Source organism: Cheilinus undulatus, linkage group 10 (assembly GCF_018320785.1).
Source record: "Cheilinus undulatus linkage group 10, ASM1832078v1, whole genome shotgun sequence".
NCBI lineage: Eukaryota > Metazoa > Chordata > Actinopteri > Labriformes > Labridae > Cheilinus > Cheilinus undulatus.
The window spans coordinates 39,000,215-39,144,393 of record NC_054874.1 but is presented as its reverse complement, the minus strand read 5'-3'; the positions used below and the strand labels follow the sequence as shown (position 1 = coordinate 39,144,393).

The 144,179-nt window shown below is 39.7% G+C and overlaps 2 protein-coding genes and 2 gene segments (V, D, J or C); 2 read left to right on the top strand and 2 right to left on the bottom strand.

Annotated features, from left to right (window-relative positions):
* Positions 1-36,717: 36,717 nt before the first annotated feature.
* Positions 36,718-62,290, bottom strand: LOC121515970 (transmembrane protein 144-like). The gene is made up of 13 exons (XM_041796967.1): positions 61,886-62,290; positions 61,645-61,803; positions 61,400-61,522; positions 56,998-57,097; positions 56,743-56,823; positions 56,589-56,667; positions 56,453-56,485; positions 56,284-56,363; positions 55,583-55,701; positions 55,147-55,266; positions 51,577-51,674; positions 46,110-46,163; positions 36,718-37,379 (listed from the first exon to the last, which is right to left on the bottom strand). Exons 1-13 carry the CDS (start codon positions 61,974-61,976, stop codon positions 37,296-37,298), a joined length of 1,221 nt encoding a protein of 406 aa, XP_041652901.1. The 5' UTR covers positions 61,977-62,290; the 3' UTR covers positions 36,718-37,295.
* A 4,512-nt stretch (positions 62,291-66,802) lies between these two features.
* Positions 66,803-84,126, top strand: gask1b (golgi associated kinase 1B). The gene is made up of 4 exons (XM_041797708.1): positions 66,803-67,731; positions 71,491-71,708; positions 76,662-76,888; positions 80,020-84,126. Exons 1-4 carry the CDS (start codon positions 66,855-66,857, stop codon positions 80,225-80,227), a joined length of 1,530 nt encoding a protein of 509 aa, XP_041653642.1. The 5' UTR covers positions 66,803-66,854; the 3' UTR covers positions 80,228-84,126.
* Positions 84,127-120,040: 35,914 nt separating this feature from the next.
* Positions 120,041-125,190, bottom strand: LOC121516026. The segment is given in 2 exon segments: positions 120,041-120,502; positions 125,065-125,190. Coding segments are annotated over 2 exon segments (339 nt in total).
* Positions 124,695-126,247, top strand: LOC121516025. The segment is given in 2 exon segments: positions 124,695-124,809; positions 124,895-126,247. Coding segments are annotated over 2 exon segments (387 nt in total).
* The last annotated feature ends 17,932 nt before the right edge of the window (positions 126,248-144,179 follow it).

Genomic DNA, 144,179 nt, shown 5'->3' with positions numbered 1-144,179 from the left:
GTCAAATTACTTCCAAAGTTGTTCAAACCGTCTTCCAACAAACACAAAGCTTGTTTCCTCAAATTTCGAGAGGCATCTGGCTGCACCCCTCGAGCAAACCTCTACGCTGGGGCGTTTGGCTGGAGACCTCTATAGTGGGGCAAAACCTCTTCGCTGGGGCGTGATGTACATTGCCCAAGCCATGGACCTCTACGCTGGGGCGTGACGTATATCACCTGCCACGAAGCAGTCGGGTTTTAATAGCGTAGACCCATAAGCCCCAGCGTATTGGTCGGCGTCTGCTACTGCACGGTCCAGCGTAGACAGTGTACGGGTCGGCGTCTGCACAGCCCAGCATAGACCGGGGTGTGCTGCATGCCCAAATATAGACCCGTACGTTGGGGCTTCGCCCTAGCCGGCGGACCTCTACGCTATGCTAATGTGTCATAAGCACAGCAGCGTAGTCAAGCTAACAACAGCTAGGTCATGCTAACAACAGCTAACATGCTGCACGCCCCAGCATAGGCTTGGGCAATGTACATCACGCCCCAGCGAAGAGGTTTCGCCCCACTGTAGAGGTCTCCAGCCGAACGCCCCAGCGTAGAGGTTTGCTCGAGGGCTGTAGCCAGACCCTCTTGCAAATTTCCATAACAGTGAAATTGTGAAAATATTGTGCATTCTTTGTGAATGAAAACATAAAAAGAGACTCTAATGTGATGGAAATGTGTCACCTCCCTAGATTCTGGACTGCCAATCCCCAGATGAGAACAGAAAAAGTGATTTGCATTTAAATTTTGCACGAGATGGAGGACAAAGCTGCATCTCAGAATAATCATTTCATGTAGTTATCCAGCCCAGTTCTCCCAGCTTTGTTTGGGTTTTGAATGTGCATATTCAAGGACATCCCACTTGTCACACAGGAGGCTCTAAATTGCTATTTTGAAATGAAATAGAAAAGTCACAGCAGTGTGAGAGAGATTACAACATAGTTCCTATGAATTCACTTTTTCCTGCTTTGCTTTGAGGATCTTGGGGGAATCAGTCTTCACAATTCAAACAATTCTTGTTTACTGCCTTTGGGGAGCAGGAATGTGTGAAATTACCCTGAGGAGCTGTCAAGCTTTAATATTTTGGATCTTTTCAACTCATATAACTGAATAAAAGCAAACATTGCTTGGGAGACAAAATTGTGGGAAAACATCTGAGATGAAATAGCACACAGCAGATGAGACTCCCTCATATCACTCCATGTAGAAAGGCATTTATGTCAGCCCTCCTGCATTAGCCACCTGCTTTCTTGTGTTGCTGTTTCAGGTGCTTTTTTTGTCTCAGATGCAGCCAGGATGCTGGCTGCTTTAGGATAGAAAGCTCATCAAGAAGAGAAACACGTGTTTGGGCTCATCAAGAATCACAGGAGGGCAGTTGAACAAGATAACCTCTAACATGATGGAGTATTACATTTTAATATTAATCGGAGAATACATAAAAGACATCATTACATGTTTGTGCTGAGGGAATTCATGATGATGTTAAATCCTCTCCGCTTGTTATAAATCAGTCTCATTCTTATTTGAGTGTTTCCTGCACATGTAAAGTAGTTTGTGGTTCAGAGAGCGGCATGTTAATGTAAACCCAGAGACAGCTAGGTGTTCAGTTAAACAACAAACCTGGAGGCTATTTCATTATTCATAACTACTGCATCCATAAAAGTGATTGTTCTGTCAGGCACATAACCCTGCACCACCGTATTATTATGCTAACAAGAGTATCTTGCTCATTAAGCAGCAGTAAAATGAATAGGCTATCATGTTTTTGAAGTGGAGTGGTATGGGGAGGTACTTGTCAACAGCCAGTTTTGAATTTCCAAGATTGGGGGATTCCCACATGTGAATGATAGGGAATATGAATTTTGGTTACAAATGGATTTATCCTCAGCAAGAATTTTTCCATGCGCTCCAGTTTCCTGCTCCCTCTGCTACATGACACCCCCAGCCCCCTCCAGAACAAATACCTGAGCAATAAGGTCTTGGTCAGATGAGAGCTTAACAAACTGCCTATAAGGAGGCCTGGCCAAATGGGGCCCATGGAGGTCAGGAAAATCAGGGTCCATCAGAAAGTTCAGCTGTAATAACCATATTTTTTTTTTTTACATTAACAATAAAACTTCTTATCAAAGCAACAATTAATGATATTTATTAATTTATGCCCAAGTATAAAGTCCTCTTCAAAATGTAAAACCCTTTTCTTCAAATAAAATTAACTTTGGTTAATGTTAACGATATAGATGGGCACAGTAACACACATTTAGAAAGGGATGTCAGACTTCATAGCTGAGCTAAAATTTGCACAAACATCAGGACGCCAGAAAACAAGAAAGAAGAAACTTAAGACAACTTTAAGGTAAAAATATTAAACAGTTGTGACAAAAAGGCAAAACGGCCTAAAAGTGGCAAACTGGGTAATAAAGGTAACCCTGCAAGGCAGATTGATACGCCCTTTTCCGTGTTTCTCACTGGCGAATCCATCTTGCAAAGCTCCCATCTGAACCGTTTGGGCCCAGTTAGGCAGTGACAGGACCAATCAGCTACGAGGGGCAGTACTTTCGGATGAAGCGGAGTCGTGACGTAAGCAAGTAGCAACAAGAGGACGGTGCCGTTATACCGGAAAATAGCGTGGATGCTGCTAAAGCACCAGTTTTTTCAGAACTTGATGACCGTTCTTCGTTAAAAGGACAAAGAACAGCGGTGAGCTGTTTCCTTTTCAAAAATGACAAAAGTCATGCACTGACATGTCTACAGTCGCCATGGTTCACGTTATGCAGTTTTCTATGGATTTACGCCTCGGTAGCAGCTACGTCACATGTTTTGTTGCTCTGATTGGCCTGTAAAAATATGACAGAACATTCATCCAATCACCCTCCGAGCCTTCTCAAAGGCTCTGCCCTTTCCAAAATGCTGTGTATGGGAGGTTTACCAGATGTATGTGTAAAACAAATCCATTTGGTGTGCCAGGTTTCAAAAAAGGCATAAAAGAGGCAAAGATGGCCTGAAAGAGTAGTGATAAATGGTTACCAGTGGCATAAATGGGTCTAAAGTGGCAAGAATGGATGTAATAAGACGTGAGAGCAAATTAAAAGCGGCACAGAAAAGGTGGACAAAAAGGGTGTTCAAAGTGGCCTATATGGCTTCAACTGGCAAAAAATGGGCTTAAAGAGAGATGAAAAATGCATTAAAAATTGACAGAAAAAGTGGTGCAAAGGGGTAGCAAGTGGCACAAATGCATCCAAATTGGCATGAATGGATGTAACAAGTTATGAAAAGCAATTTAAAGTGGCAAAAACAGGCAGAAAACATGGTAAAATGTGGTTGAAAGTGGCCTATATGGGTTTAAATGGGAAAAAAAATGGTAGACAAAGCAGTGAAAAGGGGTTAAAAGTGGTGCATATGGAGTTAAAGTAGCAAAACAGGAAGAAAAATAGTGGAAAAGGGGTTGCAAGGTGTCAAAAATGGCTTCAAATGGCAAAATGAGCAGAATGGGTGGTAACATCAGATTAAAAAGTGCCAAAAATGGGTTTAAAGTGGGAGAATGGGTTAAAAGTGGCAGAAATTGGTTTACAGCAGCAAGAAATAGATGCCAAATTGCAAAAATGGGTTAAAGGTAGCAAAAGGGAAGAAAAAGTGGTGAAATTCGATTAAAATAAGCGAATATGGGCAGAAAAGGTAGGGAAACTGGATTTTGAAAATGGCAAAAGTGGGTTAAAAGTGACAAAGATGGTTAAAAAGGCAATAAGTACGGTGGCCGCGAAGTCTCACACGAATGCAAATTCAAAACGCTTTGCAAAAAGAAAAAACATGACAACGTTTGAGAAAAACACATAAACAAAAGTTTACAACACGAATACAAAAACTTGCTGCAACACATAAATACAAACACTCAGCGCCACGCATGGATACATAACGGCCCCACTTCCGTTGTGTTGTGACTTTTTATTTGCATCTGCTGCACCAAGTTGTTGTATTTTTGTGCTGTTGTGGAATCTGTTTGCCTCTGCGCTGTGCCAAATTTATGCATCCATGCGCGGCACTGAGTGTTTGTATTCATGCGCTGCAGCAAGTTTTTGTATTTGTGTTGTAAACTTTTGCTTATGTGTTTTTCTCAAATGTCATCGTGTTTTTTCTTTTTGCAAAGCGTTTTGTATTGCATTTGTGTGAGACCTCTCGGCCACCGTAAATAAGGCCTAAAAGTGGCAAAAATGGTTGAAAAGGTTTAAACAGAAGTGTCAACAAGGTGTGAAAAAAGGGGTTAAGAATTGGCATCTAATTGTAGCTTGACACGCTTTTCACTTCCAAGATGGGGCAACTGCTAGCTAGGACATGCTAGAACCAGTGCTATTGATCCAGCAGATATCTGTTACATTGACACCATCAAAAAATCACAAGGGGGGGGGGGGGCATTCGCTGGTCTGTCAGGGGCCCAGCTAATTTTGTGGTCAGGCCTGGAATTCAACATCCATGTCATGAACCAGCCCTGCTCCTTAAATCTAATCAGTTCATCTTCACGCCAGGTAAGCTGGAAGACACATCAATGGATGCATGAATGTATTGACCAGTGGTTATATGTGTAGATGGACAGAAAACCCCAAAATACAATGCCTCTGGCCCTGGTGAGTTCTGGCAAGGGGGCATAAACATACAGTAGTTGTACCAACATGTCAACACCAAACTATCTCCTTGGTTAACATTTATATTTTTAGAACAATCTTTCAGGTGCTGTGTAGTCTGAAAAAAACACTGAAGAACCCATCTGTAATGGGATGTCAGCGGAGATATAAAAACGTCCATTTGCCCAGTTATTCTTTGAGAAAAGTGATTGCAGAAGTTTTGTCCACCTGTCCCTCCTGAAATGTCAACAGTCCTGTGTGAGGTTTCAGACTAGGTCATTCAGGGTTCTGAAGATTACACACACAGTTTTTGTCAGAGATCACAAGGAGCAAAAACATGGTTGTGAAACAACCAAGCCCTCTTTGAATGAATAAATCACACCAATTTCAGGCTATAGAGCTGCTGCCAAAAATAAAAAAACAAGCAACAGCAAAAGAGACAGGTGGAATAAAATATCAGAGGAAAGCTGACCCCCCCCCCCCATCCTCACTGTTCTATTCAGTTATGACAGAATAGAAATGTTTTGATTTAACTGGTTAATTTATCGAGTGGCTACTTTATGTTAACTCTCATTTAACATACACTTGACATTTAAGCACATTCTGTATCTGGCAAATGGCCAACAGCTGTGATGCTCCTTAGTTTGGCTCAGACTGCTTCGGTTACATGTTGCTCAGCTCTAATGGCTTGTACAATAATCAATACTGTTATAAGGTGTCTTAAGGAGCTGCTTTTGTCATCTAATCATCCTGTTGTTTGTTTCAGCTCTATAGTGCAGCTGATAGTGATGATTAAAGTCATTTCCTTGGTTGAATAAGAGCACAGGGCGCTCTACATTCACAGCAGTCAAAAAACGTAAGCAAAGAAGAATGAAGAATGATGATGGTGTTGCTGTGAGAGGGTTTGTCCACATGGAGACAAAAATGATATATTTCTGTTTTGTTTTTGAAAAAGTTTTCTGAAATTATTCTTTCAATATTCAAATCTCCTCCAATACCATTAAAAACAGCCTTGGTCTATTGTCAGTTAATATTAAATCAACACCCCAACGATGGCCAGAATAAAACCAATTCTCCATCAGTCAGATATGGAAAAGGTAACCACACCCCTTTTTCCCATCTGGACTATTGTAACTCTCTCCCGTATCAGCCAAAAAATCCCTCTCTCACCTTCTCCCGGTGCAAAACGCAGCAGCTAGGCTTCTAACAGGTTTTAACAAACGACATCACATCACCCAGATTTTAATATCTTTCCACTTAGTTTTAGAATTGACTAAGATTTTACTCATTACTTTTACAGCACTATAGGTCCTGGCTCCAAACTACATAATAGAACCTTTAACCCTATATGTCCCAGCCTGCAGCCTTAGATCCTCAGGTGGGAACCTCCTTGTCGTTCCAAAATCGAGAGTTAAAACTAAAGGTGATCAAGCATTTTCCATCAAGGCTCCTTGACTTTGGAACAACTGACCTGAGGAAATAAGGCATGCAGAATCAGTCAGTTCTTTTAAATCACTTCTTAAAACACATTTTTACAGACTTGCTTTTATGGGATGTGGCCTTCGTCTTCTTAATTGGTTTTAATGGTTTAATTTGGTTCTAATCTTTTAACAGATTTACTTCTATTTTTACTCTTCTTTTATTTCATTTCACTTTTTACCTCACTCTTTTAATGCTTCTGTCCAGTTTATTGTTTGCTCTCTTTCTGTTTTTGCTCTTAAATGTATCAGTTTTAATGCCTCATTTGTATAGAGCTTTATCTTACATAGATTCCCTCTTTATTGCTAATTTACCACTTTTACTGGCTCTTGTTCTGCTTCTCTTATCACGTCTGAGTGCTTTTACAAGCAAGCGCACTTTTCTCTAACCCAAAACTTTCTCCTGGCAGCTCTTCTGATTGCGCTTTGCAATCTGGCGTATGCTGTTCTCCATGACCATTTGCTGGTCATGGTGGTAGAAGAGGAGCAGAAGACATGAACACAATCATGTAATCTGCCGTAATGGTTGTTGTTAGCTGGGCTTGTGCATGCAGGGTAAGTGGGCTATGACGTAATTATTTCTGGAAAGATGCGCTTGGTTGTACACATGGAGATGAAATGAAATCACTCTGGGACCCGGTTTCAAAAAGTAGCATTTTTAGGCTTCCAAAACGCTGGTTCAGTGTGAATGAAAAACTGACAACATTAGCAATAACAGAATATTATTCAAACTGTAAAAAATAATTTTAACATATCATGAACATTTTCTCTCATTTTCTAGCCATTTGTTGGGTTTACCTAATCACTGCAGTCCTTCTGCAGCCTTCTCCTCTTGGCTACCAGTGGAGTGGTCTCTCTGTCAGCCATGTTTTTCAAAAGTTGTCTCTGCAGCATCTTGGCATTCATGGGCAGTGTTGGGGTAATGTGTTACAAAATAATCCATTAGAGTACTCAGATTACTTTATAACAAAGCATGTTAGTTTTACAATTCAAGTAATTTTCATAAAAGTAATCCATGACTGAAAGAAAAGTCCCCAGTTTCCTTTCTATTCCATGGCCTAAAAAAGAGAGAAAGAAAAAAAGAAGCCCCTTGAAGCATCTGCTCTGTTTATCCTTCTTTCTTCCTGTACGCACGTTCACACTAGGGCTGTCACGATATCAGATTTTCACTTCACGATTATCGTGGGCAAAAAAAAGTCACGATAATGATATTATCACGATATCGATAAAAATATAAATAATAATGGGACAATTAATCAAATTTGTCTTTAACTTTATTTATATTGTGTTCCCTCTTTTGGCAGATGAATTACACTCAAAATACCTGTCTAAGGAGGTACTGCAGCTGTTGTGTCATTGCGGAGGGTCATATTTCTTAAAAAATGCAGAAATATTAATGTAAGGTTTTTATTTATTCTGTAGCATGTGCTTTTAAGCTTTTCAAAGTAAAAAAGAAACATCTGATTTGAGTTTTTCAGTTTGGCAACAAGAGTGAAATTTCCATGTTGTGATCAGCAGGGTCAATCTGTTATCAAAATCCAAGATATTTCTTTTTACATTCATCAGTTATCAGAGATAACGCACTTTCACCAGAGATAAAGATTCAGGGCTTTTGAGTTAACATTAGGGAATAATTAATGACAGACATATTTCAAGAGCACCTGCAGCAGTTTTTAACCAGACTTATCCTGTTAGCTCTACTAAAAGAACTGAGTGATGGCTGCGTTGGGATCAGGTCTGAATTTAATTTTTGCACTAAAACTGTTTAAATTAGTAAACAAGGCACAGTCTAATTTCTTTAAATGCGCACAGAAGCTTTAACGCTCCTCGTAGCGCTGCAGACAGTATCAGCGTCTCCACTGCTCTGATGTGCGTCATGACGCACAGGAAGAGACCCTGGCACAGAGATTCTGAGCCAACATTCTGTTATTTGAGGGGAAATTCCTTCTATCCATAAAAATTGGCCTCTTTTCATAAAGCGTTTAATTTACGGACAAGGACAGGGACAGAAAGGGGCAAACAGAGTAAAAACGAACTCTCAGAGAGAGCTGACGGAGTGCTGCGCTCTCTGGCACTCATGAACAATGATCAGGAAAATAATTCTACCTACGGCTTAAAAAACAAAGGATGTAGTCTGTAAATATCACCCTGATGTTACTCGTATCAATATTGTCCAGTTAAATTAGTCCAGGCTGTCAGCTGCTGATGTTCTTGGAGCGTTATAGCTGACGAGGATGTGAGACTTTTCTTTCATGCTTCATTCAGTGAGAAAACTTGGTTTAGAACAGTGAAAAACCTTATTTGTCAAGGGCAGTGCTTAAGTGAACGCAGTATTATAATTTCCTAACCTGAACACAGCTTCTGTCATTCTGTACATTACATGGAGGGTCAGACTTTAGGAGGAATTGGACACGCGTGTTGTGTAAAGGTGAGAGAGAGGGATGACACACACCGCACCAGCAGGTGTTAATGATCAGGAGATCAGGGGGAATGGGCAGGTAGGTGTTAGCTGTCCGACGCAGGTCTCTATCTCTACATCCTGTCCGTTAAGAGCTGTATGAACGAGGAAAAAGAAAACTTGTGTTCTCTAAACGTCTTGCTGCTCACAAAAAATGCACATTCAAGTAGAGAAAAATTAAAAAATTAATCTGAATAGGAAATACAGCAAATGAACTGGACAAGCCGACATTGTCTGAGTAAGAAATAATGAGTTTAAAGGGATACTTCAACATTTTTACAAGTTCACCCATTGCCATAATCCCTATAGTCTTAGTAATTGGTTTGTTTCCTTTAGTTGTTGGTGCAAGCTGTTTCTAGATCTGGGGGGCTGATATGCCAGCTGCTCAGCTAACAGTAATGTTCCATAATTATTTTATAGCATGGTAAATGTGCAGGTCACAACTTGTCCACAAGAGCGTTTTGGAGTTGTTGGATTGTGTATTTGATGAGTTCGATGAGGGAAAGCCGGAAATACCGGAGGTCTCTATAGCATTAGCTGAGCAGCTGGCATATCAACCCCCCAGATCTAAAAACAGCTTGCACCGACAAAAATGACAATTTAGTCAGTAGATCAGTCCAAAAGGAGAGTACATCTACAGGTTATATGCCCAGAAAGTGCAGTGGTGGATCAAGATGAAGGATTATGGTGGTTTTGGACCTTCTAACTTAAAATCTAATTAGTAGTTCATCCCTTAGTCAGAGCAGACATGTGCAAAGCTTGAGGTAAATCCCTTCAAACATTCAAGGGATATTGTCACAGCCCATCTTTCAATCATCAGTTTGAGACCTCCATGCATGACTCTCAGACTGTAGTATGAGCACATTGAGTTTTGGTTGGGATAAATTTTCAGTCGAGAAGCAAATGCTGACATTGGACAACAACTGTAAGAGTTGGAGCTATTCAGTCTGAGCAGAGGCAGGAAAAAAAGATTCACTCTGTTCAAACAGATTGGTAAGCAGATGGATGTAGCAAGAAAAACACTTCAGAAGCATATGATTCCACCAGTTCTTTATGAAAGTCCCCTGAATAAACCTCACTTTCCACACAAAAACCCTCACTTCTGGTGGGCTGAAACGGCATCTTGAGCTTTGAACATTTAATCTGACAGGCCTATTCATTGGTATTCTCTCAGACTGCCAGGATCACATGTGCATTCAGATGCTGAGGGCTTTATTTAGCCCCTATTTTCATCATAAGTATGCATTATGGTTGCAAAATATGCAAATGTGATGCATTGAAACTTTAATGGCAGAATGGTATTTTTCTGTTTAGTTCTGGCAGATCTGAGTTTCACAGTCATTTCACAGAAACAAAGCAGCGCTGGGGGAGGGATGACTTCATTAACTATGGAGCTTATTTACCAAAAATATCCACATGTACAAATAAGGTTAACAAGCAAGGATTTACAAGATTGTGAGTGCTTTTTCAGAGCTTACACAAAATTTCTCTACTTGAATGTGCATTTTTGAAACCTTGGAGAAGAAAACTACATTTTACTTGAGACCACAATAGAGGGCATGCGTGTGATGTCACGGATAACACAAGTCAGTGTTAATTTTGTCGACTAAAACTATGACTAAAATTGTTCGTCAACAACCTTTTTTTTCCATGACAAAACTAGACTAAGACTAACAAAAATAGATCTGTGATGACTAAAACTAAACTAAACGAAACTAAACTAAACTAACTAAAACTAGACTAAAATGTAATGTAGTTTTCGTCTGACATTCAAAACCCGTGATATTTCTCCACTGTGGGTAAATCTGTCAAAAAACAAACAGCTATTATACCTCTCAGCTGTAGAAAGCAGGGACCCCAGGTTTGGCAGGGTGCATAGAAAACACTTCCATGATTTGGTACCAGATTAAGGCAAGAAAATAAATGCTTAGACTAAAAGTAAAGAAGACTAAAATGTGACTTTTTATGGACTAGAACTAGACTAAAATGTTTTGAGTTTTCATCAACTAAAACTAGACTAAAACTAAAAAGGTTAGAAATGACTAAAATGTTACTAAAACTAAAATGCATTTCATTTAAAGAAAACTAAGACTAAAATTAAAAATAGCTGCCAAAATTAACACTGGCAAAGTCTCTTCTCAGTTCCAGACACTGAGTGGCAGAAAGTTTGAGATGGTGACAGGAATCAGAAGAGAGTGGATGGATGGATGGATACTGAGAGAAACTGAGTAAGCAGTAAGCGGTGTTAGTCCAGCTGAAAATTTCTATCTTTTCAGTAACTACATATTTATGATGTTCACCATGATCAGTACTTCCTCAGCTGATGAAATATGCAGATGTGGAGAAGTATGCAGAGCTGTTGTACTCAAATAAAAGCACAGTTACCCTGGTTACTTCAGTAAAAGTACTAGCTTATGAGTCTCCTCAAGTGAAAGTTAAATGTATTTAGTTTAAAGTTTACTTTTAATACTGAGGAGTTCTTTAGTGGTAACAAATAGATTTCCAACCAGGTTGCTGAGGTAAAGCCAAACGTCTCTAATCAAGTAAAAGACTAAGCAAAATTGACAGTGTCAATTAAAGTCATATAGTTAAATTGAACTCCTTAAAGGTGTCAATACTGGTCCATACTTCGTAGAGTTAAACTACGCTTGTAAAGTGTTAAATATTTTACAGTATGAGAGTAGAAGCATCTACAGTATAGTCACTATAGTATAGTGTCATGATCCCTGTCTGTTAAGTCCATTTTTGTTCACTTTTATTTTTGCACATTCATGTCTGTTTTATGTTTTGCGTGTTCTAATTTTCCTTTTCTGTTTTAGATTGATTCCGCTCCGCTCACCTCGCCCCGCCTTTCCTCACTGACTCCCGATCCCTCATGTGTCACTCACCTCGTCTCCTCCCACTGCTGCTCTCTGTCCTGCATGCTGCTCCTCACACCTGTCCTGCATCACTGATTAGTCATAGTATAATACTCACCTGCACACTCACCTCCTTGTCAGTCCGTTGTTCTCCTTAGTTCACGTTCCGGCTCTTTAGTTTGCTCTCGTCTTGTCTACTGTTACGACTCTGCCAGTTTTCCCGACTCTGCTCTTGCCTGATCCCTGCCTGTACCTTTGCTGTGAGTTTTTGGATCTCTGGTTTTTGACTCGGACTGAATTAAAGGTTCTGATTTTTGGCTTCTCCTCAACTGGTCTCCTGAGTGGTGCATTTGGGTCCTGCCTTTTCTCTGTGTTCTAGTCCATGGTTCATGACAGAACGGACTGACCAGAATGGACCCAGCAGACTCGGATCCAGTTCGCCACGCTCTGAAGATTCAGGGCCAAAGGATCGCGCAGCAGGAAGAACAGATTGCCTCCATGCACACCTTCATGAGGGAGATGACCGCGCGCAGGAGGCGCTAATCCACGGCCTGAGCTCCCAGATGAACTCCATTGTCCAAATGATCCATGCAGACACCCCTCCTGCCGCTCAACCTGAGGGCACTCCGGCCACGCTTCCTGCCCAAGACACCACGAGCTCTCCAGCTCCGCCGGTAATCTCTACCATGCTGCAGCTCTCCCGTCCAGAAAAATTCTCAGGGGACTCCGGAGATGTGCGAACCTTCCTGACTCAATGTGAACTCCATTTCGAACTCCAGGCCTCCGCGTTCTCCTCCGACAGAGCCAAGGTAGCGTTTATCCTGTCCCACCTCTCTGGACGCGCTGCCGCTTGGGCCACGGCGGAGTGGAGTTCGGAGGTCGGCTATCTGCTCATCGGTGACTGCCTTCTCTCAAGCCCTCCAGCAGGTGTTCCAACAGATCCCTCCCGGACGTGAAGCCTCCCACGCTCTCCTCCGGCTGAAGCAAGGGAGACGCCGCGTGGCTGACTTCGCCATAGAGTTCCGCACTCTGGCCGCGGAGAGTGACTGGAACCCTGCGGCTCTCACAGACGCCTTTTTCCAGGGACTCTCGGAGTCCGTCAAGAACGCCATGGTTTCCCTCGACCTACCGGCCGAATTGGACCCTCTCATCGCCCTCGCCATCAGGATCGACCGCCGCCTGTCCGAGCGCGAGAGAGAGAGGGGGCGCTCCAGCCACCGTGCATCTCCGCCGCGGAGTTGGAGAAGAGACGCCTCCGACCTTCCCGCACCGGGTCGCCCTCCCTCCTCCGCTCTACTGCCCCCAGGACCCAGCACCGAGGAGCCCATGCAACTGGGTCACACTCGCCTGTCCCCGGAGGAGAGGCTCCGCAGACAGAGGGACGGAAGGTGTTTTTACTGCGGTCACTTAGGTCATGCTGTGAGTAATTGTCACGTCAAAGCTACCCGTTACCCTAAGAAGCTCCTACAACCGGTGAGTGAAGTCATCACCTTGAACATTATTAACTATGTCCGACCTCAGATAGAGCTCTGCACCAACCATGACTGTTTTAAAGTTCCTGCCTTAATAGACTCGGGAGCTGAAGCTAACCTGATCCATTCTCGTCTCACTAGGACCCTAGCTTTGAACCTGTTTAGACTACCTCGTCCTCTGGAGGTGAAGGCCGTAGATGGCTCCCTGCTGGGCAAAATCACTCACCGCTCTCAATCTGTCCAAATCAGGTTCCCAGACTCTCACTCCGAGAGGATCAGTTTTCATGTGCTTCCTGACATGACCCACGACATTATTTTAGGACACCCCTGGTTAGCTCTACACAACCCTCAAATAGATTGGTCCACGGGACAGGTCCAGGGATGGGGAAAGAAATGCAGAGACACCTGTTTCCCTAAGAGGTCTTCGGTAGAGCCTGTTCCCTCAGCTTCAGATCTAATTAATGTTCCTCCATGTTACCACGATTTAGCTGAGGTTTTTAGTAAACAAAAGGCTACCTCTCTTCCACCTCACCGTGACTATGATTGCCCTATAGATCTGCTACCTGGTTCTTCTCCCCCTCGAGGGAGGTTGTATTCTCTCACTGCCCCTGAACGCACCGCCATGGGGAACTACATTAAAGACTCCCTAGCGGCAGGTATTATCAGGCCTTCCTCTTCTCCAGCAGGTGCAGGATTTTTCTTTGTAGAAAAGAAAGATAAGACTCTTCGCCCCTGCATTGATTACCGAGGTTTAAATAAAATCACCGTAAAGAACCGATACCCTCTTCCACTCATCTCCACGGCCTTTGAACTCCTTGATGGAGCTAAAATATTTACCAAGCTTGATCTCCGCAATGCTTATCATCTGGTCAGGATCAGGGAAGGAGATGAGTGGAAGACAGCTTTCAACACCCCTACTGGTCATTATGAGTATTTAGTCATGCCCTTTGGCCTAACCAACGCCCCGGCAGTCTTTCAGAACCTGGTTAACGATGTCCTCAGAGAATATCTTGACATCTTTGTATTTGTGTATCTTGACGACATTTTGATCTTCTCTCCCAATGAAGAATCTCACAGACAGCATGTCCGTTTGGTCCTCCAGAGGCTGCTGCAACATCAGCTGTTCATTAAAGCTGAAAAGTGTGAGTTTCACAAACCCAGAGTGTCCTTCCTGGGGTTTGTGCTCGCTGAGGGAGAGGTAAGAATGGATCCAGAAAAAGTCACAGCTGTAGCTAATTGGCCTACTCCCAAGTCTCGTAAGGATGTTCAGAGGTTCTTAGGTTTTGCTAACTTTTATCGTAAATTCATTCGTAACTACAGCTCTGTAGCCTCACCCCTGCATGCTCTCACTTCTCCTCACAGGCCATTCGTCTGGAGCCCGGAGTGCCAATCTGCATTCCAGGTACTAAAAGAGCGCTTCACGACAGCCCCTATTCTCACTCTTCCAGACACCAGCCGGCAATTCATTGTGGAGGTGGATGCCTCCGATGTCGGAATAGGAGCCATTCTGTCACAGAAAGATCCCATTGATGGTAAAGTGCACCCCTGCGCCTTTCTCTCTAAGAAATCATCCCAAGCCGAACACAATTATGATGTAGGTGATAGAGAACTGCTGGCGGTTAAGTTGGCTCTGGAAGAGTGGAGACATTGGCTGGAGGGAGCGGCTCATCCCTTCCAGGTTTGGACAGATCACAAAAATCTTGAATATTTAAAGACGGCCAAGAGGTTGAATGCTCGGCAGGCCAGGTGGTCGTTATTTTTTGATAGATTTAATTTCACCATAGCTTTTAGACCAGGTTCTAAGAATGTCAAGCCTGACTCCCTTTCTCACCTTTTTGACTCAGCTAACATTAATTCTGAACCCAAGTCCATGTTACCTCCGTCCTGTTTTGTTTCCACCCTCTCTTGGGATATAGTTGACAGGGTTAGAGAGTCCTTAGGGCAGGTAGAGAGCCCCCTAGAGTGCCCTGAAGGGAGGTTATTCGTGGTTCCGGAACTTAGAGGTGCCGTCATTGATTGGGCCCACACTCTCAAGACCTCATGTCACCCCGGTATTGCTAAGACTTTATTTGTTATATCCCAAAGATTCTGGTGGCCCAACATGAGGAAGGAGACGTCTGAATATGTCAATGCATGCCCCATTTGTGCCACTTGTAAAGTCTCCAAACAGAAACCCATTGGGGAACTCAGACCCTTACCCGTCCCCAAGAGGCCCTGGTCACACCTTTCCATGGACTTTGTCACGGGACTCCCTCCGTCCGCAGGTAACACCACAGTGCTCACTGTGGTGGACCGTTTTTCTAATATGGTGCACTTTATTCCTCTGCCTTAACTGCCCTCGGCCAAGGAAATGGCGGAGGTAATGATGTCTCATGTGTTCAGACTTCATGGTTTTCCCACAGACATAGTTTCCGACCGAGGACCTCAGTTTGTTTCCCGTTTTTGGAAGGAGTTCTGCAATCTCCTGGGAGCTAGTGTGAGTCTGTCATCCGGTTTCCACCCTCAAACTAACGGCCAATCAGAGCGCCTCAATCAGGAGCTGGAGACAGGTTTGCGCTGTTTGGCATCTCAGGAACCCGCTTCATGGTCACAGAAGCTAATCTGGTTGGAATATGCACACAACACATTACCTACATCCTCCACTGGTTTCTCCCCTTTTCATGTGGTGCATGGTTTTCAACCATCTCTGTTCCCCTCCTTAGACTCCGAATCCACAGTCCCGTCCGCATTGACTCTGGTCAGGAGATGCAGGAGGACCTGGGAGCGAGCACGGCAGAATCTTATCAAGTCTTTGACCGTGTACAAGTCTGCGGCCGACCGCAAGAGGGCCCCCGCCCCTAACTACAAGGATGGACAGAAGGTCTGGCTCTCCACTCGGCACCTGCCTCTGCGAGTCCAATGCCGTAAGCTCGCCCCCAGGTTTGTTGGACCTTTTCCCATCTCTAAGATCATCAATCCCGTCACTGTGAAATTAAAGCTCCCCAGGTCAATGCGGATCCACCCAGCCTTTCACGTCAGCCAAATAAAACCCACCAAGGTCAGCGCTCTGGTCCCTCCGGCCAAACCCCCTCCTCCCGCCCGACTCATCGATGGGGACCCAGTGTTCACCGTGAGAAAGCTGCTCGCTGCTCGTCGCCGGGGACGGGGCCTCCAATATCTCGTGGATTGGGAGGGTTATGGCCCAGAGGAACGCTCGTGGATCCCCTCCCGCTTCATTATGGACCCCTCCCTCATCCATGACTTCCATGCCTCTCACCCTGATGTTCCTGGGCCGTCAGGAGCCGGCCCTTGAGGGGGGGGCACTGTCATGATCCCTGTCTGTTAAGTCCATTTTTGTTCACTTTTATTTTTGCACATTCATGTCTGTTTTATGTTTTGCGTGTTCTAATTTTCCTTTTCTGTTTTAGATTGATTCCGCTCCGCTCACCTCGCCCCGCCTTTCCTCACTGACTCCCGATCCCTCATGTGTCACTCACCTCGTCTCCTCCCACTGCTGCTCTCCGTCCTGCATGCTGCTGCTCACACCTGTCCTGCATCACTGATTAGTCATAGTATAATACTCACCTGCACACTCACCTCCTTGTCAGTCCGTTGTTCTCCTTAGTTCACGTTCCGGCTCTTTAGTTTGCTCTCGTCTTGTCTACTGTTACGACTCTGCCAGTTTTCCCAACTCTGCTCTTGCCTGATCCCTGCCTGTACCTTTGCTGTGAGTTTTTGGATCTCTGGTTTTTGACTCGGACTGAATTAAAGGTTCTGATTTTTGGCTTCTCCTCAACTGGTCTCCTGAGTGGTGCATTTGGGTCCTGCCTTTTCTCTGCGTTCTAGTCCATGGTTCATGACATATAGTCACTCAGTCACTTATTCTCTGCTAATGTCCAGATAGAAAACATGCTGATTTGTGTAGGGAAATGACTGTGCCTCTGGTTTTCTGTCGTACCTACGTTCAATAAATCATAGATAAAAATTATATATTCAGTTTAATGGGAATATGGTATGGACACTTTCTAATTTTAATGTTGTTTGCTTGTGATGTTTGTTACATGGTTGTATTTTTTTTCTCTGAGGCATATGTACTTTTCACTATTTCCTAACTCTATTGTACTTGTACAGTGCATCGGGCAAGTAGTTACAAGACTTCACTTTTTCCACATTTTGTTATGTTACAGGCTCATTCCAAAATGGAATAAATTCATTTTTTTCCTCAAAATTCTACACACAACACCCCATAATGACAACATGAAAAAAGTTTTTTTGAAATTTTTGCTAATTTATTAAAAATAAAAACCAAGACACCACATGTACATAAGTATTCACAGCCTTTGCCATGGAGCTCAAAATTGAGCTCAGGTGTATCCTGTTTCCACTGATCATCCTCGAGATGTTCCTACAGCTTAATTGGAGTCCAACTGTGGTAAATTCAGTTGATTGGACATGATTTGGAAAGGCACACACCGGTCTATATAATGTCCAACAGGTGACAGTGCATGTCAGAACACAAACCAAGCATGAAGTCAAAGGATTTGTCTGTAGACCTCTGAGACAGGATTGTCTCGAGGCACAAATCTGGGGAAGGGTACAGAAAAATTTCTGCTGCTTTGAAGGTCCCAATGAGCACAGTGGCCTCCATCATCTGTAAATGGAAGAAGTTCAGAACCACCAGGACTCTTCCTAGAGCTGTCCCCCCGTCTAAACTCAGCGATTGGGGGAGAAGGGCCTTAGTCAGGGAGGTGACCAAGAACCCGGTGGTCACTCTGTCAGAGCTCCAGCGGTCCTCTGTGGAGAGTGGAGAACCTTCCAGAAGGTCAACCATCTCGGCAGCAATCCACCAATTAGGCCTGTATGGTAGAGTGGCCAGACAGAAGCCACTCCTTAGTAAAAGGCACATGGCAGCCCACCTGGAGTTGGCCAAAAGACACCTGAAGGACTCTCAGACCATGAAAAAGAAAATTTTTTGGTCTGATGAGACAAAGATTGAACTCTTTGGCGTGAATGCCAGGCATCATGTTTGGAGGAAACCAGGCACCGCTCATCACCTGGCCAATATCATCCCTACAGTGAAGCATGGTAGTGGCAGCATCATGCTGTGGGGATTTTTTTCAGCTGCAGGAACTGGGAGACTAGTCAGGATTGAGGGAAAGATGAATGCAGCAATGTAAAGAGACATTCCGGATGAAAACCTGCTCCAGAGCGCTTTTGACCTCAGACTGGGGTGACGGTTCATCTTTTAGCAGGACAACGACCCTAAGCACACAGCCAAGATATCAAAGGAGTGGCTTTAGGACAACTCTGTGAATGTCCTTGAGTGCCCCAGCACAGAGCCCAGACTTGAATCCGATTGAATATCTCTGGAGAGATCTAAAAATGGCTGTGCACTGACGTTCCCCACCCAACCTGATGGAGCTTGAGAGGTGCTGCAAAGAGGAATGGGCGAAACTGCCCAAAGACAGGTGTGCCAAGCTTGTGGTATCATACTCAAAAAGACTTGAGGCTGTAATTGCTGCCAAAGGTAACCTTGCAAAGCAGATGGATACGCCCGTTTCCTTGTTTTTCACTGGCGAATCCATCTTGCAAAGCTCCCATCTGAACCGTTTGGGCCCGTTTAGAAAGTGACAGGACCAATCAGCTACGAAGGGCAGTACTTTCAGGCGCAGCAGAGTTGTGACGTTAACCAGCAGCAGAAAGAGCTGGTGCAGTTATGGAGAAAGAGATTAGCATGGATGCTGCTAAAGTGCCAGTTTTATCAGAACTTGATGACATTTCTTCGTTAAAAGAAGAAAAAAGAACAGCAGTGAGTTGTTTTCTTTTCAAAAATGACAAAAGTCGAGTATTTACATGTCTATAGTCGCCATGTTTCGTGTTATTCCTCAGTAGCTGCACACGTGCAGCTTGTTAGCGGCTACGTCACTTGCTTTGTTGCTCTGATTGGCCCATAGAGATGTGACGGACAGAACATTCACCCAATCATACTCCGAGAATTTTTCAAAGCCTCTGCCTTTTCTCAAACATTTCCTATTGAAGCTTTCCCAGATGGATGTGTGAAACGAACCCGTCTGGCATGTCAGGTTATGCCAAAGGTGCATCAACACAGTACTGAGCAAAGGCTGTGAATACTTATGTACATGTGATGTTTTAGTTTTTTATTTTTGAGAAATTTGCAAAAATTTAAAAAAAAACCTTTTTCATGTTGTCATTATGGGGTGTTGTGTGTAGAATTTTGAGGAAAAACATGAATTTATTCCATGTTGGAATGAGCCTGTAACATAACAAACTGTGGAAAAAGTGAAGAGTTGTGAATACTTTCCGGATGCACTGTATGCCTTGAAGTCTCCTGCATAATGTAGTCATGCTGAGAGATATCAGATGAAGTCTGATAGCATGGCCTTACTGTGCTTTTCATGTGAACATTGTCGAGGAAGGCACATGCTGTCCTACTGCTCTGAGCATATTACTCTCCACTTGATCAACCAAACCGCTGCTTTTGTAAAACAGTCACTCCATGCTTTCTATCAATTCAGACCAGGGGCCTCCATTAAGTGTTACACACCAACGATGGATGTTGTATTTTTCAAAAGGGACATGTTTTACATCATGCCAACTGTGTTTAGAGACAGCGGCTGTATTTTCAAGGAATATTATGCCATGTTGTAAGGTAGGTTTGCTGTAAGGTTATTGAATGTGGTGACATAACCAGGTGTTAGAAAGCATAGCAACTGGAATTGAATGGAGACGGACCGATGAAGTCAAGAGGCAGAGAAGAGCGCAGCCATGCTGGAGAGTGATATACAGTTGCAAGAAAAAGTATGTGAACCCTTTGGGATTTCTTTGATTTCTGCATTGGTCATAAAATGTGTTCTGATCTTCATCTAAGTCACAACAATAGACAAACACAGTCTGCTTAAACTAATGCCGCACAAGAAAATGATATGTTTTGATATGTTTTTGTTGAACAAAACATGTATACATTCACAGTGCAGGGTGGAAAAAGTATGTGAACCTCTAGGCTAATGACTTCTCCAAGAGCTAACACATTTTATGACCAATTTACGCAGGAATCCAAGAAATCCCGAAAGATTCACATACTTTTTCTTGCAACTTTATTCAAGCAGATTTAGAAAAAAGACCTGTTCCATAGGAGGCAGATTGCACTAGTCTGAGGCCTCAACTCAAATGAGCTGTGAGTTAGAGCATACATTAAGTCACTCATGTTAATTTAGATTTTTACTCTCCAGCCTAATGTAGACACCAGCAGCACCAGAAACAGAAATCAGATAGAGTCTGTATGGCCATATTATGCTTTTCATGTGAACATGATCAAAGAACTGCACCTTGCTGTCCTATTACCCTGGATACGGAGTGTAGTGTGAAAGGTAGGATGTGGAAATGGCAGACAAGGTGAAAGAATCTTACACCACAATGGCAGGTTTTTCCTTTTAGACAGTGATAGGTTGACCTTATCAACAAAAGAGAGAAGAACATACTGGAGCATACAGGGTGGTAACGAGGCGGTTTCATGTAGGGATTGCACAGTGTGCGTACCATCACCCTTGCCCACTCCCTGGTGATAAATTTGCCTTTATATTATGCTGCGCTCTCACATAATTGCATGCCATTTTCTGAGGGGCTTGCTGGAAGAATTCTGTATAAACTTGCAGATAAAAAATGTGTTGATCTAAGTTCATTCATTCAGTCTAAGCTAACCCTGGAAATATCAGGACATTTAAGGAGTTTTGTCCGATGTGAAAGCCCTATTAGTCCTCAGTTGTACTTGGCAAAAACAAAGCAGGGATTGGTACAAGTACTTGAGAACTCAATGTGCCTGTCACTGTTTGAGTAATGTTTCACCACCTGAGCACCATGCACATGCTGTTTAGCTACAACATTTCAACTGATTTAACGTGTATCAGACATTCTGGGTTCATCACACAGTATACAGCTTCTCCAGTCAAAGCCTTGGCTTTATTAGCACGGTGAGTGAGAGGGGTCTGGCTGCAGACCGTAGATTTTAGACCACTACTGTGAAACACTGCCTGTAATTGATGTTAGTGATGTAATTTGCTGCTACAGCAATTTAGATGCTTTTTTAAAAAAAAATTCAGCTTATTCAAAAACAAAGTTACCTTTTTGAAATAATGACACTACAAACATCACAGACTGAACAACATTAACAAAAAATACATAAATAATAGTATTATTATTTTAATAAAAATTAAATAAACATAAAACAGAATAAAGGTCTGATTTTTAATCTAGAATTAAAATTATGTATAGACTCATTTTAAAAGTACTTACACAAACAGTGGCTTGATTTACCTTCATTGGCTTAAGCTCAAGCTAACATAGCATCACTAGCTATGTAGTTGATCCCACTACATAAACCACTGTAGCTTTAGCTGAGGCTGGCAAAAGTAAAACTGGTCTAGCCTTAGCAAATGCTGCATAATATACTGAAGTAAACGTTGCTTTGTTTACTTTAGCTACCTGTGTTATGTAGCTATGTTAGCTACATGGCTTATATAGCTAACATAGCTTCATTAGCATTAGGTATTGCTACACGGAACATTGAACCATTATATGTAGCTAACATACTTTTGTTTCATTTAGATTTAGCCACATTAGCTACATAGAAAGAGTTGCTATGTAGCCAAATCTAGTGCTAACAAAGCTTTGTTAGCTACATAAGCCAAGCTACACAACCAGTGTAGCTAAAGGTAAAGCAAATAAAGCAACATTAACTACATTTTAACTAACAAAGCTTTGTTTGTTTTAGTTTTAGCTATGGTAGCTACATAGCTAAGTTATCTGCCTAGCTAAAATGTGTTCTTAGCTTTAGATTTAGCCACATTCACAATTTAGCTATGCTGTCTTTGTAGCTAATGCAGTTTTGTGAGGTATAGATAGGGCCATGTTAGCTATGTAGCTAAGTTATCTATGAAACAAACATAACTTCGTTAGCTTTAGATATGGCCATGATAGCTATGTTATCTAGATTGCTAAAGTAGCTTTGTTAGCTTTAGCCTTAGCTATGTTAATCGCATTAGTCTCCATGTTGGCTTTGTTGAATGTTTTGCAGTAATTTTTTGCAGGTCAAGGTTTTGACTTGTAAGTGTTGGTATCCTAACCCTTACCTTAACCCTAACCAGTAGTTTAAAATGATTTTTTTTTTAAGTTTTAGCGTGTATTTCTGTCCTGACAGTTGCAGTGTCTCACTGTAGCAGCAGTTGGAGGCATCTGAGATCTGTGGTTGCTTTATAACAATTATAGTAGCCATCAAGAGACATTTGACTTGAAGGCAAACAAACTTCCGCCCTGTTAGGGCCTCTGGTTGTTAAGCTCTAAGGTCCATAATGTTATGGATGTCTGGAGGTAGGGGGACCCAGAGGTGGGGGCCTGAGCTGCTAAAGATTTTAGATTCAATGATGGAGGGTGGAAAATTGAGGAGGATAAAGGAAGAGGACCTGAGAGTGTGGGAGGGTGTGCTGATGTGCAGGAGGTCCGAAAGTTATTGAGAGGCAAGGTTATGTCCTTTAAGGTGAGGAGCAGAATCTTGAAGTCAGTGCGGTAGTTGACTGGGAGCCAGGGTAGGTGTTGAAAAAAAGGAGTGATGTGATTACTGGATGAGGTTCTGGAGATGATACAGGTGGCAGTATGTTTGGCTCATTGCAGTCTTTGAAGGGATTTCTGGGGATGACCAGAGTGTAAACTAAAATAGAACAAAAGATGGGAGTATGCAGGCCTGGTAACAATATTGATGTGGGCCTGGAAAGATAGTGTGCTGTTGAGGATGAAAGCCACACTCTCAACCTGAGGGGAAGGAGACACTAAGGAATGATAAATTGTGAGGAAAAAAAATCAAATACTGCTAAGGTGGATATAGTGCCAATAAGTACAACTAAGTTTCTTCAGATAAATCCCTGATACTTAAAAATCTATAAAAATACAAAGTAATAGGCTGAAATATGCATAGACATTCAGAGGAAACTGTTACTTTATGCACAAACCAACTCACCAAACACTGTTCATTTTAATCTCTGCAGCACTCCTCAAGCACACTTTGGGTATAACACTATTACACTCATGGCATCAATCACACTAGTGTTGCAGATGCGAATGAGGCCATTAGTTTCAGCATCATTTTAAATGATCCTTCCTGCAAGAACTGACCCAAACAACTGTTAGCTGTGCAAATATGAGGCAACAGAGATACACATACTTCAACTCTAACAGAAATAATGCCCTACCCACTAGAGTGGCCTAATTTAGAGCTCAGGAGGGGACTAAGAGCTTGGTCTTATCTGGGAAATTAAAGGAAGAGAGCAGGCAATGAGTGGAGAGTAGTACAGTAATCATTTTAATGAAACCCTGGGTACAGCTACAGCCTCCGCTGAGACACTCTGAGCAGCAGATTTAGAAACAGCTTGCAGTCCTGCTGTGACTTAAAAAGGATGGCTGTGGGTTCCCATGAAAGAACAAAAAATGAAATAATTGTGCTTAAAGTGCTGTAAAGTCCTTATAAAGTGAATATTAAAGGCTTTAAGGTTAAATTTCACCAGTAAAGACTGAGAACATCACTGCAAGAGTAAGTACATTATTTCTGCACCATTTTGAAGTTGCGTGGTGGAGCTACAGAGACACAATTCACTTCTTTCTCTTCTTCTTTTTACAAAGCTCCTACTCACCTAATGAGCTCCATAGGTTCTCAAGGCAGTAGTTGTTTATTCTACAAAAAGTCAGACACACGAGTCAGCCAGGTGGCCAAAGTTTTGGAGGACATGGGAAAAAAAATGTGTTCATGTCTGAAAATGAAAGCTGTCTTTGCTCCAAGGTTAAAAAAAATAATAAACAAAAGCTTCCTTCTTGAATTTCAGGTCCTGAAAAATAACGAAAGAGGCACTTAATACAAGTGCAGTGACATGGAAACATTTATTTTATCAGCAGCCACAACCCCGCTGGAGTGATACCTAAAAAAGCGAGAGTAGAGTGCAGAGAAGCTCAGGTTTTAAAAATTTATTCAGGGGTATTTGACACTTAAGACCAGTGCTTCACAAACTTTTTCCACTCAGGAGGAACAGTGACAGGAGCCACAATCCAAAAACATAATTTTTCTACTGAAAACAATTTATTTTTTAAATAAGGATAATAGTAATGGTTTATTAAGTAATGAAAAGCATGATTTATGATGTAGTTTGGGAGGAATAGGCTACTGTTCTGTTGTTATTGATACTCCTTAATGATCCTAATGTCTGTTTGTAATTCTATTTTGTTTTATAAATGTTATTTTTTCAGTTGTGTACAATTGTGTAAATTTACCTTTGAATGAACTACCTTGCGTTGCAAGTTGTATGAATTTGCATATTGTAAATTAATTTCTGCTGTTGCATGCAAAAGTAGCCAAAGTAATTTACATATAATTCTATTGTATCAATGAGAGCAATCTTTCCAGATATTTTGCCCAAATGATGCCGGGCCTGTCCTTTTCTTAGTGAAAACATTCCATCTGAATGAATGCCTGTAAATGGGACGCTCTGTCAAACTAATGACCACATCTTGTGACTAAGTATTTCATAAACTGTCATCACAAACCTCATGGTTGTGTTTTACACCTGTTAGATTAGTTGGATCTTAAAGGGATACTTCAACATTTTGACAAATTTGCCCATTGCCATAATTCCTATAGTCTTAGTAATAGGTTTGTTTCCTTTAGTTGTCAGTGCAAGCTGTTTCAAGATCTGGGGAGACCGTTAAACCAGCTGCACCGTGAACACTATTTTAGTAGACGGAATTTTTGCTTTTCCTCATCAAACTCATCAAATACACAAACAACTCCAAAACGCTCTCGTAGACAAGTTGTAACCTACACATTCACCACGCTATGAAATAATAATGTATAATTATGTACAATTATGACATATGAAGCAAATACTCAGAACTATTTCTTGAGTGAACCACTGGGCGGAGTGACACAGTGCAGCAGCCATGTCTGGAGTGTAGTTCCGGCTTTGCATTTAGGTTTAAAACATCTCCGTCTCGTAATGTTCCATGATTATTTCATAGTGTGGTGAATGTACAGGTCACAACTTGGCCATGAGAGCGTTTTGGAGTTGTTGGATTGTGTATTTGATGAGTTTGATGAGGGAAAGCAAATCTCTGTCTGCTAAAATAGCGTTCGCGGTGCAGCTGGTTTAACGGTCCCCCCAGATCTTGAAACAGCTTGCACCAACAACCAAAGGAAACGGATCTATTACTAAGACTATAGGAATTATGGCAATGGGCGAATTTGCCAACATGTTGAAGTATCCCTTTAAAGTGCAAATTTACTGATTTCAACCAGTTATGCATAGATAGGAAATTAATATAACTGCTAGCCATCTGTATTGTTTTATGGCTTTAACTCCTGCTAAAATGTGATGTTGAAAGAGGAGGATGTGTTTTAAAAGGAGGGTGTAGGGCATCAACAGGTTTATTTCTGACAGAGGTGTAGTACTAGATTATTGTACTGAAGTAAAAGTAAAGTTACTTAAAATATACTAAAGTAAAAGTAGTAATCTGTAAATCTACTCAAGAAAAAGTAAAAAGTAGCCTAAGTCATTTAAAATTTACTCAAAGTACTGAGTAGCTATATACAGCAAAATATGATCTTTTCTGAATGTGAAACAACTACAAAAGAATATAAATCTATAACCAGGTTGTTGTTATAAGGTGAGACTTAGACTAAAGTCAAATGCAGCAGCTGTTTTCAGATGAAATCTGAAACCTTTCCCCTTACTACTGACCATCATGTGCTGTGAAAGTCAAACTTCAAGACATATTCTTGTTGGCTGAAAGCTAGAATCACCTTATTTTGGCTTTTAGTGTTTTTTTAAACTCAGTACTTAATACTTTTTAAAATTTAGTGAGGTACAATTCTTTCCTCAAAATGTATTTAAGTAAAAGTAAAAGTAGTGATTTTGAAAAGTACTCAAAAAAGTACAAGTACACAAAAATGCTACTCAATTATAAAAACTTGAGTAAATGTAATTAGTAACTTTGCACCCCTGGTTTCTATGTTTTGTATGTAATTGTAAGTTATTACCATTAACACATTAAAAAGATAGATTTTATTTTTTTAGTTTGGATGCATGCTGATGAGGCGGGTCTCCAAAAGAATGACTGACAGATAAGAAAAAGAGGAAGAAGTCCATCTCCTTCACAAGTGTCCACTCCTACAGACTTCAGGACCTTAAGGGGCTCCAACACAGCCCTCTCCTAGTCCAGAAAAAATGAGGGAGACAGGCAACCTTCTTCATCTGTGTGCATAAAGGTAAAACCCAGAACATCCCAGCAGAGACAGAGGAGTGGAGGACTTCCTGATCTCCCAGAGACAATCACAGTCCTTTCCAGATCCACAACAGTCCTGCTCACAGCTCAATTTACTGCATGCATGCCAGTGGGCCCAGAGTGTGGATCTAATAGTCACTACCATTATGTACAGGAATGATCATCAGTGGACTAAATAGATAGTTCATACACACTGGTCAAATACATGAGTCTAGTTTAACTCATATAAAGAATCAACTGAGACAAATCACTTCAGGTTTAACTAAAGTAATGTACGTGACATTATATGTTGAATTTCTCTCAATATCTACAATGTGGTTTGAAATAAAATGAACAAAATCTCAAGTTCTGTTACCTCATTTTTTTCTCCACTGGGGTTCAGATTAGTTGTATATGTATATATCAGCGGTTGGTGGGCCAATTTTATAATCCGTCACATTTTCGGTCTCCCCTGCTGACATAGTTCAGCCAGTTATGTCGAGCATGATTATACCCAAAAATATCAAGTGATTGTGCTACTTTTAATTGCTTCCCATTTTACACACCACACAAAAGGTGAATATATTTTCTTGTCACACCCCTGGTGTGTGCAGATCTTTTAAAATGTGGAAGCAGTGGACAGAACATGGCCAGGCTTTGACCTCAGGTTGTTACTTCAAAAGTCCTCTTCACTGATGCATAGTGCTGCAACTTCCTCTAACAAATGCAGTCTTTCCTCCTTCATCATCAGTCTTTCTTCTATGCATAGGCATGATAGATGAACAGCAGTGTAAACCGGTTATGATCTCTCATTTTAATGATGTAATTTTTAGATAAATGATCATCGTAGAGTGCAGAGCTTTGGGCCACTTGGTTGACTAATGGGACATCAGGATAATAGGACTCAGGAGGGAAATGCTTAAAGCTGGTGAGGCTTTAAATCAATACTGTATTAATTTAAGAAAGAACCTTTTGAAATGAAAGAGGATGGTTTGTATGTGTCTAATAGTTGAACTTCTTGGAGATGATCACTTGCTTTTTGTGCTGAAAGTCAGATGAGAATTAGATATCTACACGGCATGCTGTTCAGACTATGAAACATCAGCAGGTGAGCATTTATCTTTGCAGAAACATGTGAAAGAGGTGGAAAACAGCTGGTTTGAATCTGCCATGCAATACCTAACTCATTTCATTAAGATCTGATATTTTCACAAAGGGCATTAAACTGTGTTTTATCTGTTCAAGGAGTAAAAGAATAGGCTTTAAACATGGCTCACTGCTCTGCAAAGGTGGTGATAAAGAAAACAATTTTGCTTAAAAGTGGACTTAGTTAACATGATGCCATGATAGCATCTCCCCATGTTTCCAGTATTCATATTGAGCTAAGATAAAGACGCTACAGTGATGGCTATCATGTAATCATAGTACCATAACAAAGATAATGACTTCCTTTTCAGCACTGAATCAAACCAATTGGAGTAGATTTCCCCCATTAGATAACAACAGTTGCAAAAACAGCATGGTGCAAGGAAAACAGTGGAGGCAAATGGAGAGAAACAGAGAAACTGTAGTCGTTTGGAGTGTAATGGATCACAGAGGTCATGGTTCGGTTCATTCCTCAGTTTTGGTACGTAAAAAAGGAAGATAAAGTCCCAGTCCAGAGTTTTCTCTAATTCGTCATTGTTATTTCTAATCTAACATTAGTGCTGGTTGTAGTTTGTTCCATCTAGAGTTATTCAGAACTATCTGTGATAGTTGGTTTAGCCTGTGATAAATTAACCCTCAAGAGATCCTAGGGACATTTTGTGCCATTCAGTTTTTTTATTTTCAAGCCATTTCTGCTGTGTTGAATGAATATAACTCAAATTTGCCAGAGGATATTCATTTTTTAAAAAGTTAGAATCGTTGTCTCAGTTTCTTAACTCATTGAGTGTCAGCCCTTTTATAAAATGGAAAGTGGCTTGTGCCAGCGTTTTTGGCCATTTTGAGTCGTCTTTCAAGATCCACAGAATATTTTGTACTATGACTCTAGAAACACCAAATAGCAAAATGAAAGAAGAAACTCTCTATTTCATCATGGAGAAAACCGTTTGTTTGCACCTTGTTCCGTTCTTGATTTATCTTAAGTTGAATAGAGACTAGTTTCACCAAAAAGACCACTTTTTTTTCTGGAAAGCTGAGAAAAATGCATTTTTGTGAAAGAGAGTATGTCAAGAAAAACAGGGATTTTTATGTTATAATTTTGCCTTCAATGACATAAAAGACATCTGAAAAATGTATTACAAATGTTATTTTATTGTAAAATAAATAATGCTTCCAGTTACTGTCATGCCATTCACACTCTGGAACTGGACGGCCTCCACGGGACCCCCCTATACGCCCATGTCCTCTCCTGCTTGCGTGCCCCTTGGCACTACCTATAAATTATAGAAGTAATATAATAGCTATAATATTTATTTTATATTCAATATATATAAAATCTATTAAATAGATTTTTTTGTTGTTCTTACCTCTTTTTCTGCCAACAGTGTTGCAGAACTGCATGGGGCTTGCTCTTCTCTCAAGTCTGCTCCTGAAATCACAGGAGCATGAGTGATGTTTCATTTGATAAATCTGGCTGAATAATCAGTGGGTTCCTAATGTTAACTTACCTCCATCCCTCTGGGATGGAGAACAAGATGCTCCGCTCACTTGGCAGCCATTCCTCAGAGTCTGGGTCAGAAAAGTCAGTCTCTGAAGTGTCGTCGCTGTGTGCATTCAGCTGGCGAGAGGCTGCCTTATTTCTCCAACGCACGGGGGGAGACCTCGCGGCATTCTTTAGCCTCTTGGCCGGCCGAGGCAGATCAATGAACGCGCCAATCCCTGGATTTGCTGTCGTTAAGTTCAGTGTCGGTTTCAGTGACTAAGCGATTTCTCAGGCGAAAGTTTAAAGTTTCTTCCAGCGTCTAAGTCAGAACTTTTAGCTTAGATTACCTCTGTAATGATTGCTCTGCTCTTTGACCCCAGGGTGGTCTCCACCTCTGATCTGTGGCTTTGATCTACCGTCTCTTCTGACTGTAGTGTTCCGACTACATATCCCAGAAGCCCCAAAATAACTCACAGGGAGCGTGAGAGCGGCCCCTTATGCCAGCCACCAAAAAAACACTTTGATGTATATAAACATCAATGGCACTCAAGCGTTGGTTTTTAAATGACGTGTATATACGTCAATGGCACTCAATGAGTTAAACAAGCCTAAAATGGCCAAGCTACATAAAAACTGACACATTTGTTTCTAAGGAAAAAAAAAAGGTCCCATTGAAAACCACTGAAAATGCCATTTTTGACCCCTCATTTATTTTAACATTAACCAATGCATTTCTTTATGTTAAGATTTTATTTTGGACTACTAGCTTTCAATCTTTTAATTTTTATATTATCCACCAGATGGCGCTACTTTTTCCCATTGAAAGCATGCTGCAAAATTTCACACTTTTTACCATTATCTACAGGGGTGCCTTGCTACTGAAATGATAAGTCTGTTGCTATTGATGAGGGGTAATGGGGCTTTTAATAAGCATTTTGCTGGCACTGGTCATAGTTTTTATGATATGGGCAAAGTAATGACATCTAACCCCATAAACAATCCTTTACAGTTCACTTTACACCCCATCTCTCCAAATGATGTAGCCTTTGCCTTGAAACCATTGATCCTAGGAAATCAACTGGAGCAGACAAATAGATCCTTTGGAAAACTGCTCAAATGGCCTCTCAATATAACAGAGGAGACAACACAGACCCCAATAGTTATCACCCTGTCTCCAAATTATCCCGAACATTTCTCTCAAATCATTCTGTGCTTAGTCCTCATCAGTCAGGTTTTAGATCCATGCACAGGACTACCTCTGCTGTTACACGTGTTGTTGACACAGTTTCTAATGACTGCAATATCCATCTGTATGCAGATGATATGATTTTGTATTGTTTTGATGATTCTGTTCAGCTTGTTGTCAAGCAATTACAAATATCATTTGATATCCTTCAAAATGCACTTGTAAGCCTTAAGCTCATTCTTAATTGTAACAAAACAAAATTGATGCTTTTTTCCCAGGCTAAAGATGTTCCTCTTAACTGTCTACATTTATCCACACTGGATGGTACAATTATTGAAAGAGTAACAGTTTATACATATACTGGGATTTGGCCTGATGAAACACATTTAAATGCCACATTGAGTTCCTTGTAAGCAAACTTCCCTTTTAACTGTAGGAAAAGTGTTATTGGGGTGGTCTTATGTCAGTGCTAGTCTATGGGAATATTGTCTATAGACATGTCGCTGCTTCCACTCTTAAATCTCTGTGCTAAGTTTATCACTCATCTCTTAGATTTATAACAGGAGACCCAACACTCATCCTTGTGTTCTGTATAACAAAGTTGGTTGGCCTTCTCTGGTACAGTGGCATGATAAACACCTATATCTCTTTATTTATAAATCGCTCATTGGGCATACACCGTCTTATATAACATCAATGCTAAACTGGTCGTCTTGACCTTACCAAACTTGTTCTATTGACTGTTTAATGCTTCAGGTTCTGCCGGTTAGTCTGAGCTGGGAAAATCTGCTTTTAGTCTTTGTGCTCCAAACATGTGGAATCTTTTACAACACACACTTAAGACTGATGGTCTAATCTCCCTGAGACAATTTGAGTCGATTATTTCGAATTGTTTTGGCTACGGTTTTGATTGTTTCTCTGAGTAAAATCCTGCTAACTTTGCTTATCATCTGTAATTTTACTTTATTATCATTACTGTTTTTTGAAATGTATTATTAGTAGTGTCTTTATTTTTATTATTCTGTATTATTATCTTGTAGCTTGACATCATTGTAAATGAGGGGAATCTCAATGATCCTTGAGATTTAAATAAAGGTTGATGAAATACTGTCACATTTCGTTTTTTTTTTTTTTGAATGATTTGGATCTATTTGTCGTGTGACTACGTGCACTAAACTATGACCAACGAAAAGTCAATGTTTGGGATGAATACAAATACCATCAGTATTTGAGTAGTCAGTGATTTATGTTACCTTTAACATTGTACAACAATTTCTTAAATACTTAGAGTTAACACTAACCCAGCCACACATGGGCAGGTTGTGGCTGATCATACAGCCATAACCTCCTAATACTAGATGGTAAGACTGGCATGTCAGTGTTTTTCTTGCATCTTTTGTGTGGTTTTCCTGACCTGATGTCAACAAACCCTGACACCTACCAATAGGATCACGTTTGCTCCCCATCTTTGTACCTTCATTTACTAGACTGATGTCATTACAGACCCCACTTTTTCCCATTCAGGGGATCTTCTGTGTACCTCCAGCAAAGCTAGCTTCGCTTTTCATCACATTCATAGATCAGGTTCTATCTGAAGGATAGCCAAGGATAGTCATCTTCAGATACATAGATGAGTCCTCACACGCTTTTTCTGTTTTCTTCTTTTCAAAACAAAGGACTGCTAGCATCACAAAGAGCACTGCTGTTGTAGCGATGATTGACGGTCTTTGACCCATCTTCCAGACTACCTGTGAACTCTCACACAGCTGTGGACGCAGCAGTGATGACAGCATAAAATAATCTGACTCAAGGATGAACTCAGTAAATTTTGTAGAGCAAAGGTCAATGTAATTAATTTTTATGTCCATCTGTGGAAATTTTCCAAGAATCAGTGTTCTTCAGACCCACCCCAGCCCTTCACCCTGAACCATCTTTCATAAATATACTTGGACCACCAGTTATAAGAGCTTACATAGTACCCAAAGTTTTCTTCTTCATCAATCTTAGCCTCTCTGGTCTTGTTTGTGGCTTGTTAACAGACCTCTGCTAGCTTTATGAAGAAACATCTCATCCTCATTACATCAGACCTTCATAGATGCATGCTCTAATCGTGTGTACGTGGAGCTGGAAGCCTTTTATTTACTCTGTGTAAGGTTTTCATGATTAAAGGGTTGTTGGATAATCCTGTTTTGAAGCATAATACCATTATGGTAAGTCCTATTTCCAAGCTAAAGCTTTTCACTAAAACTTGTCAATTACAGCCTTGGTATAAACAATAGTGTGTTTTAGTTTGTGCACACTCTCTTCAAAGGTTCATTTAGCCCGAGGGTTAAATTTTATTATCAAAATTAGACTAATAGCTCAGAACTGTGTGTTTCTTCGTTATGACATTTAATGAGCCCCAGTTTTCAGCCCACGTTCTAGTTCATATTGAAAACAAACACATTAAGGGAGACAAGACTGATAGAGGTGTGTGCTTCTCAGCTTAGTAAAAGCTCTAAACAGCAAATTCTGCTTTAAATGCTTAGAAAATATTAGCATAAGTTCTAGCTGAACAAGAAATTATTTGAAGCCTGTAAATCATTTATTGTACATTGAAAAAGTATTCAGACCCCCTTCACTTTTAAAAAAAAATTGTTATGTTGCAGCCTGATGCTACAGACATTAAAAATATTTTTCCCTCTCTAATCTACACTCAATGTCCCGTAATGACTAAGTCAAAACAGAATTTAAGAAATCTGTGCAAGACCACTTGGAGTTTGCAAAAAACTCCACATAGAGGCCAATAGCTTTGCACACAATGGAGAGCTGCAGTGATGGTTATCCATCTGGAACTTTGTAGCATCTCCACACAGGATCTCTGGAGCTCGGTCAGAGTGATCATCAGGTCCTTAGCCACCTCTCTTACTAAGGCCCCCTTCAGTTTGGCAAGGCGACCAGCTCTTGGAAGATTCCTGGTTGTGCAAAACTAATTCCATTTGAGAATTATGGAACACACCGTGCTCTTGGGAACCTTCAGTGCAGCAGAAATTTCTGTTGCTTTCTCCAGATCTGTGCCTTGCAACAATCCTGTCTCTGAGCTCCGCAGCTCATTCCTTTGATCTCATGGCTTGGTTTTTGCTCTGATATGCATTGTTAGCTATGTGGCCTTCTATAGAGATCTGTGTGCCTTCCCCAATCATGTCATATCAGTGTAATTTTTCGCAGGTGGACTCCAATGAAGGTGTAGAAACATATCAGCAAAGATCCAGAGAAATGGGAGGGAGCTGGGCTAAATTTCAAATGTTGCAAAGGGGCTAAATACTTATGTCAATGTAAATGGTAAATGGTGTTGAGCTTTTCTAGTTGTCTGATTACTCAAAGTGCTCCTACACTCCACACCTATCAGTGAAACAATTAAAATCTATGTTGATTTTTGATGGTGTCTCTTTTTCTTCCCTCTGGGGTTATGGGGGGGGGGGGGCTTGCTTTTCTTAGGTACATGTAGGGGCAGGGGGGCTCCAAGGAAAAATGGTTAGGAAACACTGCTTTAAATGATCCACAGACCACTGTGGCTGATAGATTTGGTAAATTGACCTCGCCATTAGCCCTATCTCCCAATAGTAAATTCCTTTAAAAAATTTCTTGATCCAGACGGTGATCCGGATCACCCCCAAAATCTAAATAGTTCTTTCTTATGCCATTTGTGACATTTTCTGAAAATTTAATCAAAATCCATCTACATCTTTTTGAGTTATGTTGCTAACAAACTAACAAACAAACAAACAAACCCTGCTGATCACATAACCTTCTTGGCAGAGGCAATGAGCAGAAAAACGGCATTTAACTGACTGTTAACTTTCAATAAAGGCAGTGACATCAGGTAATAACAGACATGTAATGAGATTTACTGCTCTGGGATTTTATATTGTAGTGTTAGAGGGGCGGGGTCATTCTCTACTGTGGGCTCGTGACATCACAAGCCCACATATTGGCCCCACCCAAATTAAACCAAGCCAGGACAGAGGTGAAAAACTTTCTAACGGTCTAAATCCAAAATTCAGCCACATGTACAGGTAGATCTCAGTGTTTTCACGTTTACAGCAACCATATTCCAACACTTCTAGTGTATTAAACCAAAAACTTTGGATTTCACTTTACAGGGTCTTTAAAGGGTACTGAGTGTAATGAGAGAAAAAATGAATTTAAACAACTGTAGCATCAGGTTGCAACATATAATTGAGAAGGGGGTGGGGGGGTCTAAATACTTTCTGGATAAACTGTAAAGCTGAGCTGTGTTTTTTTCAGATTTATTACACATATTTGGAGACTGATATTATTAAAGACCCCATTTTAACTCCACATATTTGGAGTTTCCATGACCCACCCTCAGTCGAGGAGACCAGGAAGTGGTGGTTGTAGACAGAGCGTAACAGAGAGAAAGAGTGCGAATTGTAGTGAGAATACTCACAATGCTGGGATAAATAGGGGAATATTGACCCTCTGACATGATGTTCAGTCGTCCGGTGAAACCATGGGTGAGACTGACGGTGCGTCTGTGAGCACTGACAGCGTGTCCGTGCAGTTAGCCCTGACTGCAGACTGCAAATCGGGGTGGAGCTCAACACCGTTTAATGTCGGCGTTTAATGTTCATTGGCTGAGTTGGAGCTCAACGTTGTTAGCAGTATTTAGAAAGATATTTACTGATTTTCAGTATTTGGAAAAGTATTTACTGATTTGGAGTTTATGTAGATGAGTGGGACAGAAATTTAGGCGTGTTTTTTAGGAGGCTGATTAGGAGGTTTTGGTTTTTTTTGGAAGAGTAGGGGAGAGAGAGAAACTAGGTTTCAGCAGATTCGCGCAGCTCTAAACTCTTCTTATGAATATTAGAGGATGCTATGTTAAAGCATTGTCAGAACTTATGTTAGATAGCGAGAACAGGGCTAAACCACAGGATGAATAAACTCTTTAACCAATCAAGCTATCAAGCTGCGCATGTGCAGCTAATGACGAATAACACCAAACATGGCAACTATAGACATGTAAGTACTCAACTTTTGTCATTTTTGAAAAGAAAACAACTCACTGCTGTTCTTTGTTCTTCTTTTAACAAAGAAGTGTTGTCAAGTTCTGATAAAACTGGTGCTTTAGCAGCATCCACACTAATGTCGTCCTCCATAACTGCACCAGCTCTTGCTGCTGCTTGTTTACATCACAACTCTGCTGCGACTGAAAGTACTGCCCCTCGTCGCTGATTGGTCCTGTCACTTTCTAACTGGGCCCACACGGTTCAGATGGGAACTTTGCAAGATGGATTTGCCAGTGAGAAACAACAAAATGGGCGTATCCATCTGCTTTGCAAGGTTAAACCGGAAGTGTTCTAGTACGTTTGTCTTTACCAGCAACGTTTTGATAGATGCGGAAACAGAAAGCTTCATAAATAGTAAAAGTTTGGGGAACAACTTTATAAAACAGACACATTTTAGCTCGTGGCCTTCATCTCGTTCATCATGAAACAGATTTCTTATTCTACCGATGTGGATGTAAATATTTGCTACAACAAGGTAAATAGGACTTCATATTTATCATTTTACTGTCTAGTTTGACCGATAACCGCTCGTGGTGCGAGTAAAAAATAGAAGAGACCTCAAATTTTTAAATTTACCGTGTATGACAAATGCAGCAGTTAGGCTGCCAGTCTGAAACAGGTTACAGCACAGGAAAGGGGAAGAGCGCTGCAGAACTGTGACAGCACAGCACCAGCGCAGACCAAAACATGGCGGCCTCCTGGTGAGTTTATAAACTCAAATTACTCAAAATGCAGATATCTAATGAGTTTTTTAGTTCAGTATACATATGAGAGATACACATATCTATCCAACAAGATGAACTTGTCTGATCATGCAGGGTTTCTTTTAAAGAACTCAAAGACCCTTTTCTCAGAGGAAGTGGAATGATTTGTTTAAGATGAGCATCTTCAATCTTCTGATAAGCACTGAACCTTATGGTGCCAATAAAGTTACTACACTTCCACCCTACAGATGGCTACCATTACCTTTTACTGGGCATTAACTTGTCTGGTTATAATGTAGTTTCATAGTGTAATGGGGTTGTAAATTCCTTCTGGCACCAGAATCGGGGTTCATAGGCACTTTTTATCCCTCCACTGTCATAGTTTTTGGGGGCTTAAGTGCGAACATGTAAATCAACATTCAGTCATACGGATGTCAGTGACTCCATATAAGGCAGCTGAGGAAGAGGCAATGCACACCAGGGTGCTGTGCTGATGATCCATCATCTATGACAGTCCAGGATCCGGGGTGCCAAAGATCTCAGAAGAAAGGCATTAACATTCTACAATTTTACATTTTGGCTCTCATACATTAAAAACTGTCAAAGTAAAGATTCTATTTTTTGTATATCACAACTTTACCCAGTAAGGGTACCATAGAGCGGTGTTTTCCAAGCTTTATTTCCACTTATATCAAGAGTTATGAAGGAATCTATACATCATTCCAATAGCAGACTTTCAGCAAATGCAGCACCACCTTACCAATCATGTCTCATCAGATTGGAGTGGTTTGAGCCTGACCTGGTGAAGGGGCACCTACACAATACAAGGCAGATGATTGTAGTGTTACTGCTGATCTTTGCAAGTACAGCCTGTCTGATTTGATACCATACAAATGTGTCTAATGTCCTCTGCAGGAATATGAGCACACAGTTCTGTCAGTATAAGATGTTTTAATAGCAGCATATGTGAAAAACACTAGACAACTCATTTGAGAACATTTGGACACAAACAAACCACCCTGTTAGTATAAATAGAAGTGAAATAGAAACGTGTGGTATTACGGTAAACAGACCCTCTGAAGTGACAAGCTTGTGTGAAATATTAAAATTGTGTTAACATTAGCAGTAACTGAACCAAGCAGGTGACAATATATATTTTAAACTTTAAATTATACTCAACATACTCAACAACACAAACATTGCACATGTGACAGCTTTACAGTAACAAACAACAGTTTATCAGCAATCATCTCCTTAGAGTAAACCAGAGAGTGTCTTTCCTGGGAGACACTGTGACCAAATGACAGCTCAGATTATGAGCAGCTGCTTTGAAGAGGCAGATCACAAATCTAACAAAAGCACCAAGGTCTGAACCAGAACACCCTTTGTTAAATTTAACAGGGTTCTAACAACTTCATAAAACCAAGAACATTTTTACCAAATTGAGCTGAAGATCAGGGGAATGCGGGCAATGAAAACATGATGATCAGTAGAATTTTTTTTTTTGTAGTGTTACAGTTTTGAGATGGCAGTCAGCAAGGAGCCGGTCAGCACGACAACAGAAGCCAACAAGAAGACGAAGCAGTTGGATAAACCCTGGGGGAAACAAAACACTTAATGTCAGTTTCACTCAAAAAGCTTGTATTCAATGAAATTCAACCCCGTACTGTCTTTATTAATACATGACTACTCCTTTGTTGATTATACTTGTCAGCTGAGTTCTTACATTACCTCAAGCATTTCCAATCGTTTTCAAAGCCAGAGAAATTATTACATTTTAAGTAGGAACAGGACATGTCTTGTTATGGTGGCTGCAATAGAGCCACCGTGACAGACACCGTGTTTATCATTGCCCTAGAAATGTTCAGTGTTGCACCACAGACTGCAACATAATGGAGAGGGAACTGCTTCTGAAAGCTGCCTCTCTTTTGATGCATCTCATTCATGTTCTGTGTGGTTTACGTGTGATGGACCACAATCGTTCCATGTCACTGGTTGCGAGTACTCAACCTCCCCCACATGGGGTGTGACCAAAATGCTAGGCTATCAGAGCACCTTGGTTTACTTTGAGACTCTCATACCAATGTTAAATTTAAAAGGATACATGTTTTCAAAATAAGTTGGGGTTTACCAACTCAAATCATGCATTTGCCATCAGGTCCCCTCAACACTGGAACAATGTGCCTGAAGAGATGATGTGCAGAAAGCTACTCAAACCCAACATACCAGTTAGCCCTTCCTCTACTTACTGCATGTTAAAGTCTAGTAATTGGGCTTCCAAGTTCTAGTCAGAATGGATGGGTAGGGGGAAGTACTTGGGCTACATGGCCCTTCAATCAAAGATCTTTCAAAGGTACACTCCAAACTGAGTGTCATGGGTAATCTACCAGAATGTCTCGTGAATTGTAAGAGATTCGAAAATTGTGACAGAAATCTAGTATCAAAAACTAAAGTGGCTTGATGTATTATGCTCCTTTGATACTGAATGGGCATCAAAAATAAAATTAAAAAACTCACTTAGTATAAATGTTTGAAAGGTTGTCTATTTGTGTAGGGGAAGATCTCACCACTACCCCTTGTCACTCTGTTTCAAGGGACAAGGGGGCCCTTAAAAGTGGGGGACAGGGATTAAAGTTAGAACTGGGACTGAGCCTTAGTGGTAGGGGTGTGAGGCTCCAATGATGTATATCAATACATCAATTGGTTGATCAATGATCCAATCAGATTGACAGAAAGTCAAAACATCTCTTACACCATCAGCACCTTTAAGCTATGCTTCTATTTTGAAATCTCCGCAGACCTGCTGACAGTTTCCGCTCAGCTGTGTGTCATCCTGAACTTTCAAAAAAGCTAGTGGTAGCAGTAATTAACAGTTTGCAGCTGAGATTCAGAGGAAGAAGCGGATATCCACTGTTGGGACATATTTCTGACAGTGCCTACACTTGGGCAAGCCCTTGTGGCTTTTGCCAGACTACGTTTGCATTTTCATATCCATATGTGATCAGTGTTTGAGATTATTGACAGATAGAAACCACTCATCTCTCATCCATGACTTTAGTATTGTGAGTGGCTCTGCAGCTACACAGACAGGGAAAAGTCTGCATGAGTTTTAAAGCCCTTATTGTAGACCCTCTGACATCTTGGGTTAAACTTTTAATTAAAATAAAAAATGCCCAACCTTGTTGTGATTAAAGCAGGACAGCTGCTCTGTTCCTATCCTTGCCCTCTCTCTCTACTGTTAAAAGGCTGCTCATATCAAGAGAGACAGTCCCTTAAAACAAACTTTGTCTTAACTCATCCATTCACTCACCCTCACAAAACTACACATGAACTATATGCCATATTAATATGAAGTAAGGCTGAACTAGAGCAGATGTAACTATTAAAGTCTATGTGTGTAAATGTGTTGGAAAAATTTGAAAAAGGAAGGTAAAGCCAAAAACACTGGATCATAATTATTAGGGCTGTAGTCAACCAAAGAAAAACTTGGTCGACCAAAATCGCACCCAGGCACCAACCAATCGATAGGTTGTTCCAAAAAAAGAAAAAAAATATAAATAAATAAATACATTTTAAAAATCGCCTCTATGGGGACCTTTTTAATTCATACGGGTTCCTTTCTGCACCTGCTTGGTACTCTAAATGATACTTAAATGAATGTAACAAGTCTTTTGAAACATATATTTTAGGCTCATCTCGTCTTACTTAAAATATAACTGAGAGACGATCAGCGTGCACCTGCCTTTGATCTCCATGATCCCGATTCGGTAACTCTTTAAACTCATACAAAATAACCTCAGATCATTCATTTTTATTCATTTATAACAGTAACTAATAACAGGATCACATGATCCTGTCTGCGCTGTGTCATTTGTGAGCAGAAAGCAGAAAGCATACAGCGTTTATTTACGGAGGTGAGAGGAGAAATGTTTGCTTGTCGGGACTTAATGACCAGCAGACATCACCTTTTATCACCTTTGCTGTCTGTCTGTAAGAGAAGCTAACGCTAACGTGAACACTTTAAGGAAATTATAAAAAAGAGATGATACTAAGCAGCCTATTTACCGACAGGCGAATTAAACTGACCGCAGGAAATGGGAGTTGATGCAGTGAGGGAGGGCAGGGCAGAGACACTCAGGAGCGCCACTTCAATACAAACAGCCTGTAACTTTGTGATGAGTTGATGTGTTGTTTCTGAGCGGTAGTGCTGTAAAATATCAGAAAATATCCCACTCTGCTAGCTTTGTGTGCTTCTCTACATGTAATTCCTAGAGCTGCATTGCTCCTCGTCCCCTGCAGCACGTCTCTCTACCAGCCAGCTGAACACTATGTGTCTGCCCCCTGACCAGCATCTGGGGGGGGACTCACCGACCAGCGTGATCTTGCTCGGACAAAAGCTTTTCAACCAAACAATCAACCAATCGAATTGAAGTTGACAGCCCTAATAATTTTGAAACGTTGCAAAAAAGGTAAATATTGAGGCTTTAGAGTGATCAGAGTACACGAAAGAGAAAAATGTAAGGTACCTAGTGTTTGCTTTCAACATGTTTTAATTCAAATATCCATAGTTACGTTCCTAATTTTAAGGGGCCCTCAATTTTAATTGCCCTAAATGGTCCTGTACAGTGAAATACAGGTCTTGTGCATTTTGTTAAAAAACTATTGTTCATTGAAATGCAGAAACCTTTCAGCAATTAAATTGCCGAAACTGTTTTTTTTTAATTGACTGTGAAATTGGTTCATAAAATCTGATAATACTGATTGTAGTCTCGTATACTGCATTGAAATCCTATCAAAGCAGACTGTGATGTTGAAAAATATCGTATCTTGTCTAAAGAATACCAAATCTTTTTGTGATGAATATGGTTATTTACACTAGAGGCTGAGATTTTTTCAGGTATCCCACAAGATTCTTGTCGGATGGGAGTCACTCCACTATTCAATCACACAATTGGGATGGGACGGGGGAAAAGTAAGCAGGACAGGAAACCACAATAGCAATAGACCAAGTTTTATATTAAAAATATGCACATGCAAATTTTTTTGTTCTTTTGGTTAGGATTTTCTTTTTGCGGAAAATGGACAGAAGTACCATGTACTGACAACACAGCAGCCATTTTGCTTGAAGTTTTCTTTCAGTGAGCCACCACTGCAATGCAAGTCAAACAAACTACTCTTCCCACACTGGAAAACAGCACTGCCACAGCCGACACTTCCTCCAAAAATGCAACAGCAACCCTCGAAGCCATATAACAATTCGATAATAAAACATGTTGCCAGACAGAGCAGACAAGCTTAAATCCTGCACTTTTTTGAACTGCTCTCTGGGGTATGTCCATTGAGGAAACAGTCTTACCAGTCTTTTTTTGCCAAAGGTCTTTAGTAGAAAGCTGTAAATGTTGTTTAATGGAAACAATTTCCTAAATACATTAAATCCAACATTAGATCCCATGTTTGGGTAAACATTCAACAATTCAAATGAGGGGATGGGACTTGTTTACACAACTACAAGGATGCTTCTTTTGCTTTATTTAACCCTTTACTCCCAGGAGTCCCCGAATCTGGGGGCTAGCTCTGTCTCCTCTGACAAAAGCATTAAAAAAAAGCCCTCTTAAAGTCCATGGACAGAGTCCTGTCACACACCATTTGAAGTCCACAGATCTTGAGAAACATACAAGCACAACATTTTCCACCTAAACAAAACACAGCTCAGACCACAACCAGCAGAATGAAAAGATGTCAAAAACTACTGTTCCTCTAAACACAGTACTTTACTGCTAACAAGGCAACCTCAATACTTTATTTTTCATGCTAGCAACACAAATGACTCCTCAAATGAAAGCTGAGACTCCACCTATTCCAATGGTATCCCTCTAGCCACTCTATGATAAAACTCAGAGTAAACAGCAGACAAACAGACCAAGCAAAAAATCCATTTGCCAATCGGAACAATACATTTCATCACACCTTTGCTGTTTTTTTTGGATCAAACGGAGTCTCAATCAAATATGTCCACTTGTAATCAGTACTTTAGTGTCTTCCCATCATTTTAAGCTAATCCAGGTCTTGGTGTCTCCATTTTTTCAGTTTTAGGGACAGGTTGAACCAGACCAATGCACAATGCCCTCTCCAGGAAAATGAGGTCTTTGCTGCCATCTATTGGTTCACTAAATGCATTGACCTGTATTTACAAAGTTCTACGGGATTCTACGAGCCCAGGGCTTTCCAGAGACGGTTTTAGCTTCAAGATTGACTGCTGCATTGCTAAGATATTACTGTGCGTACACGGAAACGCACACAGCAATGACGCATATGCAAGCCCAGGGCACATGGCAGAGTGCATGAGTCTATGCTTGATAACGCACTTTAGTGTTCAACAAGCAGGGTTGTTACAAATGAACAACAGTTCACTAAAGCCCAGTTCAGACCAAAGATTTGTGATGAGATGAGTTGAAACTTGCAACTGCTTGCAAAGTTCTACTCTGCAATGCTCTAAACACCCCCCAGAAACACTGCTGTGATTGAATGAGACGACGCATCGTTTCCGTGGCAACAACTCTCACAGTCACTCACTTTAAAGAGATTTATCTAAGTTAGTGTGCAATAAATCTGTCTCTAAAAGACGGAAAGTACTGCACATTCACAGTTTTTGTGTTTTGTTGTTGTCGTCATTATCACGCCTTTATATCACGTATGGCGCACAAGTGTGATTACTCCTCCTCGTCATCAACATCATGCAGATGTTGTGCATTTAAGCCTCATGTGCTGGAGAAGGCAGAAGTTTTGCAGCATGGCAGCTCAGTTTAACGGCGCATATGAACACAAAAATCCTTTCTAGCTCACTCATGTCATAATTAACATATCTGCTGAGGAAAATAAATTTTCCAAGGACAAATTTAACTCATTCAGCCTGTTAATTTCTCATGGATTATCTCATAAAGCCCGTGCATCCTGTCTGCGCAGCTGGAAAGAGAGATCCTTCTTAAACCATATTATCTATTTACCTTTTACGTATTTATTGCATTATTTGCCTCTTAGAAATGATCACATTGATCCTCTTTTTTGTTTGTAATTACACAAACTTCACTCTGTCAGCTTCGCATTAAAGCCTGATATGCAGCTGCTGGAGGAGACAGGGGTTTAGGCTGAAGTCTCGCAGCACTGCAGCGCAGTTTAACAGCACATATAAACACAAAAAATGCTTTTCTATCTCACTCTTGTCATAATGAAGATATCTGCTGAAAGCTATTACTTTTTCGTGAACAAGTCAAATATCTACAGCCTTGGATTTCTCATGGATTATCACATGGAGCACAACACTTCCTGTGTACAAACACAGCTGGAGAATGGGAGACTTTTCTAAAAGTTTGTTTCCATTTCCCTCTAAAATTACCAACATCAGATCCAACACTCTTCAATTACAAAAAAGCACCTCTGACCTTCTATGTTCCTCAATTTACAAAAATGCCAAGACCAACATGTGCAATTTTAAACCTGTGGATGTCACAGAACTTTCGTCAGCTCAACACAGATAAAACAGAAATCCTGCTAGTTGGTCCACAAAAACAGAGACAAGAATTCATTTCGGTTTCATCTTCATTTCCTTTTAAGTACAGTGAGCACGTCAGAAATCTTGGAATTATCATCGATGCAAACTTAAACTTTCGACAATGTATAACTGCCATCACCACTTAACAGCCTACCATTTAAAAAACATTTCCAAACTTGGATCATTCATGTCCCAGTCTGATTCAGAAAAACTGGTCCATGCATTCATATCCAACAGATTAGATTACTGTAATGCTCTCTATGCTGGACTTCCAAAAAAAGACAATAAATAGCCTCCAACTCATCCAAAACACTGCAGCCCACATTCTAACAGGAACAAAGAAAATAGAACACATCACAACCATCCTGAAAAATCTTCAGTGGTTTCCCGTCCAATATAGAATCGATTTTAAAGTGCTACTTCTTGTTTATAAATGACTGAATGGTATGGCACCCCTGTACATTTCTGACATGCTCACTCTCTATCACCCAACCAGGTCGCTCAGATCTTTGGGTATGGGCCTTCTAAATGTGCCTAAAGTTAAATGCAAACCAGCTAAAGGTGCATTTAGCCACTGTGGTGCTGTTCTATGGAATAAGCTGCCAATTGACCTGAGGTCGGTAGACACTAAGTTCTTTTAAGAGTGGTCTTAAACACTGCTTTTCTCTTATGCCTTTAACTGTTAGATAAAGTATAATATATTAACAATTTGCCTGTGTACTCTAAGGAGTACACATGACTTGCATTGTAAATATATGAGTGTGTATGTGTGTATGGTGGTCGGTTGTGGGTGGGGTTGCTTGAATTGCTGACTGCTTTTCTGTTTGTTTTTAATCTTCTGTAAAGCACATTGAGTTTACACTTGTATGAAATGTGCTATACAAATAAAGTTGAATTGAATTGAATTATCATATATTTCATGCTCCTTGGAAATGACTGTATATATATTTTTTTAGTTTTCACACGTAAATCTCAGTCTGAAAACTCTGCCGTCTCCTCCATCAGCCGTTAGTTGTGATGTGCAGCTGATGGAGGAGGCAGGAGTTTGGCAGGCTGAAGTTTCTGTGTGAATCATTAAAAAGACTGATGGAAGCCTAATTATTTCCAAGATAGATAGATGTGAACAACTGAAAAAGAAAGATTGTTTATAAAAGGTTCTTCTACTTTATTTGGCTGTGCTCATAAGTAGGAAGCGTGGGATAATCCATAATAAAATCAAGGCTGTAGTAGCTGAATATGTCAGTGTAACATTGATTATGCTCAGCAGCAATCTTTGTTTTAGCAAGAATGATCAAGAAAAGCATTTCGTTGCCGTGCTGCATGGTGATAACAAGTGGTTATCAGGAGGATCGATGAGAGTCACAGCCTTCCCTTCATGAACTGACATCCATCTCCAAGTTACCTACTCTTACAATAGGCTATTTGCCCTGTAAAATGTGTCAAATTTTCCATATTTGTACAGCCCATATTTTATCTTGTATATTTTCACAACATTCTATATAAGTCTGATCAAAGTGTATTCAAATTCTATCGTAGTTGTATGATTTTATTTCAGTTTAAACACACGAAGAGGTCTGGAAGGTTTTCACATAAAGAAAAGAAATTATATTTGACACAGGCTATATATCTATGATGATACTAAATTACATCTAAAAATATCCAAATAGAGTTGTAAATGGACGGATGGAATTGATATTATCACCTATAAATAGAATTCAATACGTTACACAGTCTAGTTTCTAAATAATATCAAATGGCACAGATGGTGCCAAATTGTGCCAAAATTGCACAGTGGAGATTGTGCCTGAGCATATCTTTACTAAAACCTCCGTAACTTTGCACTGCTTCACTTTATTTAGATCAATCTTGGCAACAGTAATGATGACATGTTGTTCTACGGGTTCCAACAGAGCTTTTGAGGTTGCTGCAGATTTCACAGGAGATATTTATTCTAAAAGTGTATTCTAAAACATTTTAGGCAGAAAAAAAATCTTTCAGTTATGCCATTTTCCATCTTTATTTACTCAGCCCCAGTAACTTCTACAGGGATTTTTACAGGTCTGCCGAAATCTGTAAAGAGTTATCTTTACATTGATGCCAAGCTTATTCATGCAGACTCTGTAGTTGCAGAGAAATACTCAGTTACATTTAGGCATGTCATCTTCAAGCTTGAACACTGAAAAAGGGACTGTGGTTGAAAGGGTTACATCATTTTATAGAGCTGCTTAAATGTGATGTTACCTTGTTCAAGGCATTCTTTTTTTCTCTTTTCCCTTATACTGCTCTTGGTCTTTATCCATTCCTAATTATTCTTCTGATGTCTGATTCTTATTGCTGTCATACATTTCCTTAATGTCTTAAGTCTCTTATTCCTCATTTTTTTATTTCCTCTGATGTGATGCCATCTTGTATTATTTCCATCACCTTATATTGTTTTTTTAACTGTTAAATTGAAACTTTTACTGCCTTTCAAAATCTGTCTGCTCAGGCACTGTTATGTATTTTAGTTATATTGGTTCCATTTACCTTTTCTGTATTTTTTTACACCTTTTATTTGAATTTTCTAAATGGATCTGTTTGTCTGATAAACTTTTTAGATACATTTCTATACACCCTGCTTTTATTCCTGAGTTGCTTTATTTGCTTTGTTAATCTGCTGCTCCACAGGGATCAATAAAAGTTCATGCATTCTTCTATGTTATGCCTTAGAGCTGTTATTCATCCCAAGGAGAGAGAAGATCACGGTAATTCTGGAGGACATACGTAGCAAGTCTTACCTTTATTTCTCTAAACACCACACATCCCCACAGTGCTGCAACCAGACCATAGCCCTGCAGAGAAATTAAACTGTTACCAGAGCATACACATTCACTTAAACCTGTTCTGCCACTGTGCATTAGAAAGCTTGCGGAGGATGTGCACTTTACATAATTCACATTATGTTTACATTTCACAGTTTAACTGATTGGTTTAGCCCTTCTTGTAAAAACATTTAGAAACACTGGAAGAGTTGTTTACATACAGAAATACACCAATTAGGAACAGATGGCTTACTGGCCTCAGGCTGATATTGAAAACATCTGCAAAGATGTCTCCTAATTGGTGTTTGAGAATGTTTAACGCCTTTAACCCCACATCAAAACAAGCAGACTGGCGAGGTGAAATTCCTGTTTTTCTAGAGAGGATTATGCAGCAAAAAGGACATAAGAGCCAAATGTCTTTGTGAAATAAAACTTATTCATGCCACTGTTGCCCAAGGTGTGTGCTCTTGAAGTATAGCAGGTGGGTTGGGAGAGGATAGTTACAATAAATAAAACCATAAACTTAATTTTTAAATTTGGAATTGCAAGATAAATATCATGATTACAGTTTCACATATGTACATATTTTTTTTAAAAACTTATAAAAGTTGGTCAAAAGATGAAACTGACTTGTAACCCAATATAACTTGATGATTACAAATGCACATCAGACATTTAGATAATTTATTCATCCCCGGGGGGAAAGTCTGGCATTGCAGCAACAAAAGAGAATAAGCTGGTAAAATACAAAGAGACTACGATATGGAATTTTATTTTATTGTAAATCAGACATTTGATGTACAAATACTTGCTATTTTTCTTTCAATGCAACAAAATGTTGTTTGACATTTGTATTGCAGCTCAATGTTTCTCTGTAAATTGACTGTGCTGCTATCCATTTTGGCCGGTACAATCTTGAAAGATTTTTAATTTTAACAAGTTTTTTCTCCTGGTAAACTAAAGATTAATTAAAAAAAATAAATGTACAGGATTAACTAGTGCCACAGTTAAATTGGTGATAGGATTAACTTCTAACACCATTTATACCACGCCAAAAACATATGGTGGTGGCTTGTTAGTTGCACCTTCAGATCCTGTAAATGCTTCCACAGTAAGTTATGAAAAAAAATGGAGATAAATACTTTGAGTCGCATGTAATGGTTTTACAGGGGTTTTGTTTGGGAAAGGCTGATTTAGGACATTTTGTTGCCACTGGCTTATCATGAAAACTGGCGCTACGGTTCAGAAAGGAAGCATTTTGCTACAATTTTATTTACCAATCTTTGGGGTGTTTGAGATTAAGCTTTAAACACATTTTTAATCAAATTGACCTTAATTAAATATTGGCTAATTTTCTTTAAAAGTTATTTTAATTGGTTTTAATCTTTATAAACATGGGGTTGTGATGACAGCAGTACACAGTTTACTTAAATGATACTCAGTGACCCTCTTCCTCTTGTGACCCTTCCACGGGTCTGAGCCTGGTCAAAACACCTAACAATTAGATAAATACATATACAAAGTAAGTATACTAGAATTTGTAAATAAATATCAAATAAATGTGTCTATTACAGAATCAGGCATTCCTGGTAATACTAATAACTTAGATAAAAAAATCAAAAAAGAAATAAAAGAAACAGGTAGAAGGGGGTATAGCTGGAATTGCAACAAGAAAAAACTAAGCATGACTTACATTGGCATATGGTCAGTACTTGAGAAACGGAGAGGCATTATGTTACAGACTGTCTCCAGAAACTTTAAAAAGTCTCTTCGGATACATCCCAGATACATCACTATGCATTTGTTGGCTGTAATGAGAGCTATTGTTATGAATTTGAGTCTGCTTTTACTGTTTTTCATAGAAGATGTGTCACCCAGAAGAGTTAGTCTTGGTTCTGTGGGAATAACTGTACCTGTAGTATTGTTAAGCACAGCCAAATAGAGGACCAGAGTGTTTTCAGTAGCGGGTAATCCCAGAACATGTCAATCAATGTACCAATCTCTATTTTACATGGACAGTACTGAGAGTATCCAGGCTTGATTGTGCTTAGTTTTTCAGGAGTATAGTATATTCTGTAATTCTGTATTTGGTATTAAAGGAAAAGCTCTGGCTACTGGTAAAAAGCACTTTCTCTTCTTCTTCTTCTTCTTCTTTAAGGCTACATTCTAGGTTCTCTCCCACTTTCACTCAACTTCAAGTATTATCCATTCCATAAGTTGAAAAAGTCCTGCATAAGTATCAGAAACAAATCCTTTAGTTCCCCATTTGTCTCAGACAAGTTTATCTAAGGGTAACTTTTCTTGTAATTGCATGTGGGTTTTTTTTGTTCAGCCGTAATGAAATGACAGATATGAAGTTATTTAGAAAGACATAAGTGGTGTGTATACAGTATTTTCCATTTCTTTCAAGTACAACATGTCCATGAGCACATCTTACTGATCAGGCTTTAACATAAAACATCACTTGCATTGTTATGACAAGGGAAAGAAAAAGCACCATTATATCAAAGTAACACTCACAGTCCTTATCACATTCAATCACTACAGGGTCAGAGCAAGCTTAACTACATGCTGCAAGTGTTCCTAAAAGACTTTTAATGCCCATCAGTTTTGCCCTAATGTATGAAGATCAACCAGTTAATCCATCAAAGATTAGTTTGGGCCAAATGTCACAATGTCTAATTGCTACATGCCGGCCACAGAGGAAAGTACTATCAACTTTTGGTAAACGTTTTAACTTTAATTGATGCAACAGTCAAAGTGTCCCTGACTAAAACTTTTCTATGTAGTAACTTGTTTGAAAACTAAATGCCTTTTATCTTTACCGTCAAGGATTAATACTGATGCTGCTTGTTCCTTTGACATTATCGATGCACTACTATCGGACTCAACAAATGCAACAAAACTCAAAACAAAATGCAAGGAAAGCATTATGGCTGGGTCAGACTACACAAATTTTACCAGACTTTTCCCCATCTGCATCACCACAGGTCATCTTTAAGTTCGGCAAAAATATGAGCACCACACATGACAAATGCTCCTGTAGTGACAATTATATATCCAACCACGGTTCAACAAGACATGTTGTGTCAGAATTTTTCTGGCATCTTCCGTGTAGTATGACACATGACAACGTCAGCGACGTATCCTGACGACGTATCATGCATCCTGATGTCAACTAATAGGCATCTGGTCCCGGTCTTTCTTCTCTTTACGTGTTGCAAAGCTTGCATAGCTAGTGACTAGGCCAATTTTCTTTGGCAAAGCAAAAGTTCATCCTTTCCCTCCAACTGAGCCTACAGGGATTACTAGAGGGGGGATTATAATGATATATACATTTTAAATGCCATGTCTTATCTAGAACCAGGATTAGGCAGTGCTTTAGGTCTGCACAGACTTAAAGAAAGAGCTGAAAAGTTTGTTTAAGCCTGGATATGCAAAAGTGTATCCTCTACTCATGTCCAGGTTGGTAAATGCTGATGTGTGCATGAAATGACTGTATACTCAGTATTTTTTCTGTGCACTTTTGATAAACAAGGGCCAATGAACCAAAAAAATGAGAAAACAAAAAAATAAATATTTCTAAAGGATGTAATATACACTGTGTTCCAAATAATTGTGCAAATAGTATTTTAGACAAACAATTAGACTTTCAGTTTTTCAATTAAAAAGTTCTTAATTGTGCCACTTCTCCAGTCCATTTCCATCACCGGCATCATTCTCAGACAGGTTTGATCATTAGTTTGCCAGGTGAGTCTTATTAAAGGGAAACTACTTAAAGAGGTTGATCCATACTCTTAAGCAAGTCACAGGTTTAACGTACTATGGGGGGAAAAAAGCTCAAATTGTGCAGCCTCTTGCAAAAGGTGTGAAAACATTGGGTATTTCACAAAAAATTTAAGGTAGATCATCCTACTGTGAAAAGATTTTAGTGTAATTCAGAGCTAAGATGGGTTCGTTCTGATAAAGGTGTGTTAAGGAAAGTTTCTGTCAGGGAGTAGCAAAAAGGTATTTGAAGCTGCCAGTGCCTCTGGAGTCCCAAGAAACTCTTGATGCAGGATCCTCTAGAGGCAAGCTGATGTGGGTAAAGCTGTATTTCAGCCACCCTTAACCAATGCCCACAGGGAGAAATGATTGTAGTGGGCTCAGAAATATATGAGGACCAATTTTCAAACAGTTTTATTCACTGATGAATGCCGTGCTACACTGGATGGTCTGGATGGATGGAGTTCTGGATGGTTGGTGGATGGCCACCATGGCCCAACAAGGCTGCAACGTCAGCAAGGAGGTGGCGGAATGTTTTAGGCTGATTCATAGAAAGTGAGTTTGTAGGCTTCTTTAAAGAGCCTGAAGGCGTCAATGACCTCAGCAAAATATGAGAAGTTCCTAACTGCCCATTACTGCCATGGTATAAAAAGAAGAACCGTGCCCTCTGGAGTAAAATCATTTCCATGCACGACAATGCACCATCCCATGCTGCAAAAATCCCAAATGAGGCCTTCGCTGCTATGGGCGTAAAGGGAGAAAACACCATGGTATGGCCACCATCATTCCCTGACCTCAACCCTGTTAAGAATCTGTGGAGCATCCTTAAAAGGAAGCTCTGAGGTTGGACAGCAGTTTACCTCCACACAGCAGCTCTGGGAGGCAATTCTGGCATCCTCAAAGGAAATACAGGGAGAAACTAAACATGGACTTACAAGTTCAATGGATGACGGAGTTGTTAAGGTGTTATCAAAGAAGGGCTTCTATGTTAATATGAAACTTCTTCTGTAAAAATGTTTTTGATTGAAATAGCTTTGATTTGAGTATTTTGTAACTCTGTTTTGCATAATAATTTGGAACTCTGCTTTTGAAGTTATTTTGCAAAAAAGGCTATTGTCATCATTGGTAACTCTGTCAAAACCCAGATTTCAATATAACTGTTGAGGAATGAAAAATCCTATTGACTGCCAATTATAGAGACGATTTAGTGAAAAATGAACAATAACAGTATATGCATAATAACTTGGAGAACATGCTGTTAAGTTATCCCACCTCCAAAAACTAGACACTGTGAAAATCATCTTTTATGAAGGACTTCACACCTAGAGTCAGGAGTAAGATTTAAGTTGTAATTTAACCCTAATTTGACACTATCTGAGTGGGTGCAATGCTTGAGACATGATTAGTACCAAACTCCATTGCAAAACACAAATTTCATTCAAACTTGACAATTTTTGAACTTACACTTGCTGTTGGTGTGCTGATGATTGGGGCTTAATATTCAGTTGTTGCCAGAGTATTGACCTCTAATTAAAAGCTCAAAACCTCTGAAAAAATAACCTTCACATTTTGAAAGGCTTTAAAATATGAGAGCACTGAACACTTATCAATGTGCTGCTTGGATTCTGTTTGTGAACCATTAACATCTGTTGACAAACTGAAGACATGATGTACTTACTGCAGTGACAATAGGGAAGGTAATAACTGCACTCAGGTAGTTATTGGCCAGGAACCAACAGTATGTTGCTAATGCCCACATCACTCCAGACAGCATACCTGGGGAGAAAACAGACACAAAAATCGGAGCTCACAGTCAGGTTTGTTCATGTAAAAGGAACAAGATGTTGTGAGTAAATGTGAATAGAATGAGCACATAAGCCTGGTAGCTGGCTCCAAGACAAAAATAAATGTGTGTTCACAGTGGTCAAGTCCTAAAATTCAGTTCCACTCTCTGTCCATCTGCCCAGCATAAAACAAAGGCCTGATCTTAACTCAAAGCTCACCATTTATGCCAGGTTTTGAGTCGGATATTTGCCTCCAGCAGTCTTTAGTCTGGATCAACACATCAAACCATCCCCTGAGTGGCTGTGTTCACACATGCAGCCTGGCAGAGGAAGCTGCTGCATTTCCTGTGGTTCTTTCTGACTCATTCAGAGTCAGACTGAAGATATTTTTAGACAGTCTGGCTATCCCACATGTACAGGGTTGCTCCTGGTTCACTGAACTAAATCAGCTAGTGGGGAAAAACCCTTAAACCAGCCCATGAATTGTACAGGATTAGGCTGCATGCCTCTGCCTTCACCTGTTGTACAAAGATGGAGCCAAAATATTCCTGTGATAGGCCTGGAAATGGTGTGATGCAGAATCTGGGAGGAAAGGATTGGATGGAAGAGCCGCAGTATTCATGTCATGCTGCTACAGCTCACATAAACACATATTTATCTTACCAATAAATCAAAAATCCCTCAGATGAGTATAGTCAACAGTGGAACACATTCCTGTGCCTGGTTTTGAGCAGATGTTCACATTTACAGGAAGTGAATCAACCTGCGTTGGTATTTTCTACTCTGCAAACAGAAAATACACAGCAGTGCAGGAGCACCATCTGTTAAAACAACTGTTAATTGTGGCATTTTGTATTATTTATCAGACTCCCTTTCATATATTTTTACATATTAAACATGTTGCAGTGTTCTTTCTTGCATTTGTGGTAAAATCTCTGAAAGAACAACATGATTCGTAGCGCCTCCTTGGGCATGCTAGCAGACACTCTAGCACACACTCTTGTTAAGTAAGATGACACGTGAATGCGCATGCAGGTGAACACATGTCTGGTGCTGCATGAACACTGATCAGTTATTAGGGGCTTTTTACACACAAACACAACAAAAAATTATTACCGAAAAAAACAGTTCTTATGAAAGAAAAAAGTTCAAGGCCACCTTTTCATCTCTCGAGTCTTAATGAAGTTAAAGCTCCAGTCCGAGTCCAAGTCATCAGCATTCAAGTCCAAGTCAAGCCACGATTCCTCCAAATCAGGACTTGAGTTGGACTTGCAAAGTCCTGGACTCGAGTACTACTACTGAACCCATGTCCTGTTATAGAGAAGGCTGGGTGTATAAAACTATAGAGGGGTCATCAGTTAAAATAAAAGGTCCTGAATATGATTTCATCCAACCAAAATATAATTCAATCTAGTTCATGAAAACATGTCATGAACTGGAGGAAACACTCAAATTATAATAGGCTTAAGTCAACACCAGCACTTCCACCATCCACTAAAGGAGCCCTTACTCTTTTGGCTTCGCTTTGGATAATCTATGCTGTTGTCCATTCTTCATACAGTCCATACTGTGGCCAGGATCTCTGGTTATGGTACCAGTACTAGGTTAGCTGTTTGTTGCTGGTGCATTTATTTGGTATTTAGCTCTTTTGGCTAATGGCCTAATACATGAGGAAAAGTCCTGCTGCATTCTAATCACATGTTATGGTCTGAATTTGGGCATTAGCAGATTTTCTTCTCACACTTTTTCATGTGAATGATTATTAGGGCCTGAGAAAAATACCAGTAGATTTTGGAGAAATTTTAGAGTAGTCAACCATTTCTGCATTTGTTTTCACAGCGATCATCATTAGCTGTAATCTTTTGTAACTTTGTAGGGTATATGTACTGTGAGAGGGTCGTAACAGGGAACGCTGATGGGGTGAACAGATTCATGATGAGGGGTAGTCTTGCTCACTCTTACAGGATTCCTTGGCAATAACACTCGCTCACTATACATCATCTTGCTCATCACATCGCAACATAGGAAACAAAAGGATTATACAATTAAATTCTTGATATAGAGGTTTTAAAATGTCCTTTTCCTAAAAATTGTCCCTAATATTCCATACCTAGAGGTACAACAAAATACTCTAACCTTTGTAAACTCAGCCAGTTTGCTTTCATTATTTCCACTAAACTGAACATATCATAAAATGAACCAACCTAGCAGTTATGACTTGAACTGAACATTTGCACAGGTGTTGAATTAAGACAAGGCCAGGACTAAAGACAAGTGAAATATGGATTAAAACACACCATCAGCAGGGGAACGAATGAATAAAAGAAACGTATTTTGGTTCACTTTCAACAAATAAAACAATTTACAAGATCAAAGTGAAATTTCTGAATTTCCAAGATAACTGAAAGGGAGTAGGCTGAAGCTAAAGCCTATCTAAAACCATCACAATAATAAGTGCATAGCAAGAACAATACTGATGCATTGTTGTTAACATTTACAGTATTGGCACTAAATGCATAATAACATTCATATTAACTATATTTTTTCATGGTGTATTTCAAAACCAATTGATTCTTACACAGTCTCTTGAGCCTTACCAATGTACTGCATGTTTTTACGTTTTCAGAATGAGAATTCCACAAATTTACCCCTCTAACTGACATAATGAGATTTGACATTTGTTCCCATCTTTGGTTTTTGAAAAATAAATGTTCCTCTCAGATTGTATTGACTGTCTCTCATTATAAACAACTTCTGGATACTTTGTGGTAATTGTCAAGTTTTAGCCTTATACATTGTATTGTATTCAACTAAGTCTGTCAATTTTAGTACATTTAGTTGCAAAAATAGAGGATTAGTTGGTTCCTGGTCGGGTTTTCTACTTATAATTCATATGGCTTTTTTGTAACAGAAAAATAGAGTTAGGTAAGATGTCTGTTACTAAAAACTAGACAAAATATTAGCCTTGGGAAGATAGACTTGGGAAATTTGCCTCACAATGAACAAAAACACAGCATGCACATCTGTTAACTTTCAATGAAGGCAGTGACATCAGCTAACAACAGACTGTATTGAACTGAACTGCTCAGTGATTATATACATTATTTTAACATTAGGGAAGCGGGATAAAACACCATAGCAGCCGGCGGCATCATAGGACCCTATAATTAAACCAAGCCAGGAAAGGGGTGATAAACTTTCTAATGGTCCAAAACTAAAATTAAGTCACACATAGATCTCAGTGTTTTCAAATGTTCCGAGCAACCTCATTCCAACATATCTAGTGAGTTAAAACACAAAGTTTGGATTATACTTAACAGGGACTTTAACTTAACAGGAGATTTCTTGCTGTAATGACATTTGGTCATTTGGTTTCCTTGAACACTTACTGAAACTATAAATCAATTGTAAAGGTCTTAAAAGTGGGGTTTGTTATTAGTTGACCATCTGTTTAACTTTGTTACCTGGCAGGATGGCTCTGGAGTAGACCCTTGGCTTGTTTTTCATGGCAGCACAGTAGATAGTGAAGTACACGGTGCTTGCAACAAAAATACCAGAGCACTGTGCGTAGACATAGTCCAGATCTGGAAAGGAAGAAAAAGGATTCAATGTTTCTTTTACATCAGCTGTTTATTTTTTTTCTAAAGTAAAGTTGGTTCTAAGGGCTAAGATGCTCTTATTAAAAGAGCAGCAGTGAAGATTAGAACAGTAGGACATTTTATTGTCAATCAAATCTTAAGCAATGCCTCAAACACTGAGCTGAAAGTTAGCCACTTCAGTGTTATTTATGGACCAAGGCTAGTGAGGTCTTAAACAGGCAGATGTTCTTTGACTTAAAAATTAAGAGTAGCTTAAGAAGGTCCAGAGGGTGTGTGCAGTTATCAAACACTGCCAACATACCAAAAGCACTGGCTCCCTTGAACATGCAGTCAGTACAAGCTGAATTAGCCTTAATGTAGAGGATGGGTGTGAAGGAGGAGCCGTACAGCAGACCAGATATCGCTGCCAGCATGCAGCCGCTGGAAAACATGGAGACACTGCATAAAGGATGGGTTCTAATTCACCAATGACATGTTGATGAATTAGTAAAACAAAACACAATGTATACCCAGATAATAAAAATCAGTTAAGTTAATAAAACAATACAAGTGAACAGTGAATGTGCATTGTTTATGCTAGACCTATCTGCATTTGTCAGATCTTTAAATTTGTATGCAGCATTCATTTTCTTACATTTATAGATTTCTGTTGTTTAATTGCACGCTTGCATTCCTCCACTACTTTCTTCATATTGCTGCAACACATCATTCCCTAATTGGCATCAAACTGTTGTATTTATTGTAAAATTGCTTATTGCATTATGATTTATAGAAGGGTCTCCAAAAGGACGATCACTAAGACAGCCAGCAGCTGTATTCAAGGCCTCTGGTGATAGCCTGAGGATTCATTTTAATTATGTGTTTGCTGTTTCTCTCTCCTTGAGGAACTCCACTAATTATTTAATCAAAGCAAATTTTTATAAATCTCCCCTTGTTGGTGCCTTCTACTTGTAGTGTATCTGTGCACATGCAGCTAACTGACGGCTAATCTTTTGAGCTCACATGAACCGCCTGGTCTTTGTTCCAATGATGTCGATCCAAAACAGTGTAGAGGTCGATCCATTGATGCCAGAAACAGGCCTCTGCAGACAGAGATAACATTTTGGTGTAAAGGCATGAAGCTGCTTACAAAACAATGTCAAAAATCAAGACAAAGTCATGGGGGACTCACTTTTGAGAGACCGAGTGGAAGGAATTTATCCTCCTAGAGAGAACATCAGTAAATTTCTATTTGCTTTGAGCATGATGTCAGAAACAACCTCTAAAAGGGTGAGAAAAATCCACAGACACCCAATCAATGTACTTACTCTGTCAATAAGTAAGGGAATTGATTCTGAGTTGGAATGCAGATCGACATCTGACTTCACAAAGAAAAAGATGAGGCCACTGAAAGAAAACACAGAAGTCATGTTTGATATCAGACACTTCTGAAAGATTGAAGAAAAGTTTCAGTGTTCATACCTGAGCAGACACAGCGCAGCACCACAATAATTCAGTATCGGCCTGGAGACATCCTGAGCATTAATCCCAAACCAGCCAAATCTGTTAAAAAAGTGCCATTGTCACTTCTTTTCAATATTCCAAGCGTAAAGGAAAAAAAAACACCCTCCTTGCCATGACATGAGGTGACACCTCTTAAAAGTCCAAACTACTCCCTTCAATAGCTTTAAGTTAACTCCACAACCAAAGACAAAGAAAGTTAAGTTTCTAACTTACCTTGTACTGGCCCAGCCCATCAGCAAACTTGAGGATCCCCATATTAAAACCCCGAGACTGAGGCCAACTGCTTTAACAATTGGAACAACTAGAACATTCCCTGCAGAAAAGATGATCATGTGTTAGCAGCGTGCACATGATTGGCACCCTTACAGGCTTTGAAAAAAAAACTGTAAGGGTGATTGGATGAACATTCTGTCCGTCACATCTTCACAGGCCAAACAGAGAAACAAAACATGCAACACAGGCGCTTCCAAGCTGTGCCCCTACCGAAGGAGTAAACTCCATACAGAACTGCATAACGGAAACCATAGCGACTATAGACATGTCAGTACACGACTTTTGTCATTTTTGAAAAGAAAACAACTCACTGTTGTTCTTTTTTCTTCTTTTAATGAAGAAATGCCGTCAAGTTCTGATAAAACTGGCGCTTTAGCAGCATCCACGCTAATGTCTTCGACCATAATTGCACCGGCCTCTTGTTGCTGCTTGCTTACATCACAACTCCGCCGCACAGAAAGTACTGCCCCTCATCGCTGATTGGTCCTGTCACTTACCAGGCCCAAACGGTTCAGATGGGAGCTTTGCAAGATGGATTCGCCAGTTAGAAACACGTTAGAAATGGACATATCCATCTGCTTTGCAAGGTTACTACACTACAGCTTAAAGCTGGAGATTCATTTATAGCACTTCTGACAGATGTAGAGTCTACTCCCATGATGTCCAGTGAATCAAAGGTTTCAAAACAATGTGGGAGAAATAGTTACTTGAATTTCAGAAAATTCAATTTACTAGACAAGTGTAAAAGAGGGAAACTGTAGACCATGTGAGTTTAGGGGGAATAAAATAGACCCACGAATGCATAACACTACCAAAAGATGATATTTTATGAACCATCCATAAAGTTACATTTATTTTACTAATGTATGCAGACCTAATTTTGACAACCAAGCAGACAAAGCCCCATACCCCCTAAAATCTTTGGTGCCCCTTGACCCCAGGTTTGAAACCAATGCTTTAAAGCATGGGACAGTAAGAGAAAAGCTTCTTACTATAGATAAACTTATCAGACTTCTCATTGTGAAATGTATTGGTGTATGATCTGGATCATATATATACACCACTATAAAATGATTAAGTTCAATTAAAAATTACTGTACTCACCAATACACCAATAAAAGATGTTCCTCACCCTTCCATGTGACAATTTAGCAGCAGTGCTTGCAGTGTGCTCTACTTCTGTAAGCCTTGTTTATTTTAAAGCATCACCAAGCTGCAGACACGGCTCCAACTTTGTCAACCAACTTAAATCTTAATATGAAATGACATTAAGTACAGTATCTACAATGTTTTAACAATGCAAGTACTTGGGCAAAGTATGCCTGGCTTGTGTTTTTCTGTCATCTGTCTAATGCAGTGGTGTAGTGCAGGGTATGCACAGGTAGTTCACCCACTTAACTTTGAGTCTTCAAAGAGTATATCTACTTACAAATCTTCTCTGATGCACATAATTTAATAATGTACCCATTTTTCCCCAGGATGTGGAAGGAATGATCTGCTGTACATTGCCTGTAATTGGCAAGTACTTCTTGCCTTCATTGGCTGTTAAGGTAAGAATATCAAGGTAAGCCAGTCAGAGGCAGAGTTGGACGCACCATACTTTACTGTGCTCTTGGATAGGCTAACTATTTATGCAACAGAGCTAGTGGCAATACTTGCTATAATTGAGGCACTGCTGCCTTAAAAGTAGTCCGTGATTTTATTGAGTCTTTGGCCAACAAAGAGCACTCTGCTGCTTTTTTTATTGATTTATTGAAAGCTTTCGATACTGTTGACCGTTTCATTTTAAAAGACAGACAGGGATGTGTTGGATTGTCAGAACAATCTCTTTGTTGGTTTGAAAACTATCAGATAGTACTCAGAATGTGCAACCCAAAGGCTTTCCTTCTTAATGTCTTGAAGTTAAAAATGGAGTGCCTCAGGACTCACTATTAGAGGTGCTGTCATTTACAATTTATATTAACAGCATAGGTCAGAATGTTTCAAATTGTAATATTGTAATTTATATACCAATGACACTGTCATTTACTGCTCAGCATCTTCAACAGGCTCTCTGTGGCTTACGAGAACTCTTGGATACTATATAGGACACACTGCATGAGTTAAAATTGATCCTACTGTATATCCTATCAAAACCAAAATCATGACGTTTTCAAACTCAAAGAAAAGGTTGCTGAACTTCCTTCTATCATGGAATCTCAGGGTATGATTGAGTCTGTCTCATCTTATAAGTATCTTGGGTTTTTGATTGAGTCTCTGGCTTTTAAGCTTCTTTTTGATCAACTTGTACAGTCTTGTTTTTATTTAACTGCAGAGAAGACTTGTTGCCAAGACTGCCATGCCTCTGATTACACTGATGTTCTTATGCATGCATTTTCTCAATCACTTAAATCTTTGGATACTGTGTATACCATGGGGCACTGAGGTTCATTATCAATCTTAAGTCCTTAGCTCATCATTGTATTCTGTATGATCAGGTTGGTCGAGCTGGTCTATAAATCTTTTTAAAACTAAATTAAAGGTGTTGGAGGATAATCCATCAGGTTGTAGATGGTTTGATTAATGACTTATTGCTCTGTGTGTCTGATTTGTGTTTGTAATAGTTTTTTTGTTCTATGTGTATAACTCTGTGCTGCAGACTGTCTTGGCCAGGACACTCTTGTAAACGAAATTCTTGGTCTCAATGAGTTTTTCCTGGTTAAATACATTTAAAGAAGTAAACATATAAGAGCTTGAGTTCGGCGTGCAAATACATAGGGCCTACTTTTACGTGAACTAATTATGCTAGGGCAGTCTACAACACGGGCTGTTGCTAAATAGGTCACTAAAAATGTGTTTGGCATAAATTAAGAGCACACCCATTTCTGCAGGCACCACTAACCCACTGAATTAATTTCACTCATTTTCACATCTTACTTTAATTTACTGTCTGTTTTTGAATTTCTAGTTTGTTGATGTTCTTTCTTGTAACCCTTCAAACCCTGCTGGACTGCGAACAATCCCAAGTAGTGGCACATGTGTTCACAGTATGTCAGGAACTACAATACAGATCTCTATCGTACTCTGCAGCTCACCTTTTGGACAACCAACATATGCTTATTTCCATCCAAGACAATTTTTAACAGGCACATTTCACATTTTTTATTCAGAGCTTTGATACTATGAATCTGCATTGCTAAATTAATGACAATTTGACTATTTTTTACATTTTTTAAAGTAAAACTTAGCAGTGATTCTATCAATCCTCCATCTTGACACAAGAAGTATGAGATAACAACTTACTCTTCTGGTCAATTATGATGCACCAATCTCTTCTTCTATTGCTTTCTTGTTGGTTGTGACTAAATCAGGGCCAGCCAAACAACAAGAGACAATGTAATACTCTGCCAGTTTAGAAAGGTAAAAACCAAAAGTCCTCTATGGCCCAAATATTGAAAGAGGATGTTTGCACTAATAAAATGGGATTCATGTTCAGTCTATGCACTTGAATACCACATTTGCACAAAATGTGAATTGGTTTTACAGAGCTAAATGACAGCACGAGTGTTTGCAAGTTATTATTTCTTCTGATAGACAAAGCTTAGGAAATGCATGCCGAGGTGAAAGGGCTCGTTCATTTTTGATCTGGATGTGATTTGTATCAGGTTTTATGAGACTTAATTCCCCTTTTGTCCATTTACCTAGTGTCTCTTGTCATATAATTTATGATACATTCATCTGGCATCCTTGCAGCAAACATACTCTGGTAATCTGGGTTGTCCTGGAAAAATAGAGGTCTATAACTTGACTGTGCTTAAATGGGTTGAGATTGTACAGGCATTTTTGAATGAAAACTATCAGCAGACCAAAAGCCTGCTTGGGGTTCCAAGGGTTAATAGCCTATCCACCTTCCCACTATCATTTTTTTATGTCTTTGCTGGTTTTCTCAAATGTCACTATTTCATGATTAATTCATGCTGTCTCTATAAGTCACTCTATAGTACAGAGCAGTTAGGTAGACATATCTTTATGCACACACTGTCTCAACTACAGTAAAAGGAAGGTACATACTAATAAAATACTCTATTCATATTTCAGAAGTGACCTAATAGTGTGTGCTGTACTTTTATATATGCAAGTGGGAAGCATCGGTGTAGTTAAAGGTGCTCTCATATCTCTTAGAAACAGAATCTGCCTCATGTTTTGAAGGTGGACAGCAGCGGTGTCTTTAGATAGGGGTCCAACTGCTGCGTCCCAACATCCAGCTGAGCTCTCTAAGATGACTTAATCCCATAAAACCTAAACCGCGCTAAACCATGAAAAGAAATAAATGACTTAAGTTTTGTCTTTCATGCCATAATACCTGTAGCCCAGATGAAACCTCCTAGCATAGCAAAAGGATGGAACTTGGGCGACTGAAGCATCAAGTCTCCCAGCATAGCTACAAGCCATATTGCTGCACAGGTTACCCACTGGAAAAACATACCTGCGGACAGAAACAGGAACGTCATCACTCAGGATTCAAGATAATTTAATGACACAAGGACTTCCACACTGGATTGGTAGAAAATTTAAATATACCTAAGCAGAAAATATGTACATGCTTACCATCTCCTGTCTCTATTCTTTTGACAGGAACAAGGTTGCTTCCATACAACAGCACAGCAACCACATTTGCAGCAATTCCATAGGCGAAATGAGTCATATTGGTGGAGTTGATGGTGTAATTAAATATCCCTTCTTCGCTAAATACTTCATTTTCGATAGCTGGGAGAAAGTAAAACATAAAAGCTGATATTAGCCAACAAACTTTCCCGCATTCATCACATAGGGGAGACAGCTAACATACCTTCTTCTGTGCCATTTTCAGCACTCTGGCAGCTCACAATCAAAAACGCAAAAACAAGTAAAAGCAAATGTGAGTATTTTGCCTCGAGCATTTTAAAAATCTAGTATGTTTTCAGAGATGGTGCCGGTCCAAAGAGCTAAAAACCCAGCAGGTGGCCGCGTGCGTCTTCAGTGTCGAGAGGTGTCTCTCATCCAGGTGCTGCCAATTATCCAATCAATGAAGCTGAGAAACAGAGGCTACGGTGAATAAAACCTACATGACTGGCAGAAACAAAAGGCCAAATCTCACTCTACAACCCTAAAGCCGAAGCACCATCCCTGCTTTCACGTGCTCCTCAGATGTTAGGGGTTCCCAAGTTAGGAAGTCTTTCATGCGACTTCGTTGCGTTCACGGGCATCAAGTACACACCCGGAAACTGCACAGACGCTATGAAAATAGGAAGGGTTTAAATATAACGTTACTTCATATAAAGTAACAAGAGCTTCTTTATTTACCGTGGTATATCTAACAAAAGTGGGGTAAAGTTAGTCTTCAGTAACCCTTCGTTATTTAGGTAATATTCTGACTGTGAAGGTAGAATTCATTCATTCATTCACCAGGTTCCCGCGTAACTTAACGTCAAGTCTGTCGACTTTTTAGGTTAATACTACACTCTTTTACCATGTTCTGGAGTTGTTAGGCCTAATTCGTTTTTCAGGGAGCCTTCAAGTACATTTTTATAGTAAGACACTCAATTTTACGATTGTTCCCACAGCACGTAAATGCCGGATAAACCCTCATGGATTTAACTGACGTCAGGCGTTCAGTGCGTGAGTGTGAGTGACCGAGGGCTGGCAATAACATTAAACGTTGAATCACCATTAGATTGAAACACAAATAGGCTACTAAACTTCCCTCTACGAGGCGTTTAATGTTAAAGTTAAATCAAGATTTTCCACTTACATAAACCAGAAGTTTATTCACATAATTATAATATCACCTAAAGTAGCGGAGGATGTTTGTAGAACAGGGGCGATAATGAAAAAGGACTCTTTTTTTTTGTCCGCATAGAGGGCACCTTATAAAGCACTTTGCCACTTTTGTCCACCCAAAGGGCATACAAAAGGGCACTTGTCCAAATTTTGTCCACTGAAAGGACATTCTAGAGTACAGCTGTTGAGTTAGTTTAGATTGAGGGCCAGTTCCTGAATAAGGATCCCAAATGAAGGCCCAGAACAATATTACTTGACATATAGTATATGTATATTACTGTCTGTATATACAGACAGACAGTTGTTGTTATAACTTAAAGTAATCAAACAGTTGGATTCTCTCCTCCTCAAACACCTCATGCAAGCATTCTTTCACAGTCGGAGTGCCTAAATAGATTTTTGTTTGTTGTTTTGTTTTTGTTTTGTTGTTTTTTATTTAAGCATTGGTAGCCTTCTCAAAGGACCACTGAAAATGGCCTCGGAGGCTGACCCAACCCCAGGGCCATGGGCATAGCTCAGGGGGAAAAGTTTACTGATTCTGTGTTTCTGATTAGAAACACAGAAACGGGCGTATCCATCTGCAATGCAAGGTTAGGGTTTTAAGCCACCTCTGTGAAAAAGACTGTGCCCTCATTAAGCTCACCAAAGTAATTTATGGTAAGAAATGTATAGAATATTATTAATGTGACATTTTATAAATGTTTTTGTTAAAAGTTCTGGAACTACTGCCTTGTGGTTATATAAGCTCAGAGCTAAAACTGCTGGATATTGAAAGTACTACAGTGGTGTTTTTTTTTTTTTTTGGCAGATTCATCAAGATATAGATGCGGGTTTTGTGATAATCTTTGATTACAGGGCTTCTGTAATGTGTGGGGGTCATAGTGATTTAGTATAATGACTTTTGACCTCTAAACTCTAATCAGTTCACCCTCAAAATGCTGGTTTGTGCCAAATCTGAGCAAATCTCTCACCAAAACATAATTCCTCTGGCACTGGCTATTGCCAGCTCAGAGGCATAAAAAATGTAGTTCATAAGCCAACACTCCTTGATATGACTTATGTTTATGATGCAACTGAATAAATGAATTTCATGCAGCAGTGACTCGAGTGCTGATATCTGTTGACCACTGCTAGTCTGAAGTTTGATTGTTGACTTTATCTGACTTACACAAGCAAACCAATGCAGTCACACAGAAGAGTGAAAAACGGCAGACCCTCAATGTCTACTGACTAAAGATTCTGCAAGTCTCATTCAAAACAAAGTCTGTTTTAACAGCAGAACTGAACATGTTTTCAATCTAGTTCATAAATGACTATGGACTGAATAGATTATTACTTGATGAAGACACACTGTACATAGAAACCAGTGGGTGTTGTCATGGAAACTATGTCCACACATACATTGCATTTGAAAAATGTTCAGAACCCCTTCACTTGTTTCAGTTTTGCTATGTTGCAGCCTGATGCTACAATAATCAAAATTCATTTTTAATCTCCTTAATCTACAGTCAATACCCATGATGACAAAGTGAAGAAAGAATTTTAGAAAATGATGCAAATGTATTAGAAATTTAAAGACTAAAATATATCATTGGCATGAGTATTCAGACCCTTAAAAAAACTTGAAATTTAGCTCAGTTTCCTCCCATTTCTCTAAATCTTTCCTGAGATCTTTCTGCACCTTGATTGGAGTCCACCTGTGGTAAATTAAATTTATTGGGCATGATTTGGAAAAGCCTCACAGCTGACAATGCATTTTAGAGCAAAAAGCAAGTCATGAGGTCAAAGGAACTCACTGCAGAGCTCAGAGACAGGATTGTTGCAAGGCACACATCAAGGGAAAGCTACAAAGAGAGTCTGATGCACTGAAGGTTCCCAAGAGCACAGTGGCCTCTATAATTCTCAAATGAAAGAAGTTTTGCACAACCAGGACTCTTCCACGAGCTGGCTCCCCAGCCAAACTGAGCAACTGGGGGAGAAGAGCCTTAGAAAAAGAGGGGGGTCAAGAACCTGGTGGTCACTACTGAGTTCCAGAGATCCTGTGTGGAGATCAGCGAAAGGTCCAGAAGGACAATCATCCCTGCAGCAGGCCACTGATCTGGGCCAATGACAGAGTGACTAGATGGAAGCCTATCCTGGGTGCAAAACACATGAAAGCTCACCTGGAGTTAAAAAAAAAAAAAAAAACACGATGTGAAAGCCAGGCAGGCTTATGCATTTCTTCCATTTGAGAATTATGGAGGCCACTGTGCTCTCGGGAAGCTTCAGTGCAGCAGATATTCTTTTTATTTTTGTAGCCTTCCCCAGATCTGTCAACAATCCTGTCTCTGAGCTCTGCAGACAGTTCCTTTGAGCTCATGGTTTGGTTTTTGCTCTGATTTGAGCTCCTTAATATGATAGCTTATCTCTGTGAATTACAATAAATTTGCTAATTGCCTTTTTTCATAAATTTTATATATACTGGGGTCAAAAGTATTTGGCTCCTCAACCATTACAGCAACAGGACTGTAAGGACCTTGTATTCAAATACATGACATTAATGCCAGTGGAAGATTAGGACTTTTATGTGCCTGAGCAGTCATTAACCCTGCTCTGTCATTATGTGGTCTTATGCATTGTAGCTGAGTTGCTGTTGTTCCTAAACGCTTTCACTCTCTAATAATATCACTTACAGTTGTCTGTGGAATATCCAGCAGGGATGAAACTTCACAAACCATCTCGTTGCAGGGGAGGCATCCTATCACAGTGCCACACTTGAAGTCACCGAGCTCTTCAGAACAATTCATTTTGTACAACAAATGTCCGCAAATAGAGACTGCATGGCTAGATGCTTGATTTCATTCACCTGTGGCAATGGGTCTGACTGAAACACTTGAATTCAATAATTAACAGGTGTGGCCAAATACTTTTGTCCACACTGTGGATATTTTTTTCTCTGTTTCTGATTTTCTGGGTTACTCCTTGATTGGTCCAGGGGAGGCCAGAATAAGTCACAAGCCTCAGCCTATTCCTTTATTGGGTTCTGATTGACAAAGTTTTTTATTGCTTGTTTTAATATGTAAATCACCAAAGTAAAAAAAAATCTTTCACACAAAAAAGGGATAAATAAATAAATAGAGCTCTCAGATTGTGAAACTCATTTACCAGCCTACTGATGAGGACAGAGCCTCTGAAACAACAATAGTTCTATATTTAAACCCATTCAGGTCAGGACATCCTGTTTGGGCTGTAGATCTCTACAGCAGGATGACACACTTGTGTCTTGTTGACAGGTGAACACTTGAGATTGTATTGTATTGTGCCCTACGGTATTGTGCTGTATTGCGGCATTGTCTCGGTTCATTTAACCAATTAAGAATTTCCTAAGTGGACCAGCAGGTGTCGCCTTAAAGACGTGAATATTTAATGAACCACGCAACTATCCATCTCCCCCTCTACCCTCACTGTAAAATTTACATGCTGGTGATGAATGTCTGACAGACAAGATATCCTTTAATAAATCTGCTGTGATTGCTGCTATATCCTGGTGCTCATAAAGACTTAGAAAAATGCATGAGAGATTATATGAGAAATTATCCAAAATATGAAAGTTCACCATGTTTACTTTTGAATCTACGCTGTTGTGTCTAGTTTGGGTCTTTGCCAAGACGTTTTAAAGTATGTTAGCTGTAGTCACGTGATTTTTTAATATAAGTTTTTAATTAGTAGTGGGGGCATTTATCTTAAGTTAAAGCTGTATCCACGAGGTGTCACACTAAATGATTTTTGATTCGCTGCTAATAAGGAAAAGTAAAGTTAGAACAAAATAGCAAGGGGAAAAAAAAGTTGGAAAAAGAGAATCAGATCCTCTTTGCTGAGTGGAGGGTGGTTTCCCAGCCTGTCCATCCCCTGCGCACTTATCTGTGTGCACAATGTGTCCATAAATCTTCCACCAAAATGAGTTTCCGAAGCTGAGCGCTCCTCCTGGTTTGTGTTTGGCGCTTTAAAGACACTCAGCCATGATAATATCATTAGTTCTAATGGGGAAGTCTGGCATTCACTGGCTCTGCTTCCCTTTTTTAAGACTGACCGGTAGCTTTCGGAGGTGGCCCCCGTCCAGAAGGACTCTAATCATTGGGATTATTTGTGTTATCTATGTGTTCTTTGTTGTCTCTGAGTTTGGATACTCGCAGCAGAACCAGGACAGAAGGACTGACAAAGACAAGTACCGACACACCCGTGGATTGTATAACTTGGAAAGTAATGGTGCGCTACCAGACTCGGTTCCAACACGGTCTAACGTAGTGTACATAACTCTGAAGACTAAGCGGTTGAAACCAGCGAATATACGTGGGACTATTAGACCAAAAGTGAGGAGAAAAGTGAGGAGGAATATCACGGCTAGTTCCGCTTTTACGCAGAACAAACTTTCCACTTTGGAGCAGGACGCGGGCCAAATTAGGAACTTTGAGCCGAACACGTCCTGGAGAGAAACCCGGGATGTTGATTATAAATCTTTGGATTTAATCCATAATCCTCACATAGATGAACAAACTGACTCTCATTTTAGTTCTATCCGAATTTACAGCCACAGAGCACCGCCATGGCTCAGCTCACAGGACGTCAAAGCCATGCGCTTTCTCGCTGATGCCAAAGTTTTACGCATCAAAGAAGTTTCTCATGGAGACTCTCCGTCTCTGCTGATATTTCAGGGAGAAGGTGGTGATTCAGTGACCGATCAAAAGCTGACAGAGAGGAAGGATGTGTGCAGAGGGAAGTGTGGCATCATCAACAGTCCTGTGGACAACACGGAGGTCTTCGCTTTCCACCTGGACAGGGTGCTGGGACTCAACAGGACCTTACCGGCTGTGAGCAGAAAGTTCAACATTTTACACGGTATGACTAAAGAACAGTGACAGACTCTACTATAGAGGGCCACGATTCAGTGGTTTCTTGAATAAATGCAATGAGAGGAATTCACTAGGGATGTTTGTCTGTGAACAAAAAATAAATGAATTTACTAAAGTTAAAAACTTAAAAAACCCTTTTATTGACTCAGGCTTCAGACTGTAAATTCAATCACCAACACCACATAGCTGTAATCACTGCCACTGAGACCTTGATTCAAACTTCACTAACACTTCCTGTTATGTCCAGCTTTATTGGAGATTGTGTGGTTTAAGAGGTAAATAGAAGTCTTACAACAAAACCCCCTCTACAAATAAACTTCAGGTCAGATTGAAGTGGTTTTGAGGTGAGATCATTGCATAATACACTGAAAAAGCGCCACTGAATTGAATAAATTTAGAAAATGATCCTTCTAAAGTGTTGTGGAATCACTGAAAGACTAAAACAACTTCATCAGGTTCTCTGGGATAGTGGTCTAGCATGGGAAAAATTGGCAATGATGGTCCAAAAGTGATGTGATTTTAACCACACATGCAAACTTCATATGCATATTAACTGCAGGTCGGACCACAAAACTCATGACAAAATGCTGAAAGACTGAGATGAAAGAGATGCAGACCTTCTTAAACCAAAATTGCCTGGAAATATTTTTTAAAAGCACGTCAAGGGGCATGACACTGAGGGGACTCCTCATTTGCAGCCTTCTCAGGGTCACAGAGGGACATGGACATCATGTCCTTTTTAGGTCACTGGGGTCTTTAAAGCTCCCAATATAGCTTAAAAAAATCATTATGTAGGGGAAGTGATGCATCACTTCAAAGCTGTACATTCATACATAAACTTAACATAACATAAACTGTCCTTAAACTTGGATAATGGCAGCAGTCCTTGTAAAGAGTTCAGGAGAAACTTGTAGCTCCTTGGGGTCCGCGGTCACGCCGGTGTGATTTCATAATGCGCTACTTTTGTCACATGACAGCATGAAAACAAAGCCACATTTTGCATTGCATCACTTGCAATAGGCCAAGAAAAACAGGTAATAAACTTATTTTAATCTGATATAAAATAATGTTACACATAGGAGACAGTGGACCGTGCTGTACAGGACTGGCACTGGTATTTTTTCATAATTTTAGCATGTGGTAATTTCTTTTTAAAAATGACAAGATATTGTTTTAAATCACAAATTTTCAAAAATCCATTTTTGTGGGGTGTTGTCTTTTTGGAGGCCCTTTCTCTAATACAGTAAATTAACAGTTAATTAACTTTAAAATATATAGTTTTCATTTTATAAAGTTGAGGTAGTACCGAAAAGGGTTATACCAAACATGAGCATGTTCTGAGTGGTTTATGCTTTCAAAAGAAAATTAACAAAATGGCAAAATAGCCAGTGGACCTCTAAGGGTTAAACAGCAACTGATATGTATATTCCAACTTTCTGTTCTGCACCGTAACAATAAGGATAGTTTTTTTTTTTTAAATTGCCACTTTGTACTGGAAAATAGAACATCTCAAAGTTTAATTTAAAGGTTGAGTTTATTTCAGTTTTCATTAAGCACTGATTAAGAATTAATTCTTAAAATCAAAGTTTAATGTTGTTGATGTTTAATTTTCTTCAGTGAACCTAAAATAGTGTATCAGTCCAGACATAGACACTGGAAACTGGTCTTTTGTTGACAGAGAAAACATTTTGACAAACCTTGTAAATGTTGGTGCATCACTTCACTGCTGTCATTAGGAAATAGAATTGTCATGTGACTGCAAGGTTAACAGTTCTCAGACAGCCAAAGTACAGACGTTGGTCAAGGAGAAGGGCTAGGGGGTTATCTTGACCTATCACTTAAAAAAACACTATCAGTTCATCTCTGAGTCCAAGCTGACATTGGTGCAAAATTGGCTATAAATTTCTCAAAACTTTCTTGGGGTATTGGACTAACAAGCAGTGGATAAACATGAGACCCAATGGCCTTTGACCTTAGACCTCCAAACTCTCACCATTTCATTCTTAAATCAGAGCGGACAAGTGTGCTAACTTTGTAGAAAATCCCTTAAAGTTGTTTTTAGATACTGCATTCACAAACAAAGGATAAATACAAGGTCATGTGACTTAACCTCTGACCTGTGGACTCCTTTTGTTTGAAGTAACACAAATACCTCTATCTTACGGAAGATTATTGCTTAGTGAAGAATTCCCTAAATCCATTAATCCCAAACTACTGGTCTGAACTTTGGTACTTCATCCATCCGTCTTCTTCCGCTTATCTGAGGTTGGGCTGTGATGGCAGCAGGCAAAGTATGTAAGTCAACCCAGACATCCCTCTCCCCAGCAACGTTTTCCAATTCCTCCTTCCCAGACCAGATGGGATATACAGTATAATCTTTCCAGCGAGTTTTGGGTCTGCCCTGGGGTGTCCTCCCAGTTCGACGTGCCTGGGAGACCTCCACAGGGAGGCGACCAGGAGGCATCCTGATCAGATGCCACCTCAATGGGCTGCTTTTGATGTGAAGGAGCAGCGGCTCTACTTCGAGATCCCTTCATATGTCTGAGCTCTTCATTGGTCTCAGATCTGAAGATGCTTATTTTCACACCATATGCTTTATACCACATCATCTGCAAACAGCAGGGATGAAATTCTAAGGTCCCTAAACCAGAAACCCTCCTTTCCCTGACTGGGCCTTGAAAACCTGACCACAAAAACCCCAAACAGGACAAGCGGTGACAAGCAGCAGCCCTGGCAGGGGCCAACATGTACCAGAAACATGCCTGACTATGTGCTGAGAATTTGTACACAACTCTCACTCAGTCATACATGGACCACAGATGCTCTGGAACCCCATATTCTCGTAATAGCCCCCACATGACCCTCCTAGGAACATGATCATAAGCGCTTCATTCATTGAGACCCACAACACCCACAGAGGGCGGAACAGGGATTTCCAGCATCCCACAGCCAGTCCTGCAAAATCTAATCAGTTCATCCCTGAGTTAGTGTGAATGCTTGCAAAGTTCATAGAAATCCCTGATTATATTCTTGAGATATCACATTCCCAAGCTACAGATGCACATTTAACTTTCAACCAGTTCATCCCCAGAGACATGGTGAACATTTCTGCAAAGTCTGAAGAACATCCCTACAAGTTTTTTTGAGATATGATGTGCAAAAACAAGGGATGAACATTAGGCCCAATGAAACTAACCTTTGACCTAAGACCTCGAAAGTCTGATAAAATCATCCTTGAGTCAAAGTGGACATGTGTGAAAAATTTGAAGAACATCCTTTTAAATGAAGAGGTTCTTGGGCCATCACATTCACAAGCAGAGGATGGACATGAGGTGCAGTTACCTTGACCCTCCACTTAAAGGCTCAAAAGTCTAATTAGTTCATCCTTTACTCAGCGTGGACATGTGTGAACAGTTGGAAGGAAATCCCTCAAAGCGTTCTGTCAATGTTGCATTCACAAGTACCTCAGTATAGATAACCCAAAATCACAATGCCTCTGGCCCCTGCTATCACTGCTCAGAGGCATAATAAACCTTGATCTCCTTAATGACTTGAGGATCTCCTTGATAACCTGACATAGATCTTTGTGTGTAAACTGTGCTGATGATTGATGAGAGCACCACAGATCCAGCAGATGCATTTCTCAGTGAGCTTTTCCTGGTTAAAAATAGGCCTAAAAACTCACTGAGAATCTGAACAGTTGCAGAAACCTGATCTTATAATCCGTTTATCCTCCCTCTTTTAGACGGCCTGCCCTGCCCAGTGGTGTCATGGGATGCTTCTTTTTACCCAGAAGGCCTCGCTGCTGGCTCATCTACAGTGAGGTTAACCTGGGGGGAGTACCAGAGCTCCCTGAAGCAGAGGTGTTGGATCAAAAACATCAGCCCAAAGCCAGACTCTGGCTGCTCCACGGTCCATCACTACGAGTGGAGTAAACTGGCTCTGTTTGACTTCCTGTTACAGGTATGAAAAAAAAAAGTAGTTTAGGAAATGAGAACTTAAATTTGATCCAAAACAATATCTTTCCATGCTTTTGTTTGCTTTTGTGCAGTTTTCAGCCTTCACATGCTTTATTGAGTTACAAAAAGCTCAATATATGACTCCAGCAAACGTGATGCTGTAAGCATTATTCTCCAACAGCTGCTATTGATTAAAAAAGCTTGCTTTAATATTCTCAGAGGTATTGCCCTTGGCTGAATACATGTGTTGTTTCCTGTGCGGGAAGTCTGGATCTCTGATCAGATTTAAGCATTTAGGACAGATCTCCTGAGGATTCTTTGGTTCATCCTCTTACTGCAAAGGAGCAGGGAAAGCAGAGTAAGGAAAAAAGGAGAAAAACTATCATAAAGTTTGAATACCATTACACATTGTTGGATTCACAGTGTCACAATTTGGTTATATTCAGGTCCCCTACCAAGAAATGACAAAGTAGTAAGAAATTCATTTTGTTCAATGAAGAGAGAGAAATTCCAGAGTGGATAGAAGATGTCTCATTAGACATGAGTGAGCTGGTATAAAGAGGTCATTTCAATGATGTGTTCAGAAATAGAAAAACTTTTTCTGACAAAGCTACTTTCTTGTCCTCAAATGATCCTGAATAATGTGCACAATAAAGCGGCAACAATCACAGCTGGATACTGAAGTTCAACTGCAGCTGTTTCTCTTAAGCTGCTGTCTCTGCTCAAACAGAGAAGACACTAAACACTTCTTTTCTTATTGTAAAGATCTTGTTTCAATAGATCAATTCAGTTCTTTTGAAGTTTATGTAAAGGAATAAAAAGTTTAATGTTGTAGGTTTTTGTACAAAAAAGATTAACAACCAGGTCACACCTGTGATGAAAATGATTAACAATACATTTATGAAATTGAGAGTATTATCTCTTTTTCTGCGAGGCTGTGGGCATTTCTGCTGACTAATAATATGTACTGTTAAATGTGTGTGAAAACGTGCCCAGCGGTTCAATGGAAGATGCTAAAATGCTCTGAGCTTTTAGCGCATAATGTTGAAGGGTCCGTTCAAAAAGTCCAAAAAATCCTAAAAATTACTTCCTAAGTCCTTTCCTGTCCACTTTACCTCAACCCAGATGAAAAACGTCACAGGGTCAAGGAAAGGTGCTGAATGGTGTTTTGTGCCCTCAACTTTGCCTTGAAGGTAATGGCTGCCTGGAAGGCAAGTCACACCCTCCAACCGCCTTCCAATCAGGTGAAGACATGAGCTTAACCTCTCATCTGGTCACCTGTCACCATCGCTTTAAGCAAGCAAGCTTTCTGCTTCCCTAGACAACTATGTTTACTTCCCAGCCTCTATATTGGGTATACTAAAATATCACGGCTTCAAATATTAGATATCACAAAACACTTTAAATTTGGCTCAGGTTCCTCCCATTTCTCTTTCTCTTTGCAGAGATGTAGCTGCACCTTGATTGGAATCCACCTGTGGTAAATTGAGGCGATTGAACATGATTTGGAAAGAAACACACATAGAATGTCTCACAGCTGATAAGGCATATCAGAGCAAAAACCAACCCATGAGGTCAAGGTCAAGCTCTGCAGGAGCTGCCTGCAAAGCTAAGAGGCAGGATTGTTGCAAGGCACAGATCTGATGAAAGCTACACAAAATTTCTGCTGCAGTGAAGGTTCCCAAGAGCACAGTGGCCTCCGTAATTCTCTAACTGAAGAAGTTTGGCATAACCAGGACTCTTCCACGAGCCGATCACCCGGCCAAAGCTCCCCTGAGCAATCAGGGGAGAAGTAAGAGAGCTGACCAAGAAACTGATGGTCACTCTGACTGAGCTCCCTGTGTGGAGATGGGACAGTATACAAGAAGGACAAGCATCATTGCATTCCTTCAATGATAAAGGCTTATGACAGTGTGGCTAGACATGAGCCTCTCTTTGGTTGAAAGCACATGCAAGCCCACTTGGAATTTGCAAAAACCTCCATTTGAGAGCCAAGTGGGCTTCTGTGTGATTTGCACTGAGGACAGACTTCCAATCTAGCCACTCTTCCATAAAGCCCTGGTCAGTGGAGGACTGCAGTGATGGTTGTCCTTCTGGAACTTCCATACAGGATCTCTGACGGTCAGAGTGACCATCGGGTTTGTGGTCACTTCTCTCATTTTCTGAATACTTTCTGAATGCACTGGTGTTCTTCATAGTTCTTGTCTTTCTTTTTTTTTTTTAAAGATTTATTTTTGGGCCTTTTCATGCCTTTATTTGAAGGACAGTGGATAGACTTGGAAACAGGGAAGAGAGTGGGGAGAGGCATGCAGGCATAAACAGTTTAGAAAGTGGATGGATGGTTTCTTTTTAAAATTTAAGTTTTAAAACAATAAACATTATCATCATCATTATTGCTATCAATTAAATTGTCTTTGACAAAAAAAAAAACAATGACCAAGTACCAAGACTCATTCTACTACAGTAGAGAGGAGTCTAGCTAAGTGCATAGTTTTTTTTCTAAACAGCTGGGTCTTTAGCTTTCTCTTGAATGTAGAAAGGGTTAGTGTGGATCGAATGGAGTTGGGTAATTTATTCCACCATCGAGGGACAACAGAGGAGAAGAGCTGGGCTAGTGACCTAGGGCCCTGGTGTGATGGAAGTACCAGGCACCTTTCGCTGGCAAAGCATAGCGGGCAAGAAGAAGAGTAGACCTGGATGAGGGATTACAGGTTGGTTGAAGTCCGGAGATGCCGCTGTGTTCTGGATCATCTGCAGAGGTCTAAACGTACATGCAGGGTAATGAGTTGCGGTAGGTCATGCGCGATATTAAAAGAGCCTGTACCAGGAGCTGTGTTACATGCTCGGTCAGGAAGGGTCTAATTGTCATAAACGGTGCAAAAAACTCAAAAGGAGGATCCAAATGCAGATTAAAAAGGGATTTTAAAAAAATTAAATAAAGTCCAAGGAAAAAGCAAATGAGGATCCATGAGGGGAAAAAGCCATAAAACTAAACTTACTTAAATCAAAGTCCATCAAAACATAAAATTTCACAGGAGCATGAGGAAGAGCACAAGGAATAACATGGAGGAGTAACACTGGGGATGACATTCGACGAACTGACAAAGAACAGGGAGAAACACAGAACTAAAAGGGAGGGATTGCACAAGGAGAGACAGGTGTGGATAACGAGACTCAGGTTAAACTAGTGAGGGTAATCACAGAGGAGGGAAACTGAAGCAGGAAGCAAAACTGGAATCAAACACAAGGGAAGGCAATACAAAATAAAACAGGAAACATGGAACCCTTCACAATACACAAGAACACTGGATCAGGAGAAGAATCAAACATGAGACTCTAGGCGGGAGCAAGGGAGCAAATACAAACACAGGGAGTAAACTAAACATGAAACACAGGGAGTAACTAAACAAGAAGTACAGGGAATCAAGTAAGCATGAAGCACAGGAATCAACTAAACATGAAGCACGGGGAATAAACTAAACACTAGAACATGATCTAACATAAAGCACAAAATACACAGAAACACAAGGACTGCAAGAAACACCAGTAATATACAAACTAGGAAAATCTAAATACATTGTAAAACTAGAAAAATGGGAATCACAGAATAAACAAAGGAAAACACAAGGGAACTCAGGAACATAATAAATCAGAACCTGGATCATGACACTAATCGTCTTGATGTTATAGAGGGTAATCTGGCAGGACAGAGCAATCAAGGCCACATGAACCTTAAAGGTTGGCTGGCAATTGACCACAACACAGAGATTTCGACTTTGGACTTAATAGGCATGGGTTTATTTGATCCAAGGTGGATATTGATTTGTGGTTGAATGGTGGGACTGGCTAGAATGATAATAACGTCAGGCTTGGACAGGTTGAGCTGACGGTCACATTGCTTCCTCCATATAGAAATATCAACGAGGCAGGATGAGATCCAAGCTGAAACAATTGTGTCACAACTGGTGGAAAGGATAGGAAGAGCTGTCTATCATCTGAATAGCATTGATTAAAAAAAGCCATGTGAGTGGATGGTTGCATTTTCTCCTCTATCCACAGTCTTAGCTGAGGTCCCCCAGATAAATCCCTTATAAAAGGCTCTGTTGTGAGATCTCAGGTCTCACAGGAGGGATGTGCAGGGGCTTGTTTGTTTGATTGACAGATCTTCATGCCCTTGTGAAAGCTTATTGACCCATGTCGTTCAAATCTGCAGGTTTCTCATAAAGCCGCCTTTGAGTGGCATGTAATATCAACTTCAATGTCCCATCTGAAGTCCATAAGTGACACTTGATTTTACCGGTTACATCACTGAAGAGATCTGCCAATCATTAATTGAAACATAAAGAGAAAGATGTGATGACGCAGTAGTTGGGATTATTGGTTGGCAATCCTTGTGGAGGAAGCAGTGATAAATAAAAAGGAGATGCTTCATAAAGTCCCAACTGAAGTCAGATCAGTCAGCAGTCAAGTGGTGTGATTAATCTTGAAACATAAATAAAGCAGTACTCAGGTCAAACAGGAAGTGAAAGAACAGATTTAATGAATGAATGCAGAATCTGCCCGCAGGAGATGAGATTCTGTCATCAGACGTGTTCAGGATTAAGTTTGTGGTTGGTTAATCGTGCCAGAAGTGTAGGCCAACCCCTTTCAAGAGAGCAAATAAGGATGAACAGGTTGGCTGAAATGCAACCCTCGAGGCCATGAGTAATTGTCTGACAGCATTAAGCTTTTATTAATCTCTATAAACAGAATGTGTTCCGGTTTGAGATGTTGTCTCTGAACTCCCACACTGTTCTCATGCTTCAGACTGCAAACAAAAACCAGAGCACGAAAGAGAAAATCTTAAGCTGGATATCATTTATCAGTTTAACACATAGCTGCTGGCTGTATCTGGAGGCCCAAATATTGGTTTAAAGATTGCTTTCCTCCAGTAAGAAATGTCATTTCTCTCTGTCAGATCCACAGCCGTCTGGATCAGAGCTGCTGTGGATTCAGGCCCAGGCTGGAGGATTCATGTGTGGAATTTGGACACCATACTGAATGTGTTGACCATAACAGCATACCACTGGCGAACATTGTGCACAGGAGTCATGACCCCAGACACCTGGTCTTCACCAATAACAAGGGATTCTTTGACCGTAATGAGGACAACCTGGATTTCAGGATTCTGGAGGGAATCAGAGAGTAAGTGATGTAGTTTATTGTTCTCAAATATCAAAAATGTACACACAAAATGCTTATATTTTTGTATGTCTTTCAAGTAAGACATGAAATCAGGAGTCACACTCACACGGCACAGACCTTTATTATCCTCTGAGCTTCATGACAGATGTGGAAGCAGGAAGAGAGTTTCTGCCAGCATCTCAAAAATAATAAAAAAACTCCATAGAGTAGCTGGACTGGAAACAGGCCCCTTTCACATTTGAACCGAAACACAACCAACGCCTGGTACCTTTGAATTGGTACCCATTTATAGGACTCTTGTGTGTGTATATGTGATAATAGATATTTCATTTATTTAAAAAAAATAACAAAACTTCTGAATTTTAGATAGTTATTCCTCAATATTGGTTAATCCAACATGAAAAACTTAAACTACTTTAAGTGCCCAGTGTTTTTTTTCCTTTATATTGCACAAATTAAAACCCAGCCCCACTACCTCCTATTCCTCTCCTTTCCTCTCATGGAAAAATGTGTGTTGAGGTCCATGGAGGGTGAATAAGTGTAAAACTAATTAGGAATAGAGGACGGAGTCAAAATAGGTAAGTATACAGTATGTATAATATTTTGCAAATTAAGTAAAAAAAAAATAATGTAAACAAACTACTTCTTCTACCTTTAACTTTGTGTACTGAGAATCTTTTTTCCTCATACAGTTCTTTTTCAACAAAACTAACATGTCAACTTTCTCAGGTAGGAGCAAAGCTCGCTCCACACTCACCAATCAATAATCGACCGTTCACACAGAAAGCACAACAGAGTCTTAATCTGAAAAATCAGCACACACCTGAACCTTGCACACATAGTCAATCTCAGCAAAAATTCAGTGTGAGAGAGGGAGAGGGAAAGGGAGGACGGTGAGTGACTAAGAGAGAAAGAAGCAGCAGGCGCCTATCTGAACCATCAATCATCACACTGCTTTCTCAGATTAGAAGTTTTGCCATGGCAGGCCTTGCACTTCACATCAAAAATACTGCAGCGTTATCTTCATCACACTTTAAAAACTGGAGCCATACCTTTGACCTCTTCTTCAGCTGTGCTTAATGTGTTGATTCAATAATCTGGACTGGACTTTCTTGAGTTGTCAGAAGCTGCTTTCCACTATTTATAATTTTTTCCCCGTAACTAGCTGAAAAATTCACAGCATGCAAAGCTAATAAGGCAGTATTAAATGCGTCAAATCTATTTGGAAAACTGTGAATCATGAGAGCTCTATGCAAACATTTGCAAAGAAGAATCTAAAGCAGGTGTAAAATAACTTGTTCTTAATCTTCTTAAAGAAATAGTGAACACATTAACATTTTTTTCATATCTGACTAAATTATGATTTGCACCAAACTGATAAAAGTCTGCATTTTAGGGCTTTTAATTAGCTAAAACGGACATAATGGACATTTGCTTTGAAAAATATTTTCTGAAAAGGCGGGGCTTATGTGACATAGAAACCTACCATCGGTATAAAAGGTAAAATATTACCGCATCAGACTGACTTTACTATTCAGAGACCACTCCCATCCTCTCTGCACTACTTCAGCTCCAGATTTAGTAACGCCAATGCTGGAGCCAACGGACCAAACAGGTAGTGCTCAGGACCACCATGGTTCACCACCACACTACAGCCTGGTTCAGGGGATTCTGGAAGAGAAAAATCCTCCACCTCAAAAGCTGAGATTCTGTGTCACTTTCTGGCAAGGGGAGTCACTGTCTCATCTCATCTGGAAAACCCTATCCTTAAAAAAAAAAAAAAAACAGCCTTTTCCCCTCCTTCCTCTCAGTACTAAACAGCTCACTTTCTCTGGATTTTTTTAATCTTGAAGTGGACGGAGTTAGCTTTGAGCTGGGGGTTCACTTACACTTTAATATTTGTAATCTTAATGGGGTCTAAAATATTAAAAACTACCCTGAACTTTAACCCCAAAATCTAAAAATCTCTAAAAATCCTCTTAAATATTTATGGCTTGTTAACCAAACAAAAGTAGTGTTTTGGATATGAGCCCAGGGAGCATGTTAACATCTTCTTTCTGTTTACTCCCCAGAGAGCTGTGTTGATGTGTATTTTGTAACCACGCTGCACAGATGATGCATCCACTTTTTGATCAATAAATCATGGAGTCATACCTCAGGGGAGACGGGAGAGAATTTGTGGCTTGGCAAGGAAACTTATGACTCCTCCTGAAACATGAATCCTGGTGTCTGCATGAAGAATTCAGTTTCTTCTCTGTGTTTCAATCAGACATAAAGGCAGCATAAATTAAGCTGGTATCAGATAGCAAAGAGCCTGAAAATCTGAAGATATGACTACTCACAGATCTTGTATTGATCTTGTGGTTATTTCTCTGTAGATCTGAGAAGCTTCTTTGACTTTGGAATTTTATTCTGGGCACACTTCAAACTACAGTCCATGTTAATATCCGACTTTTCTGTTTAATTTTGTTTCCTCTTAGGCTAAATTTGTCTTCAGGCGTTCGTGAATTCCACTCAAAACTCAGCAAGGGAAACCACAAAAAGCAGCAGATAAAAAATTTTGTGATGTTCATTAACAAATATTTGAAACCCACACTGAGCATGCTGAATTCCCTCACTCAGTCCTGACTGCTGCTGCACAGCTTAACATGAACAAACCCACAGAGCTTATTTTTCATCTCGGTGATATTTCACGTCTGCAGGAGAGATTTTATTCACGTTAGCTGTTAAAATGTCAAAAATGAATACTAGAAAGTCTAAATTTCAGCTTGTTCCTGTTTGTAATGTTTGTTTACCTTGTTGCATAGCAGTGCATCCACACACAGAGAAGGAGGCGTGAACAGACTTTATAGCATTTTCTTTATCCTTGCACAGTTGTTTTTGGTCTTCTGTCTCCATAGTTACAGTTAAAATCTTAGCAAAGCTTAAAGAAACAACAAGGTGAAGCTGCAGTTAAGACACACCATGGTCAGGTTGACTTTGCTGCTCTCTCACCTCCATTAACTCTGAAAACAAGTTGCTTTTAAGGTAGTAAACACTAGGATCTAATTAGCTGTTTGTTTTTTTCTGCAGGTTTGACAAATATACTCCAATTTAATGTTGTTTTCATCACTTATTTTCTGTCTCCACAGGCTTCCTGAGCAGGCCGTGTCCATCCTAAGGAGCAGGAAGCTGAGGGAGAAGCTCCTTCAGTCTCTGTTCCTGGACCAGACGTACTGGGAGAGCCAGGGGGGCCGCCAGGGCATCGACAAACTCATAGATGTCATCGAAAGGCGGGTCAGGGTGCTCCTCACCTACATAAACGCCCACGGGATCAAAGTAGTCACTATGAACGCATGAGACTGACATCAACATTAGTGGTAAAATTACAGAGGCGGATGAAGTTATCTTTAGAAGTCGCTGTGTTCTTTGATATGGGCCTTTGATAAGACACTGGAGCTTTGCCCACATGCACGTCATACATGAATGAAAGACCCATCAGATTATGTCTGAAATGTTACTTTGAATGCATTTCTAGCAAATTCTTAAACATCAACAGTGCCGCGCAAAAGATTAAAGTCACCAGAAGGATTGTTGTTTTAGCAATTTTATTAGAAATCATCAGTTCTTTCTGGAAAGCTCCTGATTCGGAAGGCTTTCATCGACAAACTCCACATACTCTGTTTTGCAGTTTTGCTCTGACTGACGGTGCACACCACAAGATCTCTGGAGGATGAATTAATGCAGGAATTATGATAGAATGATATTGCTTTTCTTCTTTAGCTTCTAGTAAGGGTGAGCACATCACAGAAGTAAAAAGTTTGTTTTCCAAAAAGTATATGAGGTGTCATTTAAAATGTCCCGCCTTTCCTCTTTGAAATTCAACCATTCTTCGTCCGTGGTGTCGTTTTACCTCTGTGACCCTCTGCCCCACTGATAATGTGGTTTGTGCCACCGGTTGACATAACATTGATATAAGGATGATTTGTATTTTAATGTTGACCAGACGCTGTGCTCATTCTAGTCCCTTTTTGGGTTGATCTGCTCTATTTGGATTGACATATTTTGGCAGTGGCCTCCACTGAAAACAGACTCTGGGTGTTTCTCCATAGGAGCACAGCAGACTTTTGGCTCACTCAAGTGCACCTAGTGGGCAAATGGCTGCTCATACGGAGTATGTGGAATTTTGGAAGTTATATTTCAGCTAGAAAAAAATCACTTTGAAATTTAAATATTGGGGTATCTTAGTTGTGTTGTCTGTGCACCTTATGTACAGAGGCTGTTGCAGGTAGCCTGGGTTGACATCTAACCTGTGACTCTGACAATACTCATTGACCTTTCTAAATAAAGGCAGGGGAAGCAAAAAATGTTTCTAACCTTCCTCCAAATCCTACCTAGTGTGTTTTGGTTGGCTGATGTGTGTTATTCTATGTAATAGAATGCTGGCATTAGGCCAAAACCGTGTATCTCCAAAATCACCACTTTCCAGGAAATGGAATACTTTTCAATTAATTTAACACTGAATGGTCATAGTCAGCATCTTTTTGACACTTTTTATTGCCTTAAAACAGGTTAAAACCCACTGACAGATGTAAAGGGGGACCAAAAGCACTGATTTAAGAAAAAAAAGTTAAGATTCTGAAAAAAGGAGATACAAGGTTTTTGCCTGATGCCAGCCATAAGCCCCTTTAGGCTTTTAGACACAACAGTTGATCTGGGAGAGAGTGGGGAATGGCATTTGGGAAAGGAGCCACAGGTTAGATTTGAATCCAGGCTGCCTGCTTCAAGGACGACAGCCTGCATACATGCGGTGCACAAACTAAAGTCTAAGTCAGACCAAAGATCTGGTGCTCTGTGCGAAAGCAAATGGAAGAGAAAATGTATCATTTCCTTAGCAACATAGCTAGGTGCCCTGCCCCAGACGTGATTCGAAGACACTTAAGTTTTCGACTCTAGATTGTTAACAGGCAGATGTTGTACCTGCACAGCATTTCTGCTTGACGCCAGCTGCAGGGTCTTCAGCTGAGAGCCATCCTTGCTTGATGTAAATGAGTAAGTGAGTTAAAATATTTGCCATGTAGCAAGCAATATCTACTTGTTAAATTTCTTGAATTAGGAGAATATCACTAAAAGAAACTTGAGCAAATTTTGCTTGCTGCTTTGGTAGATATTTTTACTATTACAAGCTATATAGGCCTTCATTTTCACTTTGAAGATCTTCAGGACCTGTCAGGTCAATTTGGCTTACATAAAATGTAATGAGCTACTTTCAACTAGAAATTAGACCAACACAATTTTGAGAGTTTAGTAGTAAAGGTCAATGCCATAAAAGCAGTAAAGGTTCACCCAGACAGAAAAAGACTTACAAGATAGCCTAAAACTAAAAAACTCTGGGAAGTTCTCAGCTGAAAGAAGCCTGATAAAATATTAACAAAACAATATTAAAGAAATCCTCAAGGAAGTTTCTCTGAAAGAGTTCAAGAAGTGCTACTTGCAAAGGAAAACTCACTCTTTATACAAAAATATTCCTCAGAGGTCTTGTTATTGCTATCATTTATTTTTGTTGTTATAGAGGCCAAGTAATGATTATGGACAGTCATTAAAACTTTGCTAAAACAACAAAGCTTGTGGTATTATAAGACGTTTGCACTTTGCATAAGAACATCTACTGTCCAGGATGGTGTAATTTCATTGGAAATAGCTAGAAAAAATGAAGCTTATTCATAATTTATTTTTCTTATGTAGTTTTCAAGCCGTTATAATAAGCCAAATGAAGGACTTAACAAAGTTTTGTTTAAAACAATGTAATACCAAGCTATTCAGATTGTTCAATGTTAAAGAAACATAAAAATAAATCGCAAGAGAGACATTTAAATATTCACTTTTACTTGCAAAAACAAGTTCAGCTTCCCTCTTCATTTCCTTTGCCCCTATGGCAAGTGCACTGCTGTCATGTGTACATATTATGTTGCTGTTATTACTTTTGCCCTTCCTGAGGCCTTTCAGCAAGTGTAATTTTCATTGTGTATGAATGGAATGCACTAAATTTAAGTTATTGTCATCTCTGCTCCTCTATTTAACTCAGAAAATAAAACATTGATAAAGCCTGTCAGCATGGCTCCGAGCCATGCTAACGGGCTTTTAAACAAACAAATGTTAGAAAAGTTGTTTTATCTTGTGTAAAGTCTTAAATTATATACTTTTGTGTGCTCTTTAGAAAAAATGTCTCTCTGGAAGTTTAAGATTTCAAAATTGTATGCATTACATCACATACAGGATTATCAAAAATATCTAGGGCCCTGTTTTAACAGCATAAAGAACATTGTTTAAAGTGTGTGGTGCATATCTGTCTATTTTTTGCTATTCAGATGGCACATAATCCTGGCACAAACTCAGGCACAGAGCACAAAAGGATGGATAACATGCTGTGATTATGCATGGCTGTATTTAGAGCATCAAACTGATCAGAATGTCATCGCTCTTCCTTTAAGAGCAGTGTGCACCTGCAGGCTGGCGTGATGGTTTTTACATGGCAGAATTAAGTTTTTAATAGGCCGACTACCGGAGGGATCATTAAGCTTTCATTCTTTAATTGTGCTACTGAATACACACAACACACTGTAGGAAACATGTTCATAAAAGAACCGCAATTTAAACATTTCATAGTTTAGACAACTATGAACATCATAGTCAGTGCTGCCATGTTTGTAATTCCACTTTAGGTTCGCTATATGGACAAAAGTATTTGGCCACACCTGTTAATTTGTGAATTCAGGTGTTTCAGTCACATCCATTGCCACAGGTGTATAAAGCACCTAGCTCTGCAGTCCCATTTGCAAACATTTTTGATAAAAGTGGGTCGTTCTGAAGAGCTCGGTTATTTCAAGCATAGTGCTGGGATGGACGCCACCTTTGCAATAAGACTGTTTCAGAAATTTCATCCCTGTTGGATATTCTACAGTCAACTGTGTGTGACATTCCTAGAAAGTGGAAACGTTTAGGAACAACAGAAACTCAGCTACCAAGCTGAAGACCACATAAAATCACAGAGCAGGGTCGACTGCTGGTTTGTAGAACATGACGCTCTGCTGATTCTGTGGCTGAAGAGTTTTGAACTCCACTGGCATTGATGTAAGAACAAAAACTGTGCAGTGGGAGTTTTGCATTGTGCCAACTGTGAAGTTTGGTGGAGGAGGGATAATGGTATGGGGCTGTTTTTCAGGGCTTATCTCCAGTGAAGGGCAATCTTAATGCCAAGATAGTTTGGACAATGCTATGATTCCAACTTTGTGGCAACAGATGGAGAAGGCCCTTTTCTGTTCCAACATGACTGTGCCCCAGTGCACTATAAAGACATGTTTTGATGAGTTCAGTGTGGAACAACGTGACTGGCCCTGACAAAGCCCTGACTTCATCCCCATCAAGCACCTTTTGGGATGAACTGGAACAGAGATTGCGAACCAATCTATGAGTGAATGCTGTTATAGCTGCATAAAGTGGAGTTAACTCCACATTAAAGTATTTGAGTACAGTGTCATCACAGTCCCTGCTGGTGTAATGGTCAGGCAGCTGAATACTTCTGTTCATATAGTGCAGGAGTGTTCCAGCTACTCATGCTAGTGGAGTTGCTTTTTAAATAACTGAGCATATGGTGGAAAAACGTCCACTGCATCAGGCAGAAAATAGGCAAGACATCAGTGCTGCATGCCACAGTGCTTTGCACTGCATAGGGCCCATCATATCATCAAACATGTATGGAATGACCTCAGCATGGTGTCTGTACATTTTAAGGTGAGAAACTGCAGGAAAAGTCACATCATTCTTATTTAAATGCACTTCCATTTAAACTGTTACCAAATAACACTTTTAACTGTTACTGTTTCTACCCTGTTTATTTATTTTAGTGCTTTTATATTAATTTTTTCCTGTATTTGAGCATCAGATGGTCAATAAATATTGTCATGTATTTGAGACTTGTCATTTCAATGATTTTTAAGGTAATTTGACACAATTTCAGTCATTAATGAGCAGTTTTATCCAGTATTTTACTCAGCTTTACTCAGTTTAGCTAAAATCTTGACAACACTTTATACCTGGATATTTTTATGTCAGTTTATAACCTGATAAGTTGTTGAAGTTACTGTGGCTAGAATATATAAAATGTAGGCATTCTTGTTGTCATAAATAACACCAGCAACAGATATCATGTAGACAAAGTATATAGCTACAAAAACACACCAGCAGATGCATTCTTTCCTCATGTTCCCTCAGTATCAGTCAAAGCATGGTCAGAAATAGTCTGTAACTCGAGCTGAGCGCGGTGTCTGCTTTTCATGCTGTCGTAAACAGTGAGCTTTGGGCTCCCAGTATCGGAGTCAACCAGGCTTTGTGGGTTATTTTCTCGTGTCCATGCCAGGCATTCACATGGCTGTTGTTTTAACCCCTCTGCACCCGCATTAGTGTGTCAGTGGGGTCCCTGCCTCTGTTTGTGTTAGAAAACCCCCTCCAGTTCCCAGAGTGCTCTGCAGCGGAACTTGCTTTCTCTTTATGCATATTCTCACACCATCAAACCATACACGCAGACAAAAGATGACTTTTGACCAATATATGTATGTAGCAACACATGTAAAGGCACTCACAGAGGCGTAAGGAGCTTGACTCTCACTGGAAGTTCACCATTGTGACCACGTTTTGTCCCGCTCAGTGAAATTAGACCACCGTCACAACAGTGTTCAGCTCTGCAGGTCAAGTGCTGCAGTCCAAACTGACAAACAAGCTTTAAAAACACAAACTCAGACAGACACGTAAAAGCAACATAGCCTCAGTTTCATTCATAAAAAATGCATCAGAAGAAAATTTCATACAGTCTCTATTTTTCAAGTAAGCATGTGCAGCATTATTACAAACCCCAATTATGAAAAAGATGAAGCATTGTATAAATGTGAATATAAACAGAATACAGTGATTTGTAAATCTTTTTCAATGTTTACCTAATTGAATACACACAAAAAACGTACTGATTAAACTGACAAACTTTATTTACACAGTCTAAAAAAGTTAGGACAGGAGCATGTTTACTACTGTGTTAATCTTCGTCTAACAGCACGCTGTCTAATTATTCAAGTATTTAAAGTGGAGTTACCCATTCCTGATTAATATACACCTTAAGTTGTTCAGTGCAGGGTTTTCATTGTCATATTTGGTGCTTCATAATGTGCCATACATTTTCAATGGAGAAGGGTCTGGACTGTATGCAGGCCAGTCACTCTATTCTATGAGGCCATATGTTTGTTCCAAAAGCAGAATATAGCTTGGTTTTGTCTTGCTGATGTCCCTGAAAATATGACCTCTGGATGGAAGCATATGTTACTCCAACACTGTATGTACCGCTCACTATTACTGGTGGCTTCACAGATGTACAAGTTACCCATTCTGTGGACGCTAATACACCCTCACACCATCACAGTTGCTGGCTTTTAAAGGGATACTTCAACATTTTGGCAAATTCGCCCATTGCCATAATTCCTATAGTTTTAGTAATAGGTTCGTTTCCTTTAGTTGTCAGTGCAAGCTGTTTCTAGATCTGGGGGGACCGTTAAACCAGCTGCACAGCTAAACCTATGTTAGCAGAAGGAACTTTTGCTTTCCCCCATCAAACTCATCAAATACACAATCTAACGACTCCAAAATGCTCTAGTGGACAAGTTGTGACCTGCACATTCAACATGCTATGAAATAATAACATATATGAGTATATATATATTTAATTTGTGTGTTTACTTTTGTTCAAATTTTTAATACAAGAATTTTGAGTAACCTTATTTGAGTCTCCTGAGTGAATATTGGTATCAGTTTGTTTCTTCCTCTTTTTGAGTTTAGAGTCTTCTGAGTTAATTTAGCCTTATCGTTTCTTATGGTTTTTATTAGTTTACTCTAAATTAAGTTTCTAAAAGTAAACTTGTGCTACACATGTAAATGGTTTATCGTGATGTCAAGCTCGCTGCTCTCATTACCATAAATCTTCATTTGCACATTTGTTACTGTAGATTTACCCTGCTGATTGCTCTAATTTTTAGCAAAACACATGAACTCTTTTTGTTCTTCAATGAATAAATAAGTGAATCTACAGTGAGATGTTGATATGAGGAAAAGCTGTAAAGGACTGTAAAGTTCATGTGAGTCAAAGGAAAATGCAGAGTTTGCAGAATGCATTGCCTTAGGCAGCTTTTTCATAATGAATGCCTTAAAGAGGCTTTAAATTTCAGTTTTCACATTTAAATGAGCAGGATTTTACTTGTGCACAGGAACAGTTTGTGTTTTTAATGAGCTCAAAATTCAGGTATATAAGAAAGTTCAAAAAGTTTGAGGTGATGACTGCTGTGTTAAATGTGTGAGCGTGGGCTTCATGGATGTTCCTTTTTTCCTCTTAAACATGTCAGACATGTTCTCTCTTGTGTAGATAATGAGCCCGTCGCCTTATTTGTCTTCAGCCCGTCTTCTTTTTTCTCTCTTCACCTCCTCCTCTCATCTGAAGTTCTTTTCTTCTTGTCACTCTGGGAGTGCAGCCTTTAGTGGATTATTATCATCTTCAACTCAGTGGAAAGGCATAAACTGGGATGGTTGATCTCAGCTGGGCCAGCTGGCTGCTGTGTCCAAACAGGGAAGCTCTTTATTCTTGTGACCTCGACTCCTGTGACCTTGAAAATCGCTCTGGTTTACCATGACATCTAGAACTCAACTCTGACAGAATAAAACATCTGACTGCAGCACTATTAGTCACAGCTACTTGTTCATTCTGACATTTATTCATTTATGATTTAAATGTTTCCACTAAATAAATCACTTGGCTGCACAAAGAACTCTACTTATTAACAAAATGCTTTTTTAAAATTTGCTATTCAGCATTCAAACGTCTGTCATTAACATTACAGAAACTGAGAGGAACACGAGATGACATTTAAAGGTACAGTGTGAAAAATGGTAAAAATTTAGTTGAACAGACTGGGTAGAGATGGAACACAACATTTAATATTGAAATTAATGTTGAATACAAAATCAATATATTTTTATCAGCTTAGAATAGGCCTTACAGTCATGGACGAAAGTATTGGCACCCCTGGAATTTTCAAGAAAATACACCATTTCTCCCAGAAATTGTTGCAATTACAAATGTTTTTGGTATACACATGTTTATTTACTTTATGTTCATTGGAACAACACAAAAAAAACAGAAGAAAAAAAAGCCAAAATTGGCATAATTATACACAAAGCTCAAAAATGGGCTGGACAAAATTATTGGCACCCTCAACTTAATATTTGGTTGCACACCCTTGGGGAAAAATAACTGAAACCAATCACCTCCTATAACCATTAACAAGCTTCTTACTGGAATTCTGGACCACTCTTCTTTTGCAAACTGCTCCAGGTCTCTCAGATTTCAAGGGGGCCTTCTTGTAACAGCAATTTTGAGATCTCTCCATAGGTGTTCAATGGGATTTAGATCCAGACTCATTGCTGGCCACTTCAGAACTCCCCAGCGCTTTGTCTCCAACCATTTCTTGGTGCTTTTTGAGGTGTGTTTGGGGTCATTGTCCTGCTGAAACACCCATGACCTCTGACACAGACCCAGCTTTCTGACACTAAGCCCTATATTGCAGCCCAAAATCTTTTGATAGTCTCCAGATTTCATGATTCCTTGCACACAGTCAAGGCACCCAGTGCCAGAGGCAGCAAAACAACCCCAAAACATCCTTGAACCTCCACCATGTTTGACTGTAGGTACTGTGTTCTTTTCTTTGTAGGCCTCATTCTGTTTTCTGCAAACAGTAGAATGACGTGCTTTTCCAAAAAACTCTACCTTAGTCTCATCTGTCCACAAAATGTTCTCCCAGAAGGACTGAGGCTTACTCGGGTACATTTTTGGAAACTCCAGTCTGGCTTTTTTTATGTCTCTTTGTCAGCAGTGGGGTTCTCCTCGGTCTCCTGCCATAGTGCTTCATCTCATTCAGATGACCACGTATGTCCCAGCTGACACTTTTGCACTCTGAGTCTGCAGGACAGCCTGAATTTGTGTGGAAGTTGACTGGGGATGTTTATCCACCATTCCAACTATCCTGCGTTGTATTCTTTTGTCAATTTTTCTCTTCCGTCCATGTTCAGGGAGATTAGCCACAGTTCCATGGGTTATGAACTTCTTGATTATATTACGCACAATGGAGAAAGGAATTTCAAGATCTCTGGAGATGGTCTTGAAACCTTGAAATTGTTTGTATTTTTCCACAATTTTGCTTCTGAAGTTCTCAGCCAATTCTCAGCTGTTCTTTCTCTTCTCCATGCTTGGTGTGACACACACAGGCACACAACACAAAGGCTGAGTCAACTTTTATACATTCTAACTGGCTTCAGGTGTGATTTCTAGATTGACAGCACCTGTCACTTTTACACAGGTGAGTTTAAATGAGCATCACATGCTTGAAATAAAATGATTTACCCAGTTTTGAAAGGGTACTAATAATTTTGTTTAGCCCATTTTTTAGTTTTGTGTAAAATTATGTCAATTTTGGCTTTTTTCTTTTGTTTTTTTGTGTTGTTCCAATGCACATAAAGTAAATAAACGTGTATACCAAAAACATTTGTAATTGCAACAATTTCTGGGAGAAATGGTGTATTTTCTGGAAAAATTCCAGGGGTGCCAATACTTTCATCAATGATTGTATGTCATCTAAAAGAGAGGAGTAATATCAAGTAGTATCCAAACTGCTGGACTACTTTTCATATCCTTTCCTTCTTTTTGGACCCCCAACTAAAGTAAGAGTAATGATAATGCAAAAGCATTAACATTAGAGGCCCATTCATTTTCTCTTATCAGTTTTCCTTCCAATTTCTCTGACAAGCTATTTCTGCTGTAACATTTCACCCATGAGCACTTTTAATCGGTCCATGAAGCTACAAGGCCTTTTTTTAGATTCTTCTTCTTCGCGGTTCTTACACTGTCTCATGCACCACTCTGCGTTTCTCTTCTAACGGTCTCCTGCAGAGCTTCGACAATCACACCACCTGGGTGGTCACTGTCTACCTGCTCCAGAGGACGCTTACACGAGAGATAAGACAGAGAGAAAAAAGCACCTAAATGATTTGATTCAGTCTCCTCCAACACAAAGCCAGCAGACACAACAAAGTGTTCTCACAGTGTGTTCCCACCAACACGGCAGAAGGAGTTTTCTTAATGCTGATAAGGACTTTAAGACAAGGAACTGAAAGAATGTCAACACATGTTGAATGAAGTCATGTCAAAGCTTGCTTTTTCACTAAACAGTCGCACAACACTTCACTTACAGACTCACAGAATCGCTGCTCACAGTGAATTCAGTTTTTTAATGGCTTACATGTAGAAACATTTTCTCCAGGCACACTGCCAGGATCTTTAATCTCATCCCTGCTCGGTGAAATAAAGACACACATGAGGGGATATGTCAGCTGTCCTGACTAACAATATGTCATACTGTGAATCTTTCCTCCCACTACTCAAGCCTTTTAATATCTCATCACTTGTCAGTTAAACTTGGCTTTCTCTCTCGTTCTTCTCTGAAATATAGAGAGCGCCTAAAGGAGCATGGACTGAAAAACAAATAGAGTTCTGGTGTGCACAAGAAAATAACCTGTGCTCAGAAAATGTATTGTGCTCTCCAAATTTCTCCAATTTCAAGAGTTCACACATGGTGCCTTTAAAAATTAGATTCCCTTTCGATGTTTACCCTTTTACTAATTTGATAAATGAATCATGATCAATATAATGTGGCTTTTTGATGGAAAAAGAAAAGCCCTCTTCAGTATCAAAGTAAAAACAGATTTCTACAAAGTGATGTAAATTAGATAAGAATATGTAATGTAAAATAAGTGTTTGCATAAATATTCAGTCCCTTAAAAGTGACTGACCTAATTCAACAGAGGTTCAACCAATTGGTGCCAGTATAGTGAAATGGGGATGACCTGAGTGCAGTGAATATGTCTTGAGTGATTGTTGCATAAAGACACCTGTGTCTGGAAGGTCCAGTCACTGGTTAATCAGTACTCCTAGCTACTATTACACCATGAAGACAAAAAAACACTCCAAGAAACTCAGAGAATGAAAATTGAAAAATATGTTGGATGCAAAAAAATCTAGGGCACTGAACATCAGTTCAGTTAAAGCTGTCATCAAGAAATGTAAGGCACATGTGTGCACAGTGGTGACAGCATCATGCTGTTGGGATGCTTCTCAGTGGTCTAACATCACATTTGGAAAAGGAGAATAAAAACAGAGAAAAGTCAGAAGAAACAGGTTAGAAAGAGGGTGCTGACAGGAGTGCCAGGGTGAGGTGCCCTGATCAGGGCCGGCTCTCACCCCGGTGACTTTGGGCTGTTGCTCTGACTCCCCCTACCCCCTTTCATGAGAAGAAGGTTTACTAAGGCCCTCAAATGGTAACAGTCTGTCTCACCCAAAGCCAGCTGGTGTTAGCAGCTCTATCTGACATCTTTAGTCCCTGTACCCCCAGTTCTCTCAGCTATGAGACTGCTGATCTTTCTATGCACACCCTATATCCCACTTCTTCCAGAAAACCAATATTTTTCCTTGGTCAGTGTTCAGTGGCCCCTAAATCTGCATATCTACTCATTAAGGTAATTCAAAGCCCCAAAATGACGAAGTGAAAACACATTTTTGAACAATTTTACAAACTTACAAAAAAAATAAAGGCTGAAATATCACACTGATACAAGTATTCACTTGAAATTTAGCCCAGGTTACGCCCATTTCTCTAACCTTGCAAAGCAGAAGGATCTGCCCATTTTTGTGTTTCTCACTGACAAATCCATCTTGCAAAGCTCCCGTCTGAACGGTCTGACCCCAGTTAGAAAGTGACAAGAGTAATCAGTGACGAGGGGCAGTACTTTCGGGGGCGGCGGAGTCGTGACGTAAGCAAGCAGCAACAAGAGGCCAGTGCAATTATGCAATTATGGCGGATGCTGCTAAAGCGCCAGTTTTATCAGAACTTGACAACATTTCTTCGTTAAAAGAAAGAACAAAGAGTGGCACTGAGTTGTTTTCTATTCAAAAATGACAAAAGTCGTGTACTGACATGTCTATAGTCGCCATGGTTCACGTTATGCAGTTCCATATGGAGTTTACTCCTTGGTACCAGCTACGACGCCACGTGTTTTGTTGCTCTGATTGGCCCATAAAGATGTGACAGAACGCTCATCCAATCACTCTCCAAATTTTTTTTCAAAGGCTCCCTTTCCCAAATGCTGTCTATCAGTGGTTTTCCAGATGGATGTGTGAAACAAATCCATCTGGCGTGTCAGGTTACCATTTCTCTCAGTCTTTGTTGAAACGTTTCTACCCCTTGATTGGAGTCCACCTGTGGTAAATTAAACACACCTCTCTATAGAAGGCCTCACAGCTGACAATGCATATCAAAACAAACACCAAGCCATTGCAGAAGCAGACTTTATAGACACAGTGCTAACGTAGGCCTGTTCACGGAGATGGATCTTTTTCAGGGAAGAATTCGACAAAATGAAAACCACTTTGCCCTGGGCAGTGCGCAGATCCTACATGTCAATGAAGTCAACATCAATAAAGGATGATTTAATAAAAGAACAAGGACTTGAACTGGCTCGACCCCGAGCACTGAAATAGTAGCAGACATAGATTTATGTTGAATTTTGATCCCTAAGCAGCCTGAAAATCCGCATGTGATGTGAATGAGATGTGGTTATTTGGAGGTGATGGTCAATCGCTTCGGGCTTAACTGTGACAGGCTGAGGGGAAGCAGAGTGTGCAGCTTCCTTTCGTGCAATGAGGTCTTTCTCTGACCCCATCAGAAATAGGGTTATTGGGAACTGAAGCACACAGTGTGGATGTTCTTGCCAGGGAGCAGATGAGTTATTCTAGCGTGGCATGTAACCGGAATTTAGCCTCATGTTTACTGTTCTTTTTTCTGAATCTGGACCAGGCCTGCGCATTACATGTGGGGTTTACTGCGGGAACATTCCCTCCAGTGGTGACTAAAAAATATATGAACGGCTACTCATCTACCTGGCTTTATTTGTCAGGTGGATTTTTTAAAAAGCATTCTCTACTATTGTGCATATCTAATAACTCAGAGGCATAACACATTTTTCATTAAAATTTAATTTCTATGTGCTATTAGTGGACAGAATTTATCACTGCATGTGTTTCAGCATCCATCACAATTTAATAACACTCTACCTGTAACAAAAAATCTAAAACTTTAAATGTACAAATAGATTCACAAGGACGTGCATTTTAACAAAATTACAGTTTGAAAGTTACTGGCAATTTGGAGGTAAAATTTGAATGGCTAGTGTTTCATCCTCCCTATATTGACCACAATAAATACCTTGAGCCTTGTATATACTTCTGCTACTTTTTGCTCAACCACTGAGAAAACATGGATGAGGAAATATGTCTGAGATTTCTCATATACCTGCAGGTGGTTTTGCCTAATTGTGTTGTCGTGTGGAGCCATTTATCTCACACCGGAGTGAACTCAATGCCTGCAGACATTATTCAGAGACTGGCTGTCATCTGGTGTTGCACAGTGGATCAATCACAGGGCTTGTGCTCTGCGTAGTTTTGACAGGTAGTTACAGTTTGAGGAGGTGCATGTTCAGGGCTGTGGGGTCCGACAGCGAATGCTACAGTGTAGACTCAAGACAGAGGCGAAAATCATGCTTTGGTTTATTTGGTTACTGCTGATCATTTTCTGATCTGTGCAGCTTTTTCTGCTTCTTTTATCAGCTATAAAAATAATAAAGGCTCCATAGGAGATTGTCTACAAAGTTTTGACACATATGGGTCAATGTAAAGCTTTCTTTCAGTTCATTTAATCAAATGACTTCATCTTTCTTGATTTTTTAATTTAAACTGTACTTTCCAAACCCACGTGTGCGCAACACTGCTCTCTTAATAAGCACAGAGCTTTGGCTCTGCCTCCAACAGCTTCTCTTGGCCTGTGGTTGATATTGTATCAGTGTTTTTAGCCATGCATTCCATACATATCACAATTTATGTTTAAATGTGCTGTCAACATTCAGTGATTAGACTTTAACAGTTGATTATGCCAGATAGACCGTTTGCTATCTCCATTACATGGATATATTTTACATTCATCTGGAAAAGCTCCCATAGAAAGCGCTTGAGAAAGGCAGTACTTTTCAAGAAATTCTTTGAAGATGATTGGAGGAACGTTGTGTCTGTCACATTCATGACTAGCCAATCAGAGCAACAAGACAAAATGGCACATGCATGCACTTCTCTTGGGCTGACAGGTTACCGCTGCCGTAGATTGTTAATGAAGATGATTCTCAGTGAATAAAATGTCAAAGCCGGTCGAGAGACGTTCAAACACGTCTTATTTTCCAGGACAGGCTTTGGGTGTGGCTCTATGCTCTTGTTTTAAAAACAAATGTGATCCAGTTACAATTAAACTGCCGCTCTCCTGCAACTACATCTGAGCTAACAGCTACTGCAGCAGCAGCCATTGGCTACACAGGTACCGCACCTGTTATGAAAGCAAACCTATGCTGGCGCAGACTAGGAGAAGACAAAAACATTGTTTCCGTCATGAAAAGCTCTCAGTGTTGCTCTCTGTCCTCGGTTTAATAAAAAAATGTTGTCTACTTCTGACAAAACTGCTGCTGTGGCTACGTCTGAGCTAATCATTCCACCAGCAGCCATTGTTTAAATCCACTCACACAACTAACCCCTTGCCCCGTAACCCTCAAAAAACTCAAGCTGAATCAGGTCGGCAGAGGAGCAAAAATATCTTTCTGTTGTAAAAAACTTTGTGCTGTGTTAATTCTTTATTTCATACAGAAACATGGTCCAGTTCTGGTAAAATTGATGCTATGCTAGAGCTGTTTCAAAGCTAATCACCAACCTAGTGGCAGCCACTGCTTCAAGTACAACTAAATCCTGCCTTATTCTTCTCAAATGATGCTGAATGATGATGATGCATTCAGTTTGGCACAAATGTTGTGGATTGGAGTTTTTCAAGATGAATTTTCCTGATGAAAGAGAAAGAGTCTGGCAAATTCATATGCTTTTCAGGTTACTGTTGTTGTGTTTAATGATCCTAAATTGACAAAGTACAGAATAACATCTACAGCATCAATTGCAGAAAACTTTTAATAGATGACAAGAGCCGTTCAGATTTAACATGAGACATCTCACACTCTAGTACTCTAGTGGCTAGACATTAAAGTGCTCCACTTTTTTCCTTCTTCTGTCTGATCAGCTGCAGGTACAGGTGACAAACGTGATGTTGGTGCATACTGGGAGAGTCTGGGGAGACTGATCACTTTGGCCAATGTTATCTATTGTAAAATATATGTGAAGGATAGGCTACATTAATGAAATGTTACATGCAAAACAAGCCCATGACATATTTCTGTAAGGAATTTAGAAATAAAAATTCACTGTTTTCATTATGCAGCACCTCCATGCTTTCCTTTAGAATGTCAATAATTTTAAGTACATTACAAACTTTACTTATCTGCTGCAAATGTGCTGCAGCAAACACTGAGGTCAGGGGGTAATTTATACATTATCATAGGTCAACAAGTAATACTAATCTTGTGCCAATAGTGCTTAAGTATCCATCCCTCCATTTTCTATAGGCGGGGTATACCCTGGACTGGTTGCCAGTCAATTGCAGGGCTGTCAGGGGCATATAGAGACAGACAACAAGGCACACTTATACTGACACCTACAGCCAGTTAAGAGTCACAAATTAACACAGCAAGCATGTCTTTGGTGGTGAGAGAAAGTACCTGGAGAGAACCCACACATACATGGGGAGAACATGCAAACTCCGCACAGAGAGGCCCTGCCCGGGAAGCGAACCAGGGCACTTCTTGCTGTGAGCCAACAGTGCTAACCCCTGCGCCGCCGTGCATCCCCGTGCTTAAGTATGCCTTTGCAAAATTTTTTTGCAATAACAATAGCTCCAAATCCTTACTAAATAAAAGCCAATCAATAACCACAAGTTCATTCTTCTCCTGTTATTAGCTTGTAGAAATGTGGAAAGAAATTGCAAACTACAAGCAGTTTTAGCATAACTTTAAAGATATATTTAGCAAAAGCCTTCCTTTGGTGAGATTACATGCACATTTTTGGAATTTTGCCTTACACAATGAAACCAGACAGATTTTTTTCTCCTGGCAAAAAGTTAACTTAAAGCCATCTAAAGAAAAGTTTCATGATTTATTATTTGATCAACTTCATAAACATGTGAGTGGAGAATTTTGCCAGCAGCAGATGTGAGAGAAAATGTTCCTGCAGCTTTCCACGTTGTGGTTGGAGCAGTCCTACCACCGAGCAGAGACATCTAAAGCCATGGAGATGGATTAAAGGGATGAATGCACATTTTAAAACCAGGCGAGGGATCTCCATGGACTGGCATCTGAAACATCTGCCCTCACAGATACAGAGCAATCAAAGAGTTGTGTGCTGAATATGTCACATTCTATATTTAGAGATCTTGTGATGGGGGTGGGGGCATGCGGGGCATGCTGCAGCCTGAATGAGAGCATTGAGCAGAATCGCTCATATGATTTAAGACATTACAGCTTTTGTGAATGTGCCACATGTCCTTTTTAACCTTTTAATAGATCTGATTTAGGAGGAAATGAGTGACAAATTGGTTGTAATAAGATGTAAAACAGTTTGAAAGCCTGGGGTCTTTCAGTAAGTCTATTAATGCATGTGAGAATTTTTAACACCTCTGTGTACAGGACCAAGGTGGTCTTTTTAATATGCTATGATTCTCACTCCTCACAGCTACTGTCTGTACTCTACTTGGCAGCATTTCATGAACATGTGATGTCCACTTTGCTGAACTATCTGGCAAAAGAGGCTTTCATCTGAAACCAAAATAACAGGCTGCAAGAAGTCAATCTTCTCAACTAGTACTTTTCTCCAGAGCCATTTAAAGCCAGATTGATGTATTATTAGCACAGAGAAAGGAAGAATGGTGTTTTTTATGGCTAGTCAGTCAGAGAGTTTTACTGATTGGTTCACTTGAAAAGAGTATCACAGCATCATGCATACATTAAAGGGACTTGAATGGAGTCCCAGCTATGCTGATGCTCTGCATGTTGGATGCTGTCTCTGCCGTAAGCAACATAACCAGGTCCAGAGGAGCATCAAACAACATGACGACAGCGATTTTAATGAGATCAGACAGATTATGGAAAAAATAAAACAAATGATCAAGGTTTCAAATTGTAAAAGGTTCAAATGGATACATTTTGCATGGAAATGATAAAAGATATTAAAGGGATCATTTTACCTGGTTCTTTAAAAGCTTACAAGTTTAAAGCTGTTGCATGGACTTGAATCTTCAAACTGGGTTGTTTAGACCTGGAGAAGAAGCTGAAGTTGCTGGACTACATTGCAAAACAACTTTGAGGCAAGGTCTTGTCCTAAAATCAGAGTTAAGTCATGATGGAGCTCACTGTCCTCTGGAAAGACCGGACACAGGAGGCCCATGAGTGTAAGAAGTAGTATCTTGACCTGGTGGAGAAATGCAGAGCCCATGTACCGAGGGTCTGCTAGGAACTCACTGAGGTGGGCTTCAGAGGCTTTGCAGGCCATTGGAAACTAAGCCTTCAGGGAATGAGAGGGTTGCGAGAGAGAAGAGCCACTAGGAACATCTTAGAAGCCACAGCAGAAGCTTAGAGGGGGCTGTGGATCATAATCAGAATCAAGCTTCATTGACAAGTACATTTTCACATGCAATGAATCTGACTTGGTGTGGTGCAAAATAGAAAACATAGAAAAAAAATAAAGATATTAAGAGGCTAAAAATATGAAGGGTCTAGAAACTTAAATGAATAGTTACAAATAAAAATTAGTAGCAAAACAAATGTAGATACAATTTAAACATCACAAAAGCATGTGCAGGGTGCAAAAAAAGAGGAGCTGCACAGATTAACTGGTGATTAGGTTATAGTGTAATTTATTCTAAGGGGCTATAAAACACAACATGTGCAGTTGTAAGCAGTAGAGATAAAGTCCAGTGAGTGTTAATGTAATGCATAAGGTCTGTGCCGACACGTGATGTTTCTGACTGCTGGTTCAGTGAGAGTCTGTGTGGGGAGGACCAGAGTACTGTTCATGGTCCGGACAGCAGAGGGGAAGAAACTGTTTTTGGTCACAATCTTATCCATATGCCACGGCGTCTTGGAGGTATACAGGATGTGGAGAGTTGCTAAATTGCAGACAATACCACCATCTCCACTGTCTTTTCCTCACAGCACCAAGTCATCAGATGGTCTACTTCCCACCTGTAGGCAGACTCGTCCCCACCAGAGATGAGTCTGATTAGGGTTGTGTCATCCGCAAACTTCAGGAACTTAATGGGCTGTGGACTAGAGGTGCAGCTGTTGGTGTACAGGGAGAAAGGTTCAGGAAGGGTGTACTAGTGTTGTACTCAAGACCACACTATCCCAGACCAAGACTTGCCCAAGACCAGACTGCACTGAGACCAAGACAAGACCAAGACTTTTGGGGGTCAAGACAGAGACCGAGACCGAGACAAGACCAAGACTATAAAATCAATTAAAAAAAACACAACAAGAATGAACAGTTAAAAAGCATTCTCTCTTTAATTGTAGCTTTCTTTTAATAAATTTGACAGATTAAAAAAACAAGGCGTCTGTAACTCTCTCAAAGCCCAACTGGCAAAAATCTCAAATCTTAACAAATTTGTTTTACTAACTTCTTGTAAAAAATAAATCCTTGTATGTGTTTAAAAGCAACTGACAAGTCTGGAATTATTTAAATATCTGAAAATGAGACGTGTATCTAGATTTTTCAGGTGAATGAGGCCTAAAGTATGTGTTTGGAGGTATTTCTGACTAGAAAAAAGATGGACTAATGTCTGATTTTTTGCAGGTGTAGCTATTTGTTGTTTTAGCAAGTGCAGCTCCTAATTATCTCATTAATGAAGTTGAAGAATAGCAGATCAGTGCTTGTCTCGACTGGTCTTGATGGAAAATCCCAAGTCCGACCAGTCCGAGACCGAGACAAGACCGAGTAAAAATGCTCTTGAGTCTGAGTCAAGACTGAGACATTCAAAATGTGTTCTTGAGACCGGTCTCAAGACCAAGACCGTTCTTGAGTACTACAACACTAGGGTGTACCATGGCACATGGCTACTGGGAAACAAACTGCTGTCTGATCAGCCCAGGCAGGGTCACCCAGGTAAAGGTGCTGGGTTCATCACTGATGATGTGTCCTAGCTGCACCCATTGGTGTTGTATGAAACAGATGGAAAAATGATTATGTAATCTGATAACGTCCTGGCTTAACTTCTCTAATGTTTCACACTTAAGAGCAGTTGACTGGTGTTGGGTAGTTTTACTTTAATGAAGGAACTTGTTGCATTACTGTGTTACTTTAAAAAGTAATGCTTGGTTAAAGTATCTTTGGGTAACCAAAATGTAAAACTTCTCTTTCCACTTGTCAGCAACAAAACTGGCACATAGCTGGCTGTACTTCTGCCTGTCAGTGTCTCAACCCTAGTGTTACTCCACAGCCTGGTTTACAGCCCATAACCATTGGTGGTTTTACTATTCGGCAAAGGTGTGCAACTGTCTGGGACCACTTACTCCAAGGGGTCTTAAGATATACACTGTAGATGTGCATCAAATCTAAGGTATACACATGATTTTTTTTTTTTTGCAATATTTAAAATGAATATCAAACAGATAAAAAGGTACAAAAATGAACCACTGAACATTTTTGAACTTGCATTAAATTGCATCAGAATGGAGATACTCTACTTACGCTTCTTTTTTATATTGAAGAGTCTCAGAAAACTGTAGTCCATAAGGTGTTCTTACAAAACAATAAACCACCACACTCATGTCATGGATACATTTCACATAATGAGGGAGAAAAGCTGTCTTGGTTTACACCACTAGTGATCTCAGAACACTTGGCAAGATGCAAAGAGGACAAGAGGAGGAGGCAAAAATAAGTACCAAACAAAACAGCCTTTCCAGTCCAAACTATGAGAACAGCAGCTGTTTTGTGAAACCCACTCAACACTCCTCCACCAAACTGACACAAGCATGTGCAGTCAGCGAGTGTTGGTGTGAACAGAGAGCAGAGAGAGGCACCAAACATTCCTCACCTATCCCATTCCTGACTCGTCTCGCCGAGGTCAAAACTGTCCCTGCAGCCATACTTTGAACTTGGCCGGGCCTCACTCATGAGCTATACAAAGATCTGAAGTCATACATGAGGCATCGACTGTATATTCTATACCACTGAGGAGGAATCAAAGCGTGCCTCAGAGGCAGGAGAAATCAGTTATTCCGTATATCCAAAGAGTGCAGCATGTAGGGGCTATAAAAGACTGTTTTCTTCCTCTGATCTGGGTTTGCTAACTCTGTGTCAGATCAGCCTGCTACTAAGTGAAACAATCTTACACAGCAGGAAAGAGATAGCATTTTGGATGACAGCTGACAAACAGTTTTACAATTACAAACAATCAGGATAGCTCTTATCGCGAGAACAATTCCTGTTCTCTTCTAAAAATGCTCTTTTGTTGTCTGCTCAAAAGCCTTAAAATGGCCAATTTTATCATTTTGAAACAAAGTTGAAAACAGTTCTGTTTCCTGAAGCTGTCACAAAGTGTCAGACTGAGCACAAAAACACAAATTGGGAAATGGAAAAGAATTCAAAAACCTTAATGAAAGAGGATACTGACAACAAATCTGCTCACAGAGTGACACAAAGAATAATTGAAAGCATTCTTGAGTGAAGGAAACATTTAACCCCAGGCTCTGTGATGAGGAATAATCGAAGAAAAGGAGGAAAAAGTTGATCTTGGTTGGGGAAAAAAGAAATTAACAAAAAAGTAAAGTTTGGAGAGACTGAAGTGTCACACCATACCAGTGCTCACCTTTCCCATTAGCAAAACATCTAAAAGGCCTGAGCTTGCTCACCGTGTAAGGAGTCCACTCTACGACACAAACCAGGTTACCTCAGTATTATCCCAATGAGTAAAGCCTGTGTCCAGAGACAAGGCTTTAGGTGCTGAAAGTGCACAGGTGCACACACTTTTAGATGTGTCTATGCCACTTACCTCTGAGTAGGGTGACCAGATCCCAATTCACCAGATGTGGGACGAAGACTACGTTTGTGTGGGACAATGTGGGACACCAATGCATCAGGTAGTCTAAAATAACTTAAAAAACAAAAAACAAAACATTTCTATTCTGCCCCTCAGCTTATAACATTGCTATGCTTTGTCATCTGGTTGATTCAGTAGCACATAACAGACTGCAAATAAAAACTTAACAAATATATCTTATTTAAATACAATTTTCCCAAGTTCTCTCGTAAGAAAACATAGTAAGCATGGAGCTTGCATGCTATTTCACAGTGCTCCTCAAGTTAACACACCTGACTATGTACAATTAAACAGAATAGACAGTCAAGGCTACAATTGTTCTTTCAAGTATTGTACTTTAATGTGCTTTAAAAGGGTATAGCTTGCCTGTATTTTCTCAACCCCAACACAACTCCAAACACCACATTAAAGTGTTTGTTCTAATAGAACAATATACTTAACCACATATCCAAGTAAGACTTGTACTGGATTAGGCTACATATACTGTAGTAGACTACATAGGCTGATTATCTGAACAAAACAAAACTCACTCAGCTCAGAATCACATAGATTAACTTCACAAAAGAAATACATTTAAAATTATCTGCATTTACTGGACAATGCAAACTAAAGGCCACTGGGTATAAAATAAGGCACTACATAAAATAATAAAGAAAATAAATAAAACCAGAAATACAAATCAAAACTGGTCAGGAGGAAACAAAAACTTATATTAAATAAAATAATATTTTTTTTCAGTTTTGTCCATCATATTAACACAATCAATGCTCTTCCAGCACCAAGGAAAGCACCTGGCTGAAGTTTTGTCCATCAAAAGTCTTTCAGTTTTCTCCATCACAGCAACAACTGCAGGCAGGCCAGGCTGATACAGACAATGCACTTTCGGCACCACAGAAAGCACCTGGAGGTAAAACACAAGAATAGAGCACTGTCTTAAAATCTAGCACCACACTGGCTCAGTGCTCACAATATTTTAATCCATATCTTAGACAATGTTTATCTTACCTTAAATGTTCCTCTTGACTTTATACTTTTTGCTTGAGCGTGCAGCTTCTAATACGGCCTTCTGCTCAAGTGCATAGCTGTAGAATTTATACAACTGCATTTAAAGTTGGTCTTGACATGAATCTCAGTCTTGATAAGCTCCACAGAGCAGTGGTTCCTCTGGTCAGTTCAGGCTGCAGTCATGAGGGAAAACACTCTCTCTACAGAAGCATTGGTTATGGGGATGCAACAGCAGTCAGATTTGGTGTCTTTGTGCTTTTAAGCAAGATCGACCACTTCTCCACAATGGCAGCTCTTCTCTCTACAATGTCCTGCTGGCGTGGCAGGGTCACACAGTACTCCTCATACAGTTCATCCATGTCCAGTTTGCCCCCCTATCTGTAGGACCTCAACGGCACCACTGAGCTGGGAGAATGTGAAGCTGCTCCTCAGCGCCAAGCATGCGACATTCCTCTGGTAGTTGTTGTCTGTGAAGTCATACCATTTTTCTAGGTAGTTGAGTGTAGTCTTGTAGAAGTTGGAAAAATCATGTTTGATTATTGCTGCCTTTTGGTCAGGAAACTGTTGGAGAATAGTACTGGTCTCCATTCCAAAGAACGAATCAATTTGTCACTGTTGAGCTTTGTTTTGAGAGTGAGCATTATGTCATATAGCTCACAGACGGTCCCATCCTGTCCCTCCAACAGCAGCACAACATCATGGAAGATCTTCAGTATGTTGTTGAGGAAAGCCAGGTAGGCCTGTAGCTCAAGGGGTTGCCCCTCACCATCCTGATCCATTTTCAACAGCTGCCACAGTGCTTTTGGACACTGATTCTCTCCCAGTGACAAGAAGTACCGTATTTTCGGACTATAAGTCGCTCCGGAGTATAAGTCACATCAGTCAAAAAATGCATCATGAAGAGGAAAAAACATATGTAAGTCACACTGGACTATAAGTCACATTTATTTAGTGTGTTTCTGACACACCGTTGTCCATGCTCTGATAGAGAGGTGGTTGTGTTGCATGAAGCGGTAACGCCAAGAAGGCCAGCCTGCAAAGTCATTTATATTCATCTCCTTGGCAACTACCAGGGCGTAGAGACATAACTGCATCGTTCACAAGCATCTCCCGGCAGCACGTTGTTAAGGCACCCATCTGTGGACTCGTTCCTCCAGCTCTGGCCATCTTGCTTTCAGCCTGCTATTAGCTTTCTTTGTTTTCTTTATTGCAGTAAGAGTAACCTCTGCTTTTCGCCAGTCCCTCAAAAGTGTCTCACTCACTCCAAACTTTCTTTCTGCTTTTTTTTTTAAGTTAATGTTTCAGTTAATTTTTGTATGGGTCCAGGAGCAGCATATAGTTGTCACAAGCCTAGCGCGCCCTCTAGCAGCTATAGACATAACGTTTACTCCTTGGTTCATTTCAGTATGAATTAGCATTTGAAAACATGTTAAATTATATATATTTTGATATATAAGTTGCACCTGACCAGAAGTCGCAGGACCAGCCAAACTATGAAAAAAGGTGCGACTTATAGTCCGGAAGATACGGTAGCTCTTGATAGCTGCCCAGCTGTCATGTAGCCTCTGGACAGTAGCCCACAGACTAAACCATCTTGTGGGTACATGTCTACGTACAACATGATAATCTTCCACAAAGGCGAACACTGCTTTCAATTCCTCTGTGCGCTGTGCAGACACTGAAAAGTGACTGAGTATTTTGTTCACTACAGAGTCAATGTCATTGTTCAGCATGTCTCCAGCATGCTTTGCACAGTTGTGTACTATGTGGGCCATACAGTTTGCCTTAATGATGCCACTGTTGTCTGCCTTTAGCTTTTGGAAAACAGAATTGTTTTCCCCGTAGTTTACACTAGCATTATCAGCAGTGTAAGCTGAAATCATATCCAGTTGCAGGCCATTTTCCTCTAACTTGCTTGTAATCTGGTGGTGTATGGTAGCAGCTGACTCATAGCTATCCTCATAAAAGTCAAAGATCTTGCTTTTTAAACCCAGCTCTGGTGTCCAATATCTCAAAGACAGTGGGAAGATTTTTGTAGTTCCATGATTAGAAGCATCTGAAGTCCCTCAAACAGCTCTCCACAGAGGCAGGTGCAAGCACATCTGTAAGTATGGATGCTGCCTTTGTATGACCACATGATATTTTCTTTGAAATCTCAGAGTCTGGAAACATGGTTGATGTTAGTTTATTACCACAGTCTTCTGACCAGTATGATAGGGAGTGTTTCACAGTGTGGTAAACACTAGTTAGTTCAGCTGCTGTTACCTTATCTGCGTTGGAATCTTGTTTGGGTTTTAGCAGGAACGTATCCATAGACTGGGAAGCCTCCTTTTGAGCAACACATTTTGTGAGTCTCACATTGTATGTGGCGTTTCACGTCGTATTCACCTCCGTGTGAAACGGAAAAATGACTCAAGCAAACTTCACACAAAACTTTACCAGACTCACCTTGCACTGGTTTCACCCAGGAATAGGTAGTTTCCCAGTCTTTGTTGTAGCTGCATTTCCTTTTCTTAGCCATGCGGGTCGTGCTTTCCTCGCTTTCCTCCATGTCTTGTGCTGCATTCAGGTGCCGTTCTGACCTGATTTGCTTTGTTTATTGTTGGTGGCTGCGCCCTTAACCTGTGTCCGCGTCCCAGTTTGATTGTCATGATCAAACAGTCCGCCCCGCCCCCTGATGACAGCCCTCACTGCTTTCTCCACACAGCCATTTGATAAATGCCATATTACTGGTAAAACATGCATTTCAAAATGGAGTCTGACTGTCAATAACAATGACAATGTCTCAATTTGCGGGACATGTGAAAAATAATGGAAATGTGACTGTCCCACACAAAGCGGGACATCTGGTCACCCTACCTCTGAGCTATGTCAGAGTTTAGGGACATTTTTGGTAGCTCTACATATTAAGGGGGGCAAAAGAATGGTGTGCACAGTTCACTCCCCTCCAAAAGTATTGGAACATTTAGGCCAATTCCTTTCTTTTTGCTTTAGACTGAAAAAAAAATGGGTTTGACATCAAAAGATGAATATGACCCAAGAGATCAACATTTTACCCTTTAGGTCCAGGTATTTATTTTTGGATCTGATGAACAACTTTTACCAATACTTTAAGAGGGGATTGCACGTCATTTTTGAGAGGCTAGTTTGAGCCAAAAATGCCAAGACCACTTTTCTGCAGGCCTGGACCATGGCCATCAGGAGGCCAGAACAACAGAGGACCAAGGTTGACCTAGAAGTGCGTAACTGTCTCACCTGGACTACACAATAGAAATGGATTACTTAAGAAATCAATAATTTTCTGTCTCTCACTGTTGGAATGTTTTATTTTCCATTCACAATCTCCAAACCCCACTGTCTCCCATTGCATGTTCCATTAAGTATTTACTTCCTGTGCCTTGTTTGGATTTTCATTTTCTCTGTCACAGCAAACTTTTTTTCCTCTCCTCTGCTGTTTTCTCCTCCTTGCTCTTTTTTCCCACAATAAAGAGGCCACTTCAACTGGACTGATTCACACGGATTGATATGATTACAGTCAGTCCTTCAGGGTCGGCGATAGGAGCCATGTCTCTACCATCTGGCTGCTTTGCTGAGCAACGATTACTTCCTCTTTACAACGGTGATGTATTGAGAGATAACAGAGCATTGCTTTGCCTTAATGTCCAATCACAGCACAGCTGTCTAAGCTTATTCAGAGAGCACTTGCCCTTTTAGGGGTTTGTGTTGTCTTTGTCAGTTTATTTAAATTTCTATGTTTTCCATTGTATCTCACACAGGCCTATTGGCTGGGCCCCTGAAAAAGTCAGAGAACAGGCCCTATTATATATATTTATGATGTCTATGCATGTGTGTCCTGGCTAACTGTTACCTTATTTTGGACCTGAAAAGTGTAACAGACTTTTACTTTGTTCTGATGTTGGAATTATTTATTTGTGCTACTTTTACCCCTTTTAACAATATTTTGCCTAGTTTTGCTACTTCTTTTGCCACTTTTAACACATTTTTCAGCTTGTTGCCCTTTTTTTCCCTCACTAAATGACCATTTTGGCCACTTCTCTCCAGCACCTTTATCCCATATTACCATTTTTTGCCATTTTCTTTTGCACTTGTATCCTCCCTTTTTCTGCCTTTGCCCATTTTCTCCACTTTTTACTCATTTTTTATTGCATTCTGCCCATTTTTGCCAGTTGTTGGCTGTTGCCACTTCCTTCTACCACTTGTAACCATTTCTCACTGTTTTTTTTTTTTTTGCCAATTTACACCCATTTTTGACACTTTTACCTAATTTTGACACTTCTTTCTGGCATCCTTATAGTATTCTTTCACTTTTTTAATCTTTTTTGTTTTTGCCATTTTCTCTTTGGCATTTGTATCATATTCACGCCCATTTTCACACATTTCTGTCCATATTTGTCTTTTTTCCTCACCTTTTACCCATTTTTAATGTTCTCCCCATTTTTGCCACTTTTTGCCACTTCTTTCTGCCACTTTAAACCTACTTTTGTGTTTTTTTTTCTTATGTCATTGTTTTCCATTTAAATTGTTAAATCTCTGCTTTTTTGGCAACCTGAGCATTTGTGTAAATAATAGTCTTGATATTAAATCTGACCTTACATAACTCTTCCAAACTGTTTAGTTCTTTATGCACATCCACATACTCCATCAAAGGTAATTCTGTTTTAAGAAAAAGAGTTTATTTTTTCAAAAAGGCTATCTTGCACTACAGCATGAATAAATATAATTTTTGTTACTATATTCAGGTTAGAAATAGAATATTGTAATCACAACTTCAGTGTACACTGGACCATGAGTTTGCCAACCTCCATGGACTCTGAATTCGGCTGGGCCCACGTAACAAAAAAGTACTATTTTATGATGTTGTGTTCAGTTGTTAGGTACAATATTACTACCACAAAACCTTTTATATGTTCATGATGGATTACTTTACCAGAACTGCTCAGAGCCTTGAAAGTTTAAAACCACTCTGCATTCATTTAGTATCCAAGTTTAGTTTCACATCACATTTTATTTCTTGTGATTTTATGAAGGTGTTGATAATTTTTCCTTCAATTTTTCTTTTCCTCTTTTTTTCTTTGAACTGAGCTTGAATTATGTATGCCTGGACAGCACTCTGGTGCGCTCTGCTTTTTAAAATTGTGTTATTTATTAATAAAGTCAAGTCAAGGCTTTTTTAAACACTCCTCCATGCTCTGACTGTGGCTGATTTATCACCCAGCACTGATTGACCTACAAAACAACTATACAGCAGTAAACTTTGAACTGTCATGTGAGTTTTTATGGTGAAGAGGCTATTCTTATAAAGTGCTCCTTACAGGAAGAGATTATATGAGAATAAGGAGCTCTGGGAAACCTTGGCCTAGGTCAGAGTACAGCTCTCTTTAGGCCATTAATCTGATATTCAAATACTGTTAGCAGGGTGTTCTTGATAAATGATAAAGAATAGGATGATCTGGTGGCAGAAAGATTGTGTTGAAGAGGAGGGTCAGAGTTCAGATTTTCAGATTTTTTCCAGCAAAGAAATGAGTCAAAGTGTAACATTTGTATTTTGTATTTCAGAACTCACTAACTTTGAGCTGAAGAAAGGATTTAGTTTTCTAGGGAATAAAAGATATCCTCAGTTTAACTTGAGTGGGTTGAAAAGTTGTTTTTAAACTGATGCTGTGATGGCCTTTTCTTTACATTCAGCTTTAACACTAAATCAGGATTTCAAGGAAAATGTAATACTGAGGCTTAAAAGTTCATTTCTTACCCCAGAGACAAACTTCAAAATCTTACAGGGTCCTCTCTGTTTGCATTTTTCAGCCTTTCTCGCAGAATCCCATCATATAAAGCCTATTGTATCCTAACCATTTCTGTCTAGACTGTATCACATCGTATCTTATGGCATTATAGGACTTCTATTTCATATTGCATTGCATCCAGCCCTTTCCCATCATAGTGTATTGTTTCATATCATACGGTCTGTAGAGGAAGTATATAGAAGCATGGCTCACATGTAAACATCATGACAGTGTAAGATATGATGTGATAGTACACTACAGTGTCACACTGTGGCATGCCAAATTCATCAGATTATATCTTATCCAACTAATACAGTCTCTTAATTTTGGTGCAGGAACACAGACCACGCCTCAATCAAACTCATGTAAAATCAGATCTTTCCTTATTGGCAAGAATAATCACAGAATGGATCTCCAACCAGGTTGTCAGGTAAAGTCACACCTCTAATATAAATGAAAATACACAGTAAAATCTAAAAATGTTAACAAAATGTAAAAATAGTTAAATTCAACACTCTAAAATTGACTATGTTGGCCTTTACTATATGTAGTAAACCAACACTTTTAATAAAGTTTTAGTTATTTTACAATATGACAGAGTTGCAGTAAGTCTTGAAATTCTGATTCTGTGGCACATTGGGTCGCTTGGGATAAACTTCACTTTAAGGTCACTCCAGTTTTTGCTGGGTACAGCCGCTGTTTTGTGTGACGTGGAATCATTCTTTCATCATGTGCTACTGCAGTGTTTCACAACCATTTCTCCATGGAGCACCCCCACATGTATCTAAGAAAAGCGGAGCCGCCCCAGGACCTAAGAGAGAACAAAAAGTGACACCATGACACCAAAAAATCAACAAAGATTCAACATAGATTTTAATTGTTTCACTGATAAAATCCTAAAAACTGACTATGCATGCTTTTCTTATCTTACCTTTGTGTAAAATAGTTAATAACTGCTTTATCATGGTTTTAGTCAATATTTGCAAATCAAATTTTGGCAGCCTTGGAGCAAACAAAGCCCTCAGGTCTTTGGTGTCCCCCCTGGGCGGTCCCGGACCCCAGGTTGGGAACCAATGTGCTACTGTTCAGTCAACAAAGATAGCAAAGGTAAAAGTGTACTGTACTCAAGTGAAAGTACTCTGATTAAAATTTACTTAAGTGGGTTTTAAAATACTCAAAAAAGCACACAAAAAACAGAGTGCAGATGGGCGAGTGGTTTAAGGCGCTACCCATGTACGCGGGCGGCCGGGTTTGAATTCGGCCTGTGGCCCTTTACCACATGTCCCCACACTCTCTTCCCTGTTTCTGAGGCTATCCACTGTCCTTACTCTATCATGAAAAGGCCAAAAAAATACATCTTAAAAAAAAAAAAAAAAGCACACGAAAAACTACTGACTACAGGAACTTGAGTTAATGTTAGCAGTTACTTTCTACCCCTGAAAAAGATCCCGCAGAAACTAAAGAGGGGGTAAAGAAAATACTACTAAGTCTAAGTTGGGAGAAAAAGAAGTATAAAGAGAGAACTAATTTCATATTAATGGGAGGAGGGGGTGGGGGTAGTGAGAATGAGGAAGTTTTTTACTATCACTCATGCTGGGTCCCTTATTTTGGGATGAGTTTTTTCTGAACCGTAATTTAAAAAATGCACTGGAAGATTTGGAAGAATTTCCCAAATTCGTATAATGTTGAAAGATCTTTTAGCCCATGCTCATGCATCATAGTGGTGTGCCAAGAGACAGAGCAACTTTTTAATTCTGTCTCTGTTACGTGCAAACTTCTGCCGTTATCTGTCATATACAATGGTTGATGTTGTTTAAAGTGAGGGTTCACTACGAGGGAGGTGAGTGAGTGAGAGAGAAGGATGCAGCAGGCTCTGATCTGGATCATTAATCACCTGTGTAAATGACTTTGATGTAAGTGATGTGATGGATTCTACTTATAGCATCTATCATTTCTACATGACTATATAATAATAAGATAAGATGGTATGATGTCATATGATAAGGAATGAAAGATGGCACCTGCATTGCTACTGAATAGAAAGCTATAGGATACGATACAGTGTTGTTCTAAGCTGTGCTGTATGGTGTCATATTTTATTGCAACATATTAAGGATGTTTTTTTATAGGATAACATTTCTGAAATCATGATAATGTACCATATTCTATTGTGCTGTGATTCATCCTTTCATATTGTATCATAATGTAAAGGACACTTTATCTAACCATCAGTCATTGTCTACAGTATGACAGGATATCAACAAAATAATGCAACACAATACAATGGGGAAAATTTAAGAATTGCACCATATTGTGTCAAGCCATATTGCATTGTGTCGTATTATATTGCTGTGTCATTGTAGAACAAAGTTGACTGGTGGTTACAAAAATAACTGTTAAACATTTAAACTTGTTCAACATCTTAGAAAAATTATTTGCTCTTCTTCTTAGTGACTCCACTAAGCCTCCAATCCCAAACCCTTTTTTCACTCCTTATAAGTCATCAGCTGCAGCTTCACCTCTCCAGACTGAGCACATGAGTGAAGGGGAAAGAATGTTTCACCACTGTGGCTGAGGCAGCTCTCACAAACAAAGTCTTCCACGGCGAATCTGACCCGATCCTGCAGGAATCCAAACAGGAACAGCCTGGTCCGGTCTGAGAGAGGCAGGCCAAAAAGGAAATGAGTGAGAGCAGCCTGAGGGTGCGGTGGGTTCATGGTCATGCCCGGGCGTCTCCGGCCTCGCTGGCACCACAGGCAGAGAAAATGTTGAACAGGCTGGCTCTAAGTTTGTGTTTCCAGAGCTGTTTCATGACTCATAAACATCGGCTGGTTCAAACTTAATGAAAGGGAAATGATCTTTTTAGTGTGGCTACTTACAAGTCAGTTATTCATTTCAGACATAAACATGAAGTAGTTTTTGACTTTTCAATGCCTCTGCAAAACAAACAGAAGAACGAATAAGAGAGGAGACACAGGCCCTCTGGTGAAGCTGAGAGGGGTCATTCAAGTTCATTGTTGGCATTAGCCACTCTGGGATGTCCCAGATTTTTGTTCTATTATTCTTAAACTTCATTTCACACAGCAAGAAATCAAATCTACGTAAAGATAAGTAAGAGGGTTGTCTTGTTTCTTGTCAAAACATTCATTTAGATCGTACATTTTGATTCAAGCCACTGCAAGAGTAAGGCCTTATTTTTGCTTTTTAAAATGAGAAATTGTACTTTTGTTGGACTTGTTAGGTGAATATGGCTTCCTTTGGTATAATGAGATATTACAAAAAGAAATAAGCCAAAAAAACTTGGTTTGATTTTATTTTATGCAGTGCATTTAAACATATTTTTGATTAAAAAATGAATTCTTAGAGGAAAGGCACATTTAAGGAGCACCACTGAAACATGGGAATGCAACAGCTTAAAAACAGAGCAGAAAGGATAAAGAAAAGAAAACTAAGACACAGAAACACTGACATGTATTATCACCTTTAAAGCATAAAATTCATTTATCAAAGTATTGAAAAATATTTAGCCAAAAAGTTTCTCTGACAGGGAAATTTCATTTAGAAGAGAGTTGAGGCCAAGACAGGAAGCAACGGTATTTACAACAAACACAAATGAACCAACCCAGAGCAGAGGCAATAGTCCAAGCATCTACAGCCTGATACATCTTCCTCCGGTGCCTTCAACTTTTAAAAAGTAATAAAAAAGACCAGCTCTCCAAGACCAAAACACTCCTGCAGCTGATAGGCGTCATGAGCAGTGTATCTGAAACTCTTTTTCCGCTTTTCAAAACACTCTTAAGGGACTGATAGTGAAAGGAAGTCTGATACTTACTTTTGCCATCAGTCACAAAGAGAAGACTGTAGTTTCTAAAACTTTTCACAAAAAAATCTAATGAAAAAAGCATGGTGAGAGAAGGATCAATATTACCTTTAAAATAAAAAGTAAACAGTCCAGGCCATAGAAATTGGAACAGGGGGTGCAGTGATGCGCTCCAACATAACTGCTAATCAAGAAGCAGGTGCACTGTCCTTCAGATGGTTTTAGCGCCATGGGGGCCATGCTCCCCCTTATAAGCCACTGTGCCCCCCTACCCCACACTGCCCAGTCAGTAGAACTTCAGAGGCTGTGTTTCATCACTGCTGATGCATGTATATGGATGCATGCATTGTATAAGGAGTGAGAGAGGAACACAGAAATAGACGTGGTTTTCGTATAGGCCATGGTTACACATTGCACGGCTCGCAAACCAAATGTGACTCGTCAGGCTTTAATTGGCGGCTCGCATGGAAGCATAAAATAACACAGCCAATATATTTGGTAAGGTGGATCTGACAAATATATACTGTATACGGTGCTACAAACTTAAAATAGATCGCATTATAATTGTACTTTGAACTAATAGTTGTAGTCTCTAAAAGGGTGGTCAGTCATCAAACCTGGCAACAGAACAGTCGCGGTGAGCGTGCATACATTGCATGTGTTAGCTCTTCACAGCTTCTCACACTAGCCAGCGTAATATGCACAGAGGAAAAAAATGATTGATTTCTTATGAAACCGAGGCAAAAACCAGATGAACAGGCTCAAAGTAAGGTGAGAAACGAGGAGGATGAAAATGCCGGGGATGCAACAACTGAAAAACAACAACAAGAGGAGAAAGGACCAGCAAACAGATGCAATGTATTCCAAGTAAAAAATGAAAGGTACGAGGCTTAGAAGATGAGCATGGGAAATTTAAAGAAAAATGGACAGAGGAATTTCTATTTGTCCTCCATGGAACAAACCCATTGCGCTTTATATGCAAACAGACCCGCACCTGTTTTAAATGTAGCAACTTTCAAAACTGCACATCCAAATTTCAAAGAAACCATACCAACCTGGCAGTGAACTCAGAAAGATAAAAATAAATCAGCTAATTGCATTGCTCAGCGAGCAGCAAGTCCTCATCCACAAGACAACTTCTACAGCTGAGCAGTTAACGGAGGCAACTTTTGAGATTGCTTGGAATTTGGCTTGGGCAAAAAGCCGTTTTCAGACTCAGAAACAGTGAAAGAGGGTTTTTTGGCAACAGCTGAAATATTATTCACAGACTTTGACAACAAGGACGCAATTTTAAAGCAAATCAAAGGAATACAGCTGTCTGATTCAACAATAATGAGGAGGATAGAGGACATCAGTAAGGATGTAAGAGAGCAGCTGCTGGCTGACCCATGCACATCTTGGATGCCTCGCAGTGATTGCAACAACAAATACAACATGAAGAAAGTAAAGGAGATGCATGCCACCTTCTGCTCATCATAGTATTATGGTAATTCTGGTTTAAATTAAATCTGTATTGGCTGTGCTATCACTGTGCTGTAGGGTGACACCTTAGTTATCAGTAATGTTTTTCTCTTTTGGTGGCTTTCAGTTTAACTAAAGTGGCTCTCCTGTTGTGTCCGTCCTGCCAATGTGGCTCACATGAAAAAAAATAGTGAGGATCACATAGGCAGTGGTAAAGTATCTTGTATGCATGAAATATAAACTTTGCAGCATGTTTTAAAGTGATACTGGATGTGTTGCCATGCTGATACACAACACTGCTGCAGGCAGAGCTCAACTTCCTCCACCCCAGCCTTCTCCTTTCTCATCTAAGGCTTTTGTTGCACCTTCATATTCAGTTTTGTTCTACTACAGAGTAGACTGATGCTGAACTCATTTACTTTGTATTCAACATGCATTGTCATAAATCTATCTAGATGGGGGTTTCTAACAACGCACTTCCTGGAAAGTCAAAGCATGCTGCTTGACTAAAGGCTCAGTTATGCTTTCCGCGCAGATGGCTGCATGGACAAAAACTGATGCGGAATCATGATGTGGAAACATCTGGTGCATTTATACCGAGTGCCAGCTTCCTCTTCGCTGCAAACTGATATTGTCCCAAAAGTTAGGGGGCAGTGTCTTCAAGAATCATGTCTGTAGCATGTTTAATATAAGTCATAGAGCAAGATTTGTTGTTTACATCATAGAGATTCACGAAGAGGAGCTGCTGTGTTTACTGTTGTTGTTACAGCATAAAAGGGAGAGGAGATGGTCCATACGGCCACTCAAGGATGAGGGGGAGTACAATATTCTTGTACAAGAGTAATTCCACAATAGGAGGTACATGCTTGTCTCCTCCAGGGTCACCACTTCTTCCTTTTTCTTTGTTGCTTTAACAAATCCCTCAGATTTTTCAACAACTTCCAACACCATTCTTCTTCTTTTCCTACTGTTTTTGATATTTCTATCCAGGAATTTTTGATCATCTGGCAGTCTCTGTGATCTTTCAAAGAAGAATCATATAGGTGTTTATATTTTCTGACTTCTGTCACCAAAAGCTCCTCAAAATCGGCCAATCACGCGGCATCCGCGTCTGTAAATATATCGGGGATGTGCATGGCCAGATGAAAATTGGCCACATGGGACACCTGCGAAGGGGCATGTCTTAATATTTGACGTCACGTTTGATGCATGGACACTCATGACCTCGCGGATGTGTCAAGCATTAAACAGGCTTAACACAGGGAGCATCTTCAGAGCAGAGCCTTTTCTAGAAAGTAAAACTGTGTATCCTCTCTGATGCCATCCTTCTACATGAAAAGATTTCTGTTATAAAAAGCAAAAATTTTAAAGTTTTTAAGAAGGCATTATAAACTGATGACTGAAAAGGCGCTAGTTTTTTTCCCACCAGGTTTCTCTCGAAGTTTATTAAAAATGTGTTTTTGAGTCAACTTTGCTAAATTGTTTGTACAGTGCCTCTCTTGGGGATGACATCAGCTATGAGATCTCCTTACACTGTAGTCCCACTTTTCTGTTTAGATGCTGCTCCTTTGGAGAAATATAAAGTTTTGATGTAATAAAAATGTCAAAGCATTTTGGTTATATAAAGCTGTAAACTTGTGCACATAAAATACTATCAAGATAGCAGACAGTGAATACATAATGAAGATGCACTGTAGTGTTGTGTCCTATACAACTTATTTAAACTGCTATAAGATAAATCTTCTACAATAAGCTTTTAAACATGCAGCTCAGCTGCTATGATCACCAACAACAGACATTTCAAAGGTGAGTGATGTTATCCAAATATTGTTATACAGTGAATGCTGATGAATATTTTCAAACAAAATCCACCAAGTACAGTGTCAGAAAAACCTGCTGCTCTCAAACTGTCCCATGGTTTCTCATTAAAGTTTTAGTTTTCTTTGTGTTTGAGATTTTGCATGGCTTTGTTTTTGTCTCTTGTAGGTAAAATACACACAAGGACAACAGAAAATGTTATTAAACTCTTGTCAGGTAGGGGTTGTGCTCTCACTTTAATCCACAGAACAGTCATCTACAAATATCGTCCACAGACAAAGGGAAACAGTGCCACCTAGAGATTTTTAAACAGGAAATTCTTCCACAAACATCATTCTTTCACCACAGAGCATTATTTAACTGCCCTGGAACCTCTGCATACTTTTTCAGCTTCATACCAGCAGATTCTGTCTTTGCTCCGTGTACACAGCCACCTATCGAATTATCCCTCTCCCTCACTGGAAGTCACCATGGAGCTTAAAATATCCCCCAGATGTATTAGATACATCAACACGTGCCTGTAATGTAGCTGCATGCCACAGACTGTTACTACGTCAGCTAAATGACTCGTCTGTGGTATGAGGAGTGAGGGGATCCTCTTCAGTCTGTCGTTAAAGGAGAGTCCCCAAAGCTGCTTCACTTACAGTCTGCATTTATTCATAGAGTGGGCAATGAGCATGAGCACATTTACAAGAGCCGCTCTGCTGCCATCTAGTGGCTATTTGAAGGAAAAGTTAATAGGAATAAAAAGAATAATTGGTGCAAAATAATCATTTTTGAGTAACAAGCTGTTGGATTTAATGATGATAAAAACCTAGTCATGAAACCAATATATTAACTAGTTATTTGCTGTTCTTGTAACAGAGATGTTCTCCAGTTCTGATAAACCCTGCTACATCCTATACCTTTAACTTCCAATGCCATGCTCCATCTCCTCTTACCCTGGCACAGATGTGATTTCAAGGCAACTCTGTAACAGTCATAGTGTAATGTCAGATCACACAGTATGATTAAATCATTTACAACACGCGGCAAAGGTGCACTATTTATGTGTTCACACTATACAGTTCAATAGGCTGTTTGCAGTAAATGTGATCCTGATGATGCTCGAATGCCGAACGGGGGTCAGGAAGTGGAGGAGCCATTAGGAATGAACAGGAATGAAGGAAAGTTAGAACCTTAAAAGTCTAAATGGACTTGTACACTATATTAAAAAGATCCTACATACATTGAGTTCAATCCCAGCACTTTACAAAAAAGTGAATTTTCCCACAGTTTGACAGATTTACCCAAATCCTCAGTCCTACAGACCCTCTAGACCTCTGTCCAGTCAGATGAAGGGAGACAAGAGTCTAGAGCAGGGTTCCCCGGTTACTTTTTCCCGAGGGCCAAAATATTTCAAGGACAGAAAGCCGAGGATATTGGATTTTTTTTTTTTTTTTTTATTACACACACACACACACCCACACACACATATATATATATATATATTATAATTTTAAAATAAAAGAGGTTAAATCAGCCGTGTGATTAACCCCTGCACACACTTGTCCGCGTATTTGACAGACTCTCCTTTACGCACGGAGGATGAAGGGTGTTTGTTATCTAGTGAGCTACTGTTTGAGGCTCAAACAAAGGGAGAAGCTTTGTTTCACAAACTAAAAAAACCTATCACAGTCATTAAAGCCTGACTTTCCTTGAAACTGGTCAGAAATGTGGACTGGACTTAACCTTGCAAAGCAGATGGTTATGCCCATTTCCTTGTTTCTCACTGGCGAATCCATCTTGCAAAGCTCCCGTCTGAACCATTTGGGCCCGGTAAGAAAGTGACAGGACCAATCAGCAACGAGGGGCAGTACTTTCAGTCACAGCAGTGTTGTGACGTAAACAAGCAGCAAGAGGCCGGTGCAATTATGGCGGAAGAGATTATCGTAGATGCTGCTAGAGCGCCAGTTTTATCAGAACTTGACAACATTCCTTCGTTAAAAGAACATAGAACAGCAGTGAGTTGTTTTCTTTTCAAGAACGACAAAAGTCGAGTACTTACATGTCTATAGTCGCCATGTTTTGCATTATTCCCCGTAGCTGCACACGCGCAGGTCAATAGCTGCTACATCACGTGTTTTGTTGCTCTGATTGTGTGAAACACATCCATCTGGTGTGTCAGATTATACTGGACTGGGATCCATTAAAATAAGGTCGTATGGAGCTGTGTGAAGTTAAATCCTTGAGCTCTGATAAAATCTTTGTAACTTGTTGAAATACAGTCAGACACAATATATAGATGTCTCTAAATCTTTCTAGAAACCCCCCCACCGCTGTCTCTTGCATGCAAATGCTGCCTGGTGTGTTCTCTGCACTCTGAAGCAGGTCCTCTTGTTGTTTCTTCAGGTTAAGTGTCCACTCGAGGCTGACTGCAAAAGGTTATGCAATTAGTCATCAGGTCCCATTTTCAGATGTCCATTTTTACAGCAGAAATTAAAATATTTGCTGACTAGTTCAGTCTACGTAGAACCTGTTCACATGAATAAAACTGTTGCAGTATTTATCAAAAGTTAGAACAGCATTTTTAAATGACAGCCACCGCTGATGGGCCTCAGAATGTCCCCTCAGAAAACATGCCTGTCAAGGTGATGAATGTGAAGATATATCAAGAGAAGATAAACCCTACATCAATATATGTTTGAATTTATAAAAGTGAGCTATATTCAGAAATACTAAAGCCCATTTCAAACTAGACACAAGAGATGTGCTACTTGGCTGCAACAGGACTTGATTTTGGTTTGCATGTTAACAAGTCAGGGCTTTCAGACTGCCTGAGTGAGTGACTTTTTTTTTTTTTTTTTTTTTTTTTTTAGAGATGCAGGATACTGGATTTGTGCTGATATCCGGTATTCTGATATTTACAAATTGATTTTGGCAGATACATTGTAAAATGATAAATTAAACTGGCTCGTTTATTCTGTCATTACAAAAAAATAGACATTTCCACATTATGAGGATAAAAGTGAGTTAGAGAGAAACTTTCAGGTTTGACTAAGAGAATTTGTTTATAAGAGACTTAACAAGATGCAGTGCTTAAGTTTGACAATCAAACTGCCATTCATTTATTTAGTGTTTAATTTATTTACATTGGATCCCCATTAGTTGTTACTACAGTAACAATTATTCTTCCTGGTGTCCATAGAGGGCTGCACAGTGGCACAGGGGTTAGCACTGTTGCCTCACAGCAACGTTCCTGGTTTGCTTCCTGGTCAGGACCTTTCTGTGCAGGGTTTGCATGTTCTCCCCGTGCACGCATTGGTTCTCTATGGATACTCCAGCGTCCTCCCACCACCAAAAACATGCTCATTAAGATGATAGGTGACTCTAAATTTGGCTGTGGGTGAGAGTGTGAGTGTGAATGGTTGTCTGTCTCTATGTCAGCCCTGCGATTGACTGGTGACCAGTCCAGGGTGTACCCCGTCTCTCGCCCAATGACAGCTGGGATAGGCTCCAGCCCCCCTGTGACCCTAGAGGGGATAAGCGGTATAGAAAATGGATTGGGTCCATAGAAAAGAAAACGATATATGAGAAAACCCCTGTTGAGTCCGAGGCCCTCACTCCCTATAGGGGCATTGCTGCACATAAAGATAGAGAACTGCAATGTACTCAGGAGCACACAGCTCCATCTGTCAGTTTCCCTCAGATAAGATGAAACTGGTCCATTTGAACATTTCACTTCCCCTGTAAGCTCAGTAACCATGAAGCAGACAGGCATCACTTCTTAACCGTGACAGCAGACAAGTTTCAGTACTTTGAATAAAAATCTTTTTGGTGGATTCTTATTTCATCTTTAAGGTCTTCATGCTTCTTAACAACTACAGAAAAATGTTTCTTCACATTAGTGAAAATGATCATACTTCACTTTTTAATTATTCAAAACTCATGATAACCCTAACAGCATGATGGTACAATTTGTGAGGTTTTAAAAGTTTTTTTGGGAACACTTTATAAAAAAAGTTCCTTCAATATGAACTTATGTCTGTATTATTATTGATATTAACTCATAGTGAAATCATTTTCAGCATCTAATCGGATTATATGATATAATGATGTTGTGACATTACTTGTAGCCACATTTACAGTGCCTATAAAAAGTATTCACTCCCTTGGATTTTTCTGATTCTTTTACTGATTTTAGAAATCAATCATGGTCAATATAATTTGACTTTTTCAACAAAAAACAACAAAAAGAAATAAAACCCACTTAATGTCAAAGTAAAAATGAGATTTCTAGCAAGTAATGTACATGAAATAAAAATAAATTAAAATAAGTCACTGTATTATTCACCCCCTTCAAGTCAGTATTTAGATGCACCTTTGGCTGCAATCACAGCTCTGAGTCTGTGTGGATAGGTCTTAATCAGGCTTGCTCATCTGGAAACTGCAATTTACTCCATTCTTTGTTGTAAAACTGCTCAAACTCTGTGAAGTTGCACAGAGATCGTGCTTGAGCAGCCCTTTTCAAGTCCAGCCACAAATTTGTATTGTAATATTGGATTGAGGTCTGAGCTTTAAATTTTGACTCGGCCACTCCAGAGCACTCAACTTGCTGTCCTTGGACCATTACTGTGTAGCTTTCATTGTATTCTTCAGGTCATTGTCTCACTGAAAAATGCATCTCCTTCCAAGCTGAATTCCCTCATGCATACTCACTCTTGTTATGTAATCATCCGTTGTTCACATCACCTTAGCACTGCTCCTGCACTGTAAGCCATTGCTTGTGTCTTAAAAATATGGCGTTCTCCTCCACTATTGTGTTTATGGCAGGACTTAAGATAAATGTTCCTTTTTAATTTATGCTTTTTTTATGCTCTTCATGTTACAAATGTCTTGTTTTTGGCTATCGAACACTTTGAATTGCTGTATGAATGATAGTGCTGTATGTAGATAAAGATGTTTTGCCTTCGGACATGAGATGAGACATTACTTGACTTTGTTTTGAAAAAGCCCCGAAAGTCAGAAGCTCCTCATTGTCAAAGAAAGTGTCGAAATGCATAAAAACTTCATAAAAGACTTATAAAATCTTTATTTTTGATTGAATTCTTTGGCAAAAGCAGAAACATTGATTGTTAAAACATAAGAGATAATGATGGAAAAACAGCAAAACCAGCAGTATCAGAGGAAAACCAGCAGCAGAGTGGTGTTGAGTCAGCTCAGTACTGGGAACACTGGTCTCTCCTCAGAGTTTCTGATACTGGAGTCTGGGAGCCCTGGGTGGCCTCACAGGTCACAAAGCCCACCATCCTCCACTGGTCTGCAGGGAGCCTCAGGGTGCTGCTCCAGCTGTATCGTCCGTCCCTCTCCAGTACCACTGGGCTCTTGCTCTCCTCCCAGCTCACGCTACCGCCCACCTTCCAGGACAGACTCCAGCCAGATGGGAAGCCTCTGTTGGCCAGGCACATAAGTGTGGCCGTACCCTGCTGCAGCTCAACACTGGAGGGGGGCAGCACTGTCAGGGTGGGGCGTGCATCACCTACAAGAGACCAGTCACCTCAGAACAAACTGAAAATGTACTGTTGATAGGATTTCTCCTTTAAGGAGTTTCAGTCAGATGTTATTTCTGCTCCAGGGCTCACAGACTGTTTCACTTCCCTTTCAGAAGTCTCTCATTTAATCAACACAGAAACAATGAGCTTACTTTGTAAAAATATAACAGAAACAAATACAGTATGTTTTAGAAGCTAATCAATTCGTTCCAAGCCTTTGCACGATTAACTAAACTAATTTGGTGGAAACATACCTAATCTGAATAGAACTGCTGAAATCGATCATAATTAAGACTAATGTGATAAAAAGTTATAATCTGAAGTCACAATAGATCTATGAGGAAATCAGAGATACTGAACATTTTCATTCAGCATTGTTTATCTCCACTTTGTCCAAACTATTCCAAATACAAGATAAATTAAAAAACCTCTGAGCGTTATCATTGTGGTGTATGTGAAAAAGGGAATAAATAAGATCGTGAATACATAAAGAGCAAAACAGTTTAAAAAGATTATCTACATTTAACAATACCACTAAATTTCTTTGTAAATTTACTGTTTAGAATTTAACAGAAACTTACTTCCAACATCCAGTCTGGTTCCTCCACCAAAAGTCCTCCACAGTGATACAAACTCATTGAGTCGCTGTGCAAAAACCTCTAACCAGAAACACGACTCTCTGACTGAGCTAAAAACCTAAGCTCACCTAACCTCAAGATAAAACTTTAATATCAAAGTGAAAGACAGGCATTTGTTAATCATTAATTTATTAACTAACCATTTCTTTACCCTACATTTAACATTTGTCTTATATTCTTTTGTTACTTTTTTAAACTTAAACACATTGGGGTCAGTTTTTTCTCATTTCAGACAAAATCATGACAATGAAAACAAAATAAAATGTATTTTTTACATCATCTTTTCACATGATAAAAAGCAGGAAAAAAAATGAGTAAAGGCTCTTGATATCTGACTTACTTCCAACATCCAGTCTTGTTCCTCCACCAAAAGTCCTCCACAGTGATACAAACTCATTGAGTCGCTGTACAAAAACCTTTAATCAGGCAGAGATGCAGCTGTCTTACTTTGACACAGCAACAAGGCCACTCAGCACATGTCCACATGCATGTGTGTTGTGTGGCAGCCAAGGTCAAGATTGATGGCATGTCTCTTTTGTCCAGGCCTTTTCACCCCTGATAACTCATTTATTTATGTATACAGTGCTTAACATATTTATTAGACCACCACCCAAAGGAAGGTTTATACCACAGCTACCCTGAATTAACAGCATTGGTAATTACCAAAATCATTTTTTATGTTTCTGCAATGGTTAATACACCAATATGTAGAAGCTCTTTAACCCAAATGATATTTTTTATGCTAAAATAGAATTATTATTGTTATCCATGAATTTTCAAATTTACTGATTTACAACAAAACTGAAAAAATAGTAAAGCACATAATTATTTCTTGATTAATATGTCAAATTATAGTTATTTACTTGCATTCCTGAACAGAAAAATAAGTTTTAGTGGTTGAATGCTATGCTTGATTAATTTCTGACTTCTCGGAGAATCCCAGTGAGCCGGCTCAAATTTTGGTTTAAAAAGGTGAATTCAGTTTGAAATTCCTCATTCCTGGCCAAAATGGTAAAATACTGAGAGCTCACTGAAAATGAAGGAGTCTGCATTAAAGCACTTCATGATGCTGGATGGTCTTTGAGACAAATAGGGAAAGACATTAAGTGTTCTCACAGTGTGGTCAAGTATGCTTTGGAGTCAATTGCCGAGACTGGTACTTACAAAATGCGCCAAGGAGGAGACAGGAAATGAAATTTAACTGAAGCAGATGTCAGACACCTCAAGATTTTCAGTACTAAAGACAGAAGGAAGACCACTGCTGATCTTCAGGCAGAGATGAATGCTTCTAGATCAGAGTCTGAGAAAGTCTCCAGAATGACCATAAGCAGACGACTGATGGAACAAGGCTTAAATGGAAGAATAGCTGCTAAGAACCCATTATTGAGGACTGCAAACATCCAGAAAGGCCTCAGATTTTCCAGGGAGCACAAACACTGGACTGCTGATGACTGGAAGAAGGTACTCTGGATGGACGAGTCCAAGTTTGAACTCTTCGGTCAACATCGTCGTGTTTATGTCAGCAGAAAAGCTGGAGAATGTTTTGATGCCAGATGCACCCACAGTGAAACACGGTGGAGATTCCATTATGGTATGGGGTTCCATTTGTGGATACGGAGTGGGCAAATTAGTGAAAATCCATGGTATCACAAACAAAAACGTCATCTGAATCTGATTGGTCGTGGGATCATATACCAACAAGACAATGACCCCAAGCATACTTCAAAGCTGTGCAGAGACTATTTGACCAAGAAAAAGGTATCTGGAGTACTGGAACTGATGGGCTGGCCAAGTCAAAGTCCGGATTTGACTCCTATTGAACAAATTTGGGATTTGGTAGATTCAAAGATTGATCGCACAAAAGTTTCATCTAAAGCAAGTCCGTGGGAACAGCTAGAAACTATTTGGAACTCAATAACAAAAGAGACTGTGGAAAAGTAAATAAAAACAATGCCAGCAAGAATGCAAGCTGTTATCAAGGCCAAAGGAAGCCATACAAAATATGAAGTTTTTTGGTTATTATGTGTGAAAACGGACTATTTAGTTGTTTCAGTTTGTTATTTGCCAAATAAATAACAATAACATTTTAAGTTTTAAACAAGTTTTTGAAAGATTTCTAAAATTTTTATGTTTTCTCGTTTTTATGACAAGTGGTCTAAGAAATTTGTTGAGCACTGTATATGTTAGGCCTGTTATTATAAACGCGTTAATGCTTGTGATTAATCCGGATAGCTTAACGATTTAAAAATATAATAACGCAATTTAATCATATGACTAAGTTTAACCACAACTTCCTCCCATAGTCCTCCTGCGCGGATGTTTACGTCCCTGGGGTGAGAAGGTGAAAGGCGGGTCAAATGCAGCCAGCAGTGATGAGTGAGGAGACAGACCCAGGTCTGCTTCACAGCAAATTTCAATTTAAAAAGCTGCCTAATTAAAGTCTGGATGAAACAAAAGTTGTTGTACTGCGGCGATGAACTGTCTTTACACCGAAGCAAAACGAGTCTGAAGCACCACCTCCAGGCAAAACGCGTCTCTGCTAATGTTAGCAAAGACACTAACAACAACACAGGATCAAGCCATAGCGTCAAGCAAACTGGCGCAGTCCAGCAGACCTGGATTTGTCCCCAAAACGATATATAATGCGATTGCTAATGGGTTGTCAGAGACTGCAGACTATCAACATTGTTGACGACAAGGGGCTTCAAGACATAAGTCAAGTCGCCTCGGATGACCCATACCACAGAACACCTACGAGAACTACTGTCACAAGAATCCATGAACTGTATGACAGCTAAATAGGCAACTAAAGTGGAGCAGCTGGCCAGAGCTACTTTTATTACACTGACAAGAGACCACTGGACATCAGTCAGCAACTTCAGCTACCTGATGACAGGTAACAGCACACCTGATCATTCACTTTACAGCACAAGTTATTTTATACCTGACTTCTTTGTCTGCTGGGCTCTGCCTTCTTATAAATATTGCTCAGTGAATTAAGACACTCCGATTTACAAACAACAAATAAGTTTAAAAATGCTAGTTTGTTTAATATTTCTCTAATTAAACCCCATACTTTTACTAATTTATCTCAAACAAAAATGTGAGTAAATGGTAGTATTTTAAACGTTAATTTATAGATAATAATAATAATACATTTTTTAGTAAAAAGCGCTTTCAAAGTGTTGTACATAAAGTTAAAATAATGAAAATAAACACTTGATAATAAGAATGTTTAAAAATCTAAAAATTACTAAACTATAATGATGTGATTAACTTGATGATTTTTTTTTAAATCAATTAACAGCACTATATATATTTGTTAATCTATAATCTTTAGTGCCAATACCAATAATCATTAAAAAAATGTATCATTTAAAAACACTTGGTATGAAAAAGTTGTCAAAAATTCTAACACTCCAATCACTGATGTAATCCAAATGTAACTGAGGTCATTCAAAGCATTTTCATAGAGATCCACTTTGCATCAGCTGCACCATGCCCAGCTGCTCTGGCAGAGTTTATAGCCCCGAGAGTTAAACACTGAGTGACTGACGGCTGTCCATCGTAATAGAAGCCACAGAAAATCCACCACATTAGAAACATGGCCTTGACCTGCATCCTAATCTGGACGGTCCTCTACTGCTGCTTTACAGGTAAAGTCCATAAAATCAAACCACTCTCCTCTGTGAACATGCATCAGTCTGAAATGAAACTTTGTTGTTGTCATTGTATCCTCAGAGTCCGGAGGACAGATCACATTGAGCCAGCCTGCAGCAGTGAGATCTACTCTGGGAAGCTCCGTCACCATCTCATGTACAACCAGTCAGAACGTTTATGTTAACGAAAACAAACACCGTTTAGCCTGGTACCAACAGAGAGATGGAGGAACTCCTAAACAGCTTATTTACCTTGCCAGTACTCGAGCATCAGGGATTTCAGGTCGTTTCACAGGCAGTGGATCTCACTCACACTTCACTCTGACCATCACTGGAGTCCAGATTGAAGATGCTGCAGTTTACTACTGTCAGAGTAACCATGAAATCAGCAGTAGTCTGTATGTGTTAACACAGTGAAAAAACGCCGTACAAAAACCTCTGAGACTGATATGCTTCACTGAGTACACACATTCACAGATGTGCACCCTTATTTTTATGCTGTCCTGCAGCCTCTTTATCAACTACATATCTACTACATACACCTTACAGGCACGTTTTAAGAAAAGAAAAGTAGCAATTAGCAATGCTTGTACATGGTAAATCCTGATAGTTATCCATAGGCACATAGAGTAAGTTAACTTTAATTGGTAGTCAAATAAATGTTTTTATTACTATGTTTTATCAAGTAATGTTTAATGGCAAGTAAGTCCTTTAAAAGATACAGGTAATTCCAACATATAGCAGCTTATAATTCAAAAATTTGATTGCATGCATGTGTGGTGATGGTGGTGAGGGGTGGGCTTCAAGACTTTGTGCCTAGGGGCCTCTGCATTCTTAATCTGGGCCTGGGTAAAACCATCGGACAGCCTGATCCAAGCTGCGACAGCTCAGTTAGCACAGCTGCAATCGTGCACTGTTCTGTTCTAAAACATTCTTGCTTTGTTGTGAATCTGGTCTGAACAAGGCTTAAAAGAAAAAAAAAAATCACACCAGTGTCACATAGTGAAATCAAAATATTTCACATGATAATAGTAAAAAGAAGTTCTAGTAACACAAATCCTCATCTCCATTTTCTTTAAAAGGTGCTGGAATAGATGGGGTCGTGCTCTAGGTTAGGCTGAATTAATTTTGTTTAGATTGAGGGATGAATACATTCAAACTACCCCGAAATACAATTTAACATAAACAGTTAAAAGGAACCCCGCATGATCAGACAAATTCATCATGTTGGATAGATATTTGTATTTCTTACATGTATGTTGTTGTAAAATGTAAAACTCACTAGACGTGCATTTGGACAAAGATTTAAATAAAAATCTAAATTACCTCACCAGGCCCCACCATGTTTAATTATGCAATGCACTCTGGATAGTGGGATGTCATCAGGCTTCAGTGGTTCTCTGTTTATAGTATTTCTATGCATTTATCACCCATCACATCTGTATATTATAATCATGATCTAACTGTTCAAGAAATAAAAATCATAGAGACTTTACTCTCAGTGTTAATCAATGTAAATATAGCAAAAAGACGGTAAGTGGAGCTGATATTATTGTATCTGTGTCTGTATAGTGCTTACTGAGAGTGTGTGAGAGAGAGAGATTTTCAAACCACATTTATTTGCTCAAAATGTCATAAATAAATCATACAAAATAAACACAGTCAAGTCAGAAATTGGCCAAATACCAATTCATAATTTTCAACAAAACACAAGACTTACTTGGAGCACCAAATACTCACCTTGTCACCTTGTTACAAGATAAATGGCCATTTTTGCCTGACTAAACAGAAAATTGAACAGTTGACATTTTGATTTCTTTTCTCATTAGAATTTCTCAGAATGAACATGTGCTGTGCGAAAACCTCCTCTAACAAAGAAGGTATCCTAAATGACGTTTGAGACAAAGAAAAAAGCCTTCCCCACTCCAAGAAACAATGAAAAACAGTCTCTCTCTTTGTATAGAAAGCTGATACATAAGGATTAATGATAGAAACAGAAGCATTTACAACAGCAATACCATGAAGCAGGGCTGGAGAGGGACTGATTTTCAGCTCTGGAGTTTCAAGGCTCAGACCAGCCCACTTTAGGTCACAGCCTTTCACTTAAGTTGTTGTAATTGTCTTTGCAATTAAGTTGTTTAATTGCGGACTAAGTATTTTAATTACATCAATGTTCAATTAGGCTATTAATAACTTTTTAAAAAGCATTAAAGTTTACTTTTAGCATTCAGGTAGAGATATTCTGAAAACAGTTGAGCTATGTGTATTTGTTCACACTATAGAACATCAGCTAGCCTGGGCTTTATTTGTTACTGACAGCAACAATCACACTAAGCTCCATACTGGGGCCTGCTACTGCTGCAAAAATTAAGATTAAAGCTGTAGGAAATATTTTCTTGAGTCAACGAAAGCCCATCCCCACAATCAAAAGGGAAAAAAACAATCTATATTATTTCATAATTTTGATTGTTTCATTACTATGACCCTCTTTGCCACTCAATCTCTAAGTACAGGTTTCATAATTGTACAAGTCTTCTGTTGTTTTAAAAGTGATCCCTTCATAAAAACCTTTTTTCTAATCATTTGTCAAGTCAGTTTTCTTTACACATCAGATCAACACTGTACTTTTTTTTTTTTTTTTTTTTTAATTCACTGAATCATCCCTTTCCATTCTCATAGCTTGTTCTTAATAGTGGTGAAGGCTCTTCTTTTCAGCAGCAGACTGGTGGAGGAGCTGCTGCCGCAGAGGTGATGTTTAACACATAGTTCTTGTAACACAGCTTCTATTTGCTTAGTGCTAATTTGTGTCGTGTACTTATACGTTGTTGTATAGGCTATAAAATCAAACAATTCATTGATTTGTTCACACACTTGGACAGTGGCTTGCACAGTTTATGCTGTTATGTGTTGAACACCTGGTTCTGCTCGCTTACCTGTGTCGTCTCCACCTGGCGCGTTTACATCGAGCTGTGAGCTGGTGATGAAAGAAAGATACATATTCGCCTGATGAGCTTCTAAAACTCTCAGTTTCTTAGTCCAACTTTTCGCCAACTTTGATCTAGTTATTATCCATCTTTCTCTCTTGATTATCGCTTTGACTGTCTTAAGTTGGAGGAATCAACTAATGTGATAAACGTGGAACCAATGTAACGGTTTTGTTTCCAGTCAGACGCTCCGCTCCGCTCGACCAACCACAGGGGGAGAGAGAGAGAGAGAGTTTTGTGAGGGGAAACGTAACTTGAACACAAATTCTTTTACTTTGTCTTGACTTAACCCTTTTGCCAATATAAATAACACATTGTTTTGCCCAGCATAGTACTCCGTTTGTAATCAGATACTTCACCATTTTCAACAAATAACCAACATGATAGACTGGGACAATTTTTACATCTGAAAAAGGATTACGTTTTGCTTACATTTGACCAACACGGTATGCAGTAATTCAAGACAGTTAGAAAGAGAAGGCTGTTCTTTCCAGCCTCTCAGCAGGAAGCTGATCATTCTGACCACCTGATCCCCAAACGTGAGGCCAGAGTGGCAGCATTGTCCAGATAAGGGCCATAATCCTCCAACACACATCCGTGTTAACACCCCTGCCTCAGATTTAAGGCATGTCCCATATATCACTGGCTCTTTTCAAAGCCAGTATAAAGAATCACTGTCTGATCTTTGGACTCATCCTGATTCTGAATATATCAGCAATGCTGTCCATCTGTGCATCATTTGATACACTCTGAACACTGTCAGCTCTGTCTTCACCTCCCTGTTTGTCAGTTTGTATGTCGTTTTGACCAAGTTTCCCACCATCCCACCCCAAAACTTTTCAAAGTGTCACATGACTAGTGTAATTAAAATTATCAGTACATAAGTTGAAAGCCAGATTTAACTCCTCGTTAATAGTTTTCAAAATCATAAACACTTGCCTTCTAAAAGCCATGACATTTTAAGGTCAGGAGTGTTTCATGCTATTCCGTCCTCAGACTACAGAATGGACGGTTAAAGCATTCCACCTTGCTGAGAGGTTTCTTTATTGGGGTCAATACACGAAAACGTGCTCTATCCAGCATCTCTCATAGACTGTGTCACGCTCAAATCAGTCCCCTGACAACACACATACGAACAACAATCCTATTGTTACAAAGAGATTTACACCCAAGAGGTGATCATTTTTTTGGGACATGAACTGTCTGTGTTGGGTAAGCTCTTCTGCCAACAACTAATTTTTCATAAACAGTGGCACATTTGAAATAACTTTCTTTGCAGGGTTAATGAGAGAAAACACCAGAGTAGGTGTCCCTTGGATCACCTCTCTACTTTCATCTGACTGACCTTATTGGTACTATGAGACGCTAAGTTTTGCTGTGTACAGATTGTGCCAGTTTAAAGCTCTTCTTGTTCTAGTCCTAGCCCCAAAGTGCCACTTTAATTTTTTCTTTTGATTTGAAGATATCTCACTTTTAACAGTGAGCGGGCTTACTGCCTTCATCCTCGGTGTTGTTTACCTTGGCATCAGGGAGTCTGGTCTCTACCCTACTTCTGCAATATGAAGACTGTTAACTGCGAGGGCTGTTTAACCCTTTCTTTCACAATAGAGAGGTAACTAACCTTAGAGAGGACATCCAGAGGCTTTCAGAGGAAGGACTCTATGCTGTCAAGCTACAGCAATATGGCGGCATCTGAGTTGAATAGGCTACTGGCTATCCACACCGAAATTTCAGATACCATGCTGTGGGATCCTGTGCGCACATGACCTTTTCCTGCTCAACTCCTAACTCCCGTGAGTCCTACACAGAGATGGTGTTCCGGGGAGGGAAAAACAGAGGAAACAATCATGTTCTCCCCAACTGCTTCTCCTTAGCAACACAGTGCTGCAGGACGACGCACCCAGAGATCCAGGTGAGGCCAGACTGAACAGTGATGCCACAGGCTGCTCTTCTGCGGTTCAGATACGGCCTGTGCTGCTGCTGCCTCTGCTCCACCTGCCCCAGGTGCTGTCACTACCTCCTCGGCAGCTGCCTCTGCCCCCTCCCCAGCCGCTCCTGCTGCCTGCTCTCCCTCCCCGTTGGTCTACTCTGCGCCCGCCGTTGACGCTGCTGTTGACCGGGTGGTGGTCCAATCAGCCGAGGGACAGCAGAGCAAACAGCGGGAGAGAATCATATCCTCCCACCACTGCAGGCTGCTGATGAAAGCAGTCAACATATGCTCTGGTGGGAGCATACATCACCCGGAGTCTGCACGGAAAGGATTATCCCCCTCACAGCACACACCTGCCCAGACTGTCTCCCCTCATCTGGAAAACAGGTATGACATTCTGAACAAACAAGAATTTCCACCACTCCCAGTTGTCTCCAATTCCAACTCAATGGGCACGGTGCAGCGCCATTGGAGCTTAAAAAACAGGCGTGTTGCCGGTGAAATGACTTCACGCCATCCTCCTCCTAGCATTGAGTTGTTTTCTTTCAAAAACGACAAGAGTCGTGTACTGACATGTCTACAGTCGCCATGGTTTGCATCACGCAGTTCTATATGGAGTTTACTCCTTGGTAGCTGTGCACGCGCACCTCAGTAGCAGCAACGGCGTCACATGTTTTGTTGCTTTGTTTGGCCCATAAAGATGTGACAGAATGTTCATCCAGTCACCCTCTGAGTTTTTTTTCAAAGGCTCTTACCTTTCCCAAACGCTGTCTGTTAAAGGTTTTCCAGATGGATGTGTGCCTTTTAGATCCCATCCCAGCATCCCTTTTTAAAAAAAACTTTTATGACTTTTGAGATTCTTACCATTTTAAATTATTCTCTTCAGACATGTGTTTTCCCTTCTGCTTTTAAAACAGCTGTCACCAAACCTCTTGGATACAGACCTGTATCCAATTTGCCATTTTAAAGTAACATTTTAGAAAAGATGGTTTTAAACCAGTTAAATGATGTTATTAATTACAGAAATATTTATGAAATGTATCAATCTGTTTTTACAAAAAATCATCAAACAGAGACTGCTTTAGTTAAAATTGTTAATGACTTCAGGTCCAACATGGATTGGAAATTACCTTCTGTCTTAGCTTTATTGGACCTGAGTGCAGCTTTTGATACAGTCCACCACAGAATTCTTTTAAATAGACTCCATAATTTTATTGGCATCTCTGGTGCTGTTTTTAACTGGTTTAAATCTTATATCAGTGATAGAAAGTTTTATGTGAACCTTGGGGATCACTCATCTAAATGTTTTGACATGAAGTGTGGTGTTCTCCGAGGTCCAATTTTAGGCCCTACTCTTTTTTAATCTTTATATGTTACCTCTAGGGAATGTCATCAGGACGCATGGCATCAATTTCCACAGCTATGTTGATGACACACTCAACTTTATGTTGCCATGTCTCCTGATAACACAGGGCCACTTGATGCCCTTTTAAACATTAAATCATGAATAGCAGAGAACTTTTTACAACTCAACCAGGACAAAACTCAGGTTTTAGTCACTGGTGCAGAGGACAAGAGAGACAAACTGGTCAGCAAACTCCAAGCATTATCTTTTAATCCATGTCAGCAGGCAAAAAAATTAGGGGTTTTATTTGATTCAGAGGGGATATCACCAAAAAAGCTTTTTATCATTTAAAGAATAAAGCCCGAGTGCGACCTTTTCTCTCTCAAGCCAATGCAGAGACATTAATCCAGGCTTTTATTACCTGTAGAATAGGTTATTGTAACGCTCTTCTTTCTGGTCTCCTTAAAAAGAATATTTCACAGCTCTAGCTGCTCCAGAACTCAGCTGCACGGATGTTGACAACCCGTTTCTTTTAGAATAGATTTTAAGATTCTTTTACTGGTTTTTAAAGGTCTTAATGGCCTTGGCCCTTCTTATTTATCTCATTTGCTTTTACCCTATGAGCCCAGTAGAGCCCTCAGGTCTTCAGGAAGTTCTCTGTTAATAGTCCTGAAAGTTAGAACTAAAACTTACAGTGAGGCATCTTTTGATCCGCTATGCCTTGAGGAGGGAGGAGAGTGCACAAACTGCAGCATTTAATCAAGCCTTTATTGGCGTGCTGGGCCAGCTTGTGCAGGCCATAAACAGCTGTGCACAACCATAACCCCCCCTCAACCTGACTGCACCCTCTTACCTGACTGGACCCTCTTAAAAAAACTTGAATTTGCATAGCATACACTTTTGTAAATAGTTTGCTATGTTGCACTGCTTTTCTTTAAATAAATAATTTAACAACATGTGACTGTATCATTTTCTATTTCATCTGTTATCACACTGACAGGGAAAGATTCAAGATTTATAAAGTGCATCTGTTTTGGTTTAATGATTCCTAAGAATTCTATAATCTTGATTTACACCATATCAAAGGGTGATTTTATTCAGGTTAAGGTTAAATGTTTACTGTCCAGTTTTACTTACAGTTATCACCATATTAATTTAGTTCATGCTACTGTATTATTCTTAAACAGCTTTTCAATCTTTTAGCATTAAGTATTGGTAGCCTTAAGAAACAAAAGACAGTTCTGCAAAAAGTAAGTTTATTGGTCAAAATTCACAATGAAATACAATAAGGCATATGAGAAAGCAAATTAACTATTCAAATGATGCATCAGACCCTCTCGTATATCTCTGCCCTCCTCCACTCCCACTGATGCACGGTTGAACATCCAGACCGACGGTTTGCGGCGACAACTTTGCGAAGAGAGAACCATCTGAAACACACACGCTGCATATACTTTTTAATAGTGATTAGCAATAACTTGCAGCCGTTACAATGTTGAAAATGGGACTTTGTCATTGGGTGGGGATGAGGGTACAGGGATAGGGTGGGGAAAGGGCTGGGGAGGGGAGGGGTAGAGTCATGTAGTCTTTCTTTTTTTCTGTTTGTGTTTAAAGCACTTTGTGCTACATGGTTTTGTATGAAAAGTGCTATACAAATATATATTGATTGATTGATAGTAACAAATTAAATTGCTTGAAAGTGCAAAAAAAAAAAAAAAAACCCACAAAAAAAATGAAAACCGTTTTTTTTTTTACACACTTTCCTAAATACAGAGATGTCATAGCTGTAGCCGTCAAAATTGTGATTGTAAAAAGTTGCACAAGATAATTTCAAACCATAAAAAAATTATATTGATTACGGCAATAGCTTCATTTTTGAAATACACTCATCTTTATAAACTGTGGCAAAAACAAAAATAAAATGAAATTGTACTCAATTTGCAAAAAGAATCTTTGTAAAAAATAATAAAACTATTTACAGTACTGCAATCAAATCTCTAAGTCGCCAGATACTTTTGAGCATACATGTGTTTGCAAAAGACCGTGTTGAAACAATAATACAGTTAGTGCAACTAGTGACCTGCAAGAAAACTACACAATTTTAGCCCAGATTATATTATATCAGATTGTTTTTGATGTGTGCACTTCATACTACATTTTTGCAAAAGGAAGTACATTTCTGGAAGGAAGCAGTACTCTGGAACACACTGAATGTGTGATGTGTTAGTGTTACTCCTCTGGTTTTGTATGCAAAAGAATTATTGCACTATCTCATTTGGTTACAATTTTACCCGCGGTAGAAAATAGATATAGTGGCAGCGATCTCGTAAATTTTAAAGGGTTAAAATCACTCTGGATTCATGCAACCAGACAGAGCTCCTGTTGATGTATGAGTAAGACAAAAACAGAGAATCATGACTTTCTCTACAAAATGCCTACGCCTTAAATCGATGAGCATGTAAAACTATACCTCATTATTGGATTTAACAACAAAGAGATTCTTTCTGTTTTGCAAATAAACACACAGTGTCTAAGATCCGCTGTTTGTAATGGCAAATTTGCAATTTTTTCTCGTCATTTCGATTTTAATCTCCAAATTGTATTTCAACTTTATTCTCAAAATTTCGCCTTTATTCTTGTCATTTCGACTTTAATCTTGACTTGCCCAAAATTATTTTCTCCTTCAAAGGTGTCCCTAATCCTCTTCCGTAAGCTTCAATACTTTTTGATTATGCCAATAAAAAAATTTGGATATGTATCATTTTAAAACATGAAGTCTCAAAAATTAATGAAAGATCAGAAATGTCAACCCTAATCATCAAAGTTAAAGTCTTTTTGAGGTCTGTCGGGGAATTTCCATAGAGATCCACTTTGCATCAGCTGCACCATGCCCCACTACTTTTACAGAGTTTAAAGTCCTGAGAGTTGAACTCTGAGTGACTGACGGCTGTCCTTCATGACAACAGAAGCCACAAAAGTCTTGATTAAAAACATGGCTTTGACCTACATCCTCCTGTGGACTCTTCTCTGCTGCTGCTTCACAGGTAAAGTGCAGACAATCAAACCGTTCTCCGCTGTTAACATCCATCCAGCTTAAGTTGTCTTGTTTTTGTCTGTGTATCCTCAGAGTCCAGTGGACAGATCACAGTGAATCAGCCTGCAGCAGTGAGATCTGCTCCAGGAGGCTCCGTCACCATCACATGTACAACTAATCAAAATGTTGATACAACAAATGGCAAGCCTGACTTAGAACTGGTACCAACAGAGAAATGAAGGAACTCCTAAAATGCTCATTTACTCTGGTAGCACTCCAGTTTCAGGGACTTCAGATCGTTTTACAGGCAGTGGATCTCACTCACACTTCACTCTGACCATCAGTGGGCTGCAAACTGAAGATGCTGCAGTTTACTACTGTCAGAGTTATCACCTTGGAGTTGTGTTAACACAGTGAAAAAGCATCATACAAAAACCTCCCTCAGTCAGACTGAGTAGAAACTGAACTCACACCGATGCACTTCAGTGAGCCCACATGCTCACAGATGTTCACTCTGTGCACTCGGCCTCTTAATCAGCAACATAGCAACTTAAAAACTGAGAGCAATCTGATGAAGGACGAGATCAACACGTAGCAATAGTACCATAGAATGAGTAAAAAGAAGTACTAAGATGGATCTAGTTCATCTTTATTTAACACAAAAATAAAACAGACCCTTGACAAAAAAAAAAAAAAAACCTCCAGAGAAGACAATAAATGCATCTTCTCAGAGACACATTACCATAAAATATTGTCTATTGGTGATTTTCAGTTACACATTACTACTCCCTTATCTTTTATGTCCATTAAATTACCAGTAACGCATGAATATGTTTTTAAGAAGAGAGAGGGGGCAAGTGTGTGAGGCTATGAGATGTCAATAAACCATATGTCTCAAGTTAGCCTAAACATATTGGCTGTATATTTGGGTCATTATGGTCATGATGCAACTCATGAAAATGATTTAACTATCAAAGTAAGCTGTCTTTGAACAAGAATTTCTGATACTAATTTTTCACATTGTCTAAGAACATCTAGTAGTCCTTTACTGGATGTCAACATGGTGCTTAAAATATCCTCCAAACACATTAGACTCATCAACATGTGTCTGTGATGTAGCTTCATTCAGGGACATGAGGACTGAGGTCCGCTGTTGCAGGTGAATCTCTCAACAAGCTTCAGTTTCAGTCTGAATTTTATCCAGGAGTTTGGTGGAGGCTGTGACAGTAAATCAGAATGTCTCTGCTGCCATCTAGTGGCTGAATGAGGGTTTCTTTTTTTTAAGGAGTAAAGAGACCAGGCAAGGAATTATGCAAGTTATCAGAATGAAAAGCACAAATGATTACACTCAATTGATTTTCATGAATTATTTCATTCTCTGTGATCTATAACCAAGTAAGTAATGATAAAAAAACAGACAAAAAACAAGTGATTTTTATGAGTTAAACTCAGAAGTAGAATCTACTTTCTTATATCTTAGCAATAAAAATGTTATTCACTATGATTTAAAATTATTGCTATATTGTGAGCTCTGCTGGCTCGTAGGCAGATAGATATGTCTTGAAGGATGTTTTACACCTTTATTCAGCTTTATTTAACAGACATATATCAAACTGTTGTTGTAGCATATGGCAGATCAACTAAACTGACTAAATTTTAGCTGGTAGAGACTTCCATTCCTTATTTGACACACATATTCAAGTTTGTCAATAACATGATGCCCTCATGTCTTATTAAACACATGAAATCAAGATTTGACTTGTGCAACTGGTTTTAATATAAATTTTATTTAAAAAAATAAAAAAAGGTTGGTTATATATTATATATTATATATACAGTGCTTAACAAATTTATTAGACCACCTGTCATATTTGTCTCAAAGACCATCCAGCATCATGAAGTGCTTTAATGCGGACTCTTTCATTTTTCAGTGAGCTCTCCACGTTTTACCATTTTGAACAGGAATGAGGAATTTCAAACTGAATTCACCAAAATTTGAGCTGGCTCACTGGGCTTCTCAGAGAAGTCAGAAATTAATCAAGAATAACATTCAAGCACTAAAACTCATTTTTCTGTTCAGAAATGCAAGTAAATAACTATAATTTGACATATTAATCAAAAAATAATAATGTGCTTTATTATTTTTTCAGTTTTTTGCAAATCAGTAAACTTGAAAATTCATGGATAACAATAATAATTCTATTTTAGCATAAAAAATATCATTTGGGTTAAAGAGCTTCTACATATTGGTGTATTAACCATTGCAGAAACATAAAAAATGATTTTGGTAAGCACCAATGCTGTTAATTTAGGGCAGCTGTGTTATAAACTTTACTTTGTTTAGGGTTAGGGGTTAAAGTGGTCTAATAAATTTGTTAAGCACTATGTATATATACTTTATACATATATATGAATATATATGGAAATGTTGCTATGTCTCAGCCTATTAGGAGCTAACAGTGTTAAAGTGACGCTAACTGCTGTGGTTGTTTATGTGTTAAACTTAAGCATATTGTGCAACTGACTGCATGTGTGTAAAGAAAAGCTCACAGCTTTCATTAGGCTTGTTAAAACCACTACACAAAGACAAGTAAAAGAATGTCTTTCAGCAGTAATTTCTAAGGTCTGGTCATGGGTGATACATATAAACAAGCAGGATGTAACAACAGAATAAAAATTACTCAGGTTTACTGTCTGGCTAAGTTTCCACTGTCTTGGTCTTGGGTCAGGTTCAGAAAGATAAACGTGTCTCCAGTCCCCTGTCATGCCGATGATTTTGAAGTCTTTGTGATCTTCATAATTTCCAGTTTAGAAGTGTATTATGTCATTGTAGCTGCTGCTCTTGCAAGACAGTTTTCACCTCAACAACAAATCTTGTGGTTCAATCTCGTGAGATTTCATCACACCCCTGAAAATGAGTCCCTCCCAATAACATAATTTTCATCAAACATTAAAGTCATACTGTCAAGCTCAAACGATGCAAAGTCTAGGGATGTTAAAAATGTGGCACAACATATTTCCAGTATATATATATATATATATATATATGTATATTTGCTTTAACCTCTCTTACCTGTCAAAAATACCAGACGGTGTAATTTTGGGCAAGATGCTTATCATACATCTTTTAATTTTCAAATTTCTTGTTAGTCTGTCTTTTGCACAAGTAAAATGCAACAACTTAATTTGCACAAGGTTTTCTATCTGTCAGTAGTTAAGGGGAACAACATGTACAAGACACTTTCCCACACACGACGCAGACGCTGTGACAAACGTCAGCGAGTGGAAAATTCACAACAAGCCGTGTGGTCAGAGTGAGGTGTGAGTCCACAGAGTTCCATCTCTGACTGTCAGCTATTTTTACTGTCATTGCTTTACAGTGCCTTTTCCCGCACAGAAATATATACAGTTATTTTTATTTTTCTGGAGCAGCTGGAAGGAATATTTAAACCTTAACAATGATAGCTCTGTGTTTCATATGCATTCATTATTTCTAGTGTGAACAGTCGGCTTTCTCCTTTTATTTGATAGAAGAGAAAGTGTGGTTCAGTCTCTGAACACAGTGTCTCTGCACCGTTCTGCGTCAACCTTGACCCTGCTCCAGTATCAAGCAGCTGACCCTTTCCATCCCCACTTTCCTGAGCACGTCAGCAATAGACTCAAGGGCATGCAAACAATATCCAAAAATGTGCAGAAGGGAAGTCATCACAAAGGAGTCCGGCCTGCGACTCTGATCAGCATCCAAGCCTCACAAGAGTTTACTCAGACTGGGAGGACCAAGGACTGAAAGACAGACTTCTATCCACATGCTCTGATAGTGTGAGCCCCACACTGCCTTACACAGTGAACCCATTGTTACGTGTGCTATGCCAAGTTTGTGACTGACCTCAGCATATCTTTGCAGTTAGCATATCAATGCATTACACTACTAAGGTAGGTGAACTACTCCACAATTTCCATGCTCTGATGCAAGGTGTCTCGAATGCATAGAAGTTTGTTTTGACCCAGGAAGGCAAAGACTATACGGGATGCCTGTTGGCACAATGAACTACACAGGAAATGTTGCTATGTCTCAGCCTGATTCTACAGTCAAAAAACAACATATTTTTATTTCTATTAATCTTCTCTCGGTACTCCATGATGACAAAAGGAAAACAGATTTTTAGAATTTTTTCCAATTCATTAAAAAATTGAAATAGCACATTGACATAAGTATTCAGACTCTTTGCAGAAACTCTTGAACAAGTTTTTTGCAAACCTAGGCTTTTATGTGTTTTGCACTGAGAATGGCTTCGGCTAGCCACTCTGCCATAAGACCAGATCAGTGGAGGGCTGCAGAGATGGTTGTCCTTCTGGATCTTTGTCCCATCTGCACACAGGATCTCTGGAGCTCAGTCAGGGTCACCATCAGGTGCTTGGTCACTTCACTTATTAAGCGTGCCACACACAAAGAAGAAAATCTCAACTGATTTCTCCAGTGTCAGAGACCCCACAAATGGTGTCAAATAATCACTGATTTTACAGATTTGTTTGTACACTGTGTGGTGTAGAATGAGAGGATAAACTCAGCACAAATTCTATTGTGCTGTGGTTAGCTGTTAGCTACATGCCAAGTCTATTCTAGTTGCCATTTCAGTCAAGCTCAATCTCTTTTCAGTTTGTCTGTGGTCACGTTGTTAAACACCTGTTTTGTTGCCACAAATCAACAAGTTTCTCCTCCATTTCTGACGTCCATCCATCCATCCATCCATGCAACTTTGTTGCTTTACTGGCGCTGCCTTTTACTAGGGTTGCCATAGATGTGTTTTTGTTTTACTTCCTCTTTCAGCCAGCCTGCTTTCTGACTGGCTATTACTCCATGTTGCATCACAAGTCCGCTAGTGTCTGCTCGTCTGTCCTTGGTGTTCCCCACACACAGCGGGATTTCTGGTCGTATATACTGAACATATTAAATATTTACAATCTCAGGCTTGAGCACCTTTGTCAGGTCGGATAGGGAAAATTTCACTCATAATTACAGGGCAATCTGGCAAGATAACTTTGGTCAGAAGACAGTGCCTGCAATCGCCACAGTTTTCATGTAGTGTGTGGCCCGCTTTCACCCCCAGCGCTCAGTTTGGCAGGATGACCAGCTCTTGAAAAAGTCTTGGCTGTGGCAAACTCCTTCCATTTTAAAATTATTTCTGATATGCTTTGTCAGCTGGGAGGCCTTCTGTAAAGAGGGGTGTGCCTTTCTAAATCATGACCAACCAATTTAATTTACCATAGGTGGACTCCAATCAATCAACATCTCAGAGACAGTCTAGAGGAAATGAAGGCACCTGAGCTAAATTTCAAGTGTTTTTGAAAAGGGCCTGACTATTTACATCAATGTGATATCTCAGTTTTTTCTTTTTAATTAATTTGCTCTAATTTCTAAAATTCTGTTTTTACTTTTTCACAATGGGGTACTGAGTGTAGATTAGTGAGAGAGAAAATGCCTTTTTTCACTAGCATCAGGCTGCAAAACAAAATTGAAAACAGTGAAGAGGGTCTGAATTCTTTTGAAATTAACTGTACTTTTATCTCATTTGTGTGAATTCTAATTTTAGTGTCTGAACATGCTGAGGTAACACTTAGCAGACTGTTACTGTCACTGAGAGCGTTTTCACATCAGGCATGATTGTTTCATACTGCATCTGAACACCACTACTCCCCCCTTCCTTCTCCCCTGCTGATCTGCTTTCACATTTGTATGCTGGAGACCAGCCCATAAGACCTGATTCCTCTATGCTTGGGTTCAAATGAACTAGACATTGGGCTCAAGTACCAATAAAGGCCCAGGTCCCTGATGAGAAATCACCCTTAAACTAACTCCCTGTAATGGGTCATTTTCAGGCCTTAATATAGTTCAAATCAGTTCAAATTCAACACTTTTGTGCAGATTTTTGTTACATGGCTAAGATCATGCTTAAATCTGCTGTAAAGTTGGACATGTCAGTGTGGGTCCTAAAGCACAGATTTTATAGGATCATTAGCTTTACTGTATTTCTTAGCTAAGGAGTCTGCAGCTTTTGTAAAATGTCATTGAAACAAAAACATCTTTGAGCCAGAAAACTTGAGATTTGATCACATAAAGAGCAAACATACCAAGGATGTAAAGATGCCGGTAAAAAAATGTTCCTTTAAATGGCCACTAATGTTTCAGAAGTACGTTTTTAAAAGCAGCTGTGCTTGCATGGGGCTGAGTGGAAAGTGGTTCACTTTTCAGAGACAGACTCCAGTAAGAAGTGTACATCAGGAAGCCAGAACAAAACGTTGAGGTAAACCGTCTGCTATATTTAGCCAGCTTGTACCCTAGCTACATATCCTGTTGATGCCCAGTTTCATGTGCATTCTGAGTAAACGCGCTCGGTGGTCTGGTTAAAACAGAGAAATAGCCAGCCACAGCCTACGTCTCAGGTCTGAGCTGCTGCATGTGGGTTTGCTTGTTTTTCACAAGCTTTGACATGCAAATACCACAGTGCTGTGAAAAAACAGATTCAGCCTCTGTTGTTTCACAGCTATTTTAGTTCTTATCTGTGGAACATCTAATTTAAGCATTTTTGAACAAAAACAATTAAACAGGCTTTTTGTCATTTGACAAATTCTGCTATCTGAATTTATGAAATTGAGCTGCAGAGAGCCATCAATACCTCTTATGCATTAAAGGAGTCTTATAAGAAGAGGTTTTTAAGAGTTTTACCAATCTTCAGACACTTTGTATACACATTCAGACACTTTGTGTACACATTAAGTCAACTGCAAAGTGAAACTTCAGCTCTACACTACATAAATCTGGTTGTCTCAAATGCTTTGCCCAGCTGTAGATCAGTGCAGATTCCTGCTTCTGCAGGACAGAAGATTAGCTTCTTGTCTGATAAAGAGCAATTCAAAATAAACACAAGCATGTATAGTATGTAACTTGTCGACAGTGTCTCCCCCCTCTCTTACTTCCTGAGAAGAGAACCCGACATGCCAGCTCTGAAGTGGTTAGGCCCATGTGGGCTATGTGAGCTTTTATCATCAAAGCACAAAGTTGGCCACCTAGTGTGTTTTTAGGTGTGAAACATAACTCTGTTCTGTGTTTATTCAAAGTCTCACTTTCATTCAGAAGCTGGAAGAGAAATTTGCAACTGTTAGACAGAGACTCTTGAGAGTCTTCCAAAGGTACAGTTCCTATAAAAAGTATTCATCCCCATAGATGTTTCACATTTTTATTTAGTTTATACATCAGTCATGGTTGATATAATGATGCTTTTATAACAAAAAACTCAGATTAATGTTAATTACTTTTACAGAGGTCCAGCCAGTTGGTGCTATTAGTCTCACTTGAGTGCAGTGAATGCATCTCAAGTGACTGTAGTATAAATCAGGTTAATGGAGAACACTCCTAACAACTCAAAGAAAAGGTTATTGAAATGTATGTCAGGGTATGGATGCAAAAAAATCCACAGCACTGAACATCCCTCAGCATTCAGTTGAATCCATCATCAAATCTGCCTAGATCAGGCCGTCCTCACACACTGAGTGACCATGCAAGAAGGAGACTAGTGAGAGAGGCCACCAAGACACCTATCACTACTCTGAAGGAGTTACAAGCTTCAGCAGCTGAGATGGGAGAGACTCTGCATACAACAGCTGTTGCCTGTGTTCTTCACCAGTCAAAGCTTAATGGAGAGTGGCAAAGAGAAAGCCACCGTTGAAGAAAAATCAGATTAAATCTCGACTAGTTTGCCAGAAAGCATGTGGGAGACTTCATGGCCGATGGGAAAGCCCTTTGGTCTGATGAGACCAAAATGGTGCTTTTTGGACATCAGACAAGACAAAAACACACCATCCCCACTGTGAAGCACGGTGGTGGCAGCATCATGCTGTGAGGATGCTTCACCGCAGATTGCCCTGGAAGCCTTGTAAAGGCAGAGGGTAAAATGATTGTGGCAAAATATAGAAAAATTCTTGAGTATAATCTATAACTATGAGAAAGATTTACTTTCCGGCGAGGCAATGATCTGAAGCATACAGCAAAAGCTACACAGAGAATGTTTAAAGACAACAAGGTGAAAGTTCTGAGGTGGCTGAGTCAAAGCCCACCCGAAAGAGAAATGGTGGGTGAACTTGAAAAAAAGCTGTTGAAGAACAGAGTTAAATTACAGAGTGCAAATGTGAAGCCTGATTGAGATATCCACACAGATTAGTGCTGTGATTGCAGCCAAAGGTGCATCTAAATACTGAGTTTAAGGGGTTCACCTTTTTCTACCTGTTGTATCTTTATTTATTTTAATTTTTTTTCTATTTACAAATTACTTTGTAGAAATTTGTTTTCACTTTGAAATCAAAGAGCCCATTTTGTCCGAAAATCCAAATTATGGATTGATTTGAAAAATACATAAAAGGGTAAAACATACGAGGGACTGAAAACTTTTTATAGACACTGTTTATCCTTCTGCATGAATCACACTGATCAGTTGCTTTGGTGTCAATTTTGCTGAGAAGAGTGGCAGTTAAATAAAGTTTGATACAACAGTGTGGTATCAAGGGACAGTTTCGTAAAAAAAACAAAATTTTTGACAGCACTGTTTTTTTATGCAGTTGCTATGATAAATACATGGTTAAAAACAGAAGGCCATTGTCACGGCATCATTTGTCACTAACCACCACTGAACAGATGTCACAGGGTTGAACTTGGCTCCTCGCCTTTACATGCGGTGGTCTGAAGCGTGCATCTGCAGCAGTGAGTCTATTCAGGACAGTCTGTACACTGGTGGGCTATTTTTTCCTCTTCACCACCTTTCATCAAGTTTCAAAGAAGTGATGAGGAACATGTGACATTGTCAGAAGATTAAACTTACAGTAAATGCTTGACTGCAAAGGAAACAGACCAGCTTATCAAAGAGCATGTTTAGCCTTTTTTTTGAGGAAGTTTTAGATCTCTGCACAGTTCAAAGGATGGTGTCAGACAGATCACTGCAAAATTCTTTTGTGTCACACTAAAAATAAAAAAAGCAGTGAAAACAGATTTATAACTTCTTCTAGCAGCATGGCTTTGATTGAGATCATGCTATAAGATTTAAAAGAAATATTACTCATTAAAACTTCTGAATTGTAAAGAAAACTGACATTTTACCATGACTGACATAATAAAAAAATTCATTATCAGTGAATTATTTTTAAACTGATTAAACCATTATGTATGAAATCTTATCTCCATGTAGCTGCAGCTGTCAGGAAAAAGCAGAAAATCAGTATTTTTCAAATGTGTCAGAGTGGATATTCACCATAGTAAAGTAGGAGAGATGTTTTTTCAGCTTCTTTTTTTATTACTCAAATAAACCTGTGCTGGATACAATTCTGCTGGAGCTGATAAAGGTGGTCGGTGAAAACACAAAGGAAGTTGACCTGAATTTTTTTTTGCCTTTCCATAATAAACTTTTTCTTAAAGTACAAGTTGTAGGTTTTTTAATGAAAACTTCACCCTTTTTAAAAAAAAAAAAAACAGTCAAACATGGCAAGAATCTTTGTCATTCACCAGGCACTTTCTCACCTTGCCTGACAGCTACCTGTTTGCAAAGATTGCACAATTTCGGCACCTCCTACAGACAATGTAGTTACCGTTATCTTCTCCTCTGATCTTTACTGTTCATACTGTGTCCTGACAGCATCTGAGTGTCAGATGTTGCGTCGCATTACTGGCTCGCTGTTCCACACTTCATCGTTTAAATATTTATTTCTCTGACCAATAAATTTCAGTATTAATCTTGTATAAAAGTCTGGCATCTAGCCCTTTAACTTAAAAACAGTGTGGCTGCAGACAGTTCTCTAATGGCCATTTTCACAGACCATTCATCTGAGACACCCTTTATCTCAGAACAGAAATACACACTAAAACTTTTGGCATAAAAATGAAAATAAACTTCTGTTTAAGGTAGGGTAACCGTTAAGTTACTAAAAGTTAAAAATCTGACCCGCAAAACATGATTACAAAAGATTTAATAAGCAAAGTGAGCAGCCTGCTTACAGTGAAAAAGCTTGTCTTCTGTAAAAACACTCTAATGC

Coding starts and splice junctions, on each gene's coding strand:
- LOC121515970 (XM_041796967.1), bottom strand. CDS start 61,976: ATGCTCGAGGCAAAATACTCACATTTGCTTTTACTTGTTTTTGCGTTT. Junction 61,804..61,885: donor TGAAAATGGCACAGAAGAAG/GTATGTTAGCTG, acceptor ACTTTCTCCCAG/CTATCGAAAATGAAGTATTT. Junction 56,364..56,452: donor TTCCACTCGGTCTCTCAAAA/GTGAGTCCCCCA, acceptor CTCTGTCTGCAG/AGGCCTGTTTCTGGCATCAA.
- gask1b (XM_041797708.1), top strand. CDS start 66,855: ATGATAATATCATTAGTTCTAATGGGGAAGTCTGGCATTCACTGGCTC. Junction 67,732..71,490: donor AAAGTTCAACATTTTACACG/GTATGACTAAAG, acceptor TCCCTCTTTTAG/ACGGCCTGCCCTGCCCAGTG. Junction 76,889..80,019: donor ATTCTGGAGGGAATCAGAGA/GTAAGTGATGTA, acceptor CTGTCTCCACAG/GCTTCCTGAGCAGGCCGTGT.